The sequence below is a fragment of the Hydractinia symbiolongicarpus genome, chromosome 11, assembly GCF_029227915.1.
Source record: "Hydractinia symbiolongicarpus strain clone_291-10 chromosome 11, HSymV2.1, whole genome shotgun sequence".
Classification (NCBI taxonomy): domain Eukaryota; kingdom Metazoa; phylum Cnidaria; class Hydrozoa; order Anthoathecata; family Hydractiniidae; genus Hydractinia; species Hydractinia symbiolongicarpus.
In genome coordinates this window covers 17,629,024-17,773,202 of record NC_079885.1, presented here as the reverse complement: position 1 = coordinate 17,773,202, position 144,179 = coordinate 17,629,024, and the positions used below count along the sequence as shown (strand labels likewise).

The 144,179-nt window shown below is 34.1% G+C and overlaps 9 protein-coding genes across 10 annotated transcripts; 3 read left to right on the top strand and 6 right to left on the bottom strand.

Annotated features, from left to right (window-relative positions):
* Positions 1 to 2,671: 2,671 nt before the first annotated feature.
* On the top strand, positions 2,672 to 5,813 carry LOC130613390 (uncharacterized). Its single transcript, XM_057434742.1, has 2 exons — positions 2,672 to 3,315; positions 4,334 to 5,813. Exons 1-2 carry the CDS (start codon positions 3,034 to 3,036, stop codon positions 4,361 to 4,363), a joined length of 312 nt encoding a protein of 103 aa, XP_057290725.1. The 5' UTR covers positions 2,672 to 3,033; the 3' UTR covers positions 4,364 to 5,813.
* A 17,045-nt stretch (positions 5,814 to 22,858) lies between these two features.
* Positions 22,859 to 25,623, top strand: LOC130613486 (uncharacterized). Its single transcript, XM_057434823.1, has 10 exons — positions 22,859 to 22,899; positions 23,000 to 23,415; positions 23,469 to 23,612; positions 23,667 to 24,073; positions 24,120 to 24,327; positions 24,396 to 24,583; positions 24,682 to 24,831; positions 25,065 to 25,088; positions 25,322 to 25,344; positions 25,593 to 25,623. Exons 1-10 carry the CDS (start codon positions 22,859 to 22,861, stop codon positions 25,621 to 25,623), a joined length of 1,632 nt encoding a protein of 543 aa, XP_057290806.1.
* Positions 25,624 to 40,926: 15,303 nt separating this feature from the next.
* On the bottom strand, positions 40,927 to 72,434 carry LOC130613962 (uncharacterized). 2 transcript variants are annotated; one of them, XM_057435341.1, is made up of 4 exons: positions 71,792 to 72,434; positions 62,819 to 63,632; positions 57,724 to 58,820; positions 40,927 to 41,398 (listed from the first exon to the last, which is right to left on the bottom strand). In XM_057435341.1, the coding sequence occupies exons 2-4, from the start codon at positions 63,599 to 63,601 to the stop codon at positions 41,374 to 41,376; spliced, it is 1,905 nt and encodes a 634-aa protein (XP_057291324.1). In that variant the 5' UTR covers positions 63,602 to 63,632; positions 71,792 to 72,434; the 3' UTR covers positions 40,927 to 41,373. The 2 variants fall into 2 exon arrangements, with proteins under 2 accessions (XP_057291324.1, XP_057291323.1); XM_057435340.1 differs by lacking the exon at positions 40,927 to 41,398 and adding an exon at positions 53,447 to 55,990.
* A 16,801-nt stretch (positions 72,435 to 89,235) lies between these two features.
* Positions 89,236 to 90,513, bottom strand: LOC130613485 (uncharacterized). The gene has a single exon (XM_057434822.1). The coding sequence runs from the start codon at positions 90,511 to 90,513 to the stop codon at positions 89,236 to 89,238; it is 1,278 nt and encodes a 425-aa protein (XP_057290805.1).
* Positions 90,514 to 94,127: 3,614 nt separating this feature from the next.
* On the bottom strand, positions 94,128 to 96,913 carry LOC130614622 (uncharacterized). The gene is made up of 2 exons (XM_057436056.1): positions 96,366 to 96,913; positions 94,128 to 95,297 (listed from the first exon to the last, which is right to left on the bottom strand). The coding sequence occupies exon 2, from the start codon at positions 94,882 to 94,884 to the stop codon at positions 94,264 to 94,266; it is 621 nt and encodes a 206-aa protein (XP_057292039.1). The 5' UTR covers positions 94,885 to 95,297; positions 96,366 to 96,913; the 3' UTR covers positions 94,128 to 94,263.
* An 8,880-nt stretch (positions 96,914 to 105,793) lies between these two features.
* Positions 105,794 to 107,269, bottom strand: LOC130613484 (ATP-dependent DNA helicase RecQ-like). The gene is made up of 3 exons (XM_057434821.1): positions 106,749 to 107,269; positions 106,338 to 106,477; positions 105,794 to 106,254 (listed from the first exon to the last, which is right to left on the bottom strand). Exons 1-3 carry the CDS (start codon positions 107,267 to 107,269, stop codon positions 105,794 to 105,796), a joined length of 1,122 nt encoding a protein of 373 aa, XP_057290804.1.
* Positions 107,270 to 117,367: 10,098 nt separating this feature from the next.
* Positions 117,368 to 120,419, top strand: LOC130613483 (zinc metalloproteinase nas-6-like). The gene is made up of 8 exons (XM_057434820.1): positions 117,368 to 117,425; positions 117,472 to 117,551; positions 117,691 to 117,769; positions 117,831 to 118,028; positions 118,338 to 118,455; positions 118,759 to 118,865; positions 119,210 to 119,281; positions 120,160 to 120,419. The coding sequence occupies exons 1-8, from the start codon at positions 117,368 to 117,370 to the stop codon at positions 120,381 to 120,383; spliced, it is 936 nt and encodes a 311-aa protein (XP_057290803.1). The 3' UTR covers positions 120,384 to 120,419.
* A 14,165-nt stretch (positions 120,420 to 134,584) lies between these two features.
* LOC130614839 (glycine receptor subunit alpha-3-like) lies at positions 134,585 to 135,966 on the bottom strand. Its single transcript, XM_057436298.1, has one exon. The coding sequence runs from the start codon at positions 135,723 to 135,725 to the stop codon at positions 135,135 to 135,137; it is 591 nt and encodes a 196-aa protein (XP_057292281.1). The 5' UTR covers positions 135,726 to 135,966; the 3' UTR covers positions 134,585 to 135,134.
* LOC130613482 (gamma-aminobutyric acid receptor subunit beta-like) lies at positions 135,749 to 137,332 on the bottom strand. Its single transcript, XM_057434819.1, has 4 exons — positions 137,084 to 137,332; positions 136,772 to 136,980; positions 136,302 to 136,384; positions 135,749 to 135,897 (listed from the first exon to the last, which is right to left on the bottom strand). Exons 1-4 carry the CDS (start codon positions 137,330 to 137,332, stop codon positions 135,749 to 135,751), a joined length of 690 nt encoding a protein of 229 aa, XP_057290802.1.
* Positions 137,333 to 144,179: the final 6,847 nt, after the last annotated feature.

Below are 144,179 nucleotides of genomic sequence, written 5' to 3'. Positions count from 1 at the left end.
AGCAATATGGCCCCGGTATTCCAGGGTAACTATGTGGATATTGTGCTACATAGGATGTTTGCCCAGGTTAAAACACATGTCGAAAATCCTGCGTTACCCCAAAGTGGCTTTACAATCTCCCAAATCCTACACCTCGACGTAGACTTTCACAAATTGAGACTAACAAGAGGCTCATCATACCTCGAACTACCCAAATGGGTAGCATCCAAAAAGGCCGTCATTAACCCGGTGAATGGGGATGAGCAGTGTTTGAAATGGGCCATTATAGCATCACTGCATCATGAGGATATAGGGAAGAATCCAAATAGAATTTCTCAGATGACACCCTACGTAGGCCACTACAATTGGGATGGCATGGAGTTCCCAACCAGTATAAAATCCATATACAAATTCGAGGCGAATAACCCTGACATTGCTATAAATGTCCTCTATATAGATGGAAAGAGGATCAACACCTTACGTCGATCGGTGCACAACGGGCGTACCAAGGTGGTGACCCTATTGCTTATCACCAATGATAAAAAGACCCACTATACGGCAGTCAAAAGCCTATCGAGGCTCCTGGGAAAGGAGACTTTGAAGAATAGGAAGGCAATGCATTATTGCCTAAACTGCCTACAGGGTTTTCCAACAGTTGGATCGAGGGATAAGCATTATAGGTATTGCACCGATCATGAGGCTGTTAAAATTACGATGCCAACAGAGGCCGAAAAATGGCTATACTATAGGGATGGGCAGCAACAGTTCAAAGTACCTTTCGCTATATACGCGGATTTCGAAAGCCTACTGGTGCCGGTAGAGGATGCAAGAGGTAAAAATACCAAGAAGCTAAGTAAGCATGTACCATCCGGCTGGTGCACGTATAGTACCTTTGCCTATGGGAATGTACCGGATCCCCTAAGAGTATACAGGAGCGAGGACTGTGTAACCCGCTTTGTCAACCACCTAGAGGATGAGGTTAAAAGACTCTATAATACATACCCGCAGCAGGACATGAAGCCTCCAGCGGAGGTCCTAAGAAGGAAACATGACAAGGCATTTCGATGCCATATCAGCATGAAGCCCAGGGACCATTGTCATTATACCGGGCTATATAGAGGTGCGGCGCATAACAGCTGCAATTTGAAGTATAAGATACCAGGCCACGTCCCTATCATCTTCCATAACTTGTCGGGGTATGATGCCCATCTCTTCATACGGGAATTGGGCGAAAAATATGATACTCAGGACATCGGCTGCATCGCAGAGAATACGTAGAAGTACATCAGCTTCAATGTCAAAATCAAGGTAGCACTTGGAGGTATGGGATATGGGGATGGTGAGAAATACAAGACAATCGAAATCAGTTTTATCGATTCCTGTCGATTTATGGAATCCTTGTTGGACAAATTGGCAAGCAACCTCAGCGATGAAAGTTGTAAAAATCTCCGTTGGTTTTTCAACGAGTATGACACATTTAAGCTCATGCGCAGAAAGGGCGTGTACCCCTATGAATACATGGAAGGATGGAAGCGATTTGAAGAGACAGAGTTACCCCCCCCCCCCCAAGGAGGCGTTTTACAGCAAGCTAAACATGAATGGGATCAGTAATGAAGATTATCAATACGCTAAAAAGGTATGGAATTGTATTACCTCGGAGGGCGATGATGTTACCATGGGAGACCATCAGGATGTGTACCTGACAACAGACGTACTGCTATTAGCTGACATCTTCGAAACATTTTGGGGCATCTGCCTGGATAACTACAAGCTTGATCCTGCCCATTTCTACTCTGCACCCGGCTTGGCCTGGAAGGCAGCCCTGAAATTTACGGGTATAAGGCTAGAGCTCCTTACGGACCCCGACATGCTCCTGATGTTCGAGAAGGGTATAAGAGGGAGTATAACCCAGGCCGTACACCGATATGCCAAGGCTACCAATAAGTACATGGGAGATCAGTACGATCCAGAATCCTCATGGCAACAACCTATATGGCTGGGCGATGCGTCAAGACTTGCCAACAGACGGTTTCAAATGGGTGTCAAACGTCAAGGAATTCACTGAAAGGCGGTTTATCAGGAAGCTTGTTGAAGAGAACAGGCATGGGTACATTTTGGAGGTAGATATCGATTACCCCGAATGACTACATGAGAAACATAATGAGCTGCCGTTTCTACCCGAACGAAGGAAGGTCAATAAGGTTGAGAAATTGGTACCGAATTTGGAAAACAAGCTGAAATATGTAGTACATATTAGGGCCCCTTACGATGCTATAAGGCATGTGCTTGAATTGAAAAAAGGACACAGAGTGATCCGATTCAATCAAAAGTCATGGTTAAGGGGGTACATTGATCACAACACTGATTTGAGAACAAACGCCAAAAACGAGTTTGAGAAGGACTTTTATAAGCTGATGAACCTCTCGGTGTTCGGCAAAACCATGGAGAATATCAGAAACCACCGCAAATCTAACTGGTCACCAATGAGGACAAGTACATGAAGCTCGTAATGAAGCCTAATATCAAGGGTGGTAGCAGGTTCAGTAAAAACGTACTAGGTGTAGAGATGGGCAAGACCGAGGTGAAGATGAATAAGCCCATATACATCGGCCAGGCTATATTGGATATGTCGAAGCTGGTCATGTACGAGTTTCATTATGACTACATGCAGCCTAAGTACGGTAGCAGGGGCGGATCCAAACCCCGTCAATTGGGTCAAAGGACGGGGTTTAAAAATAACAAGTATAGTTTATCTAATTTTCAAATATTTAGTACTAACCAGTAATATTTGGGGCGTGTAATAATGTATTCATTTGAGCGCTCATCAATATAAAAATTAATAATATTGCCGCCGCTGTTGCTGCCGTGATGGCGGATAGAAAAATATGGACCCGGCCCTGCAGGTTTTTGCCGGAGCAATGAGGTTATTCTTAACTCTTATTGGTCTAGAGTGCCGGGTTTGCAGGAGAAGAACACCGGCAGGATTTGATTGGTCATTACAGAAGTTTTCTTAAATTGTGATTGGCTAAAAATCAATACCCTGCAAAAGCCAAAATGCTCACGCTAGTCTTCATTTTCATATCTTCCTCAACATCATTGCTCAACATGGCGTTTAGTTCAGTGAGAGAAGATGTTTTGAAATTATTTCAAGACGAAGATTTGCAGAAATTGATTGAAATATTTAATATTTATTCTGAGAAATGGATAAATTCAAATAAAAATGTGTTTTTAAACACAGAACAGCTTTATGCTGTACTTTCTTGTGGAGAAATTGGTGTGAATGAAGATGAATTATCTTCCTGCATCAGTTTCTTCCAAGAATTGTGTTGCATTGAGGTAAGATTTTATTTTCTGTAATTTCCATTTCTGATTTTTGCTGAACATTTGTTACCATAGTAATTAAGTGTACATCACTATGTCATCACCATGAACTACTTATGGCTAGCTAGCTAGCTACATGTATTCGTGGTTTTTGTTTTGATTATTACTCTTGGAGAGCTAGCAACGGTATCTATGGTAGATAGATAGATAGATAGATGTGCATATTTTACATGGCTAGCCTCACAAATATCGAGGGATATACCCTGTCTATTATTTCCAGGAGGGGCCATGGCGTAGATGGAGAGTCGAGTATTTAATGCTCATTTTGAGCTACGCAGACCCAATTAGAGCCCGCGCTCTACTAGACAACTCCCGGCAACATCCAACGGCCCACACAGTGTGCCATCTTCCCAATTTAACATTCACTGGCCCATGTTGAATCGCCGTCAAGAGGAATCGAACCCCTGTCTCCCGCACAGAGTTGTTTTGATTATTACTCTTGGAGAGCTAGCAACGGTATCTATGGTAGATAGATAGATAGATAGATGTGCATATTTTACATGGCTAGCCTCACAAATATCGAGGGATATACCCTGTCTATTATTTCCAGGAGGGGCCATGGCGTAGATGGAGAGTCGAGTATTTAATGCTCATTTTGAGCTACGCAGACCCAATTAGAGCCCGCGCTCTACTAGACAACTCCCGGCAACATCCAACGGCCCACACAGTGTGCCATCTTCCCAATTTAACATTCACTGGCCCATGTTGAATCGCCGTCAAGAGGAATCGAACCCCTGTCTCCCGCACAGAGTAGGAGAGCTATAACCACTAATCTACGGCGCCACATAACCACTAATCTACGGCGCCACATAACCACTAATCTACGGCGCCACAAGCTAGCTGGGATGTGTGTGTGTGGAATTAATAATGGTTTTGATTCTTCTCAAAATGTTAAAACTTAGTGTCTTTGCTCTGAGGAGTGAATTCTTTTTTAATTTCTCTAAGAAATATTTATTTATTTTTCACTGTTTAGGTCCGAATTATCTGGAAATTGCTTGTTTAGCTCCATATCCTTATGTCTGGTAGGTGATAATAGTTTGACGCAACAGTTAAGGCTACTTGCTTGCATTGAACTTTTTGTCAATTCTGAGTATTATAGTTCTCACCCCAATTTATTTGTTGACAAATATCCATCTTTAAGTCCATCAAATATTTAGCAATGTCAGTATCTCATGCTGCTGTTGCAGGGACTATGGGGTTACTCAGTTGTCACTTTATCCTGCATTCATTTTTATTCATATCAAACCATTTCATTGCAATATTCATTATCATTTAATTGAAAACTGTCAAGAAATAGTAGAACATAGTTGCAGTTGTCAAGTTATCCTGTATTTTTTAAATATAAATATGCCAATGACAGCTAAATTTTTCTCTATTTTTTCCTCATCATTGTATCTTGTTATCTTAATTCTTTACTTCTTTTTTATTTGGCTGTCCATGTCTGGATGACATTTTTTGTTATCCTAGGCATGCTGATGAGCTCTGATATTGAGCGAAACGGCCTATTAACATCTATAAATGATATGAGATAATCTTGTTTCTTTAGTTCATAGGCTTCATATATAACAATAGAAACTCAGCAAGAAAGAGAAGCAACCAAACAACATTGTTGACGATTTTCGTTTTATGCTGTATGAATGACAAATAGCCTTTTTATTTTCAAAATAATTTACAATTTAGATGCGGGAATGTTGTTTTCAGACAATCTAGGATCCTCCAATGTTTAAAAATTTTCTGGCCCCTCAGGCCCAACCATGGTGGGCCTTCGCGTGTCACTAATATAAGTACATTTTACGACGGGGTACATCAGAAATCCTAGATCCGCCCCTGCAGGCCTATTTCTATTCTACCCGTATTCTCAAAGATTCTTGAAAAAATTATGCACAACAGAGTTTTTCGCTTCTTCACCGAGAATTCTATCTTTCGTAAGAAGCAATTTGGATTTAGAAACAGACACTCCACAGAACATGCGATAATGCAACTTGTGGAGGACATTCATCAATCTTTTAGTGATGGAAAATTGACTTTGGGTATTGTTATTGACCTATCTAAGGCTTTTGATACCGTTGATCACAACATATTATTAGGTAAACTAAATGCGTATGGAATAAGTGGGGTAACATTAAAATGGTTTAAAAGTTATCTGAGTGAACGAACTCAATACATAGATATTGGCAGTGACAAAAAAACTAATAAGCTAACAATTAAATGTGGAGTTCCACAAGGTTCAATTCTTGGACCACTCTTATTATTAATATATGTTAATGATCTAAGCAATTGTTCTGAAATCCTAAATTCTATTATGTTTGCAGATGACACTAATTTGTTTTACTCCCATAAATGTATTAATACTCTTTATAAAACTGTAAATACCGAGTTAAACAAATTATCGACCTGGTTCTCTGCTAATAAATTATCACTAAATATAAAAAAAACAAAGTATACATTATTCCACACACCACAAAGAAGAAAGGACTTGCCTATTGCCCTACCTAAACTAGAAATAGAAGGAAATCAAATTTCACGCGAGATATCCACTAAGGTGTGATGCTTGACGAAAATTTAAAGTGGCACCAACACATATCTACGGTAAATTTAAAAGTTTCAAAATCTATTGGCATCCTTTACAAATCACGTAACTTTCTAAACAGACAATCTCTATTACAATTGTATTACTCTTTTACTAGTCGATAAGGCCCGTGGAGTAATCCACTTAGGCAAAAGGACATTGGAAAAATGGGTTGTTTTAGACTTTTTGCTGACGTCAGCAGTGCAAATACACAATAAATAAATTGAGAAACTTGTTTTTGTGTTTCCTCCATAGTGTAGAGCTTACACTGCTGATCAAGAAAATGTTTATAATCGTGTGGTTTTGATGAGCGATTAATGAAATATAAGGGATTAAAATTTTGCTGACGTCAGCAATGGCCCGTCAAAACATTTTTTAGAAATCTGTATACATTTTGCCTACATCGTAAAGATCTTGAAACGCTGATCAAGAAAATGTATAGGGTCATGTACTTTTGACAAACGGTTGCAGAGATACTAGGGTTTAAAGGTTTTTTGATGACGTTATCAACCCGTTCATTCGAAACGGTTTCGGGGACCCAGGCTTGGAAAACTTACCCAAATTGGTCCCAAATGGTCCCTAGTTACCCACGCGGTGAAAAATCATTGACGTCACCACCTTGTTTCCAACTTATTTGGCCTCAAAGTTTTTGGTGCACTATAATGGTTTCATTAATTTAGGATAAGATATTGACGTTAAAGTAGTGCTATTGACGTCGCGCCGTAACGTCAGAAAATTTAACATATTAGACTTAAGTTTTTCGGCGACATCAAAGGAAAATGACGATATCCACTTGGCCTGTTAAAAACAGACACAGTCTCTGCATTATTATAAGAGACTAGTCGATAAGGCCCGTGGAAAAATCCACTTAGGCAGGATAACAGAGAAAAACTACCGTCAATTAAATTTTGATGACGCCAGCAGAGACATGTCAGAACACAATTTTTTTTCAGAAATGTGTAAGCCTGTTGCCTTCATCGTATAGATCTTGAAACGCTGATCAAGAAAATGTATAGGATCGCGTATTATTGACAAACGGTTGCAGAGATATTAGGGTTTGAAGGTTTTTTGGTGACGTCATCAACCCGTCCATTCCGAAACGGATTCGGGGACCCAGGTTTGGGAAACTGACCCAAATTGGTCCCAGGTGGTCCCTAGTTACCCACGCGGTGAAAAAACATTGACGTCACCAACTCGTTTCCAAGTTATTTGGCCTCAAAATTTTAGGTGCACTGCAATGGCTTCACTAATCTTAATTAACTTTCCTTTGACGTCAATACTATTTTAACGTTAAAGTTTGGTAAATTACAGAACAATTTTATAGGCGATGTTTTAAAGAATTTGTTAAAGAAAATTGTGAAGAATATAATCCACTTTGCAAAAGTCACAGATCCATCTTCTATATAATAATACGCCAGTTCCGTGTCTCTGTGACAGGCAAAGAGGATATGATTATTTTCCTTTGATCTTACCGAAATTTTCTTTGAAGTAACCGAAAAATGCATGTCTAATATGTTATATTTTCTGTCGTTACGGCGCGACGTCAATAACACTACTTTAACGTCAATATCTTATATTAAACTATGAAGCCGTTACAGTGCACTTAAAACTTTGAGGCCAAATAACTTGGAAACGAGGTGGTGACGTCAATGATTTTTTACCGCGTGGGTAACTAGGGACCACCTGGGACCAATTTGGGTAAGTTTCCCAAACCTGGGTCCCCGAATCCGTTTCGGAATGGACAGGTTGATGACGTCATTAAAAAACCTTTAAACCCTTTTTTTTTTTTTTTTTTTTTTTAATTTATTTTGCCGTTGTAGAATTTACAGTTTTCCGTAAGAATAAAATACAAATCCTAAGCTATTATATCGTGTAATCTAAAGATAGGATTGCATATGCTAAAAATATTAGCTAGAGAGGTAAAAAATGGCAGGAGCGAGAAGAAGGCTATAATAGCCTTATCACCAAGCCCCCAACCTATATAAAAGGTTAGCATTGAAGATGATGAGGAGTTGTGTTATATGTGTCGTACGTTGTAACTGTCGTGTGTTCTAAAATAAACATAGATTGTCAGTAGTCAATAGTTTATGTTTTAGTTTATGTTTGAATTCGTTAAGTGATGTAATAGTTTTCATGTCGTTATCAAGAAATGTATTCCACAATTTAGGTCCTCTGCTAGTTATAGAGAACTTTGTGATTGTATAATTAATTCTAGGTTGAAAAAAACTGTTAATTGAAAATCTGGATGGATATTTATGTTGTATCTTCTGAAACATATCATTAAATACTCTTGGTAACATATTGTCTTCAAGCTTAAACATAAAAATAAGAGTTTGATAAATGTTTAGTTGGTATAAATTCAGTACACTGATCTCTTTGAATAACTCTCTGGAGTGAGTGTACCTGTCAACATTTAAAATAATTCTGATTGCATGTTTTTGTTTATTTTGTAATTTTGTCAATTTTGTAGCGTTGGTGCTGCACCACGCAATATTTGCATAATTTAGATAGCAGTGAATGAAAGAAGAATATATGTTTTTTAAACAATTCTGATCTAGAACAAATTTTGCTTTAAATAGGATGCCAATATTCTTTGCGAACTTTTCTCCTAAAATATTTATATGTTCTCTCCAAGTAACATTTTCATCAAGAATAACTCCTAAAAATTTCATGGATTGTGCTCTTTTTATACTTATATTATTAATAGATAAATCAGGAAACTTCAATGGCATATCATCTTTTTTATTGTGCCTGTGAAAAAGTGTGTACTTTGTTTTAGAAATATTTAGGGACAGTCTGTTTGCCTTAAACCATTCTGCCAGCTTAGAGAGTTCATAATTGACTGTGCGAAATAATGTTTTTACATCTTTATGTGCATAAAACAGGCAACCGTTTGTCAAAAGTACATGATCCTATACATTTTCTTGCTCAGCGTTTCAAGATCTATACGATGAAGGCAACAGGCATACACATTTCTAAAAAAAAACATTTTGTGTTCTGACATGTCTCTGCTGACGTCATCAAAATTTAAATGACGGTTGTTTTTCTCTGTTATCCTGCCTAAGTGGATTTTTCCACGGGCCTTATCGACTAGTAGTCATTAATTACGCTAACATAGTTTGGGGTAGCACTAATAAAACTAAAATACAGTCACTTTACCTTCATCAAAAACATGCTGCAAGAATAATCACTTTTAAAGATAGGCTGACTCATTCCAGACCATTACTTCAGTCAATGAAAGCCTTGAATGTATTTCAACTAAATATCTTTCAAACGCTTTGTTTCATGTACAAAGCAAAAAATAATGATACACCTGAAGTATTTACTAACACCTTTCACATTTCTCATAACAAATACACAACAAGATCTGCAGGTCAATACTATCCACCATTTAGGAAAACTAAAAACAGTCAATTTTCCATTTCGTGCCGCGGACCACACATTTAAGAAATCAATTTTTGTATCTACTTCGGAGAACATATTTTGATGTAAATTGAAAAATCTACTTTTACTTGAATTTGAGAGCAAAACGTCTTTCTTCTAATTTGAATTCTTTTTCTTTAACTTTAATTTCATTCTCATTTTTTTAATTTCATAATACTTTTGTTATTTATACATAGCTATATTGATTAGGATATATTTGTTGTTAATAAACTTGTTTGTAACGTTAAATAGCAAATAGCTATCTTCTCACAAACAGGCACCGCGGAACTACGCTTTGCGTAGAAATAACAGGTTCTCGATGATAAGACTACTTTTGTCTTCTGCGAGTCGCCTGGCTTGGTAAGGAAAGTTGCAATTAATCCGTAGTATTGTATGTATATGTTACATTATTATATATGTTTATATGTATTATAATGTTACGTATATTATATAAGTCTATGGAAACTTTTGTAACTATACTTTTTTATACGAAGTATACCTATATACAATCCGTGAAGGTTGATATCTGTGCGGCGACCCTCTTTATGTTTTCGCGAGTATTCTTGTTTACCGTGTGCAGAGTATCGGGTACGAATAAAAACAAAGATGGTAAGCAAAGGACCGTAGTAAAAATGCAAAAAGCAATGAAGGTGTTGGTTACAGAACACGATCAATATCAGAGTCTAATTTTCTCTTGCCTATATAATATATCGGACATTTTGAGCTATAGCTAGCTTACTTAGCTAGCTATAGTAAATCTATCTTTCTCATGAGATAGCTAGCTAGTTAGCTAGCTATTTTGATCTTGTTAGCTAGCTAGCTAGCTATCTAGCTAGCTCAAGATCAAAATACAAAGGATTTCTTCTTTTACTGTTGTTTAGACTAGCTAATACTATTTTCTATCGATCAGTTGTTTAAGCTAGCTAATACTATTTTCTACCTAGCTACAGAAATGTGTGTGCATGTCTATTTTGTTCTCAACACACAAAGAAAGACAGCCTCTAGGCCTAGAGTGTACGTTGTTGTTGCTGTCCCTTCCCAGGACAGGATAAATATATTTTTTTGATACTCCATTTTGGAATTAGAAATCAGATATTATTAGATATACGTATTAGAGATGTATTAGATAAATTAATACACTTAATTATAGTGCCATGTTTTTCCTGTGCGCGCAGAAATGGAGGTGACTTTTCCACTTACGGGCCTTCAAAAAAATTTTTTGGGCCCCGTTAGCGGGATATCGCCGCTAAGATTCAGACCCCCTCCCCCCTCTTTTAGCGGATTTCCATCTGTGAAATACACACATTCAGATAAATTTTTGGAAGGCTTGGGGGCGTGTTTTGTAGATAAAAGTTATTGGAATTGATGAAAAGAGGAATTATGCTCACGAATGACGAAGAATGTTCAGCCCACGAACAAATTTTTAAAATTTCTCAATCCTTAGGGGATTTCTTCTTCAAGCTTCAGACCCCCCTCCTCTTAGCGGCGATATCCCGCTAATGGGGCCCGAAAAGAATTTTCGAAGGCCCCTTAGTTTGTTTACATTTTTACCTCCATTTCTGCGCACGCATTGGGCATTACGTAATCACTTAGATGCGTGTGCAAGTAAATATCGGGACTGTGATTCCATGAATTAGATATACGTAGGTGCCCACAAACGAGATATAAAATCATTGGGGCATAGAAAAAAAGGCGTTTTTGGGCGAGTTCGATGTTTAAAAAAAATTCAAGTATTTGCTCGAGAAAACCCACATAGGCCCTAACAATGCCCCCCCCCCCAAAAAAAAAAAATAAAAAAATAGACACTAACATGATTTAAAAAAACTATAGAAATTAAAATAAACTTACTTACTTACTTAATACAGGCCATTTCTTGAATAAAACTATGCCATAGCTACAAGCACCCGTTAAAAAAATTACGAGTGCTATGATGTGTGAAAAATCGCACTCGTAAGCAAGATTTACAAGTGCGATGTGAATATGTGCAAGTGTGATTCACACTTAACTTTTTTTTGTTTACCACAACTTTTTTTTGCTATTCAAAAAATGTTGTGAAATTGCTTTAACTTTCTATTGCTTGCTAATGTTATGAGCTCTCTCTCAAACACAATGCTGGAGACTATTTTTCTTTTGTGTTGAATGTAATTCTAATCTATTTATATCTTTGCAATTACATTGAGCACCTTGAAATGATTTGCTTCTGGTAATAGAACAGTATAGCAGGTATAATTTTCAGGTTTAATTGACATGTATTTCATAACCTAGTGCCCAGGACTTAATTATTAATTCCTGTTGAAAATATTGATGAATGTTAAAATAAATAGATAAATAGTATAGATGATAATTTTCTTTTTTATGTTCGCTACCTTCAAGCAACAGGTGGCCACTGAGAATATCAAAAAATAAATATAAAATACAATTAATTAGACACACGCAACTATCTCCTCTTTATTGCCGCTATTCATTTTATCATGCACACTGTGATTGCTGAGATGTAAATGGATAACAAAATTCTATAAACATTAGAAAAGATTGCTCCGTACATCGCTGGTGCAGACAACCTGAGATAAATGTTATGTTGTTTATTTTTATGCTAAAAAAATACATAAAAAACAGAATTTTTACTTTAGGTTTAATAGCCCTTTTCATCATTCTATAATATTTTAGAAAGAGAAAAAATTCACAAGTGCGATAAAAAGCACCCGTAAATTTTTTTACCAGTGTAAAGGAATGGCCTGACTATATATAAAATTTAAAAAACTCCTTTCTCTTCAAGCGCCTTCTTCCCAACTATCGTCCGCATGGTTTGTTACAAGGAATGGCATTCTGTGAATGTTCCGACCGAGCTCAGAAAAGTATGGACGGTTTATTTGAAAAGTCGCCCGAACTCGCCCGTATATATGCGGTCGTTTGTGGCTTATATCGGCACCCTCTTACAAAAGTACCGCATTGTCAAGCTATGTTTGGAACTTGAAAGACCAAAACAAAGAGCTAAGTATCAGTTGGGAAATTGTCAAAACCACGAACACTAAATCCAGTTTAAATTATTGCAAATTATGTATAACAGAGAAAATTGTTATTTTGAACTCACTTGACGGCCCGAAATTACTTAACTGGACATGTTCAAAAATATGAGGCAGTTTTTTGGCCAATTGTGAACATTTAGAGTGTATGTTACATAATTATCATTTTAAGTATCTTAGTCGCTATTGTAACAATTTGGTCATGTCTATCTCTTCAAGGAAGAGGAAAACTGTAACAAGTAGAAATTCCTGTGAAAGTTGGGCAATCTGTCAAAGAGAAATTAAGTGAAACATAATAAACAAAAAAATGATAATAAAGTAACAAGCTTTTCTTTTGAAAAATGATACTAGTCTAATAAAGTCAAGAAAAATAATGGAAAAAGACCGGTTTTCGGACTAATGAAAGTTCCGGTTGTTACTGTCATAAATACAACATTATTTGCTTCAAAAACAAAAAAATGATATTTTGTAACACTTTGAAAGAAAAAAATGTTACTTTTTTATCAACATTTATCCAAGAAAGCATATTTGTTGAATTTAATTAACTGCTAAAATAACTTTATATGAATTGTTGTTTTCCAGAATCTTGAAGGGAAATCTTGTATATTAAAACAAAAATGTGATAATAAGGTAACAGAAATCACGCCTCATTAGAAATCTCTAAGAACTGTATATGTTACAAAATCATCATTAAAAGCAAAATAGATTGCTTTTATTAAGACGTATTTCTTCTAATGGATGCCTAACACCCTGCAGTAGGGCACAGAAACAAAAAAAAAATCATTTCTGAGTTCTTAAATGACACAGAAATGATAATTTTGTAATAAAAATTTGAATATTGTGTCTTATACAGTACAGTCCAGACGTACGCGTACGCTCAACTTGCAAAAAAAATTGCTTTCATTAAAAAAAACAATAGGATAGCGAGTTCCTTTCAAATTGCGCGAAAATAATTGCTTCGTGTTAAAAACAAAAGCATAGCAAGAAACATTGTTTAAAACTCTGCGCGAGAATAAATTAAACGCGAAGGCCATTGAATTTTTATTTTTTTAACAACGAAACTAATTATAATTACGCGATTTTAATCTGATATATTTAAAAAACACAAGCTCTTTTAAAAAACAACAAATCCAATGATCTAAATATTTTAAAAAAAAGTAATGCTACTTTTAAAAATTTTAGTAATATTTCTTTATCGTCGAAATATATTTTTTAACATGCGAAGCTTTTAAAAGTTCTTTTTATAAAAAGCAACGTTTAGCAACGCAAACGGAAAAACCCTACGTTCGGGACTTTTCCCTTCGCGATAAGATTTCGAAAACAAATTAAATTTTAATACCGAAGAAAGAAAAAATCTAAAAATATAACTTTTGACGTTTTATAGTATCACGCATGTGATATAACGAATCTTTTCTATCGCCGTTTTTCGTTTTTAAACTTTTAAAATGCAATCTAAAAAAACATTTCTATCCCCGTATTTCGTTTTTAAACTTTTAAAATGCAATCTAAAAAAACATTTCTATCGACGTTTGCCGTTTTAAAACTTTAAAATGCGATCTAAAAAAACATTTCTATCGCCGTTTTTCGTTTTTAAACTTTTAAAATGCGATCTAAAAATCTTTTCTATCGCCGTTTTTCATTTTTAAACTTTTAAAATGCAATCTAAAAAAACATTTCTATCGCCGTTTTTCGTTTTTAAACTTTTAAAATGCAATCTAAAAAAAACATTTCTATCGACGTTTGCCGTTTTAAAACTTTAAAATGCGATCTAAAAAAACATTTCTATCGCCGTTTTTCGTTTTTAAACTTTTAAAATGCGATCTAAAAAAAACATTTCTATCGCCGTTTTTCGTTTTTAAACTTTTAAAATGCGATCTAAAAAAAACATTTCTATCGCCGTTTTTCGTTTTTAAAGTTTTAAAATTCAATCTAAAAAAACATTTCTATTAAAGTTAAAGTTTCAATCTTTGTTAAAATATAGTAATTTCTATCGCTTAAATCCTTTATTTCACCCGCGTAACCAACAATGCCTTCTCGCTAGTTTATTTAGTTTCCACGCAAAACATTAATTTAATAAAACTATTAAACAATGGCTCTTCGTGTCACATTGATAGAGTTGATAACATTTGCAATTATGCTATTGGGAATAGTTATGTTAACACTATTTAACAATAGTTACGCGCAGTTATAATAAGCTATTTTTTCTTCAATAATCTTTTGTTTATTACGCGCAAGTTAATGACTTCAAGACTCGCAAGATAATTAATAAGAACAAAAGACAAACAACTACCGCCTCCGAGAAAAAGGTGTGAAACTTGAGCGTACGCCTACGCTTACATCTGGACTGTACTGTATTATCATTTTTTGCTTTGAATAAAAAGGTTTTTCCAAAAACTAAATCTATATTTAAACAAAGCAATTATCAATTGAGACTAAAGCAGAAACAGATAAATTCAAGAACGCAGAAATGATCAGAAAGTAACGAAAAAGATATTCCTGGCAAAGTCCAAAATATTTACTAAGAAATACAAAATATTTTATAGTTCCTTAGAATTCCTAAAGATCTGTATTTGTTACAAAATTGTCATTAGGAAGTAAAAGTAAATGTCTTTATTCTTTATTCTTATTCTTTATTGTGTCTTATATTATCATTTTTTGCTTTGAATAAAAATGTTTTTCCAAAAACTAAAATTAAACTTAAAATGATTAGTGAAAGTTCAGTCCACGAAAGTTCTACATCTAAAGTAAGGTAACTAAACGCTATCACACAGCCACAGGTAATTCTCTATCGATAAACTATCGTCACCATTCATTTTGACAATAGGATTTAGCACTTGAGCAGGAAGAACATAAACAACATCTGGAAGAACCTTGTAAATGACTTTTGATTTACGTTCTTGTTTTTTCTGAAAATATTGGCACTTGATGTATTTGCACCTGATTGGAACAATGTGATTGTACTTATCTATTAACTCTGATGTTGCAGTTCCATAATCAATCACTTTACAAAGGTAAAACAGTTCAAGGGAGTTCAGTGGGGAATACAGAGCAATGAAACCACCACGGGAAACATAATAAACAAAAAAATGATAATAAAGTAACAAGCTTTTCTTTTGAAAAATGATACTAGTCTAATAAAGTCAAGAAAAATAATGGAAAAAGACCGGTTTTCGGACTAATGAAAGTTCCGGTTGTTACTGTCATAAATACAACATTATTTGCTTCAAAAACAAAAAAATGATATTTTGTAACACTTTGAAAGAAAAAAATGTTACTTTTTTATCAACATTTATCCAAGAAAGCATATTTGTTGAATTTAATTAACTGCTAAAATAACTTTATATGAATTGTTGTTTTCCAGAATCTTGAAGGGAAATCTTGTATATTAAAACAAAAATGTGATAATAAGGTAACAGAAATCACGCCTCATTAGAAATCTCTAAGAACTGTATATGTTACAAAATCATCATTAAAAGCAAAATAGATTGCTTTTATTAAGACGTATTTCTTCTAATGGATGCCTAACACCCTGCAGTAGGGCACAGAAACAAAAAAAAAATCATTTCTGAGTTCTTAAATGACACAGAAATGATAATTTTGTAATAAAAATTTGAATATTGTGTCTTATACAGTACAGTCCAGACGTACGCGTACGCTCAACTTGCAAAAAAAATTGCTTTCATTAAAAAAAACAATAGGATAGCGAGTTCCTTTCAAATTGCGCGAAAATAATTGCTTCGTGTTAAAAACAAAAGCATAGCAAGAAACATTGTTTAAAACTCTGCGCGAGAATAAATTAAACGCGAAGGCCATTGAATTTTTATTTTTTTAACAACGAAACTAATTATAATTACGCGATTTTAATCTGATATATTTAAAAAACACAAGCTCTTTTAAAAAACAACAAATCCAATGATCTAAATATTTTAAAAAAAAGTAATGCTACTTTTAAAAATTTTAGTAATATTTCTTTATCGTCGAAATATATTTTTTAACATGCGAAGCTTTTAAAAGTTCTTTTTATAAAAAGCAACGTTTAGCAACGCAAACGGAAAAACCCTACGTTCGGGACTTTTCCCTTCGCGATAAGATTTCGAAAACAAATTAAATTTTAATACCGAAGAAAGAAAAAATCTAAAAATATAACTTTTGACGTTTTATAGTATCACGCATGTGATATAACGAATCTTTTCTATCGCCGTTTTTCGTTTTTAAACTTTTAAAATGCAATCTAAAAAAACATTTCTATCCCCGTATTTCGTTTTTAAACTTTTAAAATGCAATCTAAAAAAACATTTCTATCGACGTTTGCCGTTTTAAAACTTTAAAATGCGATCTAAAAAAACATTTCTATCGCCGTTTTTCGTTTTTAAACTTTTAAAATGCGATCTAAAAATCTTTTCTATCGCCGTTTTTCATTTTTAAACTTTTAAAATGCAATCTAAAAAAACATTTCTATCGCCGTTTTTCGTTTTTAAACTTTTAAAATGCAATCTAAAAAAAACATTTCTATCGACGTTTGCCGTTTTAAAACTTTAAAATGCGATCTAAAAAAACATTTCTATCGCCGTTTTTCGTTTTTAAACTTTTAAAATGCGATCTAAAAAAAACATTTCTATCGCCGTTTTTCGTTTTTAAACTTTTAAAATGCGATCTAAAAAAAACATTTCTATCGCCGTTTTTCGTTTTTAAAGTTTTAAAATTCAATCTAAAAAAACATTTCTATTAAAGTTAAAGTTTCAATCTTTGTTAAAATATAGTAATTTCTATCGCTTAAATCCTTTATTTCACCCGCGTAACCAACAATGCCTTCTCGCTAGTTTATTTAGTTTCCACGCAAAACATTAATTTAATAAAACTATTAAACAATGGCTCTTCGTGTCACATTGATAGAGTTAATAACATTTGCAATTATGCTATTGGGAATAGTTATGTTAACACTATTTAACAATAGTTACGCGCAGTTATAATAAGCTATTTTTTCTTCAATAATCTTTTGTTTATTACGCGCAAGTTAATGACTTCAAGACTCGCAAGATAATTAATAAGAACAAAAGACAAACAACTACCGCCTCCGAGAAAAAGGTGTGAAACTTGAGCGTACGCCTACGCTTACATCTGGACTGTACTGTATTATCATTTTTTGCTTTGAATAAAAAGGTTTTTCCAAAAACTAAATCTATATTTAAACAAAGCAATTATCAATTGAGACTAAAGCAGAAACAGATAAATTCAAGAACGCAGAAATGATCAGAAAGTAACGAAAAAGATATTCCTGGCAAAGTCCAAAATATTTACTAAGAAATACAAAATATTTTATAGTTCCTTAGAATTCCTAAAGATCTGTATTTGTTACAAAATTGTCATTAGGAAGTAAAAGTAAATGTCTTTATTCTTTATTCTTATTCTTTATTGTGTCTTATATTATCATTTTTTGCTTTGAATAAAAATGTTTTTCCAAAAACTAAAATTAAACTTAAAATGATTAGTGAAAGTTCAGTCCACGAAAGTTCTACATCTAAAGTAAGGTAACTAAACGCTATCACACAGCCACAGGTAATTCTCTATCGATAAACTATCGTCACCATTCATTTTGACAATAGGATTTAGCACTTGAGCAGGAAGAACATAAACAACATCTGGAAGAACCTTGTAAATGACTTTTGATTTACGTTCTTGTTTTTTCTGAAAATATTGGCACTTGATGTATTTGCACCTGATTGGAACAATGTGATTGTACTTATCTATTAACTCTGATGTTGCAGTTCCATAATCAATCACTTTACAAAGGTAAAACAGTTCAAGGGAGTTCAGTGGGGAATACAGAGCAATGAAACCACCACGGGAAATTATACCAAAAACACTATCTGCTCTCATTTCATATAATTCGTATTCCTCAGAATGAATGTCATCTGCTTTAAACTCTTCATTATCAATCTCATCATCATCATCTGTGTCACTTCCGCTATCATTAATGTCTGAATAAATTATAATTCCTTTCTCATTAACACATAATAAAAATTCACCTTCTATGCAATTATTTCATGAACAGATGTTCACTTTTCCTGTTACTTTACCATCTGAAAAACATAACATATAAGATACTTTAATGGGCAATAATAATTTTGTTGATCTGTGTTTCTCAATATCGCGGATTGGTATGACATGATGTATTTTGTTTTAATGATCGATAAATCTATGTGCTTATATGTTTTCTTACAAGTATTGCAATGATACAGATCATCTTTTAGAGTGTATTTTTCAACTTTTGATTTTGTTGGTTTTAAACATTTTCTGCATGTATTGGAACTTGTGTTCTAAATTTGAAACCCTCTCTGCAGCCAGTATTCTTACAACTATAATTACTCATTTTCTTGTCTAAATAAAAAATATGAAAACTATTATCAACTGTCAAAATACTTTCAAAGCTATTTGTCCAACTACATTTTAATCTGTTGAGGATATTTTTTGCAGTAATATCATATATAAAATACTTTCACAAAACTATTTTAACAATCCAGATGATAAGTCCTAACCAAAACTAGATGTCTCTCATTACCTAAATAATATAAAAATTTATACAGAATACTACTATCAATATTATATAAACACAGTAGTGACTTCAAGATCATCAGCACAATGTCTTTATTTTATGAAAAAAATTTACTAAATATTCTATCCACATTATGTGCAATGGCTTCTTTTGAAATACAATGCAATGGTTTTTCTTAAAAATCAAATCTCCATTATCAGATATACTATATTTCTGCTTACTGTTATAAACTTTTTCACATCTTCCTTTCAAGTGTTTATAAAAAACTAGTCTATAAAGCCCGTGGAGAAATCCACTTAGGTAAAAGGTCAATAAAAAGAGAGTTTGTTTAGATGTTTTGCTGACGTCAGCAGTGCAGTGCAGATAAAAAAATTCGCGAAATTTGTTTATTCTTTGTCTGTTATGTGTAGAGGTGGAAATGCTGGTTAAAATAATGTACAGGATAATATGTTCTCGACGAAGCCTAAGGAAATATCAGGGATTAAAAATTTTGCGTCAGCAAAGACCCGTCAAAACCTTAAAAATTTTTTTTAGAAATTTGTATACCTGTTGCCTTCATCGTATAGATCTTGAAACGCTGATCAAGAAATTGTATAGGATCATGCGTCTTTGACAAATGGTTGCAGAGATATTAGGGTTTAAAGTTTTTTTGATGAAAAGGTGGGGAAAATTACCCAAATTGGTCCTAGGTGGTCCCTAGTTACCCATGCGGTGAAAAATCATTGACGTCACCACCTCGTTTCCAAGTTATTTGGCCTCAAATTTTAAGTGCACTGTAATGGCTTCATTAATTTAATATAGGATATTGACGTTAAAGTAGTGTTATTGACGTCGCGCCGTAACATCATAAAATTTAACATTAAGACATAATTTTTTCGGCGACTTCAAAGAAAATTTCAGCGACATTAAAGGGAAATGATGATATCCACTATGACCGTCACATACACTTCGTATTATTATAAGAGATAAAAATTATTCTATTCTTTGTAATGACTTCTTCATTCATGCAATGCAATGGTTTCTCTGAGAAAACGGATTGATTTCTTCCATTTGTTATGTGTATGTATGTGTTTGTACTACTTATATTTATACTGCACCAAAATATGAAAAATAAGCTACTTTATGAACTTTCCCATTACAGTTTCACCTTCTATATACATTTCAATCAATGATGTAAATCTTCCATTCTAGGCAATTACTAATAAGAATCAATTGGTGGGGGGGGGGGGGGGGTTTACTTGTGTTGAACCAATCTTGCTGGTGAAATCATTGTGTTTATAATAGTGGTATATGTTGTGTTTTGTGTAAATCAATTGGGTTTAGTTGGTGTTACGTTATTAGGACAACTGTGAAGATAACCTACAGGTTAGTCATACACATATTGCGAGTTTAACAAATGGTAGCAGAGGAATAAAATTGCAAAGTATCATAGAGAAATGTCGAAAAGTTGGGTACCCCCACCATCATTGAATACAGAGTCCAGTTACAAAGACTGGAAAAAAGAAGTTCAAATATGCCAAGCAGTCACATAACTAAAGGCGGAAAAACAGGGGCCAGAAAAGCTAAAGAAGCAGTATTAGAATTGGAAATTGAACAAATCAGTGGCACAATTGGGGTAAACGCTATTACTGAGGATGAAAATCAAACTGCGTACCTGGCTTATGAAACCTTTGAACAATTTAAACGACCCTCTGAGATGAGCATGAATGATTACCTTATAGAGTTTGAACGATTATATCACAAAATCCAAGTTCACCATACGGAACTTCCTGATGTAGTTTTGGCATACCGAGTTTTACAAAGTGCTAATCTTAAACCAGAGCAGCAACAGTTGGCTAGAGCAACTATAAATGAATTACGCTATGATTCAATGGTATTACAGTTAAAGAAAATATTTGGTGATACTGTGGCCTCATCTGTGTCAAATGATGCTGTAAAGATAGAGCCTGTTTTACAGGTAAGTGCAGATTCTACGGAGCAGAATTACTTCACTAAAAGAGGTGGATATCAGCATTCAAGGTTTAAAAGAGGAAGGGCTGCAGCACCAAATCAAAAAAATGGATGGAGGAAAACCAGATCCAGTAACAGAGTAATGAATCCGCCTGATGAATTTGGAAATATTTCAAAGTGCAATATTTGTCAGTCCATTTATCACTGGGCTGTGAATTGTCCCCATTCTTATGAGAATCAGGAGTCTGAAGATGTGAAAAAGGAAGAGAGTCGTTCAAAAGTTACATTTTTTTCTAAAATTAAAGAAAGTGAAATGCAATCCCTTGTTGGTGAAACTTTGTCATACTGTGGTTGTAACAAAACAGTCTGTGGTAAGAATTGGTACCAATGCTTCATTGATAATATTGATAGTGATAAACTGCCAGAAGAGTATCCAGGTGGAACAAGATTTAAATTTGGAGATAGCGAAGCAGTTTGTTCCATAAAACGAGTAATCTTACCTGTAATCATTGGTTCAAAAGAGGTTAATCTAGAAACAGAAGTTGTACCCAATGAAATACCTTTGCTTTTGAGTCAAACATCTATGAGAAAAGCAGATGCAGTTTTAGATTTTAGCAACGATACTGCTAAAATGTTCGGAGAATGCCATCCTTTAAAATTTACCACCACAGGTCACTGTTGCATACCTTTAAACAACAACAGAATAGACTTAGATGAAAAGAATTATGACCATTTGCTTCCTCAAGTTGCCTTTGTATGCGCAAGTGAGAAATCCAAAAAAAACAAGATCGTCAAACTTCATCGTCAGTTCTGTCATCCAAGTGCTGAGAAATTAAAATCTCTTATTAAAGCATCAAATTCCTTTTTAGAAGACCGGAGTGAAATCATGAAATTAATTGATAATGTCTCACACTCTTGTAAAGTATGCCTTAAGTATAGAAAACCAAGACCACGTCCTATTGTTGGCTTACCAATGTTGTCAGAATTCAATCAGTGTGTGGCTTTAGATTTAGTGCAACTTTCACAATCATTGTGGTTTATTCATATCATAGATACTTTTACAAGATTTTCATCTTCAAAGTTAACAAAGACAAAAGATAAAGATGTGATAACAGACATTATCTTTGAAATTTGGTTAGCAAGATTTGGTCAACCAAGAAAGTTTCTGGCTGACAATGGAGGAGAATTTATCAATAAAGTGTATGAAGAAATGTGTGAGCAATTTAACATAGAGTTTTCCACAACAGCAGCCTATAGTCCTTGGTCAAATGGGCTATGTGAGCGACACAATGGTATCATTAAGGAAATGCTGAGTAAGATTATAGAGGATACGAAATGTACACCTAATCCTGGGCTATTAGTGCCAAGAATTCTTTATCAAACAACAATGGATTTTCACCAAACCAGCTTGTTTTTGGTAAAAACTATGACTATCCCTGCATCCTCACTGATCAGTTACCAGCCATGAATGATACAGTTTCAAGTAAGACTGTGGCCCATAACCTTGCTGTGATGCATGTATCACGAAGAGCATTCATAGCAGCAGAATCTTCTGAAAGAATACGTAGAGCATTGCGGCATAATATCCAGTGTTACAATGATGTGCAGTATGTAACTGGAGATAAAGTCTTTTATAAAAGAAAAGACAGCGAAAAATGGCATGGACCAGGCGCTGTAATTGGACAAGAAAATAAACAAGTACTTGTCAAGCATGGTGGAAGTTATGTGAGAGTCCACATTTTTCAGTTACAAAAGGTAAATCAAGTAGTACATTCACAGAAACCATCACAAGACTCTGAAAAGAGCCCAGAAGTAACAACAATGCAGTTGGACAACTGTGTTTCACCGAAAGACGAAATTTTTGACATAGTTGATCTTGAAAGTAATACTACGGAAGTACCAGTAACAGAAGCACCAGTAACTGAGGATGCGACATTGATAATTCACAAACCAATGGGACACCAATAGAGGAAAGATCTAATGAAACATCAAAAAGTGAAACCACAGTCAATGAAAAAAAGGCAATACCTCTATATTTCAAGGAATACCAAAGTTAAAAACCAGAATCATCTATAAGCTAACTCCAGACAGTGAGTAGATTAAAGGATTAGTTCACAGCAGAGCAGGTAAAGTGAGTAGAAAAGGAAAAGAAGGCAGGCAATATGGCAGTTGTTTAAATGTGCAAAATGAAGACACAGGTGAAATTAATTGGTTAGATTTCAAAAGATGTGTGAGTGAATGGCAACCGGTTGTTGAAGCCAATGACACTGAAAAAGTATTATTAGCAATAAAAGCAACTATTGAAGACGAGGTCTTGAATGCGAAATTTAAAGAATTAACCAACTGGCAAGACAACAATGTTTTCTCCACTGTTGAAGACAGAGGTCAATCTACAATATCCACAAGATGGGTAATCACAACAAAAAATATAGAGGGCAACAAAATTGTCAAAGCTCGTTTGGTCATAAGAGGTTTTGAAGAAGAGGAGGTTCAAAATCTGACGATCCCCAACGATTTCAAAAGAAAGTCTGCGAATTGTACTCACAATGGGAATGCCACACCTTAGATGTCAAAACAGCATTTCTTTAAGGTAACCCGATTGATAGAGAAGTAATTATAAAGCCCCCAAAGGAAGCAAACGTAAAAGGGGTTCTTTGGAAATTGAATAAAGTAGTGTATGACCTTGCTGATGCTTCAAGAGCTTGGTATTTACGAGTAAAGGAACAGTTAATTGGTTTGGGAATGAAAATGTTTTTATTTGATGAGGCTTTATTTTATTGGGTTTAAGATGACTGTTGTCAAGGATTGATCGTAATACATGTTGATGATTTTCTTTGGGAAGGATCAGGAGATTTTCAAGTAAAAGTCATTGCATCCATTAGAAAAATATTTCGGGTTGGGTCAGAGAATTGCAGTAATTTTAAATATGTTGGAGTCAACATACAACAATTCGATAGTTCTATTGAGTATGACCAAAGCAAATATGTGGCAAGCATGGAACAGGTTGAGATTCAAAGCACCAAAAACAAACATCAAGAACTCTCACATGAAAAGCAATCTAAGTTTCGATGTATTTGTGGTCAATTAAATTGGGTATCTTCTCAATCAAGGCCAGATATTTCTTTTGATGTTTGTCAGTTAAGCACAAAGTTAAACCGTGCAAATGTTGATGATGTTATGAGAGCTAATAAATTGGTAAGGAAGTTGAAATTGGATCCTGATATTTGCCTAAAATTTGAAGTTGAAACCTCCATTACAATTAATCTTGTACGCTGACGCCTCATTTGGAAATCTACATGACGGAAGCTCTCAAAGTGGAATTTTTGTTTTTCTTAAAGGTGTTGAGAACACCATGACACCTATCACATGGCAGTCAAAAAAGATTAAGAGAGTTGTGCGTAGCACACTTGCAGCAGAAACCTTAGCACTTGTTAATGGTATTGATGCATGTATCTGGGTGAAAATGTGATAAGGGAAATTGTGAAGACAGATCTAGAAGGTATCTTGTGCTACACAGATAACAAATCTTTGTATGAAGCTGCATATTCAACAAAAGCTTTAGAAGATAAGCGATTAAGAGTTGACATGGCTTCTCTCAGACAGAGTACCAATCAAAAGGAAGTTATATTGAAGTGGATTCCCACCAAACATCAGTTAGCAGATGTGTTAACAAAGCAAGGAGCAAATAGCACACTTCTACTGAATGTGCTACAAAATGGTCATGATGAGTATTAGTGACCAATCAAATGTTGTGTTTTCAAAATGTTTTATTATAAAGTTTTTTTTTGAGTTTTATTTTTCAGAATTCATTGCTGAAACACCACTTAACACTTGGCGTCACACAACTAAGGACCCAAGAAAGAATAGTCTTCGGTAACTATTTGATCAAGACAAGAATAGTAGAGGGCATTGGTGAAAAGCCAATTTCTCCCCAGGACCACTATACTAAGCGAGTAGGAGTCGCTATAAATTCCTCCCATAGCAGCATAAACTGAACAACGTGCAGAAAAGAAAATAGATGGAGATTGTTAATCTTCCATTCTAGGCGATTACTAATAAGAATCAATTGGTGGTGGGGTTTACTTGTGTTGAACCAATCTTGCTGGTGAAATCATTGTGTTTATAATAGTGGTATATATTGTGTAGTGTGTAAATCAATTGGGTTTATTTGGTGTTGCGTTATTAGGAGAACTGTGAAGATAACCTACAGGTTAGTCATACACATATTGCGAGTTTAACAAATGATTGTTACAAGGTTATCATTCCATGTCTTGAAACTAAAAGAGCTTTCTGTTACTCAAATATCAATCTAATTTAATTCAAATATTGTATAGTAACCTTCAGGTTTTGGATAATGTTGGTTACATAAAATGTTTTTAAAATATTTTAAAATTTTTGCCTGTTACTTCATTATCAGCATTTTGCTTTGCAATGTCATTACAGATTTGCGAGATGAAGAATAATTGGTATGTTCAAAGCCATTGTATTATGATTCTTTGTCTTTTAACCACTTTTTTCCACTATTAATGCAGATTATGATGCAAATGTAACATTGTTACTTTTTTATCATAAATGTGCTCTGAAAGCATTAATATGGCGAATAAAAGTATCTTGACCTATTCATAATGAATAGTTTTACCTATTTACAAAATTTCACCTTATTTTGTTACATAAGTATCATTTTATGGTAAAAGATGTTTTTTTCTGATTTTAGCTATGTTCACATTGCTGCCTCATATTTTTGAACATGTCCAACTCAAAAAACAAACTTATAAGTAAATGTTGTCATGACAACAGACACTTTAAAGAATGTTAAGAAAATTGGTGTGGGTTAAATATAAGAGTTTGGAATTTTTATATGGTTTTGATTTTGTGTTTATGCTTGTTTTGTTTCATCTTATAGATTTAACAAAATATTTGGTAACTTGTACAGTGCCGATCGCGAGTAACTATACACAAGTATTAAACTACGGGTAGGAGTAATTTCTTCTGTGGGTATTCCATGAGTACGCGACGAGTATACTGCGCGTACGAGTACGTCAAAAATACAAGCACATGTTTGATACTGTACTCACACCGTACTCGCTAGCGTGCACAAATATTTTCTTAAAATGTTTTTCGGTGTTTACGCTATTATTATTTTTTTTTTTAATTAATTAGGACGATGTTGCGTTTCACAAAATCTCGTTGTCATATTTTTAAAACAAAGAACAATGTTTTGCATAAGATTGGGGCAACTAAGTTTTGACAATTTTCAAATAAAATACATTATGGCAAGGTTTAAACAGTTTTTAAAAGAAATCCCGCAATGTTTAAACAGTTTTTTAATGAAATATAGTAATATTATAGGCCATTGTGTTTTCGTTTTTTAAAAGAACCCAATACTTATGACCTTACTGCACTTACGTGCTTTACCTTTTTCTCTCAATAATGACTTCCTCACTCTCTCTAAATTACGATTCTGGAGATTAATTTTTCTTTAGTGTTGAATGTTATTCTAATCCATTTACATCTTTGCAAACACATTGAGCATTTAGAAATGATTTGCTTCTGGTAATAAAGCAGTATGCCAGGTATCATTTTAAGGTGTTATTGACATGTATTTTTACCAAGCTAGTGTCCAGGACTAATTTGATAAGTGCTGTTAAAAACAGTAAAAAAATGCAACAATTTAGTTTAATGATATTTATTTATTTATTCTTTCTTTTCTTTTTTATATTCGCAACTTTCAAACACCAGGTGGCCACAAAAAATGTGAAAAAAATTTAAAATACAATTAATAAGACACATGAAACTTTGTCCTCCCATTACTTGCCACTCACTTTATTATGCACACTATGATTAATAAGATAAAAATGGATAATAAAATTATAAAAACATGAGAAAGAATCTTCCGTACATTGTTGTTACAGACGATCTGTAATAATTCAATATTTTGTTTCTTTTTACGCATTTTAAAGACACAGATCCTTGATTCATGTTATTTTTAAATATAATATTTTTATAAAAGAACGTACACATCATTCTCACTGGATTTAAGGCACGTGTTTTGGTTACTCACAAAGCAATTAAATTAACTGTGATTGGCTTAATTTAGTCTCCAGAGTTCACTGTTTAATTCGTGCATGCGAAGAGATAGGAATAATGTTTGAATGTAGCAACAACACATTTAGCTAGGAGCAAAAAGCATTTAGATAGCAGATGTAAATAGCAAAGGGTTTCCTCATTAATGTTAAATGAAGTATTTAAATGTAAAGTTATAAAAAGCCATTACAGAAAAGTTTACATTTTTATGTAAACTAAAGAGAATTTGCTGCAACATAAAAAAAATTTAATGGAAAATGAAATGTTCTTTGCTACGACGCGAAAACAAAGTAAAAGTTTTCACAATTTCTAAGGTAGCAGGTAGTGAGGTATCGATAAAAATTACGCTACGACGAATTCCCGTTTTTTATGTTATACTCGCACACGTACTCACAAATCATTCACTTATTGTACTCGCATGCGCAAGAGGCTATACTCGAGGGTACGGAGTAGTATACTTGCCGATTACTCGTACTCGTCTTGTACAGTACTTCTCATTTGATGTGCCCGTACTCGTATACTCGTGTATAGTTACTCGCGTACCTGACGATTGTCTAACATGAAACTTAAAGTTGTACAAAAGTACCTTGTATTTTATTAAATTCGACACATATAATATATATTTTATTTCCTGCAACTCAACTTAGTTTTTAAAGGACTTAGCTACTATCATTTGATCAGCCTAGTTCACAAGCGATAAGTTAGGGCAAACCCCTAAAATTTAAATCCACCTCACAGTAAGCCATGGATTAAATTAACCAATAAGCACAAAGCCGGTGTGGTCACATCTTATGCTTATTTCTCTGCCTTAACTATTCTCATTATCCAGTGGTAAGAAAATTTATGCTAGGTCTCCTGGCTACCATCTGAGTTGACATCTGAAATATCTAGATCCAGAATCAATAGAGTGGCTCCCAGTGGAAACAACTAAAAGTCGTCCAAGGATTAACTTCAAGTTTTTTGGGTGAGCTTCGTAAAACATGTTATTGATATTGTTATTATATATATTATTATTATTTTAGAATAAGATTTCCCAAATCTGCGGGTAAAACTTAGTGACGTAGCCAGTGTGTTATTTTTAACACTATGTAACACTTAAGGAGGGAATACCAATATTTTTTTAGCTGACACCCTCCCTATACTAAAAAAAATATAAAATCCACACACTCTCTATTATTATATGACTTCAACAATTAACTAGATTGAAATTAATCTTTGGTAGATTTGTTCATACTTAAAAAAAATTCCTGTGAATTATTCCATGGGCTTACAACTAAAAATTCATAAGTATATATTTGCAATTCATGTAAACTTGATGGGTGACTAAGAACAAGTGCAAATTAGAATTTAAGTGGGCTGTTTTAAAAATAAATGCAACAAGTCATAGTGCTTTTCATAGTAAATGCAAACTATGTTTATTTACTTTTTTTTCCCGATGTGTACACATATATAAAAATATATATAGTTTTCTAAACTGTAATTATATGAGTGACCGTTAAAAATATTTTTATATTTTAGTTCAAAATGCAGGTGGTGCAATCTATTGATCAGGTTTTACCACTTATTGGTGAGATTGGTTTGCATCAAATATTAGTGATGATTATACTATGTCTTCTTACTATTCCTGGAACAATTCAAGCCTTGATTATTTATTTCATTGCATACAACCCTCCATGGAAATGTGCTAATAATAGCACTGTATGCTTGTACAATAATATATTTGATGACAGCAATGGTGATAATTATACATTTCGATGCAAAATACCGCGGTCAGACTGGATGTACACTGAAGAGTCATCGTATTCTATTGTTACTGAGGTTAGCATGTTAAATTTTTAAACAAGCTTTGGAATGAATTTAAAAGTGATTAAAATTCTGATCCTACTACCATTACCCACCAGAGAATTGAATCTTTCATTTTGCATGAAACATGAAAGAAAAGTTATTTTCTTGGAAAGAACCCACTTTAATTGCCACAGAATTGCCAGGTTGTTTTTGGAAACCACTATTTTTTTAATGCCATTGTGCCCCATTTTTGTATACCATTACATGATTGCTGCTAACAAAGACGCTTATGGTTTTGCTGGGATAATACTATTGACGAAATGTGGAATAATCATTTGATATTGATTTGCATTACAACTAGAAAAAAGGCTATGCTCACGAGTCTGATTTTTTAAAAGAGAGCTAAAACAAAAAATGGGAATATATTAATGTGAAATAAGACAAACTAGTGTGTTCCGTAAGTACTAGTTATGATTTGCTGAGTTAGTGAGCTACCCCATTTTACGGTAACAGATTCCCGGAAAAATAAATTTGCTTGCCATAGAGAAGCGCCCGCAGCCTCAACCACTGGGGTTTCTTATTAACACATATGTAAATATTAAAATTTAGAGTCTGGACAGATAACCTCTTCACTTGGAAACAGAACAGAATTGGAAAAAATACAATTCTTGATTATCTCGATAAGAGTTTTTAAACTCTGAAAACATTTTTGTCCATTGCAATAATGCATGATTTGAAAGGGAACAAAGTTCAAAATTTAAATTCCATATAAATCATGCACAAGTTAGTTTGCGCCAGGACAAATCAAATTTTGGAAATCAATAAAAAGTCATACCATTGTGCATCGTATGATCCACTAATCCCCTGCACTTTCCTATGGTTAAAATCGAACCCTACAAACTCTTCAGAGTATGGTAGTATGAAAACAGATATTTAATTTTGAACTAGTTTTCAAGTAAAAGAATGCATAGAGAAAAGCATAGTAAATTATATGCTTTTCTCTATGCAAAATGTAGGATAACACAAAACAAACTTTTACCATTTCGAACTTTCAGAACGTACTTTGTATGATAAATTTTAGTAATGATTAATAATCGCTCTGTTATTTGTTTGTGTGTTTACAAAGATAGAAGAAAGTTAACTCACAGACAAAAATACTGAATTTGATTTGCCTTGTAGCGTTTATGGTTTCTGATCACTAAGCTTTCTACGCATATGCGCCGAGACCCTTCCACCAACCATCAGTAAACATGTGTTTGATTAAAATTGCTTGTAAAACTGCTGTTATATCATACAAAAAATGTAAGAAGTAATGATTTGTTAAAAAAGATGTTTTTACCCAAATTACATTATCATTGCATTAAATTATTTTTTGTATGTGTACTATAAAATTAATGAATTATATGGTGGAACCTTCCTGGCTTTTGTGAAAAATGCATATGCTTTTCTTTCTGTTGCATAAAAAAAAATTGTTTTAAAATTTTATTTTTTATAATAATAAAAGTAGAGAGAATTTGTGACAAATAAGCGTAAGCATGTGTGTGAAAAGAAAAATTGGATGTTAGTAACGATTTTGGTTATAATGGTTGTTTTTACATATTATTAGTACATTCTGCTATAAGAAATGTTGAAAATTTGGTATAAAATTTAGAAAGTTAAAGCAATCTGAAAGTGCAAAAAAAAGTACTGTGATTGTTTTATCTTAAAAAAGGGCTAGCACAATTTATTTATTGTATGAATATTTAGTTTGGTTTATATTGTGAAAAAGAAAACTTGAAATATGTTGCAACATCTATATTTTTTGCTGGAATGGCTGTCGGAGCAATTGTTATTGGCTGGTTGGCTGACAAGTGAGAAACCTTAATAGCCTATTTGTAACATTTTGTAAGATTTTTTTTGGAGATTCTGTTTATCATTATATTGAATATACTATATACTAGATGACATAGGTTTTTAGGTTTAAATGTTTACACCAAACCCTCATTTGCTCTCTTTATACATACATTAAGATGATGTCATTTGACAGATACCATACAGTAGTCCTTTATATTTAGGTATGGTAGAGTGAAATTGATTATTCCTTGCACCATCATAGCTATTCTACTTGCATTTGCTAGTGCATTCTCTCCATCATATTGGATATTTGCTATATCAAGATTCATAATTGGTTTCTTAGCTCCTGGCATCAATGTGATGTTTTTTGTTATGGCTTCGGAAATAGTTGGGCCAAGGTTTCGTCCAGCTACAGGAATTACACTTTGGGTGTTCTTTACTTTGGCTCTTGTTCTTCTTGGCATTGTAGCATCAAATGTTCGAACATGGAAAATGTTAATGATATATTCAACAGCGCCTTATTTTATTTTGCTACCATTGATATTGTAAGTTAGCATTCACGCTTTAGTGTTTCTATATGTGGGGGAACTAGAATATCAGAGTTGTAATATTTTTTATTGTATTGTTATTGTTTTGAAAAATGATTATTTCATGGCTAAAGAAGTATACAGTTGTTCTCACCCTTATGTGCCTAGATTAGCTATGCTAAATATAAAGTGAAAAAAAATTCTTTTTAAAATACTTGATATATCATGAAATGAAAGGACATCCCTTCCAATTCAATTTTTTTCATGTTGGAAAAAAATTGCAGACATAAACAGGATATCTGCAATTTTGACTTGACAGATACAGATAAGGATAGGCATAAAGTGGTTTTCCTCAAATGCTCTAATCCTTTGTGACAATAGCCGGCATAGAAATTTCAAAATAATGCCTACATATTATTTATTTTGTTCATAAGGGGCTACGGAACGGCTGTTGGTTTTCAACTTCAGTGACTTACACGAAAGTCAAGCTAATGGTGGCGAAAAACAAAAATGGATATTTTTCCGGCATCTTTGTAATTTACAGACTCTAACATATAGATATATCTAGAATTTTTATCTTCTCCAGCCTTGGTCATGTTTTCATCCAGAATGAGTCTCGCTGAATTATTTCTTTGTAAAATGCTTTTCGAAAAAAAATATTGAACCAGCGAGCAAAGTGCGCTTGTCTGTTTATTGCACAGTACGCGTTTGCCGGTTTTTTAATGTGCGCGGGATATGCAGAATGTGAGCCCCTTCGTTCGTAGCCCCTTTAAATCTGAGAATGTTCGAATTTTGGAAAAACAAGGTATACAACCAAATCGGAATAAGCTATCCACCAGCCGCTATTTTCACTGGCTAACCCTTGTGTGATTTGGTCGCCTGCTTTGTTAACACATTAGTATGTTGAATTAGAATTGCAGAAGAAAAGTTTTAATTCAAATAATACAACTTTCTGTTTTTTATTATAACATGTTGTGGTTGTTTTTTCAGCTTTTTACCAGAATCAATTCGCTGGCTTCATGTAACTGGTCAATTAAAGAAAGCACAAGAAATAGTGAAACGCATTGCAAAAATAAATGGCAAGGATGTAAACTCTATCTATCTTGCTCCAATTAAAGTTGAAAGTCATAAAACAAATCCACTATTATTATTCTCAAGCACATCTATGACATTAAAATCTTTAAATATTGGCTTTGCATGGTGAGTCTAACAACAGCTGTGTTGCTTGTATCTGCATGTGTCATCTGCTGCCTAGAAAGTTAGAAATATGTACACACTGCTATTTTTGTTTTCTGGAGAGCCTGCTTTGCTCAAGAAACTGGATTGTTGGTCCATTCTGTTTTACTTTACGATTTGATACATTTTTACAGGTGTTTATACCGAAATGGTCATATTTCTTAATAGCTCAAAATTACTAAAAAAAGTTTTTCATATCAACTTATTATGTGAAAAAAAGCCATAATAGTTTGTTAAAATTGGTTGAGCATCCTCGTGTAATTTATAATCCAATCTTTCAGGATGGTGAACGGTTTAGTGTATTATGGAATTTCATTAACTATCAACAAACTGAGTGACCACATGTACCGTGATTATATTTTGTCGAGTTTGGTTGAATTGCCTGCAGCAATTATCGCAATTTTTAGTGCCATACAGTAAGTTTTTTTTTTGCACAAGATTTGTTTCAAAGAGATACTGTAACAGTCGCAAAGGTCACTGTGTTCCTTCTTAAAGAGATAAAGAAATTATAACGTTTTTTTGTGTTTATAAAAACACATTGTGAAGCATCTAAAATTCAAATGAGCACACCTATTATTTAAATCTATCTGACTGTAATGAGGATTTACTTATTTAGATCTCTGCGCTAGCGTGAATGCAAGTCTTGAAAATTGACAAACATTTTTTTACCCTGAAGCTATTTGAGTGAAGTGAAGTATTACCAAGGGTAATAAACCCAAGATTTCCCACAAGTTTAGAATTTATAGTGCAGTATCAATTTGAAATTCTCTATGCTTTAAATTTTTTTCCCGCATATGATATTGTATTTATCAGCCAAGGAATTAGAAATTCTGTGTTAAACATCAAATCTTTGTTCCAGGGATACTCAAGCAAATACTGTGTATCGGTATATATACATTTTTTTATGTCAATGAACGCATTTTATTTCATGTTAATAAACGCAAATAAATATGAAAGCACAAATAAAACACTTGCCGTGTGGTTTTTGCTATACCTGTGCCAAAATCTTCCTGAAAGTACTTGTTTTTACGTTAGCTTGTTGGCGAAATTTGGTTAGTTTTATGTATATACTTTGTACAATTGTATGTATTAAGTTGTTGTAAATTTAGCTAATGTGACATATCAATTTTATATACCACAAAGATCAATAGGTCAATTGGTTATTTTTTTAGTTTTGGCCGCAAAAGGACCACACAGATTCCGTTTTTAATAGGCGGGATATTATGCGCCGCTGTTCCCTTTGTGTCAGAAGATAATAAAGGTATTTTTTAATTCTTAATCTTTCCTACAGGTGACAATATGATGTACCAGACTATGTATTTTTCTTAAATTAAACATATTTCGTCATAATGTTGGCGCTAAATGTTGACGGTGACAGTGACCTTATTAATCACACTCCTGAGGAATCAAATTAAAGTCTTTGAATTGTACGCTCTGAATTGCCCAGGCAATCAAATAAAATTGAAGAATAAGGACCACTAACTTAGTGGACCACTAACTTAGACTTTCTGCACGAAATTTTCCCGGAAAACTCCTTCCAAAAGTGCTCTTCGAACTGGATTAACTATTAGGAGTTACTTAGAGAGCAAAAAAAATGTTTGCATACTTGTTGGAATGTGTCTCCCTTTTAACCATAGAAACATACAGAAAAATCATAGAATAACCATAGAAACATACAGAAAAACCATAGAATAACCATAGAAACATACAGAAAAACCATAGAATAACCATAGAAACATACAGAAAAACCATAGAGTAACCATAGAAACATACAGAAAAAGATTTAGAGCCCCATCTTTCCTAGTTGACTAACTTTCTTTGAACGGAATAAAATTTCCATTCCCACCTTAACTATTCTGATTTCGTAGTGATAAGAAAAATTATGCCGGCTTTCTTGGCTAAATTTGCGTGGGTCTAATATCTGCTTTGTTTTTAGATTTGGCGTATGTGCGCGTCATACTCGGCTTATCAGCAAAGTTCTTCTTAACTCTGTCGTATGATACAATTTACACGTGGACAGTTGAACTTTATCCAACACAAATACGGTAAGTACAAACAACATCTGAATGTTGCTGTTTTGGGGGATCTGGTGCTTGTACACGAACATTCTACAAAATTGAGATAAAATATATTGTAATATATTCATTTCAAGTATATATTTTTCGCCTTTAGTGCAATAAATTGTCCGTTTAATCCGTAGTAAAATAAAATGGTATATTTGAACCAATGTACACACATCCATGTAGCAGCAACATCAGGGAGAAGCGGTAACATTAGTAACAATAAACAAGTAATATAGCTGTGTAACACATTCCATTGCATATAATTCAACATAGCTGGTCCTATGCAATGCTCTGGAAAAACAAAGATATTTATTTAAAAAGTTATTTGTCTTTGTGCTAAAAACAACGATAAACTACTATGCCAAAAACCGCGCAAATTAATACCGATAGAAATCCTCGGAATAACATTCGCGAATATAATACCGGTAAAATTACATAATTCTTCGCGATATGAAGAGTAGCCAATATTAAATGCTTTCTTTTTCATATTAGAACTGAAGCTATGGGTTACGTGCAAATCACGAGTCGTGTTGGTGCAATGATCTCTCCCTGGGTTTCTGATTGGCTAGGTATCGTACACGATCGCTTGCCTTATGCTGCAATGGGTGCACTAGCTGTTATGGCTGCTCTTTTTCTGTATTTTTTACCGGAAACAAAAGGTGAAGCTACTGCTGAGACGTACCAAGAGGAGGAGGGTGAAGTCGGTCAGGAGTTAAGTTTAGTTGCAGAAGAGGCATTGCCAGCTAGTGTCTAACGTTGGTTTACTGTTATCTGCAATCATTATCTGCAATCATTGTCAGCAATCATTGACAGCAATCATTGTCAGCAATCATTGTTAGCAATCATTGACAGCAATCATTGTCAGGAATCATTATATGCAATCATTGTCAGTAATCATTGTCAGTAATCATTGACAGTAATCATTGTCAGCAATCATTATCAGCAATCATTGTCAGGAATCATTATATGCAATCATTGTCAGCAATCATTATCAGCAATCATTGTCAGCAATCATTGTCAGGAATCATTATATGCAATCATTGTCAGCAATCATTGACAGCAATCATTGTCAGCAATCATTGACAGCAATCATTGTCAGCAATCATTGTCTGCAATCATTGTCAGCAATCATTATCAGCAATCATTGTCAGCAATCATTGTCAGCAATCATTGTCAGGAATCATTATCTGCAATCATTGTCAGCAATCATTGACAGCAATCATTGTCAGCAATCATTGTTAGCAATCATTGACAGCAATCATTGTCAGCAATCATTGACAGCAATCATTGTCAGCAATCATTGTCAGCAATCATTGTCAGCAATCATTGTCAGCAATCATTGTCAGCAATCATTGTCAGCAATCATTGTCAGGAATCATTATATGCAATCATTGTCAGCAATCATTGTCAGTAATCATTGTTAGTAATCATTGACAGTAATCATTGTCAGCAATCATTATCAGCAATCATTGTCAGCAATCATTGTCAGCAATCATTGTCAGCAATCATTGTCAGCAATCATTGTCAGGAATCATTATATGCAATCATTGTCAGCAATCATTGTCAGTAATCATTGTCAGTAATCATTGACAGTAATCATTGTCAACAATCATTGTCAGCAATCATTGTCAGCAATCATTACCAGTAATCATTGACAGCAATCATTGACATTTATTAGCAAATTTATTAATTGTGTATATATTGTGTGTATATATATTTACATATATTTTCTCATTTGTATGAATTCCTATTTTGTTGAAGGTAAAATATTTATTTTGTAGTATTTTTTCTTAATATTATAATTTTTTAAATGTTGCTTATAAGCGTTAAAAATATTATTTTTATATAATTTGTAATTTTTGTATTGTTTTATACCTTTTTAATATTGTTTGTTATAGTTTATTTATAGTTGAATCGAAGACTACCAAAAAATTTTACTTTTTTTTACAATACAAAAGTATGAATATTTTTGTTGTAAAAATTAAAGATTGATGGCAATGGTGACACGAATTGATAATGGCGCGCATTAGAATTGAAAGGTAAAACAATTTTTTTCCTCCATGCTGAATGTAACATTTTAAACCATGCCATGCATTTGATGATGAGGTTAAGAACAGTAATGTGTGGAATTTTGTTGAATGTTTTTTTATTGCAGTATAGTTATATCCTTGGACATATTTACTATTTACTATATATTAACTAAAGTCTGTTTTGTGTTTTCTCTGTTATTAAGATTATATCGTATGTATTTTTCGTTGACAATTATATTTTTCGAACTTAGCTTTTGAAGATGATAATTTCGTTTGTCTTTTGCGATTTCTATTTCAATGCTCATACAGTGTCAAAAAAAACCCGTTAAAGTTTATTTCTGCGACAATTAGACAGCTTATATATTTTTGAAATTGTTCTTCTATTTATTAGTTTATGTTTTTGCAAATGAAGTAAGAAAACGTTTCTTGGAAAAAAAAACTAAATCAGACGTTTTCTAATTTTAATTTTTTTTGGTGTGCGGTCTTTTATAGTGACCGATTATTTATTTTGTTATGCGCTGTTCTGTATTTTGATACGAAAACGAATCACTCATAACTGCTTGTGAAAGGAAATACATTATATTTGTTGACCTGTCGACCGCGAAAATTTAAAAGAATTCACTCTTCTCTTTTAAATGTTTGGAAGAAATATAATATTCATGGCGTGTCCTACGCCTCTAAAGGAATAACTTTTATATAAAACAATTGTACGGTGGTCATGTCTCTTTCATCTCTGTGCTTACAAAAACTTCAATAATTGTATTGTTGTCATAGAAATGTAACAAATAAATGCAATGGAGCAGAAAAAGTTAATCATATTCTACATTCAATGCGCATGTTTTATTTTGGCATTTCTCTTTAATTTAATTGTATTTGGTGGTGGTGTGTGGTGGACGCTGGAACAAGACGGTTATAAATTGACGTTCACCTTGTGGAAGATATGTTCCTCTTATCTTCATCACGAAAGATGTTTATCTACCACCGAAGGAAATTTAACTGAATCAGGTTTTTGGTTTGTTTGTTTGTTTGTTTGCCCATCCGTCCGTCCGTCCGTTCGTCATCATTTTGTGCTAAGGAGTTTATTTAAATCGTATCATCATAATTTTGCGTTTTTTTTGTTGTTTTTTCTAGCAAAATTAACTACTTAAATAATTTCATGAAATTAACGCGATCATTTGTCCAATTTCCCACAGATATGTGTGGGGAGTTTGGACAAATATGTGTGTAATATAATGTGGTTTAAAAGACGGTGTTTTTAAAGGTATGAAAATCACTGCACTGCATTAATTTCGTGATTGAATGTTGTTCAGTCTCCGAAATTACCATGACAGATGTCTCTAACTCGACTCTCCCTAATTCAAGTATCTCCATTGTCAAACATATTTTAAATTATCTCTGTAGTTTTACTATGAACCGTGTAAACTAGCTATTATATCGTCATCGATTTTGGTTTGTTTGACTATTAGGTTAACAATGTGACCCTAACAATAAGAAGGCGCGGGGGCAAGCTTAGCAAAGGTTCGCTTACCTGAGTTGGTGGCGAGTATTGTAAATAGTGACATTGTTTCTTTTGTTTCTATTCCTCAGTTTGTGCAAAATTATTTTACAAAGAAATTACGTGACAAAAAAAGTAACACGAACTCTTTTTTCTTAGTGGTTGTTGCTGTGCAAGTGTGTTTGGGGATCGTTCTTGTGTTAAGTTTGGCCGTCGCAGTGTTGCTTGGCCTGTACTTTCTCTCGTTAAGGAAAGATGAAACAGATGACCATTGGTTGGTTCCAAGATCGATCCTGATGCTTCTCTTGGGTGAGCAACTTTTTATTAGTTGTGTTGTGAACTGATTTGCATTTGGTGGGCATACTTTATTCGGAGAAACTTTTGCGAGAGAAACTCTTTTGGTCTTTTTCGCAAAAATTTGTCTCGCGAAACTTTCAAAATTGGCCATTCGCGAAAGTTTATCCACTAAAAATTCCAAAAAAAAAATCAAAAAAAAATTGCTGGTTTTAAAGGTTAATTCTTGACTCCCCCTCACTTGGCTCGTCCTCCCAATATAAAAGGAGACAACTGGCGCTGGGAATGAGGTTTGAATAAACTTAGAAATAAACAAAAACAATAATGCTTCAAACGTATGTATTTTAAAAATTAATCTGGACGCCGTTTGCAGAATTGATGAAGAGGAGCGGAATGCTTATAACAGAGTTACACTGGCGAAGAAGACGATGACGACGATGCGTGGGAGCCGGAAGAAGACGAGCCTAGAAATGTGTTTGATCTGTTTTGTGATTTTGACGATGGACCAATTTGTAAATAGAAGTTTTTACATACCATAAGAAAGAAAATAAAATCGTTAAAAAAACCCCTTCTTTTCTTTTTCGATCATGAGAAATATAGGCCACTTTTTTATAAAAACATAAAAAATAAGTTCAAAATCACAAATCGCAAAAGTTTATGTCGCCAAAACTTTCCAATTGAAAATTTTTTCAACTTGTAGATTCGCGAAAATTTAGCCAAAAAAATTCGCGAGTTTTTGGACTCGCGAAAGTTTCTCTCGCGATAGTTTCGCCGAATAAGGTACCTTTTGAAATAACTTCAACAAGAAACTGCCTTTGGTTTTATGAGTTCCTAACTTAACATGGTAACTTCCTGGTGTACGATGTGTTTGAAAATTAAGTCATTCGGAATGGCGACAGAAATAGCACCTGCACTGTATTATTTGTTATTTGATTATATATTTTGTTTTTTAGAAATGTTTCTGTTAGTCTGTATAGCGCATGCGCATCACTGCCCGCCCTGTTATTTTGTTGACGATCAAAAGATGCCGACCAAGTTGTCATGGGGATGGGATATGACATTGACGTCGTTTATTTTTCTTCTGTTTCCATGTGGCGTTCACGTGTTAGAGTGTTTTTTGACGTGGCGTGACCATCGCACTAAAGTGTGAATACTTTTAAACATTTGTTGTTCCAAACGCGAATGATTTGCACAGAACGTTTCATAAATCTATTCTTTACTAATCGCAGACCTGCTATCTGCTATCTTTAAGAATTAAATGCGATATAATTTTTGAAATTCTCTATAACTTTATATGCAGTTAAAAAGTGCTTTTCAAACAAAAGAAACATTTGGTGTTACAAACATGCAGAATTGTCGGATTCTTCGTCAAAAGTTATATTTTGGTTGCAGGGGTGAATCAATATATTAATTCCTGCGTAAGGCTCAAAAATCTATATTATCTATTTCGAGTAGTTAAGTAAAAGAACTTCCCAATTATCACAACACAATAATGTTTGCAAATTTTCAAATAATTTTATTGGTTAACATTTTTTTTGCATTTCGCTATGTGGAACAAGAATAGTGAACCAACATGATGACGAGTATTGATTGACGCAATATGACACAACTGAGATGAAATACTCTGAGGCTTTCTTAGCTTTATGTCATCTCGTAGTTTTTGATATATTAGTCTGCTTTGTATTAGTGAATGCGAGTTGTTGAATGAATGGGAGTTGTTTACAGCTGTAAACAACTCCCATTAAAAGCTTCGACATCTCTTTGATTGCTAATATTTTCAACACAGTTACTTTTTTAACTGCTGCTTAAATGTGCAGTAGGTTTAGGAGTAGGAAATCTAAACGCCCACCCATGTAGTACAACAACTTTTAGATAAAATATACTTAATTCAAATTTTTTTTAATGTATTAATGTATATAAGTAATTTTTGTAAGATTAAATGATAGAAAAATATTTGTGCGTGACTTTTTCTCTCATCAGCACATTCGCAGTTTGGTTAAAACTTGGCGACAGGCTTACGAATAATTTAGAAGATAACAAGAAAGGGGTTAGACAATTAAGAATTTCTTCATGTGCAACATGGTTAACCTGTACTAAGCTCTCCAGCCCACAGTGGCAATTAATTTTTAAACTTTCTCGGGAATCACGCTTGTACGGATGTGCAACACTGTTTATCTTGACTAACTAGCTCAGGCCTGTGTTAGCAATGGACTGTTTCTTATGTTGTGTTCTTTTGTTTTTATTTAAACAGTGTCTGCGAGAAAGTTTTTTTCGCCTGTGCAACACGGTTTAAAATAAAATGATAGTTAACCGATTGTTTTTGCTATGATGTTTCATCAAGAACAATTATTTTGCATATTTCGGACACGTGATTAATCTGATTTCCCGATTTTTTCAGATTTTACCCGATAATGGAAAAAAACGGAATTCCGGGCATTTTTTTATGCGATCTGTGTGAAAACCAGAAAATATGTTAACAACTTTTATTTAGCTTTCAGAAACTTCAAACAGAAAGTAAAAATTCGCTCTAAAACTAAAGTAAATGAATTTTAAGCAGATAGTGGCATTTTGGATAAATTTCCAGCTTTTGATGACGTCACAGAAAATGTGCTGACGCAAGCAAAAATTTATTGCTGCCAAAATGCCGGACAAATTTTGATTGATTTGATTTGATACCTTTATTTAGAGTCGATAAAATATACAATGTTGTATCAAAGGTATTATAATAAAATAAAATGAAATAAAATTTAAACTACCATTTCCTGCCCGAAATTATTCATCAATTAAATGAGATAATAATTTCTGGGAGGGAAGATGGTTAGCCTACTAAGACTAATTAAGATCGACTAATTAAAATATAATTAAAATATAAAAGAAAAAAATAACTCTAATTTATATAACCTAAACATGGTATATAGGTAGCACATAGACAGCATTTGCAGTGTAGACTATCGAACTGCCATATCTTATTGGAGAAAACGCTAAAAGATGTCTAACTTTTCACTGCCACTGGAACACTGTCCCATAACTGAGCACGAACATGAGAAGCAGACTGTAGACCAAATCTTGTAGATCTAATTCTGTTTCTCACAATAGCGCACCCCCTATAGGGTAAACCCGGCGTTTTATTATAATATCCGCTGTGTCTTCAAGTTGTTGCGACGGGTGAATTCCTATCATCAAAAGCAAAAAAAGAGTAAAGCATTTCACAAAAGATAATTTTACCTAAAAATCTTCTAGGTATATTATTTACTTCAAATAAATGAAAACAAAATTAATTTGAATCAATTATTTGATAACATCTATAACAAATACAATAATCGATGATCTAACAAACTTGTTACAAATATAATCTGCTGTATTTGCTTTTAAAAATAAACTTACATAACGTAAGTAATTTTACAGATTGTTTGCATTAAGATACTGGAGATAGCTGTCCTCTTCATCTACCTTATATCTAGCACCCATATACTTGTTGTTAGCTTTTGCGTGTCTATGAACGGCCTGACAGAGACCACCTCTAATACCACGTTCTACGAACAGAAGCATATCCATATCATGCATCAAATCTAGCTTAATCTCGGTCTTTTTCAAACACGCCTGCCAGGCTAATCCCGGAGCAGTGTAAAAATGTGAAGGATCTAGTTTATAGTTTGTTATGTATGTTTCCCTAAAAGTCTCAAAAACATCAGCAAGCAATAGAACATCTGTCTTGAGGTAGATATCATGATAAACACCCATATTTTCAACTTTCATGTCTTTCCATACCTTTTGAGCATGCTCATAGTCAACATCACTGATACCACTCATGTTCAACTTGCTATAAATATCATCTTTCGCCGGAAGTTTAGTTTCATCAAACCTATCGAATGAATCAACATATTCATATGGATAAACTCCTTTTCTTCTCATTATTTTAAATTGCTCATCATCATTGAAGAATTTTCGAAGATTTTTACACTGATAATCAGATAGATTGTTTACCAACTTATCCAGGCTACTAGCCATGAAACGAACCGAATCGATGAATCTCAGCTGTATCTTTTTGACTTTAGTATCTCCATTTTTGTCAATGTATTCACCCACCTTAACATCCAATGAGAAAGAGATATATTTCTCTTTATTTTCAGCGATGACGCTCATATTTTTTTTTCCATACTGCTTGGCTAATTCTTTGATAAATAGATGTGCATCATATCCGCTAAGATTATGGAAGACGATTGGGATGTATTTAGGTACTTTATAACAGATATTACATTCCCGATGGGCAGCTCCGCCAAACTTACCGTAAAATGACAGTGATCTCTAACTTTGATGTTATTTTTGTCATCAAATTCTTTCATGCAAATGTGGCATTTAGTGGCATTTTCATGGCTATCACGTTCTTCTTTTGTCAGAGGAGTCATTGCTTTCTTGGGAAACATGTTATACAACCTTTTCGCCTCAGAAACTGTATGATTCACAAAGCGTAAAACACAGACTTCACCGCGGTAAAGCGTCAGAGGGTCTGAAACTTTACCATGAGCATATTTGCTATAACAACAGAAACCCGTGGGAACTTGTTTCCTAACTTTCTCAGTGGATGATCCGCATTTTGTCTCTTCTTCAGACAACTCTTTTGTGAAAGCTTCGAAATCAGCATACATGATAAATGGGGCTTTGAGCTGATACTGACCCTTATTAAAATTAACAGTGCTACCCTCTTTAGGGAGTTGAATCTTAGTGGCATCGTTATTCTTGCAATATTCAAAGTGTTCATCTCGGCTTTCCTCACTATTAAAACCATAGAGACTATTTAAGCAATAATGCTCTTTATGTGCATGTTTCGAGTTGACCTTACCTAATACACCGCTCAAGTTCTTTACGGCTATATAATGCCTCTTTTCCTTCTCACACAGTAAAAACAAAACAACCGTTTCTTTGCGATCAAGATGCTTCGACTTACGGCACATATAGACACCTTCTACCCCGTCTTTTGTCAAAACATGCACAGCGATATCAGGGTTTTTTCTTTTAAACAAATCTATTTTATTTAGCGCCATTGGGAAAGATAGACCATCCCAGTTATACTTATCATGTCTCTTAAGGTTTGAGATTCGTTCAGGATTATATTTTATTTGCTTGTGGTTAAGTGCAGCGATAATCGCCCACCTGAAACACTCATCATCTTCTTCATTTTTAGGGTTGATTATCGATTTCTTACCGCTGAAATTCTTAGGTAGCGGCAAGTAAGAGCTGCCTCTCGCTAATTTTAGCTTGTGAAAGTCTACATCAATATTTAAAATTTTATCGATAACAAAGCCGGATTGGGGTAACGCAGGGTTTTCAATCTGCTCGATTATCTTTTTGAACATATTATTAGCAACATTAGATATATCGTTTTCATTGTGAATTGTTTCCATATAGCTATTGAACGCCTTATCAACATAGATTGTCGCTTCAGGATTGGATAAATCCTCCTTTCTCCATTTGATCCACACAGTTGCTTGAATTTTTATTGATTTTTTGTTTTTGAGTTCCCTCTCAATCAGATCAATTAGGATGGGTCGAACCTTTTTGAGAAACAAATCAACATCCTTTTTTCCATCTGAGTTTATCTTGAACCTTTTGTAAGAACCATTAAACGCCGTTTCAATAGGAGTAAATTCTTTTTCCTCTTTTTCTTTTTCCTCCTCTTTCTCTCCCCTATCCTTTTTATATAAACCGAGAACCTTATCCTTCATGGTTCTGAAAGCTTTTTCTCCTTATTGGCCTTGGGTACATGATTTACTAACCATTCTCTCCATTCATTCAACTTACTTTTTACCTGAGGTCTATTTTTTGTCATTTCTTGCTGCTCAAACAAATCCATGTCTTCTTGGCTAGGAATAATTGTGACAGGTTGGCCATTCCTCATCGGTCTAGGCGCTGGCACAGGTCTAGTAGGTCTAGGCGCTGGCACAGGTCTGGTGGGTGATAATAATTCGATCAACTCAGCCCTTCTGAGTTTTGAGTAGCCATGTAGGCCGCGTTCTCGGCTTTTTCGGTAACGGTATTTCGCGTTAATTCAACAACAGTTTTTTGAGAAGCCATAGTGGTGATATGTTTGTGATATATTATTACGATTATAACTCTTTAAGATCTTTTTCACTTTTTCCACCATCGGGTTTTGTTACTCGCATTAAGTAACAAACAAGCGAGGTCAATTTCATTTCATCTTTTTGGAAGCCCTCTTCTCATTGTAACGTTTTTGACGGCTGAGATATCTCTCTCTGTTGTTTTGAATCCAGGTTGAGATGTATTTAATCCAAGCTTGTTGAGTATCAGGATCAACAATATAAGATGGATCCTTATCAATCTTTTCAAGCACATCAATCAATTTAGCTTTAGTCATTAGGGAAATATATTATATTTTTCGTGACGCACATAATTTTCGTAGCGCCTTAACTTTCAGTGATTTAAAGTCTGATACGAGAGTATCGCGGTGTAATTCGGGTTTATTAGCCATCTTTATTCCTTATATATAATCAATAAAATACGTTTAAGGCATTTTTGTCGTGCTACATCATAACAAAAATGAGCTAAATAAAGGTGTGCATAAATAAAAAAATGTCAAACTCTAAACTTCAAGAGATTTACTATCAACCTCAAAATTTATGAAAAGGACAAAAGGCTGTTCAGAATTTAAGAGGATTCGGCTTCAAGGCAAAAGAGATTAAGTGGCTATCAAAACAAGCATTTTGGCAAGTACATTTACCTGCTCCAAAACATGCTGAAAGACCTCATTATAATGTGACTACTCCTAATGATTTACATCAATTCGATTTATTGTACATGCCTGGTGACATATTGTATGGTAATAAATATAAGTACATTTTGTCTGGAATCGATGCTGCTTCCAGATACAAAGTAGCCCGACCTTTGAAGACTAAGAAAGCCAAAGAGGTTGCTGCTATGATTGAGGATATCTACGAGGCTGGACCATTAACTTATCCGAAAACTTTCCAATGTGATAATGGTTCAGAATTCAAAGCAGATGTATCAAAATTGTTGGAGAAGCATAAGGTTGAAATTAAAAGAGCGACTACGAAATATAAGCATACCCACACAGCTTTTGTTAAGGCGTTGGACAAGATACTTGCTGAAAATTTATTCAAAATACAAGATGCTCAAGAACTAAATGATTCAGAAAAGGTATCATCTACATGGGTTAAGCATTTATATAAACTGATTGATAGGTTAAACGATACAAAGACGCAGATGATAGGTATGAAACCAAAAGATGCTATTAAAATGAAAGAGGTGCCTCTTGCTAAACGAGAGAATTATCCGCCTGAAATAAAATTACCTCAAGATGGCTTTTATAGTTATTTATTACAACCAGGTGAAGAACATGATGATGAGCGAAGACAAGCAACCGATAGAATATGGTCAAAAAACACATATAGATTGCATAAGGTAATAGCGCAACCTGGTAACCGTGTAGTGTACTATGTTCAAGATGGACCTAGACGAGCTTTTGTAAAAGAAGAATTGATGTTAATACCTGAAGATACAGAATTACCTCCTAATTATGTGCAAGGTTGGTGAAAAAGTGGCGATTCATAAAAAGTGTCTTTACTTGTTTCTAGTAAAGATGATTGTGATTTTGTCTTGCAGGGTTTAGCGCCACATAATGTCATAATTAAAAAACTGGCTTTCATGATTCTTTTGAGAATTCTCGATACCTTTTGATCAGACAAAGGCTTCCCTAGAGTCCCAACTATAATCTTTTAATTCAATGCAAAGTTTTGAGGGTAACCAAGTCTTATATATATTTCCTTTTATGTCTTGGAACTCTGCATATATAGCTGTTCCATAACCAGCTTTAGACGCAGGTGTGTCTATCACACTCACAGATTTAACAAGGTAAATCACGTTTTCAGGTAGCTCTCTCCATTTTATTCCATGTTTTGTCAAATGTTTCAGCTGTTGGAAATTCCATTGTTTGTTTCGGTTATATATATGCGATTATATCTCTTTATACCACTTTCAATTATAAATTTTTCAAATAGCACATAAAATATATGAATGGTACACAAGCACACATTACGAACTTTGTTCTGGATTTAACGTCTTTTTTAGATTTTGAATTTCCACCATTAAACTTTTCTTAAACTGACTGCGTGTTTCACTCTCCATCTTTCTATCTGTTGTGGTCATCTTTTCTAAAGTTTCGTAGTATATACCACCTAGAGCTTGAAATTCTTTGTGGGTAATCTTTCCATCATTCAATGCTTTTGCGATGGTGGTTTCAAACACAGCAATCGCAGACGTTACAACATCATATAATTTCATGGCTTTGTCGAGTTTCTTTTGGTATTTTTTAATCAACGCTATGATAATGCTAGCGGAAATAGAGCCGGCTAGGGCCACGCCACCTAATCCAACAGAAATGGGAATTCCAATAAGAGTAGCGCCTGTTGCTATTGAACCAATACCAGAGCTAATGGTTAAAGCGCTTGAGCTGACATTTAAAAGCATTAATCGGTGTAGTGCCTTGTTGTATTTCTCATATTTGGTATTGAATTTGTTTTTTAATTTTATCAACTCTTAAAGTTGAGAATTTACAATACTTGTGTTAAACTTGTCTTGCTCACTCGAATACTCGGGAGCAGTGGGTAACTTTGGATAAATTTTAAAACTCATTTTTATTTTAGAGTTAAATTATCTAAAAAAAACTACCCTCTAAATAAATAAATAAAATGGCAGACATTGACATTAACCCTTTTGGTGAACATGGAAAACCTGATGAAGGTACCGATGAAACGCTTCCTCTCATACCCACTGGAGACCGTACGGGTGTACAAATACATACATCAGGCGAAAAGGAAACATCATTCGGAGGTCTCAGTCAGAATACTAGAGTTTTGCAGGAAATAGTTGAAGGGCTGTATGATAAATTATCTGAAAGATTCCAGCCAAAACCCGAGGTGTTATATACTGACCTGTTTGAAATTAGAGATGGTGAACTATACTACAAAGACAGTAGCAAACCATTGACAAACAATGGAAGACTAAGGGCTACTGATACTATAGCAGAAATATTAGGCAAAATAAGGCTGCGTAATTTAGGGTTTGATATACCTAAAAATAAGTTGTCTGCACGACAGGCGGCTAGGCTAAACAAAATACAAGAAGAACTACCCTCATCATCTAAAATAACAACAGCAAGTGATGTAGAATTAGAAGCTATATCTGGGGATGTGGTAAACGGTACGGAAGATTTATTTTCATTGGTCAAACAAAAATCTGTAGATCATGAATCAACTCAGACTGATGATCTATTTGAATATCCTATGCGTGAATTGTTAGGATTGAGTAGATCATTGAGAAACATACGAGGAAGTCTTCGGGATGAAGTTGCAAAAAAGGTTCAGCTCGAACAGCATAATGACAGAGAAAAAAACAAGTTGGAAGAGATGGAAAACACACCAAATATGACCGAGGAACAATCAAAATGAAGCGAAAGAAAGGTTGAAATGTTTGTAAAATGAGTTGAAAGGTCGACAAGAGATTATCGATATTCTCAAAGGTAAACTTAACAGTCAAATAACAAGCATCAAGGAGACGATTACTAAACTCCTTGACAAGGATACTACATTGAGTGAAGAGATACGAACACTACTCCGTGAATAAGGTATCACTGTTGTTAGCATATTAACAGCGTTTGGTATGGCTATTGGTGTCCTTGTGGAAGCTTTATTACCTAGAGGTGGTGGGTCAACAAGTCAATCACAAAATCCTAACAAAGGTAATGATAAAAAGGACTGTGCAAAGGAATGGATAAAAAACAAGTTGGAGGCGTTGGGGTCTCTCCTGGGAAGGCTGGCAGGTAAGGCCGCTGCGGCTCTACCGGGCATATTAGGATCCATCGTGTCATGGATACTCAATCGAGCGAAAGAAGTGGTAGGTTGGTTGAGTCAAAACCTGTGGGCTTTGGTAGTTGGAATCGGAGGTCTGATATACACCTATCTCATGACAAAGCGTTAATGCTCCTACGGCTTATATGTTACATGAGACATGTTTTTGCTCCCCATGTTTATCTTTCAAAATACCACACAATTCCGCCAATTCCGATCATACTCAAAGTAATACATGCCAATTCCCTTTCATGTTGATCCTGACTCGGTGTATAAAAGTCGCCCAATACAGGTTCCCTTGGTAAAGGTTCAAGTTTATCTCCAAACACTCTGCTATATTCGCGCATTGCATCGTTTAATTCTGTGAATTTTGAACCGGCCTTCTTTTCGAGCCTGAGCTGCTTATTGATAAAGTCTATTCTCTCTTGTCTTTTTTGTTGCCATAAAACCTGGGCTTTTTGTAATTTGTTTGTTTGTAATTTTGTTCAACTGCTAAATCATGTCGCTTTCTTTCCCTATCGATTCTGTCTTTGGATAAACTTGAAAGGAGATAGCTTGATCCTGTGAAAGCTAAAGCGTTAGCTAAAGCACCTCCCAACATCATTGCAATTGAAGCCATATTTAGATATTGATATTTTCAGGTAAAATCTTTTGCTTAATTAAGTATTCTCTTGTTATTTCACTAGCGGCAACAATGGCAACTAGTTTTCCGGAATCCTTCAAGTCAAACTTCTGAATTGAGGGAGGTGACATTTTTTACACCTTTTTTCCAAGCATCGAATAGCCGATAGCAAAAACGCAGACGACCGATGCGTGATATAAATCGTTGACGATACTTTTCTTGTCCATGTTATTATATATTGTGAGATTATATATTGCAGGATTATCCTTTTATTCCATTTCAAGTTTATTTATTTTCACAGGTATTTTAGATTTTTGTGGAAGGGGAGGGGCACTATTTGGCTTGGTATTTTGGTCTTTCTTTTTATACACAAAATAAGCAAAGCCACCAACCAAACCGAGGGCTATTATTCCTCCACCCAAAACGTAGTTCATAGGCTTTTCATTTGGTTTGGTGGTGGAATCTCTACCTTCTTTTTGAGATGACTGTGTCTGTGTCTGTGTTATGCACACTTGTTTTAATTTTTCTCGCTTTTTACGGTTGTATTCCGCCAACCTCCTACCCGCTTCAACCTTTTTAGGGTTCTTCGTTGTCACTTGAATGGGGGTCTGTTCCTCTGACATTTTTATTATCTGCTATATTTATATTATTTGTGTTTAAATTTCTTCCATTTATATAATACCTCCCGGTAATAAGACCGACACTGAGTGGTGCTAACAATGAGCCGAATTTATAATACAAATCGCATGTGAATCTTTGAAGGGAAGAGTTTAGGAAGGGGTCATTTTCCAGGTCATTGCTCAATGCATCTTGATTGTTTATTCCCAAGACTGCACAGGCCCCATAGAATACATGTGAATGATTGATTGCCCTAAGGACTTCACCATCTGACCTGATAGTTTAGCTTCACAGATACTAAAAAGTTTTTTTTACCTCTTCATCTTTGAGCTTTTGAATTTGTTCTTCCGTGTCCATTTTCCCTAGGAAAAGCTTGCTATTTCCGGTTAAGACACACTTGAGCAATTTTTGCTTTTTATCATCCTCAGGTGGTGGTGGAAATTGACCTGGAATATCATGTCCAATTAAATTATCGATTGCTGTTTCCGCCATTTTTATTAGGGAGAGATATTTTTTAATACAAAAATAGCAAAAGCTCAGCAGGATGCTTAATAGCATGAAGTTGACATATTCTATCATTTTGTTATATCTGTTGTAATTTTCATATATCTTCTTGTATCTGTGCCGTAATTTGCTGTAATTTGCTGGACAAGAGCTTGCTATCTTCTTATGAGCTTGTTGAGATTTGCTGGACAAGAGCTTGCTATCTTCTTATGAGCTTGTTGAAATTTGCTGTATAGGAGCTTGCTATCTTCTTATGAGCTTGTTGAAATTTGCTATACAAGAGCTTGCTATCTTCTTATGAGCTTGTTGAAATTTGCTATATAGGAGTCTTACAGCAGTCTTGTAAGAGCCCGTAGTATTCTTATAGTGTTGTTACAAGAGTCTTGTAACAAAGAACGTCAACCCACTCAGCAAATCACATACGTTCTTGGGTGTTTCATTCTCATGACTAAATGTGTGTGCTTACCATCTTTTATTCATCTTTCCTTAACCGTTTGGATCTCTGAACGTGATTCAATGACAACATTCTCCTCATGAATAGTTGCGAGATCTTGTCTGTCTTTTGGATACCACACATATAACATTTTAGCTTGCCGTCGTATATTTTTAGGTATAGCTGTGTATGACTGTGTAAGTAACCATACCGAATGATTTCGATGTCTACCGCTAATTGCCAACTCGAGCAAAGGCTGTCTCTTTTTGTCCAATTTTTCATCAGCGATGATGTCATCAATCAGAAATAAGGTTTTATATCCGGTACAGAAAAAGTTCATTTTCTTAATCCATTCATACAAAGATCCTTCCGGCTCAATTAAAGTCACATAGCTGTCAGTCCAAAACCATTTTTGTTCTCTGTATGTTTTATTCCATCTTAATGTTGGACATATAATCACGATGAAATCAAAGTGATCAAAGTATTCATTTTCTAATAATTTTACAACACGTTTAGATTTTCCACAGCCTGTGGGACCAATGAATAATGCTGTGTGAGGCTCTTTCATGTAAAGTGTGTTACTTTGTTTCGCCATTTTATTATTACAAGACAGACATAAATTCACCGTTTTGAATGTTTAACTGGGCGTCCATGATTAGATATATATAAGCGTTTAAATTTCCTGCAGCCTCAGCAGTCTTTTCAATTTGTAAAGTGATGCCTTCACTTGCATTTTCAATCCGTCGACTGGTCCCATGCAAAGCATTTTCATCTATGGTTCTGAAATCTAACCACAGGGCATATTTGTCTGTCAGGTTATCAGAGACTTTTACATCGTGTAATTGCAAATGTTTTTGGATTTCGTTGGCATTGTCATCCTTTGGTTTTCCTTCAGCAAACCACTTGCAAATTTCATTGTAATGTTCAAACGGCTGAATCCCTTGAGCAAAAAGTTGGTTAGGCTTACCCTCAACGATGACAGATACCTTTTTAATTTTCGGATTGTAGAATTTACCGGTATCTCGTTTGTAGGCTTGTTCGTCTTCAAACAAAACCAATATACCCTTCAAAGATTTACAAGGGGTATTGAATGACCAATTCCAAGTAGTGTCCGACTTGTTTACTCTAATTTGTCTGTATCTCAAAATTCTATTGTATAGTAAAGCCATGTTTTGGTATTCAGATGCAATGAATCTGGCCAAAGTAGATTGTGTCACAATCTCATATTCGAGAGATATGTTAGTTATTTTGTATTTAGCGTCTGGGGCTACCTTTTGACCTGCGGCAGATGTTGGAGGGTTAGAATAAATAACTCGGTTATAGTCGTTAAATGTGATTTCGTAGCATAGCCTATCACCTAATCCAGCTTGATAATACGGGATCGTGCTATCTAACATTTCAAAATCGAGAGGAATTATAAACTTGTTTTTGTATGCATCAGCAATGGCTTTGTCTGAGACATCAGATGTGTCTTTATCTGAAGCGTTCATCCTCAATTTCATACAGTTTTCTGTACACCCCTCATCGAAGATGATACCTTGTCTTATTGCATTTCTTTTTTCAGACTTGGTTAGCCATAAATCTCTGTAGCACCCAAAAAGGTCAAAGTCATCAATGCTCAAAATCTCGCTACCCTCAAACTTAACAGCCAACTTTTTAACAATCGCTCTTCCAATGTTAGGGACCAATGTTCTTTTTGTGTTGGATTTTGACTCAAGTTCAATGTTAAAACTTTGTTTCGACGTCCCGGGAATAATAACGTCATCACTACCCAAATTAGGAAACCTAACCAACAATAACTGATTTTGATCAATCTCACTTGGATTGTGTGTTACAATTACTTTTTTACGTGAGCCTTTTACACCATGAGCAGTTCTAAGTGAACGTTCAGGATTTAACCTTTTTCAGTATTCCATGTTTTAATGTTTAGTTTGTTATTACCTTTTTATTTTATTTTTATCTCGGTTAGCGTATGTGAAAGACAATACCCATTGCTTGTTTTTCATCATCATTTTTTATCATATTGCCATGCTGATCTGTGATTTTCAACGTGAGAGAGGTAAATACACCCTTTTTAAGTTTTTTGTAGCAAGGATTTTTGGGCTCAACATGTGTGACGTCTTCATCATATTTAGCGAAGGGAAAGGTTAGTAAAATATCACTTAGCTTTCCATTCTCAAGATTTTGAGTGTTGTCGAGTTCAGAGAGATGCAAATTAATTTTGGTTATTTCAGCTAATGTATTGGTCTTGATTATTCGAGGGTCTTTGTCTAATAAGGTAATTTCTACAATGCCTGCTAAAAATGCCTTCAATTCTCTGCTGGTGTATTTTCTTTGTGGTAGCAACTTTTCAGCTTTTCCATCTCCGGCAGACATAGTCACTTTTAGGGGAGCTGTGATTTGATAGGTTACATTGTCTGCAAACATCTCAAGCAATGCAATTTCTTTTGAGCCATCCAAGTTTTGTATGGGGTAAGACAAATAGATTGTCTTTTCACCATTTACGTCATTTATTGTGATATACATTCTTATATTAGAGAGTAGCATTATTTAAGGTAAAAAGAATGGAGAACATTTTTAAATATAACCCCAATGCGGCTTATAAGCCAAATGGAGGAAAAGACCTTCAGATATTGAATGGGAAAGATTTATACAAACAAACGATCGTTGTCTTTGGGGATGGTTCCTTTCCCGCAAGCCTTCCCAATATTTTTACTAATTACGTAATGGTTCAAAACGAACAACGCATGAAAATATGGCAAAAACAACCATTTAAATTATGGCAAACCCAACTCAATTTTGTCACCTGGTGTGCTTCAAGTGCCTGTGGAGTCAGTTCTGAACACCTGAAAGAAGGTCGCCCTATGATTAGATCAGTATATCGTTTTCATGTCTATTATCACATTAGACGAATCATTAAGCGCTTGCAGACACCTCTGCCTTTTGAAGATAGTTTTAATCAATATGACAATCCTTATTCAAACGAAGAATTTCTAAAAATCTGTGGTGAATATGACGTCGATTCTAATCCTATGAAATACAGAGGTCAATATTTTTTCAGCTAGTATCAAAAAGACGTAAAAACTATCCAACACCAGGTCTAAGTTATTTCACAGACGATTCCATGACACAATGGATCATTGAAAAATCTAATGGCTTTACAAAAATAGGTCTTGTAAAAATTTCAGACACTGTCAGAGCATATGCTTATCTTGTTCTTAGTTCGCAGGCCTCAGCCCGTTCTTCTATCTTAGGTAATAATTCAAGCGCTTTGACAGCTCAAAGAGTTTTTATGAACAACTTTGAAGACATTGTTAACCGTAGGGTTGATATTCAAGATGACATTAAACGTTATTAGGATACATTAAATTACGCTTCAAGCAAAGTTGATTATTCAGTTGGACAAGGCATTTATATGTTACCTAGTGACATGAATCTCAAAATTAAAACAGGGGTGGTAGGTTACAACAACAAAATTTTAATATCGGGTGAAGATCTGACGATTGGAATTAATCGAAAAGTCAATGCGACTGAAAAAACAGCTGAATCACATAAAAAGATTCCTGATAAAAAGATTCCTGATAAGCATATTCCTGATAAACATATTACTGATAAACATATTACCGATAAGCATATAAGCATATTACCGAGCCTTACCACAAAGATACTACTGCACATGAAGATGAGAAGATCGCTCTTGTAATGGCTATGACAACAGCCTTTAGCATATGGTATGCGTTTCGATAGCTAGTTGACAATTATCCATTCCTGAAATTGGAATGGATTTTGTGTTACCCTGACAGTATGAGGCATGATATTTACACCATAAAAACAAACAAACTCGCTCTCAATGCAGATGATGACAAAAGAATTATCCATAATGATGGAATAAGCACCTATGCGCGAGGACGCTATAAGGCTACATAAGATAACAAAGAGGTAAGAGGTAAGGGGCAATTTTGAGCCGCCCTTCCTATATACCCTCCCTCTCTATCCCCCTTCCCCTCTATCCTACGATCGGAAAGTACTTTGAGCCTATAGCGTGAAATTTAAACGAGGGGTTGCCCTAAGATTATGAAGGATGCTCTGCACCAACATCGGCACTTTCCTATCTCTAATGTTGTTAAATGTTTAATCACGTGATGTAAATTTAAAAGTATAGCCAAAGCTGTATGACTGCTGCATGAATCTAGATCGGATTATTATTCGATTCCCTCGATCTGATCCGGTCCGATCCAGACAAGAGAAAAGCAGCCTTTACGCTCACAGATTAAACCAAATTTTTTTTGTTAAGTTGTCAGATATATAAAACGGGGTTAACGCGCCCTGGAATTGAAGTTGTCATCACAAGATAAGCCCTGACCATACTGTATTAAAAAAGGTAATTTAATGACTTTGAAAGCTATTTAAAATTTGTCTCTAGGAATGGAATGCAGATCTCAGTAAAGCTGTGCAATTTGAACAGATGCCGTGCGTCCTAAGTAACTTCAAAACTAAAATTACTTGTACTTGACTCCACTACCACTTATCATACATTACGAACGACAGATTTGTGAAACATTAGTTTCCGTTTTTCTTCACTAGTATTTTCACTCGTGAAAATAAGTTTCAATTTTTTTTATTTAGTCGCAAGAATAAGCCTTGCAAAATACACATTTTAATCTTTTGATACATTTTATTAACGCTTTATCTGAGTTTCTACGAACTGTCTGATATGTCGTTGTAACAAAGGATAAGTAAATATTTCTGTGAAATGTGTTCTTATCGGTTTTAAGAAATACATGGGATTTAAAATAGCTAGTCATTTAAATATTTTGTTGAACGATTTCTGATCCAGAAATCTCGTGATGACGTCACGTAGATATCGCTCTCGCTTGCCAATTTAGAATGGTCGGTAAAGCTCAAACCAAAAAGTACGATTTTTATAAAAAGTGTGTAGCAGTTAGAATTTTAAGAAAGATTTCAAATAAAAGATGAGGCTGGGAAAGATGCAACGTACGAATTCTCAAAAGAAAAAACAGACGAACCAACATCAAGGTTATTGATGATTGTGTTCATTTTGAAAAAAGCTCTGAAAGTTTCATTTTACGCGTCTCAATCAACATTTAAAATTGCATCTTTCAGGAAAAACTTTTGCTCCTAATATGGATAAACTTCTGATACATTATAATAAAAATTGTAAAATAAATTGTTAACTTCTGTTAACTCATAAAATATATATACTATGTGGTGCAAGAGAACTTGCTTCTTTAATTTTGTTACCAAACCGCAGCCTACCGAGAGGGTAAAGCACCTTTCTTAGCTATGATTTTATTATCACATCCCAAACTATGGCTTTGTATTTGCTCACAGTTAAAGCAAAACAGTTTGTAGATGTAGCGCCAAAGCCATTTCTCTGAAGTCATGCAAATGTTCAAGTCGTGTGTTTTTGTTTGGCAGACTGCTTGTCTCTTCTGACTCGATCAATCTTTCAATAAATGTCATAGTTGTAAGAGAACTTCGGTTAAACGTTATTTCTTCAAGCGATTTAGCCACGTATGAAGCTGAGCAAAGATCTTCGAAAGTTCCTTGTCTGTAGACTCTGAATTCTTCATGTACTTTTGCTAACAGTTTTTCCTTACCTTCTTTGTCATTCATTGCAATTTGATATCGCTCCATCATCTCTTCGATTGTTATTTCAACGTTAGTCTCCTCATAAACAAATTTTCTAAAACAATCGCCAATTAAGATTTATTTAAGTACCATAACTTGTCTAAATAAATCATCTTAATTCAAAACAAAAATCGAATTTAGGTAAAATTAAAAAGAGCATAAGAAGGGCAAATAACAATTGTAAATTGTTTTTTTAAAAAACATTTTCATTTTCAGATTTCCCAACCTTGTTACTTTCAACAGCTTGTACAATACTTATTTGGGCAACATTCATTTGGTGGCTGTTAAAAAAAAGATCGTTTCATGCATAAAAAAAATACAGAATGATTTCGTTTTATTCGTTTTTTTCCCCCAGATTGTAATCTTTACTTTAAACTGAATTGCACTCCGGTGATTTAAACTGTGATAAAATTGCACTCCTGTGATTTAAACTGTGATAAAAGTGCACTCCGGTGATTTAAACTGTGATAAAATTAAACTCCGGTGATTTAAACTGTGATAAAATTGCACTCCGGTGATTTAAACTGTGATAAAATTGCACTCCGGTGATTTAAACTGTGATAAAATTGAACTCCGGTGATTTAAACTGTGATAAAATTAAACTCCGGTGATTTAAACTGTGATAAAAGTGCACTCCGGTGATTTAAACTGTGATAAAATTAAACTCCGGTGATTTAAACTGTGATAAAATTGCACTCCGGTGATTTAAACTGTGATAAAATTGAACTCCGGTGATTTAAACTGTGATAAAATAGCCCTCCGGTCCGATAAATGGCCGAATAAGTGCCGAATCTTGTATAACATTTCAACATTATCGTGCAACCCCCGTTCGCAGGATCGGATGAAGAGAAGTAAAAATACTGTGGCACTGACTGCTTTCAAGATAATGAGGTGCTTGCTTGAATACTGAATTTTAAGTCAACGAGACAGGCTCATCAAGTTAGTTTGTTTGCCTTCAGCTATGACAAACCTAATTTGTTGTGTGAATGAACAAACCTTTTATAGATAAAAGTTGATACTTGTGTACGATTAGTTAGCTCTTGATAAGCACTTAAGCAAACATTTCTAATTGTTAGCTAGCTCTTGCTATATAAATTTACACTTTATGTTAGACACCTGATTTAAGCAATTTACACTAAATCGCAGAGCTGACCTTTTTATTTTATTGAACGAATATACTGCTGCTTTGATGTTTGAAGGAAAAACACACTTGTCGTTGTTGTTGGTGAATTATATTGTATATGCGATGGCACTAAATTGCAATCTGATTCAGCATTTACTTACTTTGATGACTCTAATGCATAAGATTACTGATCGTGTAGGAGCATCCTTGCAGAAGCGTAAAAAACATTTTGCAAGTTGTTGGACAGTTGTTGTGAAGGAATTTTCTGTACCTCGATTATACCCTGATTGTATTGTATTTCATATCCTTTGTTGATACTCCATAAAAATGCATCCGTAAACAAATAGCAACAAATGGACCATTTGACCACCTGCATTGAAGATAAGAGGGTAGTAGCGAGCCAAGTTTTTTTTTTGATTATTAGGTGGTTTAAAAATCAAAAAGTTGCTACTGTATAAATATGATGAAGCAAATAAAATATCTTGCATACATGTTCCAAGATTGGAGCACTGGTATGTTATTGCCCAAGATGTTAAAAACGTAATAGGACTAATGTTTCAGATAATGGTCTCGTCTGTAAGAGGCCTCTATTTTTATTGATATGTTTGAATAAATGCCAAACTTAAAAATACAAAACTAGCAAACAAATATGCACAAAATATTACCTATCTTTATTTGAATGACTTTGCCAAAGACAATTTTCGGAACGGTTTCCAGCAGTTGTTGGTGAGCAGCTCATTTCGTTACCTCGGGTGATGTAGCCTGAATCAAAGCAGGAGGTTGTTATACAGTGATCATAGTCTGTAGCATTGTGGTCAGCGAATATTCGAGGATATCTTTTCACTTTGATCATATAATTCTTATTTGCTCTTACTGTGCCTTTTAATGCCAGGATTTCAGTAATTATTTTTTTAATACTCTCAAGCATATTCATTCCTTCCTCAATTTGCAATTGCAAAGATTCGAATAAGCACTTTAAATCATCTCTTCGTTTCAGTAGGTCTCTCGTAACGGCTAAATTTGTCGGAGTAACTGTACCAAGGTAACGGAAAAAATTCTCTAAGCTTTTGTAACAAAACACCCAAGAGGATTCAGTGTATGCGTCATAATCAGGAGCATACAATGCAGAATTATTAAATTTGAAAGTCGCCTGCTCATTAAATGGAATTTTGTTTTTCTTCATTACTTCTAAAGCGGGAGGTGCTTGAGCGTCAGCGAAAGTAAACAACGGAAAAATATTATCTTTTATTTCTTTCCCAAAGATGTTTAAAATTTGATCGAAAGTATTTTTTTGCTCTTTTGTGATTCTTCCTTGGCCAGCTTGGATGACAAGTCCAATGCAACAAAGTTCTTTTACTGGACAAGGATTTTCACTTCCAAAAAATCGATGCAATTGATTGACAATTTTGTCATCGTATTCTATACCACATCTATCTCCAAAACCCGGCGTGTCAATGATAGTTAAACTGTGGTTAATTCGAAAGCCCTCCTGGTGATGCAAGACAAAGATGTTGATCCACATTGTCATGCTTTCTGCTTTGTTTGTCGAAGTGTCCATATCTTGTTCTTTTATCTCCTCTTCTCCAAGAATTAACTGGAAACGAAATGTATCGTTGTATATCACTCCATAAACATAATTGATGATGTTATTGATTAGTAAGGTCTTTCCAGCACCTGTCATACCCACCATCATGATAAGTTTGTTTTGCTTAGAAGGATTTTCTTTGCCGAGTTCATAAAGTTTGAACTTGTTAGTTGCATCCTAAAACATATATAAAGCAGAGCCAGAATTATACTCAGGATTATTTGTACTTGGCTGTTTGTTAGCATTCTGAAATTTCATGCTCTAAAGCTTGGTTCTCACTATGGGTTAACGATGAGTTAACCATAGTGCGCATAATGTGTTATCCGATTTCAACTTTTGAGCTACGGGTACCTGATGCATTCGTATTGCGTTCACGCTACGGTGCATCGTTAGCTCTTTTGTAGCCGAATCTAAAGCGAGAAAGAATGAAAAAGAAAGAAAGTCTTGCTATTATTACTACTTCGAAGAAGACGACGTAGCCTGGAAAGAAAGGAATTAACAAAATTACGAAAAAGGAAACGACTTTGGGTCAGAAAGGCAGGGAAAATCTTTCACCCTTAACGCCAACTCTTCTCCTTCTTTTTCAACCGTCATTTTTTAATTTTGTCAGCCATTTAGTTTTAAAACAACCTTTCACAACAAAACATACTACTATTTATAAAAGCATAAATCGCTTTGAGCACGATTTATGTCGGCTTCCTTTGAAGATTGCTGGAAGTGAGCTTATTACGGAGTTTCATGCCACGCAGGTCTGGGCACTAGCAGAGCGCTTGTATAGGGACAAATTTTTATATCCCCCGCCGAGCGTAAGGCATTTGCTAAGAAAAACATGCAGTAGGCAGAGAATTATTCACTTTTTCCTTTGTATTTTCACTTTTTAAACTGGTGCGATATATTGATTTTACAATTATTTAAAGGAAGGATACTCAATATTGACATTAGATTGCATATTATGAAAGTTCAAGACCTAAACTTGGTTATTAATTTAATGGCTTCGAATTGTGAGGTACACTCATCATGAAAAGTTGGCAGTCAAAAGAGAAAGAAACCTTATTTTGGTAGCTAGTTACATCACAAGTTTTAGTATTGTCTTAAAAATATCACAGTGCTGATCAAAGAGGGATTGCTAGCATGTCATTCAAGATTTATATAGCTACTAGTAAAGCCAAAATAATGTAGCTTATTAAAGACAACTAAAGAACACAATGTTTTTTTTTTCTAAACTAATAGTTTCATGTCCATTAAAAAGATACCTAGCTAGCTATAATATTAAAAAACAATTTCAAAATTTCTTATTTTGTGTTTGCTAGGAAACTTTATTTAACTAACCAGGGCGGAGCTACCTACATTTTTTATAAACCAAATTAAAAATTGTCAAAAAGCTGGCTGTATCTGTCTCATTGTAGTTTTTGTTAGGTAGGGGTCACACTGGGTCACTCATATATATCGTAGCCTTATTCATACAGTAATCAGATATATAGGTGAGTAAGTGCCCAGATGCTAAAAATAGGATCATAAAAACAAATTTCTAATATCACTCAACTTCAAAAAACATCAAACAAATTTAGTGAATTTAACTGTTTTCGTCAAATATTTTCGGTTGCCAATTTTTTCTTATGTCAATGTACCAAAATTACTATGCTATTACAAAATTGTAAAAGTGGACCTTGCCTAAATTTATTCCTGCATTTTACCAAAATTAAGAACACAGTAATACACTGTAACATGCTATTATATATATCCCTTCCTAGCTAGTTATGTAATATTTATATATACAATAATTTCAAACGAAAGTCAAAGCCAGTCATTATATCATTGAAGTGTGTATTTTATTTTCAATCCATTTCATCTGTGCTCTTTTTTTTATCACTAGTTAGCTATACTTTTCAAATAAATCCATTATTAAATGCTCTTCCACGTTAATCCATGTCAAACTTGCAGGTCCATATATAGCTAGCTAGCTATAGCTTACTGTAAAAAAACTTCCTTTAAGTCTTTCTATAGCTAGCTGTAATTTCTATTTCTTCTTGCCAAAGTGCACTGATAATGATAGAATAGTGTTTCTTTTTAACCATTACTTTATTCCTCACAACACAAAATGTATGGTATATGTAGCTAACAACAGGAAGCTAACCCCTAAAACCAACATCAACAATATGTCCTCTCTTGCCTCTCTATAAAGTCAGTAATTTAAGTTTTCTTCGATTCCAACATCTTACCCATGTCAATATACCACAAAGAGGGTTAGCAACACCATTTAAACGTACTATTAAAAAGAAAAACGTCAGTTAAAGTAAAATATTAGTTGAAGAAACATCAGGCATGATTTTGCATTTCTGCCTCTTTTTGCAGCACTAACCAGAATAGTTGTGAAAAACTGACCATGAATATTATTTGGGCCATCGAGACAAATGAAAACAAGCCATAAATTTGTCCCTACAAAGCGCTTCGCTAGCACCCAGAATTGCGCGGTATGAAATTCCGTAATCTCACTGTTAGCTGAAAAAAAGAATATCAAAAAATTTTGATTTCAAGAAATCGGCTAACGATTAGCTAACGATGAGTTCGGCTGTTAGCTAAGCAGGTACTCTTACGTTCACACTATGGGCTAAGATCTCAACGCGTCATGCGCACTATGGTTAGCTCATCGTTAACCCATAGTGAGAACCAAGCTTAAAGAACAGAAGTTTCTAAACAAGAGAAATGTCAGCTCCTTGCCACAAAGTTAAAACAGTTATTCTTTATAAAAATAAAGTGATGAACGACAGGAAATTCAAGGGTCTTAGTAAAACCAGACTGACAAAAATATTATAGCTCGCCATAAATGCGAAACAAAATATTTGAATTCCGTCCTACAGTTTTCAATAAATTTGGAGAGTATTTATATCGAATGCACCATGCAGATATAGTACACTATTCTTGTTGAATCATTAAAAGTCTGTATTTTCATGCTCCAAATATTAACTTCTTTTAGTATTGCAAAAACACAAAACTTTTTTTTCAATTTTCGTCAAACAACACACTTTTCATTTTCGTAAAAAAGAAATAAGCCATTTATTTACATAAAGTTTTTGACTGCCGGACGTACGATTATTTGACGTTGTAATGATGAACGTTATAATACGTTCTTTGTACTTATGGTTTGATTTGAATTTGTTATTTTGACAGATACGGCAATTCCCGGCTGTTTTTAGTCAACTTAAATGTTTTTTTCTTTAAAGAGCTTTGCACAAAAGAGACGTTTGAGAGCAAACCTGTCACCATAGTTTAGTTGCAATGAAAGTTTAATGCGCTTTGATGCAACTATCAATGATTAGTGATTGGTAATTTCTTCACCCTTGCAGTGATCGTTGTATATAGGACTAACTGTAAGTCAGATAGTTTTAACCACTTTATAAATGTTTCAAGCCTTTCATGTGTTATATTTTGTGCTCTTACACACTCCACATGTTTTACGCACCTCACTTGTTTTATAATTTCTTTTTAAAGCTAACATTGTTCGAGAAAAATCGAACTTGTAAAAACATTCGCTTAAAGTTTTATAACTATAAAACTGGCTTACGTATGTCTCAATCCGGTGTGGTAAATCACTTTTTCCTCTTATTCCAGTGAAATTATCAAATGGTTTTGTTTTACTCTCGTCACATTTAAAATACATTTTATCAAGGCGTGTCGGACGTACGGATTGCCATTAAGTCAATCCCTTAAAATTAAATATTTTAATATAAATCAGTCTATATCCATCAAACACTGATTTCATCTCCGGCTTATCAAAAAAAATGCAAACAAATTAAAATATTGATTAGTCGGTTCGCCACTAGATTTAATTTTATCCAAATTTATCGCGTGCGTCCAACGACAACAATATAAATCGGCCAATTGTTTCGAATGGAAAAATAATTTCAAGGTTAAATTAATTTAATTTTGCAGTTTATAACTGCATCAATGAAGTAAAAAAGTTTCGTTACCAGTTATCATAAGTTCTTATTTTATTCGCATTCAAAATATATAATGTACGTCTGGCAGTTTTTTTGTAGTTCAAAACAGGCCCTAAAACATATTAGTATTGTTATGGACTCATTATATTTCTAAAAGCTGACACGTTCTGAAAACGTTCCGCATGAACGTCTTCGTCGTCGAAGTATTTTGGAAGGAAATAACGAAAAATAATTCACCGAAAATATCAATTCCACTGGCAATTTGTACAACTGAAGACCATTTTTCTTTCTAATGAGTGTTGAAAGAGACTTAATTTTTCTTGCAAATCGGCCAAATGGCGTTGCTCCATAAGACTTCCTTATCTGTTCCAATCTGTTTTTAAATACTTCCAGTTCTCTTGCCTTTGATTTAGTTGCTTTTTGAAAGATGGCAATAACATTCAATTGATTAAACAGGTCAAAAGATTCCGCTATAACTTTTTTTCTCTCTCTGTACGTAGAGGACAAGTTTGTTAATGTAACTTGTATATCCTGCTTGAGTAAGTTAAATTTCGAGCGCATTTCAGAAACACCCAAGTCATCGTCAGTTTTCCGTATTTCTACCTCAACCTCTCTACAACATTGCACAAGTTTATCACGGACTTCTTCGAAACAAGTTTTTAGATCAATTTTGAGCCTCCGTGTTTGTTCCATTGTGTCTTGTTCTTCTTTTTTTAATCTTTCTTTTTCTTTCGATTTCATTTCTTCTTTTTCATGTATAATTTTTTCTTTTTCTTCTCTTTCCTGCTGGAGCTTTTTTTCCATCACTCTTTCTTTTTCTCGCTGTTGTCTTTTTTTCAACTTATTTCCCATATGAATTGCTATGTACTGGTTCAAGAAGCATACTATCCCACATACTACGACAAAGAAAGCCAAAAATTTTGGCGACATATGTGGTATCAAGAAAGGGGCTGAGCCAATCGCAAAACCAGCCCCAATGATCCCTGCTGCTAGCAACATCCCTCGAAGAGACCATCCCATGCTTTTTCTGTTTGTATGGTGTTAGCCAGTTCTAAAAAGAGTAACAAGTTAAATTAACTGTTAAACTTTAAGTTTTCACAACCAGTGTTGTCATCAAAATAAAGCCGCTTATTCTTATTCCCCTTATTTAATCGGCCGCAATAATCCATTTTGAGCAAATTCTTCGCTTACCATTCGTGTGGAGAAGATCGTATGAAATTAACTCTTTTAGTCTCCATTTTTACAGGCCTTCCCCCATTTTTCTTTTCATTCATCCATTTACCAAAACAAACAGGGCATTTTTCTCTATGCCTTTCACACACACGAAATAGAAACCATGTTCCCAGAGCATTTTGTTTCTTTTGACATCAGGACAGCAATAGCGCAGGCCCCACGGTTTTATTTGTGGATTACGGAATTTCACATTGCGCAGGTCTGGGCACAAGCGAAGCGCTTGTAGGGACAAATTTTTATATCTCCCGCAGAGCGTAAGGCATTTGCTAAGAAAAACATGCAGTACGAAGAGAATTATTCACTTTTTCCTTTGTATTTTTACTTTTTAAACTGGTGCGATAAATTGATTTTACAATTATTTAAAGGAAGGATACTCAGTATTGACATAAGATTGTATATTATGAAGGTTCAAGACCTAAACTTGGTTATTAATTTAATTGCTTCAAGTTGTGGGGGCACTCATCATGAAAAGTTGGCAGTCAAAAGAGAAAGAAACCTTATTTTGGTAGCTAGTTACATCACAAGTTTTAATATTGTCTTAAAAATATCACAGTGCTGATCAAAGAGGAATTGCTAGCATGTCATTTAAGATTTATATAGCTACTAGTACAAAATAATGTAGCTCATTAAACACAAGTAAAGAAAACAATGAGTTTTTTTTCTAAACTAATAGTTTCATGCCCATTAAAAAGATACCTAGCTAGCTATAATAAAAAACAATTCCAAAATTTATTATTTTGTGTTTGCTAGGAAACTTTATTTAACTAACCAGGGCGGAGTTACCTTTATTTTTTACAAACCAAATTAAAAATTGTCAAAAAGGCTGGCTGTATCTGTCTCATTGTAGTTTTTGTTAGCTAGGGGTCACACTGGATCACTCATATATATCGTAGCCTTATTCATACAGTAATCAGGTATATAGGTGGGTAAGTGCCCAGATGCTAAAAATAGGATCATAAAAACTCATTTCTAATATCACTCAACTTAACAGTGCAGTTTAAACACCAACTTAGCCGCGAAATATAGAATAAAATAACATACTGTGGTTAAAAGAAACAAATTTAATGGAAAATAACTTTTTAAACAAATTTAGTGACTTTAACTGTTTTCGTCAAATATTTTCGGTTGCCAAATTTTTCTTATGTCAATGTACTAAAATTACTATAGCTATCACAAAATTGTAAAAGTGGACCTTGCCTGAATTTATTCTTGCATTTTACCAAAATTAAGAACACAGTGTAACATGCTATTATATATATCCCTTCCTAGCTAGTTATGTAATATTAAAATACAATAATTTCAAACGAAAGTCAAAGCCAGTCATTATATCATTGAAGTGTGTATTTTATTTTCAATCCATTTCATCTGTGCTCTTTTTTTTATCACTAGTTAGCTATACTTTGCAAATAAATCCATTATTAAATGCTCTTCCACGTTAATCCATGTCAAACTTGCAGGTCCATATATAGCTAGCTAGCTATAGCTTACTGTAAAAAAACTTCCTTTAAGTCTTTCTATAGCTAGCTGTAATTTTTATTTCTTCTTGCCAAAGTGCACTGATAATGATAGAATAGTGTTTCTTTTTAATCATTACTTTATTCCTCACAACAAAAAATGTATGGTATATGTAGCTTGCAACAGGAAGCTAACCCCTAAAACCAACATCAACAATTTTGCAGGATGTTGCATTTCTGTCTCTTTTCGCAGCACTAACCATAATAGTTGTGAAAAACTGAACATGAAAATTATTTGGGTATCGAGACAAATGAAAACAAGCCAAAAATTTGTCCCTACAAAGCGCTTCGCTAGCACCCAGACCTGCGCGGTATGAAACTCTGTTATGACGTGACGCACTAATTGATGCGTTAACGCAAGAGTTGCTCTGATTGCTCTCCCCTTGATCCCGCACCAGCATGTAAAGGTTTCGGTCGAGATGTGTGGGCTTGTTTGTTTTGCATGCAAATACATATATGAAAAAAAAAAACTGTTTAAAAAGTCGAAATAAGCATGTCTAAAAGATTTTTTTATGTGCAAGAAAGGACTAAAGAAGATATACCATGTGGAGGATATACCCTGTGGAGGATTACCCTACGTGTTCTTATTTTGAAAAAAAGACGAAATTACACTAAAATGGTTCAAAAGTTTATATATCACACGCGGTATGTCGATGGTGAGAACGGCAAAAAAAAAACAATTTGCTGCAGAATAAATGTGGGGTGCCACATGATTTTATACTTAGTCCCTTCTTGTGGTTCTTGATTTACATTAACGATCGTAACTGCTTCACTCGAATTCTACACCTCGTTACGTTTGCAGATGCCACCAAACTTTTCTAGTCTTTTGAAAATCTAGACTCTCTACAGAACTCTAAATAACGAACTAATAAATTGACAGGTTTTGAACAAAGAAAATATATTTTAATGTTACAAAGACTAAATATGTATTATTCCACCTAGCAAATAAAGGAAACAGACTGTCTAAAATATTACTTAAACTAAAAATCGGAGATATCACAATCACATGTGAATGAAACAGAAACAAAATTCTTCGAAGTTGTACTTGATGAGAACCTCACCTGGCGAAAACACATTAAAATTGTATGCTTGAAGGTTTAAAATAATGCGGTGTTCTTTACAGAGCTCGAATTTCTTAAATAAACATTGTCTATATATCCATTCGTCCATAGTCAAATACGCAAATATAGTTTTGGGCAGTAGCTACTAATAAATCTAAGCTTGAATCAATACAACGGTTAATGTTGTTGTTTTCTTGCTATTGTGCTGCCGTTATAAAAATTGTCCCTACAAGCGCTTTACTAGTGCCCAGACTGCGCTGTATTAAAGCCAAAAATATTTCTTATCTGATACTACGCTCGTCGTACCTATATTCCGCATCGGTATTTCGTACGTTTTGTCCGCCTGTTATAAAATTACTGAGACGGGACAGCCACTCACAGACAAAATATGGCTGTTAATAAAGAGATTGAAAATTTAAGGGCAAATTCATTTGTGGTAACCAAATCAAGTTACATAGAATATTTTTCTTTTTTGTACTGTTTTCTTATTCCCTGACAGAGGTCAGCACAATGCGAGTACAACGTCTTACACATTTTTCTACTTTTTGGTAGATAGTTATGCAATATTTACCTTGATCTCAGCTTGTTTGCAGCATGCCAGCCATTTAGTTTATTTTCATTTGACAATAATGCTCTTATAAATTATTTCTTTTTTTTCAAAGATTTTTATGACATTGAAGTTACTGATTTACGTGCAAATAAAACTGTTTTCTTTTAGTAAAGCCTTATCGAGTATTTAGATTTTGTGTGTCTATAAGCAGGAGTATTCGACATCACGCACTACGCATATGGTTTTGTGTGCCGAAAGCCATCCTGTACATAGATACGCCACTTTTTTAAAAGCAAGCCTACATACAGCCAGAGATACGAAACAAGACGAACGTGAAATGATAAATGTCCTCATTAAAGTCAATCGTTTTAAACATGTAGAAGACAGAAGACATAAAACGATCACCGCTGCAGTACCTCAATTATTGTCAATTTTCGTGATCGACTTGATCAGTATTGATTAATAAAAAAAAAAATGGTGCATGTTTAAATTATAAAATAGACGTACCTAATTTAACTTTACTTTGTTGAATATATAGTTAATTGGAAACATGGGGTACCCCAATTGGGTTGTGTTTGGGGTGGTAATTTTATTCTACAGACCAGATAATTATGTGCTCTCCTTCCGCTAACAAGTTTTGCAACTGGAAACCGTCTCATTAAATTTGGACTGTATGGTTTCCATTAGCGATAATCTTAATTGTAAACAGGTCGAGAAACGGGTTCCCCCATGCAAGGTTCTTACAGCAAGTCTTCTGGTTATTATGTTCTCTTGTCAATGATGAAATAACATGGAAACGAGGCTATAGGTGTGTAAGAGTTTCACAATGCAACATACAATGTACATTCAAACCTTTATAGCCTTTATATAAATTTGTTGCATAATACATGTAGCAAATATTCTAGGGAACCGCACCGTACCACATTGCCATCTTTTCATAAAAGTGATCAACTTCACACAGCGGTTCGGGTTTTGCAAAGGCATCTGGTCTGCAAATTATTATGTAAAATTTAAATATGGCGGAGCTACATGTTGTAAAGCTAAGGTAAAAGTAAAACTTCTTTTTAACAATTGGCACTAAATTCGGTATGTTAAGCGAGCTAAGAACCGCCGTATTGGAGTAAAATTAAATATATAATGTATATTTACAAAATAAACGATTTGAATATTAAGCTACCCCAACCACTACCCAAAAATGCTACCCAATTGGAGTACCACATTTTTAATTAGCTTCCCGCATATATAGTTAAGCAGCAAGTACTATTTCAAATTTTAAACTTCTTAAAAAATGTTGCTCTATCGTTTATAAATTTTATTGCAATCATAATGTAATATTATGTTATTATGTAGTGGGTATGTTTATATGTAAATAACAACCAATGTTTTGCTGTAAAATATCATTTTATAGTAGTAATAGCATTTTATAACCTTCGTTTAAACTTCTTTGAACTAAAGAAACATCTGTCATGACCAACAACAATATACTTTTCATGTTTTGGATCCCTTTACCAAACCATGCTTTCAACTTCGAACGAAAAAGTTTGTTATGATGAGATAGCGCCAAATATGAATAACAAATTGAACGAACATGGTGGCATCATCTTTATTTCTTGAATTTTTACTTTCTTTATCTTTACCCGCAATTTTTTTTGCAAGTTTAGTAGTATACAGGGGCGGCGCCACTAGTGGGGCTGCCCCCCCCCACTTTTTTGCTAAGTAATAATTTTTTATTTTCTGTCAATAAGTGTCCCTATCACTGCATGAAAATTAATGTTATCCAACCAGAGAATCTGCAGGCTATCTCGTTAAATATAGCCGCTTTACGTCTTTTAGGACTCTAAATATGCGCCGCCCCTGGAATAAAATAATAAAAAAATGTTCTTCACATCTGTTCAACATTTTTGCTATTTTGATCTTCAACTTCTTCTAATTACTTTGTGTGCTTTGAGCCATGACCATCACAATAAAGAGTGTGTAAAAATACTCAATTATAAATAATTCAGCACTCACAAAGACGTAAACAAAATTAATTTATAGTAGGAATTTTTATTGTCGTAGACGTCCAAGCCAGTCAGTCTGGTCTTTAAAGTCAACACTCCACCATGAACTTTTATTCAGCATCCGTGCCGCAGTGCAGTTCGCCTCTCCTTTAATGATAATATTGTTTAGTTATACCATATAACAATATAGATATTTTTTATGATTCGAGGGAAATTTATAAACTTTACTGTTTTTTTTATAAACAAACTTCGCATTCACGTTTTTAACAAAATTGAAGAAAAGGCATGTTCTGTTGGAAAAAACTTTGTTTCGTTACAATTTTTTTTTTATATTTTTCTTTCTTTTTAAGTTCTTTTTTGTTATACGAAGACACTTTGATTATATTTTGTTTTTGTTCTGATTGAAGTTTTTAAACTTTAGACGCGCGAAAATCAAAGCACAATTTTTCCTGCTTTTATTTCCTTCTTTTTCCTCTTTCTGGCGTACGTACAATTATTATTTTCTTGCGAACAAAATTTCTTTTTTTTTTCTGAGGAAAGTAACTATGATAATCTCTTCAGGCTAACATTACACTTCTTTAATGATGTCTTTGTACCTTCTTATAAAAAAATGTTCCATTCGCGAAAAGAATTTTCGCGAATATTTGAAATTGAGTGATTTGCGAAAATTAATGTTTGCGGAATGCGTTTTTGTTTATTTCTTGCGATAATATGACTTTGCGAAAATTAATCAACATAACCGTATTCAGTCCGGGTAAGTATCATGCTGCATGGTTATGATACTTAGATTTCACTTAGATTTCATTACTTAGATTCATTACTTAGATTTCATATTGATCTATTAGGTACTTGTATGCCATACGTTTAGGTTCCATACTTCTCAGAGCTTAAGATATTGGCTATTACTCTAATCAACCCCTTAAGATCTCTATGAAATCCTTATAATCAAAAAAATAAAAAAAATTCGTTAGGATTATCCTTAGGACAACCTTTTTCGTCGAGGGGGGTCTTTCTGAGAATTTTAGTGATTAATGTGATTACCGTAACGTGATTAATCCGATACCCGATTTTTTCGGATTTTCGGGCATTTTTTGACCTTCATTCATGCGAACTATGTAAAAACTGCAAATTATGTTAAGTAACTTTTTTTTGGATGTAAGAAACGTTAAACAGAATGTAAAAATTCGCTCTAAAGCATAAGTAAATGAGTTTTAAGGAGATAGTGGTAAAGGATGCTTGCTTATGTCTGAAAACCAATGCCACCTGTCCACTTTTGTTTTTACTTCTAAAACCCCTTACCTCTTAAGGTGCGGATGTCCGCATTATGGATGATTCTACATAAAATCTGAATTTTTCCATCTTATCACGTTTGAAAACAAACGTGATTCTATCTAAAAATGTGTGTTTTTATTAGTGATCTCTTCTCTTTAGATAACAAATCCTCAAGATACTAAAAAATAGTCTACTTCCTCTGTGTATTTATCACCAAGGAATAATTTGCATGTGGAATATTGATCTTTAAGTTTTAAAGTTCCAGCTGCAATTCCACGTGTTTCCAATGCATCGATTTGATCTTGTATTGTAGAAGACAGAGGGCAAACCACAGTTACAATACTTTTAACACTTATGTCGGGATGAATGGTAGTAAATCTATGTCAGGAAATAAATAAGTATTTGAAACTCCAGGAATTCTTCAAAAACAAACTTTTTATTTCGTCTCCATCGATATTTGCTACTGCTTTTTATCCGCAAGAAACCATACTTTAATCTTCACGTCACACATGGCTTTTGCTTACTTATTGCGGCTTGCCTTTTAGTAAAAGCTTTTTATCAATTGTAAGCTTAATAATTATTACAACCCAGATTCGGGGTTGTAAAATTGTTACCTGAACAGGCCTGTACCAGAATCATGTTTGTATCGCCGTCCCAAAGATACAAGATGCTAAGGGAACACGATTGATAAATTGTATTATTCAATGTCGCATATTCTTTGTTGTAATGGTAATTTTGGGGTTATTAAGATTTTTTCTTTCGTCAATCATTTAGTGCCAGATTTCACTTAGAATAATGTGAAAAAATTCTACCACTCATTTCAATTTATTGACACCTCCTCCACCCCATTAAAAAGTAATCGTAAGCCCACCTAACCGTTTTTTAGATCCCCCTTATTTATCCAGAGTTTTCAAAGACATTGTAAAAAACAAAAATCTCTATAATAATACGGATTATTATACATATAAGTAACAACAACTGACCAATCCTGTAGAGGACACATAACAAAAAAATATAACCGTTAAAAATACTTTCTGAATAAGAAATCTAAACAAAGCATTCCATACATTAAGAGTTACCCTACCCCCGTCATTTAAAAACTTTGAATGAAAATTCACCTACCCTAGCCACTATTAAAAGCATAAAATGACTTTAAATTAAGATTTCAAAGCAAGGAAAAGTTCCATGGATAAACACAAAACTTAAAAAAATTATGGTTTTCTTTTTAAAATATGCATAGAAACCTTGTAGTCTTGGCCTTATACATGTTATGTCATGTTATGTCATGTTATGAAATTATTTTGAATAATAATCTACTGGTTTTGAATAATGCTCTTAAGATCTATATACCAATGTTTTGTAAAGAAACTTCTAAGAAATTGTTAAAAATATGTCAACAAAGGACTGTCAACGTCTTTTATATTAGCAGAATTTATATTAGCAAATTTTTTTGCATTTCTCTCTGTTTGTGACAATACTGCTTGTGATACACTTGCTGAAAACTTGACTTTTTAAAATGTAAATAAACAGTCTTAGCTAAAGTTTATATAATTTAAATTAAAAAATAGTGTGTTACTTACCCTGACTCCAGTATAATTAAACTTCAATAAATAGCTATTCGCTTATTTCTGTTTTTTATCAAATTTTAGCACTTTCCTGTAGGTAGTATTATACGAACATGTTTACGTCTTATGACTTAAAAAATAAAAATTGTAGATTTGTTTATTTTTTAAGAGAGTTTTTTAAGTGGAAGTTATTTCGAAAGTAGGAAGTGTTACTACAATGTTTATTAATCTATTTCTATAATAATAGCCGTCGTCCGTCTGTCTATTTGTAACGGTGTTAACCGCGCACGAAATACCAGCTAGCACAGAGAAAAGAAACCCGTCGGGGCCCCGTTAGCACAGGGACAAGTTTCCGCTAAGGTAAAGGACCCAGATGAGGAGCTGATTTTTGGATAAATGACCAGAAAGAAACTAAAGCTCTTTAAATTCTCCTTTTTAACACTTTTTACGCTCCCTAAAAGCAGTCAGAAATTTGGCAAGAAGATCGAAGCAACACATTTGTGGAGACAGGAAAGTTTCTTAATTGTGTTTTTTTAGGTTTACGATACTTCTAAGACAGTATTATTTGTGTTCTAACAAGATAGCAGTTTCTTTCAAAGGTGCTTTTCAGGCATTTTTTGTTTTGTTTACATTCTTGTTTACCTGTCTGTTATAACTAGCTACCTAGCCACCTAAAGCTTGTTTGTATTACAAACGTAGATTTTGAGGGAGCATCCTAAAGCTAGCTTGCTAGCCTTACTTATTCCTATTTTTTTAAGGGTTTTTCAGTTTGATATATGTGATTTTTGTGTTAGACGACATCATTTATTTTTGTGTTATCTTCACCAATCTATTTTTACTCAGCTGCACCTAGTGTTGTGGCTGCTATTAGCAACCTCTGCTTAAAAAGTGAAAGTAGCCAGATACAGTTGGCTGCAACAGAATTTTCAAATAATCTTTCTTATACTAAATGCAGTTAGATAGCTACACCTATTGTTGTAACAATTTCAACAAAAGTGAGCAGTTTATTAAGGAGACGATAGTCTCGATAGTTTGTAAAGGCAGGCTTTAGGTGTGTTTTTTTTAAACTGACAGTGAAGTAAATTTCACAAAAAAATTTATTCCACAAAATATATTGAGTGTTTGTTTTAGCTAGACGGGCTGTTTTCTGTGTTTTTATTTAAACCAAAGTTGCGATCAAGTTTTTTTGGAAAACGGTTTTACGCCTATACGCATGTGCGACACGGTTTTAGCTATGACGGGATAACAACGAAGATACTTGGGGAAAAGCAACTGTTGATTGTTCTGTGGTCAATAAAGACATTAGCCACCAATAAACTAACCGCTTACCGCTATCACATGCAATCTTGGGACTTTATTGTTAGTACAAACTTATCAAAATTTTACATAATAATTTCAAACCAATTATTCCCGATGACAATTTCGATGTTAAGAGTATAGAAAAAGTTAAACGTCCTATAGCTTCTCTAAGAGTTGAAATAATGATTTAAAACTTGATATGTTATGGTTTTAGACCGAATTTTTTTGACCTATAGTTTCTTAGTTTTTGAATTTAGCCATTTTCGGGGACTCTGATAAGTTATTTTTGACAGCATATCAATTTTGACAGATATATATGCAGAAAAAATTAAAAGCAATTCCCATGATTGAAACAAGTCAGATGGAGTCTAAATAATACATGTTCTACGTCTCATGCCAAATGTTTTATCCACCCCGGAGAAGTTAAGGCTTTATTGTTCACCACACCTGGATGTTTAGCACGTTTTACTACCACTCACGTGCTCCGTTACCTGTCACTTAACCTGCAGTTTCAACGTCGGGTCTCCAGACAAGTATATTAAGGTCTTATTTTGTATTCTGCTCAAAATGCCCTTTAGCTTTATTTCGAACCTCCGTCTGAGTTTTAATTACTTAGTTTTGAAGGGGCTACGAAAATCAATCCATGCACATTCCGAAGGAATGACTTTTATTAAACGTACCACTGAAGGTACAAGAAATTAACCACATTTTCGAACTGCATAGATGTCTAGACAACCTGTTTTTAAATAATTACTATTTTGTGATAAATTTCCTACTTTTTTATTTTTATTCTCGAAAAGAAGAAAATTTTTTCTTAAGTAAACTTTTTGTCGGTAAAATAGCTACAGTCTGTGAAATATATTAACCCTCTTTGGTCTGGGGGGGAAGGGGGGTGGCGCCCCCCTGACGGTTTTTTTTAATAACTCTTTAATGCTATTTTGCATGGCTACAATACTTACTGAGATTCAATATTTATTTACTTGACACCTGCATGCAAAATGTTTAGGTCCCATAGTTTTCAGAGGCTTTAATATTGGCTATTACTTGAAACTACCACTAAAAATATCTATGAAACCAGGGAAAATATAATAACTTGTTAGGATTATGTATGGAACTGACGCAAGTAAATATTTATTGCGTACTATAAGTGTGCTAAGTTTGATTCAATTTGGACAAGGCTATGAAAAGTTATTGAGGGGGGAGGGGGGGGGGGGGGGGATAGGGATAAACTAGTCGATAAAGCCCGTGGAAAAGGGCACTTAGGCATATTAACAATGAAAAATAATCGTCATTTTAATTTTTGCTAAGGTCACCAATGACCTGTCTGTATATTATGCAGAAATTAAGCGCTGGCCAAGAAAATATATATGATCATGTGCTATCCACGAGCGCTTTGCAAAAAATCCGATAATGTGCACCAAAACGTTATCCAGAAATCTTTTTATCTATTGCATATATTGTGTATAGCGCGAAACGCGGATCAATATAATGAACAGAATCATGGTGTTTAGACGAACGCCCATGGAAATAAAAGGGTTTTAAAATAATGCTGACTTCAGCAAGGACCTGCTAAAGTACAAATAATGTTTTTAGAAAATTGTATACCCGTTGCCCTCTTCATATGAATCTTAAAACACTGATCAAGAAAGTGTATAAGGAATGCATAAGCATTGTATACTTTTGACAAACGGTTGTAGAAATATTGATGTTTAAAGATTTTTGCTGACGTCATTAACCTGTTCATTCCGAAACGGATTCGGGGTCCCAGCTTTAGAAAACCTACCTATTTTGGTCCCATGTTGTTCCTAGGTACCCACGCGGTGCAAAATGACTCCATCACCGCCTTGTGTCCAAGTTATTTGGCCTTAAAGTTTTAATGGTATTGTAATGGCTTTATTAATTTAAATTAAGCTGACGTTAAATTAATGTTATTGACGTCGGGCCGTAACGTCACAAAATTTAAAATTTAAAACATAAGCTTTTCGGTGACATGAAAGGAGAATAAACACATGTCAAATTGCCCCTCAGAAACATACTGACATATCGCATTATTATATTCGATATCGGTAAATGGAAAGTTTATTTTGACGAGTGAACAACAACGCACTTCTTAAACTTCAGAAAGCGAATAAAGTTGACTCCCTCTAATTCAAATCTCCATATTTCGAATATGTCTATAATTCGAACGAGTGCTCAGTCACCGTCAATTTTCATTAAGAAACTTTTATAAAAAGCTCTCTACAATTCGAATTTCTCTGATTTGAAATTTTCTATAATTCGAACAGTTTTCAGTCCCTTCAGCACAATTATCTCCCTTATTCGAATTTTAGAGTGTCGTTTGGTGTCGACCTGAGAAAACCACTTAGTGATGCAACTTTCCAATGTAAGGCAATCAAATATTCAACAATTTTACAAATAGAGTTTCTTTTTTGTGTAAAGTATGAAAATAAAGATTGAATGAAACTTAAATTAAGTTTTCTTGATTTTAAAATTAACGTAATTTCTCTCTGTAATTCGAATTTTCACTCTCTGAAGCTGAAAGTTCGAATTACAGAGACTTTCTATAATTCCAATCTCTCTTTAATTCGAACAAAACATTTTCCCCGTGGCAATTTGAATTATGGAGAGTCAACTGTATTCAGAAAAAGGTCGAGAAAAACCATACATAAAGCCCGTCGTTAAAGCTTTTTGGCCAATCAGCACTGCGGATTTCCCACATAAAACGGTTGAAACCGCTGTTGACAGAAGACTACTTTACCAATAAAACGACTTTGGTAAATCCTTCTGATTTTGTATACATACTCACTATTTAGGGAACCCCTGTACATTTAATGAAGGTCTGGGGACAAAGTTGCTTCAAAGTTAGATTCATCTAATAAGTTGAAAATTGTACTGTTTCCTACTTTCGCATTCATGCAACGTTTTATAATCCATAAAACAATAAGTAGATAGCAATTTTCCTATAGACTGATAAAAAGGCGTGGATACTAAATAAAAATTCTTTTTTAAAAGCATTTTCTAGCGTCTCCATATTGGTAATACAACATTTGTGCTTATTTTAAGAAGACGTGTTGAAGTTTTGGAGAGAATAATATGTTTATATCATTTAAATAAATGTTAATGTTTATTGAAGTCGTCTACTAACAAATACATGAAGCCAAAAACACAGAGCAGGTATGGCGGCGCAAAATACATACAAGTAATGTATTATTTACAATTTTATCATACTTGTTCACACAATTTATTATTTCCTTTTTCCAAGACCATTCCTTTGTAGCGCTTTCAACAACGGGTTGTAAACAAAATGGCCCACCGTGTTTTAAGTTGTTATCTTGCCGTAATACTTTTCTTGACTCAAAGTGAATGAAACTTTAGTAAAATTTGTTATAACTGTTTTAAAAATGATAGTTGGAAGTCAAACAATCTACACATATTAACATATAAAAAATCTAAAATCATTTAAAAAGATTATTGAGAATAAATATACTTTAATTTTACTGTTTTTAAGAATATGAAGGCTTGAAAGTAGAAAAATCGTAGAAAGCCTAAACATTCCAATACGTTGACATTTTTATAACCTTTTGTATTAGTGTAAACTTTTCATTTTTACTCATAAAAATCAAAAAAGTATAAATTTTGTAGTGTCCGGTGGTAGAAATAGCATTATTGGCATAAATATGCTCTAAAATAATATGAAGATCTAAGAATATCGACGCTCAACTAAAAACACGAAACTCATTTGTGCCAATATGGATACAGCTTTAACAGTATTACGAACTTAGGGCCAGATTATACTTACGTAAAGATATTCTTTAATCTTAAGAAACCGGATCTCCATGGTCAAATATTGCACATAAGCCAATAAGAAAAAAATAGTTGCCATAAAACTTTATTGGTCTATTAGATCTATACAAGATTGGTTTCTTATAGGAAACGTAATTCCTAAGACCTAAGACTCTCCTCATTTTGAAGCTGTCAAACTTTTATTAATTGCTAAGGTAATATTACTACCAATGTTCTCAGATTTCTTTTTTAATGATCAAGGAAAGCGTATGGAACAAAATAATATTTTTTTATCCATATTAATTATTATACAACGCATTTTATTTACTCCAAATCCCACAAGATAATTTTTTTAAAAAAAGTTCGTGTTATTTAAAAATCTTAATTGCGCAACATGATTGGTTTATAATTCCTTTTTATTTTTTTCACAGACTTCAAGTGTGTCCGGTTTTAACATACATCTATTTATATAATGTACGAAGGATAGAATAACATTAACTCGTCTTTATGATAATTTTTATGTACGTATTTACTCCCTTTTGAACTTAAGTCCCTATTTAGGGTCCGGGCTTCTGAATCCTCCTTTTGGTTCCTGGGTCCTGGTTTTAATTTCGCAAAGTAAGGTAAAGCCACCTTCATACTCGTTTATTTTGGTAACGCTATGGTTACCAAAATTAGATGTAAATAAGGTAAACATTAGATTTAATGTATAATTTGTCTTGTTTTTAGAACTGCCGAGCACTAGACAAAGAAACAAAATATGGAATGTTCGTTCAGCGACTTCGTGTTGGCAGTTGGTGTTATCGTTGGAGGTTTTGCGATCAGCATATTACATCGACTGAAGTATTGGTTTTTAGTGTCGTGGTCTGTATAATAGTGTACATAGCGTACCGATACCTATTAGTTCATATGGAGAAGGAAACGCGACGGAAAGACAGAGTGGAAAAATTACAGCGAGAGAAAGAGGGAAAAGAAAGAATTTGGCAAGAAAAACTGCAGCAGGAAAAGGAAGAAAAAGAAAAGATTCTGCAACTGAAAAAAGAAATGGAATTAAAGGAAAAAGAAAGATTAGAAAAAGAGAACCAAGTCACAATGGAGAATAGACAAAAATTCAGAAAGATCTTAAAAGTTGCTTCATGATCAAATTATGCTGTGCTATAAAAACGTTGAAACAGCGATATGCAATTCCAAAGATTACTTGGACTGTTGTGAAATGCGGTCGAAGCTAACATTGATGAAGAAAGGGATAGATAATATATCAGCAGACTTTATATCTATCTACAACGAGAAAAAAATATTATAAAAGATTCCATTGATATGTATGAACAATTAAGTGTCTTCAGCAACTTTAATAAAGATATTGAAACAAAGAGAAAAAAGTTGGAAAAATTTAAAGAAGAATTGGAAAAAAAAAATTTATGGAATAACACCATGTGGTCGACTTGCAAGAAAGATAAAGTCTGAATCACTCCAGCTTGAAGACAAAAGTGGTCTCCAGTTGTACAAATTACCCGTCAAATTGATTTACTCGGTATATACTTTTATGTTAAATGTCAGCAGTGAAAAAATATCAATCATGTTGCTATGAGCATATAGTCGGGAATGGAGGTGTGAGTTTAACACAATAGAAGAGTGGTTGATTGCCAAGGTAAAAACAAATCCTGCCAAAGTTGGTATCGACAGTAATACCTCTAAATAGTAAAGCCGATTGTTTTACTTCGGAACGGATCGAAACAGAACGGAACAGCAATCTAATTTTTAACGAATTTGATTGGTAATTTTTAACGAATTTGATTGGTAATTTTTAACGAATTTGATTGGTAATTTTTTTAAGATTTTATGCTTCCTTTGAAAAGCATAGGAAAACATTGAATTCAATTCAACGTTTACTCGGAACGAAAAAAATTAGAAAAAATCCAAGTAACATGTTTGAAAAAGTTCCTCTGGCATGCGCAGAAAGATTTCCGTTCTGATAGGGTCCGTTTTAAGGTAAGAAATATGTCATTATAAAGTGATCGTAAGCCTTTTGACATGCACAATTATTTTTAGGGTGAAGTCAACAAACTCAGGCGTTTTGAGTGCGGTGTGGAAGGAGATCCTTTGAAATTACACAAATATATCGTGATGGCGGGTATGACAGGTGTTGGGAAGTCCTTACTAATCAACAACATCATAAATTATGTTTATGGAGTGATATACAACAATACATTTCGTTTCCAGATAATTGTTGAAGAAGAAGAGTTAAAGGAACGAGGTATGGATGCTTCGAAGAGCAAAGCAGAAAGCATGACAAATTGGGTCAGTAGTTATGTTTTGCATCATCAGGAGGGCTTTCGAATTAACCACACTTTATCTATCATTGACACGCCGGGCTTCGGAGGAATACACGTGGACTAAAATACGATGAAGAAATATCAATCAATTCCGTCAATTTTTTGATGATCAAAATGCTTTTCCAGTTAAAGAACTCTCTTGCATTGGACATGTCATACAAGCTGGCCAAGCAAGAATAACAGAAGAGCAAAAGTGTATATTTGATCAAATTTTGAACATCTTTGGGAAAGATATGAAAGATAATATTTTTCCGTTGTTTACTTTCGCTGACGCTCCAGCACCTCCCGCTCTAGAAGTAGTGAAGAAAAACAAAATTCCACTTAATGAGCAGGCGACTTTCAAAATTAATAATTCGGCATTGTATGCTCCTTGTGATGATGCACCTAGCGAATACTCCTGGCAGTTTGGTTATAACAGCTTAGAAAAGTTTTTTAAGCTTCTCGGTGAAGTCGTTCCGGTAAGTTTAACTAAAACAAACGAAATTCTTAAACAAAGAGATGATTTAAAGTGCTTATTGGAATCTTTACAATCGCAAATTAAGAAAGGAATGGATATGCTTCAGGGTATCGAGGAAATGATTAATGAAATCCTTGCATTAAAAGGCACTATGAAAGCAAATAAAGATTTTAAGACAAAATCAAAACGTTATACTCTAAAAACAGAAGTTGCTGATTGCTGCATAACAAATTGTACAGTCTGCTCGATGACCTGTCACAAGCCATGTCGCGCTTATGTAATGTTTAAATGGTTCTGTTCGATAATGGAAAACGGAAAATGCACTATATGTCCAAAAAATGCTCCTGGGAAAGTCATTCAAACGGAGATAGGTAATTATTTGTGCATGCATCGTTTATATTTTTCATGTTGTACCTTATTAAATAACGGTTACTAAAACTTAAAAGTGAGAAAGGTTTCCGCAGGTTTATAAACTATTTCTCTGTCGGTGTCAATAAAAAATTAAATAATGTATGCATAACTCCGTCAGTTCTAAGCAAAAAACATACTTGACAGAGCAAAAGAGAGTTAGGGGTATTTAAAGGAAATTGCAACAAACCTATAATTTAAGTCAAACAAAAATACAAATAAATACAATCTAGTTGCAGGCAATACACTTGTCTACATATTAAGATAAAATGTACAAGTTTTTTTAAAAATTCTTTTCACAATGAATACCAAAGAAAAAACTTATAAAACCGAAAGCAGTTGTACATCTTTCCTGATTACACGGTAAGTTTTTTTTATCTTACGTTTAAACGATCCGTTTAAACTTACCGTGTATTTTAGACTTAAAAATTAAACTTAATTAATGATTAATTTTGTTTTTTTTGTAATTAATTAAATTTACAATACGACGTAGTGGATTGACGTAACATTGTGACAGTTATGTCCTCAACATTTTTTATCTCGTCTGTACAACGTCATTAGGAAACTTGAAAAGAAACATGTATTCTTGCTACATTTACACGGACGTAATAACCGACATTTATCTTCACAATTTTGTGTTATCCTTGTGCCAAAATGGTTGTTTCGTGTAACTTTGTTTATACTTATGTGAAAATGTGATAGGTTGAGCTTAAAGGAAAGGCGAACAAAAAACTTTTTTTGTGGCAGCCACATAATAAATTTTACGCGAGGTAGCAAAAATTAAAGAACGTCTAAATCCCCAAATCTAATAAAATAACTACTATAACGATACACAAATAACTATGTTTCATAAATAAATATCCATTTTCCTTTTTTATGGCTGTGTGGGTAAAAAAGAAGAAGTTTGTACTTACCGATAAACATTAAAAATAAGGCCTTTAACTCAAGATAACCAAGAATATTTTACATACAATCGTAAAGCCAGCATTTTATAACCTTCGTTAATACTTCTTGGAACTTTATAAACATTTTTCACAGCCAATAATAATATTCTTGTCGTAATTTGGTTCGCTTTTTCACAACATACATCCAACTTCGAACGATGAAGTTTGTTGTGATAAGATGGCGCCAAATTTGATAAATACACAGACCAGAAACTTTCAACAACAAATCGAACGTGCAATATGGCGGTTTCAGCTTTGTTTACAAATCTTTATTTTCTTTATCTTTACTCATGAATTAACTTTAGTAATAAAAATAAAAATATTTTAAATATTACAAAAACTAAACAATTGTCAAGATTTTACGGGATATTCCAGACCAGCGGATCTGGTCTTTGAAATTATCTCAGGCATCATGAATTTTCAATCAGCAGCCGTGCCACAGCTGTTCGCCTCTCCTTTAATTACTATCTCGCCTGCGAGGATAGTATTGGTTTCCAACTCCTATCTAACTGACTATGTCCCAAATGGTCAATTGCAACGTCAGAGATTTAAACTTCGTACCTAAACTCCCTAAGTACTTGGTAGTCATCTAAATGACGTTTAGGCCAAAATTGGTATTTGTTTTCAACAAAATTTGCCACAGTTAACAAAAAAAGTATGCTGAACATAATGGTGACATCATAATTTTGTTTTTTGTCATCTAAATGTCATTTTAGGCCAAAATTGGTCCAAAAAATAAAACTACTTTATTTTCAACCAAATTTAGCACGGTTAACGAATAAAGTATGATGAACATGATGGTAACATCAATATTCTGATTTTTTGCCACCTAAATGTTATTTTAGGCCAAAATTGGTCCAAAAATTAAAACTACTTTATTTTCAACCAAATTTAGCATAGTTAACGAATAAAGTATGATGAACATGATGGTAACATCAATATTCTGATTTTTTGCCACCTAAATGTTATTTTAGGCCAAAATTGGTCCAAAAATTTAAAACTACTTTATTTTCGACAAAATTTGGCACAATTAACAAAAAACGTATGCTGAACGGTGACATCAATTTTTTTTTTTTTTTTTTGTCAACTAAATGCCATTTAAGACCATAAACGTTTCAATCGCAAGACTTCAACCATGAATGATAAGCTGTAGAATTTGGTTGCATTGTCGTTGTTTCATTTTTAATAGCGAGATAGGTTATGCAGCGCCTGCATCTTGTTATTGTTTAATATGAAAAAATGATGACTTTTTTTATCTGATTTTTTTCTCAAATTTACAATTATTTCAAATCTTATCACTCTTCTTTAAACCTATTCGGTCTGGGGTATTTCGCCCCTCCCTGCCGGTTTTTTCTAATTATCTTTTTTTACTAAAACTGCATGGTAATGATACATGAGTATTTTTATTTATGTATTAGACACATGTTTATAAAAGTTTTAGGTCCCATACCTTTCAGAGCTTTATATATTGACCAATAATCGTAACTATCCTTTAAATTTTCTCACAGTTTGTTTTCGTGGAATTTTTGAAGTTAAAGAAATCGCCCTTTTTTTACTTTACCTGGAATATTTGTTTTAATATAAGATCAGTTTATGGTACTGGGACTAACTTTACAAAATTTTGATTATAGATTACAAAACGCGGTATTTAATAAGATCAGAAATTAATTCCATTAGTGATAAGATTAACTGAAACTATTTTACTTCTTCTAAAACCGATGAACTCAGTGGAAAGAAAGACGCCATGTGAAATAGTATATAATTAAAAGGACTATATATATGCAAAGTTTTATTGCAAAAACAATTCTGCATCAGAATTTAATGTACCCGAAATGGTTATGAAATGAAATGATATATGTAAAAAAAAAAAAAAAAAAATTAAATAACTTTTATTTGTCTATCAGAAATCTTAAAACATGTTTAAATCTGTTAAAGTACGTGCGAATCAAAGAATTTCTACAACGGGCACATATTTTTTTGGAAAAAGCATTGACACAAAAACTGAACACGAGGCTGCTTTACACCGTTCTCTGGACTAGTTGTTGTATATTTCCCTCTTTTATAACACTGTGATGCACACTTCGTACAGTCAGGTTGCGTAATTTCCGAAAAGGCTCCATAAAACTATTCTTTTAATCTTGTTAAGTAAACCCAAGTCTTTTGCTTCTCCTTGCTTAGATAGATGTTGTGGACACAATAAAATCGATAAAATGTCAGGATTAGTGTGCAATACATGACACCCTCTATTTAATTGGCTGCAATTTCTTGAAAGTGCATCCCAAGTAAACACCCTTCAAGACATTCTTGATATCCGTTTGTTACATTTTTTAGAATTTTCGTGTATGAACAGATCGTAGTTGAATGCACAGTTGAAGACATGATGGAAAGGTATAATATTGCTGTAAATGGTAAATATGGTAAGAAGAATCTTTTGTCTAAAATGCTGGAAGAATACCGTGAATGCAGAGAATATGTTTTTAGCGACATTACCTCAGCTTCACGTGCAGCTAAATCGCTCGAAGAAATAGCACTTCGTAAAGGTTTTCTGACAAATGTGACATACATTGAAAGATTGATCAAGTCAGAAGAAACAAGCAGTCGTTCAAACAAAAGCAGGCGTCTTCAAGAGTTGAATCACTTTATACAAATGGCCTTGACGCTACGAGAGGCACGAGAAAATCCAGACAGGCTTACTACAACTGTGAGCAAGTATGAAGCAACCATTTTGGAACAAATTAATAAAATTTAAGATGAAATTGAGAATGCTGACTTCCCCTTTTGCCTGGATTGATTGATTTGAATTTTATGACGCCGTTCTATATATTGAAAAAACACAAATTATAAAAAACTACGATATACAATATTAGCAAGTTGTCGTACGACATATGTACGTATGCTTTAAATTTTAGCGAATGCTAATATGTTCCGAGAATAATTTTTGAGAATTATACAAATAACGAGTTTCCCCAAAATTTTCCGGAAAGTTTTACTAATACATTTTAAGATCGTTTTTTAGCAGCTTTGCTTGTCAAATTTTCTCGACTAAGATCCGCTCAATGGAGGAGTGAAGTCACAAGGTGACCTTATGGAATTTGTTTAACTTTATCTGTAATACAATAGTATTAAATATTGTGCTACATCGTTACTATATTGGATGGTCATCTCCGGGTGACACAATCACTGAATATATCTTTGCAACAGTTTCTTAAGAATAGCTTAACTGAAACAATCTATTAATGGATTATTCGATATGTTGAAAAATATAGTGTTTTCCTTTAGCGAATGTTTTGCATATATAGATTTTTTTTCTTAAAAGAACAAACTCAAAAAGCGCAGGACGCAGGAAGTTATTTACCTGTTCCATTTTGTGAGGTAGAAAAAAACAATTATTGAGAAAAGATTAAAAGGATTTGCATTAGGCATAACTTTTGTTCCGCATTTGAATAAGTGCTGAAATTACGTGGCTTTTCCTAACTTTTATTGAGGCTTGTAATGAAAGTACTTTGCAGAGGCATTGCATTTTTTTAGGGGGGAATTTTGGTTGAATTTTAAAAAGTGCTGACCTGCATGTGTAAATGTTTTAAGATGTTGTATTGGTTATATAACGATTTATTTAACGTGTTTAGAGATATATTGTAGACCAGATACAAAGGAAGTATCGATCCAACGAAATAACATCATTTCCGATCCAAAAGATGATATTATTTTCCAAAAGATTATATTATTTTCCTTAGCTATAACATCTTTAAATGCTATGTTCTAAACACGTACCTGTTTAATCACATGAACATCAACTCTATCGTACCAAGTTTTACAATTTTATAAACTTTTGACTTTTACAAAGAATTCTTTTCTATTGATTTTAGCAAGAGAAGTATTGCGGGAAGTCTATCGTACCAAGTTTTACAATTTTATAAACTCTTATTAATTATTTTAACAATAAAGTTTTTTCAATGTACTAAACGTTTGAGTTTCACAATGAACTCTTATATCCTGTTTCCTCCAAAACTCGAATCGTTGTGTAGAAGACTTTAGTACATCTGTGTTTATAATTGTATATAAATAGAGATTACCGTTGCTGCAGAAATGTAGGAGAAAACACAAATACGTTCTTTTTTATTGTTGCAATAGAATAATAGAATAATAACTTATGTAACATGCCTGCCTTGCAACATATCAGTTGAAGCAGACTTTTAACTGTTCTTAGACAACAAATTCACCTGAAATTGCAGTGGCACAAATTTTATTAGACGGTGCAATGTATTTCTTTCCTTAGACAGTCGCGGAAGCAGCAGAGCAACGTCCATAACAACCACTTTCGTCCATCTAGAATGTTTTCCCGTTTTTTTTGCCCATGTGTAAGGTGGCTCACCAGTAAAAAAATGAACTACATGAAATATTCACATTAAAGAACTACTTTTGACTTTTTTAGTTACTTAGGACATTAAATTTTCCAAAAAAAGAAAAAAGAAACGAAATAATTAATTATGCGCATAAATTAAGCGATAAAAAACTGGCTAAAATGTAGGTAATTTTCTGCAGTGAATTATTCCTTCAATGTTAGTACCCTAGAGCTGAAATTTACTCCAGTAAGTAAAACTACCCTGGTAAGGATCCCCTAACAATATTTTTTTATTTTGGAAAAATTTGTGAAATCTATGTCAACTTATTTACGAAAATTAAAAAATCATAAAAAATTCACACTTTGACTCAACATAAAATTGCTTTACCCACCCAGATTACATATTTATTGTTAGAGGGTCTGTGCAATAACCTTATGAACAAACCCTGAAAATGTTGGAGCATTTCGACAAACCGTTCTCTTTTTATCCTCTGCAGAACTTTCAGAATTATTAATTTTCATGAATAATAATTATGACAGCAGAATTAGCACTTTTGACAAGACGACTAGGAACAAATCACTCAAATATACATAAATGTCCAATAAAAATAGCTTCCAGTTTTGTATGTTGTCCCTTCTTTTTCCATGTTGGTGTCACTCCAATTTTTTTCTGATGGCTCGCATTTCCTTTCAACTACGCTTAACAGGTGTCAAGGATTTTCTAACGAGATGACGTTTACGTCTACTTTCAATATTCTTGTATGCGTCTTTTTTCAATTCGTTTCATCCAGCAAGCTACATGACATTTACAACGCCCTTTTTGCCTTCATTAAACTCAAGTACTGCAGATGATACACACATCTCAAGGGTTTTTTTGGTGACATATACTGTTTTGGGACACTTTTTCAATATCATGTTATTCAACGCCTCATTTACATTTTGTGTTTTGCCGTGCATACATTTGGATAATAGGGAGTCGTCTCTGGTTCATTCTTTATGTTTGGGGCAATATTTAATTCATTCTTTCCCTGTTTGCGAGCACTATGAATCTTCTGCCCGAGAGCACCATTTATGCCGTTCCTCCGGATTAGCTATGTTGGAGCAATGGCTCAGGATAGCACTAACACTAGCTAGACCATAACAATTCTGTATGTAATTTATTGCAACATCTGCCAATTTCCCCTTCCTAAACAAAAACTTCTTGCGATCAGCAGGTAAATTCTTGCGCAATTTTTGCAAGTTTGCACCAACCCGTTTTTGCACATGACCAATACCCTTTTTAATTTCTAAACCTGGATAAGGTTTGGCCTTTACTACATTGGGGAAAGATGAGGAATCACCATCTTCTATAAAGGTTTCACACCTCAGTTTTCTTTTCGTAACAGATTTTTCAAACATATCCAGTGTACCAACCAAATCCATAGATGATACAGACCCTGTAAAGTTTATTGAGCATTTATGAGAGGCCTTCCATACATCACATTCTTCACTCCCTTTTTTCTTTTTCCAAAATATACATGATTTACAGCCTTTTGTTTTAATTTCAATATCGATACATTTCTCATTTGATCGCTCTATGCATATCACCACACCATTCAAAGATGCGTAACCCCTTCTTTGCCAAGTTCCATCAAAAGATGCGACAATATCTGTAACTTCATTATCCATGCGAACTGATTTAGCCGCATTGCCCATGCTTTTCTCCGCAGCATTTATGTATGCAGGATGAATAACATTGACAATTTCTGCATAAGCAAGATTTTTCATTGGCGCTTGCATACTCATATGACTAAAGAAACTTTCAATGGCCGTCAAACCCTTTCCTATCTCTCGGGATGCTAGCACGGCACATAAATAAAAGTCGAAGCGGCTCTTTGTATTAGTTTTATCAATCCTCTTTGATGAAAAAAGAGACATTGTCCAACCACATGAGCATTTTAAACATATTTCCTGAGCTAGTCCTTTCTTATTCTTAGAATCTACCGAAACTGACCGGTAATAGTTGTATGCTTTCCGGCATTACAGCATTTGGGACAACTTCCAATCAACCCAACAATCTGATTCAATATATCAGTGTTTATAATAAAATTAATGTCTGAAAATACATTGCTTTGTTCATCAGAGCCTAAAGACGTAGAAGGTCCACTTTGAGTTGTCCCAGCTACAACATCATAGGTGGATCAGGTGCAACATGTTTTTTCTTATTTCTTGCCCTTCTTTTTGTAAATGAACGTGATTTCAGTTATTTATCTTGCTTTCTTATTATCAATATACATTTAATTTACTAAAACATAAACATGAAATGTCTCAAGTTATACAAAAATACACATAAAAAGAAAAAACACGAGAACAGACAGACATAGTGATCAAAGAGTGGAATGTGAAAGCTTCTTCTTTGCAACCATTTCTGTGCCTAAATGCCATCACTTGAATCAAATTTCCCGTAAGACATTTACATTGACTTATTTATTTAATTGATCAAGAAAGAAATGAATAGAATTGAAGAAAAGATGCCAAAAATCAAAGTACGACAGTGAATACGTCAATGAAAATAAATTTTAGTGAAAGTGACGAGGTGTCTTTTACTGACTCAAAGTAACGTTCTTAGCAAAATATTTTTTAAAGAAATAGAAAATATATTTAATCGCTTTTTTTTAACATTCTTTTCGTTAAAAAAACTTTATCATTTGCTTCAGTAAAAAAAACTTTCTTACTTTACAAGCCAATTTATTTTTATTTCACAATTCAGCAATATTTTTCCTCTGCACGCGCTTTTTTGCGCACAAATGCACACAAATTTTATGTAACGTTGAAATTTTTGCCATGATGGAGGACCATTTAAATGCGTGATCGAAAGATCGAATAATGTTCGGGTCGTAATAAGTTGGTAAAACAGGGGTATTAATATAGTATAAATAAAAATCATTCTTATGATTATGGTAGGTCATAAATGCGTTGCATAAGCTACTGATTTATAAATGGTTGTTTTGACAAAGCTTTTTTAGAAACTGCATTATCAGCATTACATGCAGCCTTAAACAGTTACAAAGATTGAAGAAAATGGGTACATTTATCCCCTGAAAGTGTTCGGCATGTCCTTCCATCAAAAAAGCTTTTTATTTAAAAAACAAAGAATAGAAACTTGAGCGCTACGAGAGATGTGTAACTAGAAAGCTGGTTTGTCTGTGTTTGTATTTTAAATTGGTGGTATAATGTTCTTTTATTTAATATAAAAATGTACAAAACGTTATTTGGTTGCGTTCTGTGGATATAAGTACAAATAATGAAATGAGAAGAAATGAGAAACTTTGATCGCGTTCACTAGCTGAAATGGCATTTTTACAAAGTGGCAATATTTTAATATGGAAGTTTATTTCTCTTTTAAAGATCTCTTTTTAGAGATCTCTTTTAAAAAACTATCTGTGAAGCGTGCTAACCAAATATAAAAACTTTGCTTGGTAGATCACCTGCACTACGTATTTTGTTTAGCCATTTTTGAGTTCTTTCTTTTTCACAACAGACGAGATTCTGTGAAAACTTACTTCTTTACACTTCTCTGGTCGATTGGTACATCGAAACGCAAAGCAACTAACCATTTTTTAAAGATTTAAATGTAAATTACATACAAAAAGTGATTTAAATGTAAGCTATAGGTCTTAACATGAACGTGTGAACATTTCAGCCATGACTTGGGGGTAATAAAATAAACAAATACGAAAATGGGTTTTCTTCTATATAAAATCAATAAACACGTGTTTCTTCTTTTACACTTTTAACTCTACCATCTTTAGTCCTAATGCCGTTCTAGTTAAACGGCACCGAAAGTCTAGCAAACAAAAACAAATATGGCGGCAATCTAACACCCCCACTTGACGTAAAGTTCTCATTAAAAATTACTCTCCAAATAAATATTGTTTGAACATTGTCAAGAAATGTTTCTTTGGCGGTTTTGTAAATATATCAGCTTTGTTTTCACTGGAAGGTATATATTCTACAGCTATCTGATTCTGTTGAAAACATTCTCTGATATAATGGTATCGGATATCGATATGTTTGGCCTTCATGTGCTTTACGGGGTTTTTCAATAACGCTAAGGCACCTTGGTTGTCATTTTTAATCACAGGCGGCTTGAGGTCAAAATTTGTTAAATCTTTGATAAGTCGTGTTAGGTAGGCGGTCTCCTGAGCTGTTAGTGAGAGGGCCATATATTCAGCTTCGCATGTTGAAAGTACCACAGACGCTTGTTTTTTCGACCTCCAACTGATAGGTGGCCCACTCGGATTGATGCTGATACAATAACCGGTAATACTTCTTCTGTTATCCAAAGAAGAAGCCCAATCAGCATCACAAAATGCATAGAGACGAAATTCTTCATGGTTTAGTTTACGAAAAGTGAATGTATAACTCACAGTATTCTTTATATATTGAAATACATGTTTTAACATAATCCAGTCTGAATTTTCAGGCTTTGACAAGTGTTGAGACAGCTTAGTTACAACATAACTCAAATCTGGTCGGGTGCAAGTCATGGCATATACAATGCTTCCCACAATTTGACGATAAAGTTTAGTGTCGTTATCGGTCTTCTCAGTATCACTGGTCTCATGTAATATATATGCGGCAGGGTTTTGTTCGCATGGGGTATTCCTCGGTTTACAATCATTGAGACTGAATCGGATAAGGACATCTTTAAGGTAACAGGACTGGGACATGGTGACGAAGTCAATCCCCCTCTCAAAATCAATTCCAAGAAACGATGGGAGTGTTCCAAGATCTTTCATATTAAATCGATTCTTCAACTGGATCTTGACAGTGTTGAGCAGTTCGTCCTTACTTGATGTATTAATAAGGTCATCCACCCAAACAAGTAACACAATGGTATCACCACATTGTCTATGAACAAACACACATGAATTGGCATAAGATTGGACAAAACCAATATCACATAAAAAATCATGCAGCAATTGGTGCCAATTGCGTCCACTTTGTTTGAGCCCATAAAGAGATTTATTTAACTTCCAAACATTATTGGCTGTTTCATATCCAGTAGCTGGTTGAACATAAACTTCACATTCTATTGGAGCGTGTAAATATGCTCCTTTAACATCCATTTGATGGATGTTCCAATCTTCTTGAACAGCTACCTGTAGTAAAGTACGGATAGACTCCATTCTATCAATTGGTGAAAAGGTTTCTAAGTAATCTATTCCTTCTTTTTGACTGAATCCTTTTGTTACATAACACGCTTTGTAAATTGGGTTGCTTGAACTTCCGTTGATGGTGTACACCCATTTCCCCCCACTGCTTGCTTATTTTTGGGTAGTGGTGTTTCGGTGAACATATCGTTGAGCTTTAAACAGTTGATTTCTTCTTCCATCGCACTTATCAATTGATCTGCGTCATCTTGTTGAATTGCGTCATTATATGTGTTTGGAACATTCAGAAAGCAACAATAATAATCGGTGTCTTCAAAATCACTACAGTGATAATTAGCATATCGTGGTGGAGCTTTGCGTTCCCTAGTTGGGTATCGAGTCTCTGGTTTTTTCTCTGGGTTCTCATTTTGTTCTGAACTACTTTTTGTAGCCGGTTTAGTATTGGCTTCAGCTGAAAATAAGTCGTTGCTGATGGATTTTTCCGTAAATTTCACAAGTCTATGTCTTGATACAGTCCTGCTGTCGGAATAGTAAACTAGATAGGCTGGACTCTTTTTGTCATACCCGACAAAAATTCCTTTACAGCTTCTTGGGTCCAATTTCTTTTGATTATGGACGTATGCATAACATATTGTACAAAAAACATGTAATCTTGAGATGTCAGGTTTTAGTCCTGTGATAAAACCATATGGTGTTTCTCTGATGCCGATGTTTTGTCTACAAAACAACGATTTCGAATATGTGTAGCAGCCATAACAGCATATGTTCATAAATGTTTAGGTAAGCTAGCTTCAAGTAACAATGCTCTTCCCATTTCAAAAAGGGTCTGCAGTGCCATTTTGATGAGGAGAAAGTGAAGCAGAGATTTCGTGTTTGATACAGTGTTTTGTCAGGATAGTTTTAAAGTCCTGTGATATGTATTCTCCACCCCCATCCGATCGCATTCGTTTTATATCACCAAATGGAAAAATTTCTTCGTCAAAATTAAAGGTTTTCACTTTGCCGTAGGGCGCTATGTCTGCTAAACATTTTTCTAATGCACGGGACGCACCAGATTTCTGTTTTTAAAAATAAGTAAACATACATCCTGTGAAATCATCATTGAAAACAAGAGCATATCTGAAGCCATTCAGTGACGCTGCTTCTATTGGTCTGGCTAGGTCGGTGTGTACAAGTTCGTGAGGTGTCGCGGCACGGATGTCTGGCTGATGATTACGAGTGTTGGTCTGCTTTGCTAGTGTACATACCTCACAGTCAAATTTTTCTCGTTCACTGATGTGCATTCCTTGAACTACAGATTCTAATTTTATCACATCATCAATATTACAGTGTCCTAATATTCTGTGCCATGTTCTAAAATCTTCTATGCGTTTTTGGCTCACATTATTCTTGTACAGATTGGAAAGATTGTTCCATCTGGGGCAATGAGATTAGCATGATCATTGGAGAAGTTGACAACAGCACCTTTACGGGTTGTGGCTTGAACAGAAAAAATATTTTGAGGGTAAGTTGGTACATACAGTGCGTTTTCAAGGTGAACTTTATTCTCCACTTTCTGTACGTAAGTATGTGACATACGTTCCTCTTTTCAATGCAACATTGTTTGATTTGCTCCCATCTGCCAATTCTATATAATGTTCAGCTGGTTGGAAGTTGTTATCAATTTCCAATCATATTTTCTTCAGAATTCACTATATGCGTTGTTGCTTCACAGTCCACGAGTAGTGTCTCACTACCATTAATTTTCATACTGAAGTCATCAATAATCTTGAATGCAAAAGAATGACTCTGATTATTATCACTCATCGACTTGGCCTGGTCACGGTTTTGTTTTCGGCAGTTACGGTTCGCGTGCGATGAGGATCTACAAACGGTATACCATTGTCGCCGACATTCACTCGTTTTATGTCCAGCAACTCCACAACTGTAACAAATGAGTTGTTTAGATAAAAATTCATTTCGTGCTTTCATAATAGCTTCATTTTTATTAGCTTCTGGTTTTGAAGATCGGGCAGTTTCAGTTTCATCAAAATTTCTCAAAGCTTGCTTGAATTTGTGAAATGTGTCTACAGTTTCGGATTGTGTTATAATAGCAACAAAAGCTTTGTACTGATCGGGGAGTCCATTGAGTACCATTGCAATTAACAAAGCATCACTGACATTCTCACCAGCTGTTTTCAATGTGGCTGCAGCTTTTTCTGTTCTCATCATATAATCAGTTACTGATTCATTGTCACTTTTCAACAATTCTGTAAGTTGGTTGTATAGGGTAATTATTCTCGGTTTGCTACTTCCTGAATAAAATTCTCTCAGTATTTTGAAAGCCTTTCTTCCATCATCTTTTGCTTCACGAATGACCATTGACAAAGAACGTTCATCTCAAAATTGTATAAGTTCAGCAAATGCAAGTTTATTTTTATCTGGATCAATTTCGATACTACTAGTTCCAACTAAAGTGTCTTTAAGTTCCTTGACTCTCATGTAACCTAAAATCTTTGTTTTCCATATCTCAAATTTTCGTTCATCCCCATCAAAAATCAAGTTCTGCCACTGGTTTCTTGGTCGATAACCTGTGAACATTTCAGCCATGACTTGGGGGTAATAAAATAAACAAATACGAAAATGGTTTTTCCTCTATATAAAATCAACAAAGACGTTTTTTTTCTTTTACACTTTTAACTCTACCATCTTTAGTCCTAATGCCGTTCTAGTTAAACGGCACCGAAAGTGTAGCAAACAAAAACAAATATGGCGGCAATCTAACAGAACGTTCTCTGCGCTCGCTTAAACTTTCTGCACGATGTAATGTCATTATTTATAATCGGATCCAGTCCTAAATGAAATCGCGCCTGTCTGTTTTTTTATGAGAAAAAAATTGAATATGCGAAGGCTTGTACAACAATTTTAAATAAGAAAAACAAGTAAAGTAAGTTTTTTTTGATTTCTTATGCTTTTCTGAGTACGTATACTAGGGCAGTGTCCACACTGGTGCGACCGCTGCGTGCATCAATTTTTCAGTTCAAATAAATAAGTTTTCTTGCGAATGGTCATATATATCATCACTTTTGTTGAAGGCCAATTTATATGTATATATATTACAGATATTTATTATTGACTGCCTTTCAACCTATTTGTATACCTGAATCAGTTGAATATGCTGCTGGTTCCATACTTTCTATGCAAGAACGTATCCTATTTTCTGCAAAGCTTGCATATGCGCAGCAGTTGGAAAAGTGGTACGCTACGATAGGTGACCAATTTGCAATACCGCGAAATTCATTTTTCCATCGTTCAGTACGGCTAGGGCAGGTTAACTTTTCATTGGAAAATTTTTGGCCATGAAAAAACAGAATATAATGCGCGGGAAGAGACCACATTGCATAGTTACTTTTCAGCATTGGAAATTGACGAAGCATGGTATAACAAAACCAAACGTACTTTTTGTTTTTAAAGTAAATATTTACAATGTGAAAATAAAGAAAAGTCACATACCTATCAAAATAATAACAAAAAATAGAGAGCAAAAAAGTGTTTGATCTTTATGTGTTAGACCAGCTATCAACATGATATAAAAAGAGTTTTCATATAAAAGCTGTAATAGAAAATTAACGAGATGTTGGATCATGATCTCTCAAATCAGCTCAATTTCTACAACTGACAAATTGGTACATATATAGCATGAAATAAGCAGTTTTCACAGTCCTACGGTAATAATAACACAAGTAGTACAAAAAAAAAGCCATAGTGGAATCATCTTCGAATAGTTCATTTTTTATGCATGGTCATTTTGCTAACTTTTTGACCTTTGGTGATAACAAAATCAACATCTGTGAGATTCAACAAATCGGATCGCAGTTTCACCTCATCCGCAATTTCTTCGCCGAAATATTCTTCAAGGACTTCTCTGTAAGCAGTTACGGTTAAAGCAACATATTCGTTACGCATATCCAAAACAACACATATTTGGCAGCAGTTCGGTTGCTGCTTTAAATGAGTGACTGAGAAATCTCGACCACAGTGAACATTGGTGCAGGTTGCCAAACCAGTTCCTAGACGAATATCTACTTTTCCCTTACATATTTTGCATTGTAAGAAGGTTTTCACGACAATAAACTCAATAACGGGACAACATACGATCATTACCTTAGGCGGTGTTGCTGTAGAATCTTTTTGCGCTACAGACTCATCAAATTGTACATCCAACGCTTCTGTTAAAAAGCAAATGATTGTCGAATAATTGGTTGTAAGAACCAGCTCTTTATAGAAGGTCTTGGTTGACGCATTTGCTATTTGAATTAATTGGAATTCCTTAACAATTTCCAATAAATCAGCCCAAATAGTGATCTTCAATGTTCTCGTACCATCACTAAAGATGCCCTCTCTCATTCTATCCTGGCGATTTTTACCCTGCTTCGTGTACACTTGACATGTTTCTTCTGAAGTGAATTTTATTTGACCAACCACTGATGTCACTAAACCATCATCATCTATATCAGCTAAACGCACTGCATCAGCATCGTTAAAATCAAAGCCAATGGCATCTGATGCTGGTGAGATGACCGAGTATGCATTGAAGAAGAAAAGATCTTTGCTAGGTACAAGTTTCGCAAGTAATATTGTAGTTTTGTCATGAAAAGCATCAAATATTTTCTGTCTAATGATTTTGATATTTTTGTGGTTGCTAACCAAAATTTTCTTGAAGTCCGTAGGACCACTTTTGATGAAAATGAAAAAGTAATCACGGGTTTTCTGTTGGTTTTGTTTGATGGGTGAAAACGATGCGACAAAGCCAGTTATGTCTAAAAAAGAGGAGCATTATACAGGATTAGTTTGCTTGTACAGAATCAGGGATTTTTTATTCACAGAATACAGAGAATCGTGAACTTCATCTGTGTGTAAAATTTTTCTCAATATGTACCTTGAGATTATTGCAGTATTGTTTCAAGATTTTTTCAGATACAATTTTGTTTTTTATAAGCAACTCGTTTATGGGCAACTGAACTTGATTTCAAAAAGTATTAAGCAACTTCAGTTCTTGACAATTCCAAACATAAGCAACTGTCTAAATTAGTATTGCACATAAATAATTCAAAGCCCAAGAGAAACGCACTATTTTCATCTTCGTGGGCCGAAATTGTGCCTTTTCCTTGTATTTCCCTTTAAAAAACTACCAGTAAATTAAGCCTGATTGCAATTTTTCTTTTCTTTATTATAACACCGAAAAGTTTATCAAGAAAAATAAGCAACCATTAAGCAACTTGAGATACAAAAATTGGTCAAAAAGTAAGCAACTTGAGTTCTTATCAAAATCCTAAGTTGCTTATAAAAAAAATCACGCATCATAGAATCAATTTTTAGCAGTTGGAAACATATCCGCTAAAATTTCTCTACAATAAAGTAAATCATTATGCTAAGCAAAATATGTATCAGACTTATTCACTGAGCATTGCAGTCCCTCCTACGAGATGAGGGACATCTTGATTGTATTAAAGTCCAAATGGGATCCCTAACATTATAGGCGATCAAGTCGTAAATTAGTGAAAGATCAGTGACATTAGAAGATAGATGTTGGTCATATTTGACACATGCGTCATATATTTTGTGACAGAAATGTGTCATATCTGGATGAATATTTTTCAGATATGGATAAAAAACATAGAAACACAACTCTAAAAATGTGTCTATTGCACAGCTGTATATACCTGGACTTTTAAGGACCGCATTCAAGAGATGGTAGCGCTGAGAAATGAACATTTTTTAGACGAGTTTCACTTTACTGAACAATCAAATATGAGTGAAGCTTTCATGCTCGTTCGAGCCTTCACGCTCATCCGTTGAAATAAAAATTCTATAATAATTCTACTTACTTGTGAAAATACCGCCACCACAAACACGTGCTTATAGTAAAGTTCGTTTCGAAAGAGAGAGATGTGAAAATACCGCCACCACAAACACGTGCTTATAGTAAAGTTCGTTTCGAAAGAGAGAGAATTGAACAGCAGCGTGCACACTTGTTCTTTCAAGGGCAGTCTGCTGCTCATCATATGATGGCGAAGCCAGCAAATCTTCAACTGTTTTCAGCTGTATCTCCATCATTCCGCGACCTTTACATTCAACATGGGACCACAGCTACGAACGCAGAATTTTTTTGCAAGAAAGACTACGCACCCAGGGCCTCCGGGAGTGACCGCCTTCAGGCGGTCGATAACAAAAAAGAAAAAAGTGATTTTTACTGGAGTTCCCCTTTAATTTTTATTTCTTTGCGTTTTTATTTTCTGAGATGTTTGCAACTTTAATTTACCAAAATAACCCTCATATTCGGCTGCTTTTACTTATTTTCTGTATAAATCACCAGAAATGTTTAAAAACTGATTTTAAACGATCAAACTACAAAACACTCAATGATTTATAATTTATGCAGAAATAACAATGATGAACGGTAACTTTTATAATTTACGGGCGAGATTTAAAAAATTTTTGTATACAAAATTGAATTTGAAAACAATGCAGCAATCTGCAAATTGGCAAAGTATGGTTTAATAGAAACTACTGAGATGTATCTTCTTCTCTTTTTAAACCACCTTGCTCTGAGAAAGCAGCAGTAGGTAAACAATTCGTTTAAAGCTTGTATATGTTATATGTATTTCCAAAATGCTTTAGACAACAAAGAGCTTCGAGGTCTTCTTTCATAAAACGAAAATTTAAGAAACTATCCAAGAGCTGAGGTCAATGAATTAATTGTTACTTAAAAATCTCTGCGTCTTTACTTTCTAGTACTAGCTAGCTAGGTAGCGAGGTAGCAACAAGCATATCTTTTTCACTTTTAGCTTGTTAAAATAATTCTCACCTGATGTGATCAAAGTTTATGTTCAACAACAACATGCAGAAAAGCTCTGGAGATGAAGTTGAACATTAATAAATATATTTTAAGAAGTCAAGCTTGTGTCTTTTTGTTTGAATTCTTTATGTTTAACAGCGACAACTTAGCTAGCTAGCTAGCTACAAGGTTTTTGTGTTTAGACCTATTAGCCACTTTCTCTTACTGCTGGCCAAGTAATAGTTTACCAGTTGTATGTTATAGCTCCTTGCTATTAGCTAGTGTTTGGCGGGAGTTATATGTCTTCTTATTGATTTGGTTTGAGCTGCTAGACTTCTGAGTAAGAATTATGGAAAGTGTAGCTAGCCACAAAATCTAAAGCTTATACAAAAGTTATGTTTCAAGGACACTTGCTATACTCGGTATATAGCGGGCTGGAGGAAGATATTTGTTGGAGAATTTGTGTAAACTTGTGAGTAATTTATGCCATTAGCCTCATAGTTTGAAGGGATATACCTTGTCGGTTGTTTTAAGGAAGAAACACAAAGGCATTTCTTGAGTGCTTAAACCTCCCATCTGACGCTCCACCGACTGAGCTACCGATTCCAAAAACCACACCATATGTAAATGACCAATTAAGACTCTTCTTTCAGATAAGCCCTATATCAAGATATATAACGTGACTTAAATAAGGTCCCACTCTAAAATAAGGCTCCATTTGTTTTTTAAGACAAAAAACTTTATAATTTTTTAAAAATAATTCCAAAGAATTTAACCCCGGCTGAAATTTTATTGTTGGCGGAAAAAAACATGCTTTTAAAGAGTCTTTCTTTTTACTATTCTGTATGGTATAAGAGCTTTTTATCCTAGCCAACATTTACTTTTATGTTGAGGCTGTGGCTATTTAGCTAGTTCCATAGATATATCTTTGGCTTAAGAGTGAAAGTATAAAAATGCAGTGTGGCTACAACAATATTCCTAAACAATAAATCTTATGCTAAATGCAGTAAGCTAGATAGCTACATCATTTCTTATTTTCCTGAAAACCTCTTCTGCAAATAAAATGGCTGAGTGATTGTTTTAGCTGGACGGGTAACGACAGGCTCTGGATTTTTATCTAAACTGAAGTTGCAATGAAGTTTTTTCGGAAAAGAGTAATACAACTATACGCCTGTTCAACTCTGTTTAGCTGTACTAAGCGCTTTGCCCAGTGTTAACAACGGACTGTTTTTTTGAAAAGCCGTAACGCCTATGCGCATGTGCGAGGTAGTTTATCTGTACTAAGGAGTCAGCCCATTAATTTTTGAACTTTTCTCGGGGAATCACGCCTGTACGGATGTGCAAACAGTTTACCTGGACTAACCGCTAAGTCCGGTGTTATCAATGGACCTTTCTTGTGTTTTTGTTTAAACAGAGTCTGCGAGAAAGTTTTTTTGAAAGTGTATTATCCCTATACGCCTGTGCAACACCGTTTAACTGAACTAAGCGCTCAGCTCGGTGTCACGATTCATTTTTTAACTTTCACAAAAACTTATTCCGCAAAATAAAATAATAGTGACTGATTGTTTTGCTATGATGAAGTAACTCTGTTTTTATTTCAGCTATCGTCGCGGGAAAGTTATTTTTTGAAACAAATGTTACAGTCGCAACACTATAATGGTGTATGCACTTTACTTTATTTACAACATACTGTATACATAAAGCGCTCCACCTGATTATGTGGTACAGTTTACGACCTCTATTAAGCGCTCCACAAAGTGTTTAACGCTGGGTCACACCTTTACTGAGGCCTTACCCGGTGTTTCGACGCCGGGTCTCCTGGCTAGTCTCTTTAATAATAGCCGTATTCCATCTGTCTGTTCGTGCGTCTGTTTGTCTGTCTGTTACAATAACACGATCGATTTATAAAGGACGGGCGACCCCATGGTTTTTTCCACGGGTTAACGGCTAGTCTCTGTAATAATAGCTGTCGTCTGTCTGTCTGTCTGTCCGGGAAAGCTGCGTCCCCTTACGCGAAACACGAAATTTTCTAAAAAAGTTAAAGTAGCCAAATGCAGTTTTTAGCTACCTACAACAAATTTCTTATTCAATAATTTTTATGATGCTAAATATAGTTAGGCAACTACACATTTTATTACTGTCATAAATTCTTTTAGCTGTAACGATGGGTTGTTTCCTGTGTTTTTATTTAAACCGTTGTGGCAAAGTTTTTTTTGGAAATAGTATTACGCTATAACTTATGTGTGACACGGTTTACCTGTAATAAATGTTCCACCTGGTGTTAACAACGGGTTGTTTTGTGTATTTTTATTTAAATTGAAGTTGTGATAAGTTATTTTGTGAAAAGGCTATTACGCCTATAGACATGTGTGACACAGTTTGCCTGTACTAAGTGCTCATTCCGGTGTCATGATTAATTTATTAGCGTTTACTGAACCTTTTCTGCAAAATAAAATAATATTGACTAATTTTTTTGCTATGACGGAGTTAACACCATGAATAAACTGTGTTCAAGGGGTATTAGGCATAAACGCATGTGCAACACGGTTTACCTGTACTAAGCGCTCAGTCCAGTGTTAACGATAAGCTGTTTCCTGTGTTTCTGCTTAACTAAAGTTGGGATAAAGTTTTTCTTATAAAAAGGTATTGTACCTACATATATGTGCGACATTGTTTAACTGTACTAAGCTAACATTTTCGTAAACTATAAGTTTGGCATGCCCTTTTTGCTATCACCGGGTGACAACGCGTTGTAGACTAACCTAATTGTGCAGGAAAGTTTCTTTTTGAAAAAAATATTTTAACTGAAACCAAAATGCTCTGAGCGCTTCACCAGATTTACGACATACTGCATACCTGTACCAGAGTGCTCCACCTGAATGTGTGGGACAGTTTACGGTTTTTATTAATTGCTCCACAGGCATTTTAATGCTGGGTTACACTTTTACTTGTGGCTTACCCCGGTGTACGACACCTGGTCCCCCGGCTAGTAAAATAATATTGCCCGATTGTTCTTGGTATGATGGAGTAACAATGGTTTGTAAACTTTGTTTCTATTTTAGCTTTTGTTGCGGGAGAGTTATTTTTTGAAAATGTATTTTAAAGTCGCAACACTGCAATGGGGTATGAGCTTCACTTGATTTACGACATACTGCATACATGTACTAAAGCGATCCACCTGACCGTGCTTATTAAGCACTCCTTAGAGGGTTCAACAACAGTTACTTGTGGCTTAACCTGGTAATTCAACGCCGGGTCTCCTGGTTAGTCTATATTATAATATCCGTATACGTTTGTCTGTCACGCAAAATGGTAACCGCAGTATGCACATTATGCGGTAAGTAAAAGAAGAGCGAGCCCGTGGATTTATTCGCGGCTACCGACTTCATAAATCAATGAAATTTCCAGTAAAGCTTTTTTCCATATGCTGTACTGGAGACAAAAAAGTAGAAACTATGATGGACATCTTTTGGGTTGATTACATGTTCTCGGTTAACCGATACGAATTTTTACATTGCTTTGCCGGTACGATTTTTATTATCTGGGACGATTTTTATTATCTGGAAAATAATAGCCAGAAAACCATTTCATTTTTCAGTTAAGGTGACAGTAACCCTTTTTTACCTGTCCAAACACGTACATTATTTGCACTGTATTTTTTGTATACAAATTGTTATTATTTCTCGAAAATATCGACCTTAATGCGTACAAAAACAATATTGATTTATTTTCTAAGTTGCTGAGTTAGCAGAAATTCCTAGTTGTGTATAATAAACAAGAAAAAAAAATCCGCCTTTACCAGCTCTAACTTTTTACAACCACATTTTTTACAAGGTCATGTTTTAAAATGAACTTTGGGTTAAACAGGTTGTGTGGACGTTTATGTTCATTTATACCTTCCACTAAGTTCATATCTTTCAAACAGTAGGCTTTTGCATATTTTGAAAGATTCTTTGGTAATTCTTGGTGATTCTTCGGTCCTCTGCTGCATAAAGCGCTGTTGAAAGAGAAATATCTATAGTAAAATTATTTCGCATACCATATCATAACTGCATGATTTACCAAACACGTATGAGAATCCGAAAGTACTATAAAGATCGTCGTAAAATTTTACTGTTTAAAGATCCTGGAAAACTATTCGGTAAAGTATTCCATAAAGTTACTGAAAATAGAATAATCCACGGTTTATCGTGTATTATAACAATAGCGTTCATTTTAAGGAGAAATATTTTTATTTACCGCCCACGGAGTGAAATTTTTAGCCCGACAGTATTATTTAAGCAGAGGGTATAAATAAGAGTGGAGGGCTGAAAATTTCACTCCAAGGGCGAAGTAAATAAAAATATTGACTGAAAAATTAATGTTAATACTATTATAACTTACTTCAATATCTTTAAAGCAAAGTTGTTATTTTTTTGTTTTTTTCGTATCTCAAAATTTCTGAAAGTAGCTGTAACAGTAATCATTTTTGAATACTTTTTTTAAGAAAACCAAATTTGAGAAAACTAAAAATCAAATAAACAGAAGGAATCATTTTAATTATTAAAAAGTGCAATTATTATTAAAAAAAACATTTTTGTACAATTTTAACTAATAAATAAATTAATTATATAAACCTTAGTATAAACCTTAAATATTGTAACAAGCAAAAAAATAATATGTCAAAATATAAATTTATTTAGCATGATTGTTTAGAAAATCCTTGAAAGTTGATGGCGCAGTTCCATTTGATATCACAGACTGTCAAAGATTTGTGGGTCTCGTTAGGTTTTATTTCCACATCCACAATTGACGGTGATGTTAAGGTTAAAGGGGACGACGAGGTCGAAATAGTTGGCAAGAGAAATCTTGTCAAAATTTGAGAGCTCTTTCTTTTCTGCTCGTCTGGCACCGAGGAGATGTAATGAAATAATGTAGACTTGCTCTTGTGCTTCGGAATAGAGCAAATCTGTTGGGTGTCAACTCTAGCATGATACAGATTTGTAACTGTAGAGGCTCGCACACAATGATTGGTGTAGATTTCTCTCAATCCTGCTTTTCTAGAAATCTGCTTCATGATATTTACAAGAGTGTTCTTACCGATAACTTCCTTAGTGTACCATTTTTCATTTGAAATGCTTTCTTAGCTTTAGCAAACAAACTGCATTTTGAGAATTGAGCTTTTCAACGTACAATTTAAAGGAACAGGAGGATTTGTATCTACCACGTACATTCTTATATCACTGTAGTCAGCCCCCAGGATTGTTTTTTGTATTCTCTGTAACTATCACTTCCAATTATCGATTCCTTTGGGCATCCACTTTAACAAGAAAATATTCCTTTTTGAGGTCTCTCCAGCCTTCTCTTCCACGTTCTCCAAAGTGGAAACACAAGTTGAACCAAATATACTCTTGTAATTTAACAGGATCGGTTAAACAATTACTGAAATAAATTTTCAATAACTCCATATCTTCTTCGGTAATCAAATGTTTGTGTTGCAGTTTCTTGTTGTGTGTCTTATAATTGCATCGAGCAGCAAACATTTCGTTTGCTGTTGTGAATTCGCGATCAGCAACGATGCTCATGGTCCTTGAGTATGGTGGAGAAATGAGAGTTCTGTTAATGGCTTCTTCGAAAATTCGAATGTTCGATCGAATAAAGCAAAAGACATTCTATTGTAGTTTGCGGGCCGATAACAACATTACAACCGTGGTAGCGGGCTGTAAATCCATTATCAGCCCTCATTTTTGAACGCAACAAAAACACAGGGCTGATAATTAAAATTAAAGCCCGAGGCTGTTATGTTTATGCGCTATAAAGTTGTGATATTATCCAGAGAATGCCCCCTAAATGAGTTATAATAGTAATTTAAAATTTATTAGTTAAAATCCGAAATAATAAAGCAGATATAAAGCCACGTTTTCTTAACATGCTTCCTCGTCAAAAGCCGCAATTCTGTGGTGAAGCTTTTTTAGATTAAACCGGTTTGACGACATCTCTCGGACGGCAAATAAATCTCCCCTGTCCCCTTGGTCATGTTAAGTAAAATTCGTAAAAGTCAGAGGAAAAGAAGAAGAAGAAAATATCAAAACAAAGTTTATTTTGTTAATAATCTCCTTAATAATAGCCGTTTTCTGTGTGTTCAAAATGGTTGCGCGCACCTTTTTTCGCAATCCAGATTTTTACGGAACTCTGTTTTTCAGTTAAACGCAGCTTAATTTCGAAATCACGACAGAACCCCAACAAAACGGAAACATCTACGAAGACTATGTTAGTTTGGTAGTGATCGTGTCAGGCTTGTATGTCTCCGTTTGACCTTTTTCTCCTCTAAATACTTTGTATCTATTATCTATAGAAATACTTATTTTTTATGTTTTCACATGTTAAGATGAATATATTGTCACGCTTTTTAGCCATGTATAAATCTTAAACTAACCAATTTTTAAGATATTAGCTAAGAACGTAGATTCAAGGTAGCATTCTATTGAATCTAGCTAGCTATACCTAGCCGCATTTATTCCCATTCTTTTAAAGCTTTTATTCAGTTTGGTATATCAATATTTATTTTTTATGGTGTGGTTGTGGCTACCTAGCTAGCTCTTCAGCTAGCTCTGGCTAAAAAGTGAAAGTAGCCAAATGTAGTTTTTACATACAACAAATTTCTTATTAAAAAATTCTTATGATAAAAAATGTAGTTAGGTAACGACACATTATATTACTGTCATGAAAACTTATTTCGCAAAGTAATTTTTTATAGCTGGATAGGGGTTACCCTGTGGCTGATTCCTGTGTTTTTATATAAACGTGTGACACGGTTTACCTGTAATAAATGTTCAATCTAGTATTAGTGACAGACTGTTTTGTGCGTTTTTCATTTAAACTGAAATTGTTTTTTGGGGGAAACGCTATTACGTATGTACTCTTGTGTGGGCCGCACAGTAACTTATGGCTTAACCCGGCGTTTTAAAGCCGGGTCCCCCGGCTAGTTTCAAAATAACGTTTTGTGCTATACCTTTCTGTAACAACAATGATAGAAGGAGCGCCGGAGAGCATTCCATTTTCGGTCTTCAAACAGACAGAAGCAACAAGCTGCGTAGTTCAAACTCATTAACAGAGCTGATACAAACTCGTCCCCAGTGCCTTTTGTCTCTTTTTTTTTTACTGAACGGCGAGACGAAAAGACACTGGAATCGTAGGCCGGAATTCTGCACTTGATTGGTTGGGTATAATTACCGTAATTATACGCATTTCTAAGAATTATGCCGTAACCATGCAAGCACATTTCGACGATGAAAGAAAATGGTGTATAAGAAGTGATAGAAATTTTTTTGTTGTTGTTTTTATTTTCAGTTGTTTTTGGTCACTAAATTTGTTAAAAACATTGTTGGCTTCTGTAATTTATTTGCAATTTACCCTGCAATTTACCCTAAGGAATGCATTTGGAAAATGAAAGTCTCACGTAATCTATGGTAAGTCAATTCATTTCTCTTATAATTTTGGTGGTAAAAATATCAGTAATGCCTTCGAGTGTATCAATACTATGTCATGCACAAAGGTATGTAAAAATACATAAACGTTTTTCTGTCTTCTGGTACCTTCTTTGTGTTTATCTATTTCGTGTTTACCTTATGTATTGTAATGAGCATATGTGCATTCCCTCTAATATCTTTTTTGTATTATTTTGGTAATAGATAGGCTACATGGATATAGTTTTAAAATGTGCACTTTTTTGTCACTTCCAGGAAAAGAAAATACTACTCCAAAGAAAGTATATTTTCATGGTAACACTGAGGATGGGCAGCAAAGATTCTGTAGACTCTGTGGAGAAAGTAACTGTGGGAGATACATACGTATTTTTGGTGGAAGCAATGTGGCAGATGGATTGCCAGCTAAAATTGAAACTGTCACAGGAATCATAGTATCTGACGCAACATACGATGTTATATGCCGAAAGTGTTCAAGATTTATTGAAAACGTTATCAGTTTTCGCAAAAAATGTCAGTCAGTACAATCATCATCAACTAAAAATTATGTTGTTAAACGAATGGCAATTTCTCCTAAAAGTGTGAACAACTCATTTGTAAAAACTAATAAAGGTAGGTAATTGTATACCTTCACAGAACTGTTTTTAAAAAATAATAATCAAAATGTTTCATATATTTTATATATATATATATATAATACTTGAAAAAAATATTGCATGCATTATATACAATCAAAATAAAAAATCAATTTTTGTAGGAGAAAATAATATTGCAAAGTTTTTTTTGTAGCCAATTCCAAAAAAAGACTAAAGTTCTCTACTACAGATAATGTCAGTCAACAATTGCCAACACAAAGTACAGTCATTACAAATTCTACATCTGTGTTCAACAAAAAAAGTTCTATTTATAAGGGAAGTTTATTGACAACAAACCAATGCGAATATGTGATAAGATCTGCACAAACAAGAATATCTGGGACATTGGCAAATTCCTTAGCATTAATACCTAGTGTCAATTATGCAACAAAGTCGATTATAACAGCCGACATGTCAGAGTTGTTGTAATGTAACACAGCTACAGCATCCTGTCCTCTGCAACCTGCTCTGCCTATTTCCTGCATGTATTCCTCCAATGTTGGAGGAGGGCCAATATGTACAATTTGTTTCATATTAGGTGCATTTACGCCCATACCAAGGGCAGAAGTTGCAAAAATGACTCTGATGTTACTGTCGATTTTTGAAATTTCTGAAATAATTTCATGCTTCATGTGCTTAGTTTGGGGTGCATGAAATTGCACAAACAAACTTTTGGATGGTTTACATTCGCCTCCTACATATTGCAAAGGGCCGATTATACTTTCAAAAAGTTTGTACCCATAGCCACAATACTTTAATTTACAGTATATGATAGTCTGTGGATGTGCTTTCGCTTGTTTTTTTAAATCTTCTCCAATCGGTAACAAAATCTTTTTGATACCTTCGATTCCATATGAATTGTGGTATCTTTTTTTTTAACCAGGAATACATTTGAGCGGTTTGGATTGATAGTCAAAAAAACACAATCCCTCATTCCAAGAACACTTTTTATTCTGCTTGTTGTTTTAACTGTAGAAGTTGCCGTTAGGGCAAGCACAGGAATGTCCAGAAAAAAGGATGTAATGGCTCCAAGATTAAGAAATTCTTTTCTGAAGCTATCACCCCTGAAATTTAACAATATATAAACTATATAACTGGCAGTTTCTATTTATTATATATCTATGTTGGTTATATTTGCTAGAATTTTTATAGACATAGTATATATATATGTATTTATAGTTACATTATTTTTTTTATGAAGATATAATAACCCTTCTTGGGAGTTGAACCCGAATTTTTAAATAGCTACATATGAAGTATCAGCTAAATAAAAAATGAAAGAGTTTTAGCATAGCTACAGATTTCAACAACAGTTTCATATTAGAAAAAACTTACCAAGTGTCTATACAATGTGCTTCATCTACAACTTTCTGGAGTGTGTTTGTCTTTAGTAAGTTTCTCCCCACATCACTTAGAATTGCTTCAGGGTGACAAAACAAGATTTTAAATTTTTTTATTGAAAAATCTGGTAGTGCAGTACTATCAACTTCGTTGTCAGGATAGGAATCAGAGAACAAATTTGTTCTTGCTTCTTCAATGTCAAATGGACTTTTTAAGTGAAAACATTCCATTCCAACTTTTTTTAAAAATTTCATTTGGTCATCTATAATCGAATTTAAGGAAGTAATAACAATTATCATACTTCCTTTCTCTTCATTTGAAAGAAAATCTGGCAACAACTGAAAAATGATCGATTTCCAATATCCAGTTGGGAGAACAGCTAAAACGTCTCTTCCTTTTAAAATTGCTTCTGAGCATTTTATTTGCTTTGGTTTAAAGTTCATATCAGGAAATGAATTCCTACCAAGTGCAACCTGGATTCTATTTAAAACTTCAAAAACGCGTGTACTACTCATTTTCGCTTAAATTTACTTGAACTTGAATCCGACTGAACACAAGAAGCCCGCTTGAATGCACCATCTTTATAATATGACGATGCAGAACGTCACGCATACATTATATTATCTTTTCGCATAATTTGGCCATATATTGGCCATTTTGGGCCTACGATTCCAGTGTCTTTTCGTCTCGCCGTTCAGTAAAAAAAAAAGAGACAAAAGGCACTGGGGACGAGTTTGAGAGCTGATACTCTCCCAAAGCGTGTTCTAATATGTAATGAACACTTTACATCTGACTGTTTTGATCAACTTTTCGAGCTAAGAAGAAAATTTTTAAAATCAGGTTTGACGCCTTTCACAAATGAGTTCATAGTTTGTAGCTTTAGGCAATTATAATGAATAGTTCGTGGTAGGAAAAAAAAGGAAAGATCCAACGTATATTGGTACCCGGGGCTATGCCTTCCATATTTCCATACAAACTGTCTAGCAATGTGAAAAGAGTTGTCAAGCGCAACCGTCGTATGGTAATTTTGGATCTTTTTGCTCCTTCTTTATTGCGATACCATATAACTCGAACTCAAGCGTAATATAGCTAGTCGTAAAAGAAACTTTTGTTTTTCCAAACAGGCTATTTCAGGGGTAGAAGAACAAATAGCCAATGAAAAACAACCTTGTCCCTCTGAAATACATTAAGAAAACCACTTACTCGCGCAGTAACAACGCAAACGGAACCAGTCCCTGCATCTATGGTTTGACTTATTCTAACTACTTTTTTATGATGTATTAAAAGTGGCTTTGCTATTCTTTTCTCATTTTTAGCGTAAGCATTCAATGATACAAGTTGATTGCGATATGCTATGAAAACTCTTAAAATGCTTCTGTGAGTGAAAAAAGCCGAACCAGCGGTTTGTATGATTCTGTTTTTAAAAAAATGTTTTAATAGAAACCATTAACTCTAGTATGGTTTAGATTCTGAAATTGATGACGATTTGGACTCATCAGGGATGGATGGCTAGTTAGAATCATCAGTGGAACATATCGAGTAAGTTAAGTACTTCCATTTACGTTTTAAGGGTATTCCTGAAATAAGATTTTTTTTGTAGTGGTAAAACGAAAGAAATTGTGCGGTCTAGACAAGCAGTTATCAATTCGCAGATATTGTTGAACACGGAAAGCAGGTATGTTACAATTGCTATCGCACTTTTGGATTTTCTCTACTTACTCTTGTCTAGTTTATTCTACATAACCAATCACTTTGTTACAACTACACCACACCTTGCGAAAAGTCGCCGCCAACGTGAGTATACAATTTTTACAATTTTTTATCTTTTCACTGGTTTCCTTAAACTTTACTCTTCAGAATGAAACTTAGATGGGACATAAAACTCCAGTTACAATGACGAATGGTTGGAGGCATCTCCAAAGCCTGTCAAACAACCGGATTCTGATTTTGTCCCAACTACAGAAACCGAACAGTTAAAAATGACGTTCGCAAATAAAAAATATACTACCGATGAAGGCATGTACCTCCAGGGGCGAATCTAGGTTTAGGCAGCCTAGGCAATTGCCTAAACCTAACTAATTTTGTGGCCTCTAGCAAAAAAGATCTATAGATAGAAATATCTATAAAAAAACAGATTTATTTTTGTAAATTGCTTTAGCATCTGTCGATTTCTATTTCATGACGATATGCGGGTGTTTTATCGATTTATTCATTGATATATTTTACTCAACAGCAAACCCGGGACGATTTTAGGCAAAATGTCGATTCGCCTAAAACGTCCGCAGGTTTTAAAGTTCTGAATGAATGAAAATTACAGATGGAAGAAAAAACGCCTAAAACGCCCGCGGATTTTTAAGTTCCAATGAATGAAATTCTGAAATGGGAAGAAATAACGCCTAAAACGTCCGTGGGTTTTCAAGTTAAAACGCCTAAAACGACCACGGGTATGGTTACATGGAGGACAAGTGGATGTTTCTTTTTCAACATGGTTTTAGCTTGGTCAGGTCCAAATGCAGGAGGCACCTTAAGTGGCTAGAGTATCACAGCAATTGCATGCTAGCTAAGTTAAATAAAGAAGTTTTAATTTGGAAACCCTTTCAGATACTAAAAGGATTGGAAATGCTAGAGGAAAGTATTTTTGTCACGTGTACCATGTTGTTGTTTCAAGCCAAACCTCCATCCTGCCTCTGCAAGAGACTATAAATTCATTGCCTTAAAGTAAGTAATACTTTATATATTTTTTACTGCTGTTGGATTTAAGGCACTTTTGTTTCAGGAACTATTCTTAAAAGTTGTAAACCACCAGATATTCTTACAAAACGTGTGATTTAAAAAATCTCTTTCTTATCAAAACAAAAGGTTTAAATTGACCTCGATCAAATGAATTGTTTGTTTATTAAAGCCCAATGGTAAACGAAATAAATGAGGCAATTTATATAAACACTATCTTGTCGATCAAAATATGTTCCGAGGTGTATGTTAAGAAGTTTGGTATAGAGTATTGCTAGCTACAGCTGCATGTGTATTAGTTGGAATTTTGTTAGACTTTTTGTTTATTGTCTTAAGGTCACAGGCTTCATGTAGCCGTTCACGTAAATGTGTATCTTTTTGTCTGTGTGGAAGAGGAATAATTTATGTAAGATAAGGGACAGCTCTTTCGTAAATGCAAAAGGGTAAGCTAAATGTAGGTCTATAGATCCTCTTTCCCTGAGGATCTACAGATAGGTAATATTTAAATGTTGTCAGTTCCTAAAATCATAATGACTTGGATATGTGTTCCTTAGCAGGTAGACGACAAAAAGTTCAAAATACTTTGTGTTCTCTAAAAAATCGATGTTTACAGAATAAGATATACTTAAATGCAAAATGATTCTACCTCGTCCCAACGTCAAATTTATGTTTAGCATATACTTTTCGATTGTGAGTGTCCCTAAGAACTAAGGACTGTTGGAACTTTTAAACAGTAGATTTTATATGCGACATCCCACTGCTCATTTTAAAAGTTTTAGGAACACGAGGAGATCCTTTCCCAGGCTGCTTTTAATTGTGATAAAATTGCTAAAAGCAAAATAATGAAATAATACCTAATCTAAGAATAGTGTCAGCCTGGTACCTGTTATCAATATTCTTCTGTCAATGAAAATTACCATCAATTAAAAGACACATGAGTTTTGTTATGAATCCTTATAGTATTGGAAAACTGTAAACAATGGATATTTATCTATATATCAAATGGATGGATATATATCAAAATGACTTGTACTGATAGAAATGATTTTTACGTAAACCGATACAGATCCCAACAAGGAATTACATGTTAAAGAGCCTTCTTTTACAGACTGCAAACCAATGAAAATATCGTGTTAACTTAGCATATAGTAGAATTTGTATAAATGTGACTTTTTATATGAGAATCTTTTGAATTGACCTAGTTACTAAAACGTTTTTAAAGATTTTAAAGTATTAAAATATTTTTTAAACAGTTGACAGGAACATGTGAGGGTAAGTAATATACAAACATGTTAAATGTTTTGATTTTATTTTTTTGATTTCTAACTCTTTTCTGGCTTAATAAACTGCTTTACTTTTGTGGGGATTTCTTAAAATTAAAATTACTGCTTAGTAGAAATTGGTGCAAAAATACACCAGTAACCTTAATATTAAACTGTATTAACATAAAGGGGTAATTACTATATACTTTTTGAAAACGTTTACTATGCGTTGCTGTCTTACACTTTAAGTCGACTGGGAAGCTTTCATACTTTTACATGCTGCTTTTTTTACATTTGCAGGTTGTTAACACAGGCTGTAATATTCCAAACAATAATTCTACGTTGCACTACTGTTGACTATCTATACATAAAATTGTCTTGTAATGTAATTTTTTGTTGTATTATTAGCTATTAGACATATTGCATATTTTGTAATAAAGTAACTCCCCAACTTACCGAATTTGTAACTCATTGCAGTCGTATTAAATGCGTAAAACGTAAAAAAAAACTTTGATGAATAGCAGTGTGGTAAGTCATTCAAAGGAACTATGGCAATGCTAACCATGTTTGGAGTCTAATTTACTAAACGGACGCGTTTTCCACCCGCATGTTTTACGAGGATACAAGTGTTAAACTACGGAGGTTACTTTTATTTATTGGGCTATAAATACACTTTCGTTTCTAACCTAGCAACGATTTTTAATAATTTAATACCTTACTTTTTTATTATAAAAACACCTCATACAACACCACAACCCCTGATATTACTTTGTCAACAAAATCTGTTAAATTTTGCCTAACCAGAAAAAAATCCTATATCTGCCCCTGACCTCGTGTTTGTAGAGAAAGCTTTTTAAATATTGTATGACATATTTCACAGATCGATAAAAAATATTTCCGGAAAACAAAGTCGTATATTCCTTGACTTGCTTGTCTGGTTGTGAGACAAGATGGAATTCGCAACCTAAAAATGGGACTAGACGTCTGGCTGTTGACTTGAATTCAGCTCCTTGTTATTTTTAAATTTTCATAAAACACATTGTTATCATAGGCGTTGGTAATTTGATGGTTGCGGCTGCCGGAGAGATAGAGGTATCCCCTTTTTAAAATTTAAAATGATTCGTGAATATTCTGTTTATTTAAAAGTCTACCATTATAGATTAAGAGGTCCATATTTTTGTGCATTGTGAATAAGCATTAATTATTTAATACGTATAATCGTAAAATTAATACTTAATGTGAACTTTGTGTTTAGGAAATTACTTTCTCCAGAAATTAAAAATGCTTGGTCTTCCCACCAAGTACGATTAATTCAAGAAACAGCGAATGCCACTTATTGTACCGCGTTCGCGTCTTAAATAGTGAAATATAAATAGTGGAAGTGAAAAATTCGCATTTCAAATCTGTAATAAACATTGAACAAACAAAGAGATTTTCTTGCAATTTTTTTAGGGAAGAGAAAAGAAGGATTTACCCGCACTGTTGATAACTGTCTTGATAACCATGAAGTGAAGATTGATTCAATATCTACTTATCGTCACAATATGATAAGAAAACTAATAGCAACAAACTCGAAATACAAGAGTATACAACATCAATTCAACCCTTGACATATCGCTAAGGGTATCTTGAAAAAATAATGCAGTGTTCAAAAAAAAATAATAGTATTTTTAAAAATAAATATATCCAATATCGCCAAAAGAAGATAGAAATTATCACTAAATGCATAAAAATTTATGCATATATTTCAGGTTACGAACAGTTCGGTCAGTGGGCACTATCTATAGTCAACCATCTATACTGGAGCGTATGTCACTGTAATGGGAGCGGGGAAGAATTGGTGGGGGGATTTCAGTTAGTTATACACCATGTATGCAACAAGCGTACTTTTCCCGTTACTCCAAGTGTTCACATGCTCCATATACTACAGAAACATTGAAGAGCATTAGTTGGATTAAGCCTGGCAGTTCGTGCACAACGCTTTAACTAAGAGCTGCGTTGGAAGTATTTCGTCCTCTGAAAATCAGATACTTACCAAAAAGCGTCTTCTTCGAAAAGGATAAAATGTTGGCTTCGACATGCAAACAGGTAGGAAATATTTATCTCAGAACAAAGAATTTCTTAATCGTTGCTTATCTTAACTCTTGCATGTTCATTATCGTAAGAAGAGCTCGGAGGGAAAGTATGTACCAAAGTTTCGTGTACACTATTCAAAGGCAACAAAACGTTTTACCGTTTCAAAGGTAAGTAGATTAATCGTATAGTTTTATGAAGAACATTCTTAAAGCAGCCTATTTTAGAGCGGTTGATAGCGAAAAGTAGAAAACGCGCTTTGTTTCTCCAGAAGATCTAGTTAATCGAGACATTATAATAGATAACTCTACGAAATATTCAAGGCTTAAATAAATATCTTAGTTTATATCCTCTCCATTCAACGCCCAAGACATGTCTACTTTGTTTACAGCTTCAGCCTTTTTATATCCTACATAAATCCTGTCAGGGGCAGGATATTCAGTCCGAATTTTATTGACAAGTAACTTGGAACTACTCAGCGTACACTTTTTCCAATGCGGTTGTGGACCCACCACGTAAATTGCCGATAGCTTGCATATCTGTATGATCTGAATATTAAATAATTTGTCACACTTTATCCTCTAGGTCATACTATTTTTAATTTTTCTCATTTATTTTTTGCTACATTTAGTTCTTTAATTAATTACTTATTTAGAACATTCTTAAATGCTTGTGATCTCTTATGCACCTACCATCTAAAAATTTTTTACTAGAAGTCATCTTGTTAAAACTTCTCTTAAAGGATAGAGCAAAATAAATTACTCACCTTCAATACCTCTTAAAAGTATTAAAAAAACAAAATAGGCGGTAAAACACGACCGATTCGTAGATATCGTGACCTGGACCACAGCAGCAAGTCAGAAAAGTTATCATTCGTGAGTTGATGTCACAAGACCTCCCGCGAAGAAATTCATTTACAATCGGGAAACAAGATGACCGGCACGAAGCTTCTTCTCTAGGTAATATTTTGCAACTTTAATAACGAATATCTTGAAAATACTTTGAGTTGATTTTCGATTCCTTTTTTTTAAGTGAGAGGTTAAGCTTTAAGTCGATGAGGAAATCGATGCGCTAATTGAGTTTTTGGGTATGAATTATATAAGTATGAATGCCTCACAACTCGATGATATGCATCGAGATTTATATCAATAAAATCGCGCGCTTAAGCAATCTATAAAAAAATTGAGGCACTGAAAAAATAACATAGAAGCTCAGCTAATTCTAAACAAGTTCGAGATAAATTACCAAAATTGAGCAGGTTTAAAAAATTTGCTGACGTCAGGAATGGCCTGTTAAACCCAAAAACCTTTTTTTAGAAATTTCTACACCTATTGCCTTCATCGTATAGATCTTGAAAACCTTTTATGTACTTTATGTACTTTTGACTAACGGTTGCAAAGATTTTATGGAAGAAACTCCTGTCTGGAATGACATAGTTTCAAATACAACAGTTGAAAAAACAGGATCGAAAGAGGTTCCCATGAAATCAACTGGACATGACAAGGTCCGTGTGTCTGTATGTCTGGCAGCTAAAGCAGATGGAAGCCGATGCAAACCTTTTATTGTATTTAAAGGAGCTAAAAGGGAAAGCAAAGCCCTCCATGAAGAATTTAAACGAAAATGTTCGGTCGCAAGTTCAGCCAACGGTTGGATGAATGAACAATTGACATTGCGCTGGTACCAGAAAATATTAGGTCAAATTTCGTTCCAAAAACGACTCCTAGCTTGGGATTCTTTTGAAGCTCACTTAACGGATGAGGTTAGGAAAGCATTGACAAATGGCAAAATCGAAACTGTCATTGTTCCAGGTGGATGTACCAAGTATATTTAAGCCCCCGATGTTTCCTGGAATAAGCCGTTCAAAGGGAAGATACAAGAATTTTATGACGGTTGGCTTGCAAATGGAAAGCATGCTTATACCAAAGCTGGAAGCATGAAACCTGTCCCTAGAAGATTGATTGTGGAATGGGTGATTAAATCATGGGAGAATATAACGAATGAAACATTGGCGAAATCAATGAAATTGTGTAGTTTAGCGTTGGCGATTGACGGTTCACAGGATGAACTGATCTCTTGTTTCAAACAAGGGAAAAAATGTGAAGCTGGTAGAGAATTACTGAAAAATCAAATGTTGATAAGGATTTAGATAAAAATCCATTCGAGATAGCAGAAGAAGATGTGGCTGATGCTTCGCCTGACTTCAATATTATTGACGAAGATGACGATGAACTAGATATATTGTAAAGTTGTTGTATCCTTAAAACTGCAAAAAAGAAAAAAGTGTAAAAAATTTAATAAACGCCCCCCTCTTTTAAACGCCCCCCTCTTTTAACCCCCTCCTAAAATTTCAAAAAGTTTAATAAACGCCCCGGGCGTTTATTCGAAGCATTACGGTATGTGCTTTTGATAAACGGTTAATGAGATATAGGGGGTTAAAAATTTTGCTGATGTCAGCAGAGACCTGTCAAAACACAAAATAATTTTTTAAGAAATTTGTATACCCTCTGCCTTAATCGTATAGATCTTGAAACGCTGATTAAGAAAATGTATAGGATCATGTACTGTGGATAAACGGTTGCAGAGATATTGGGGATTGAAGGTTTTTTTGATGACGTCATCAACCGTCTTCTCCGAAACGGATTTGGGGACCCAGGCTTGGGAAAGTTACCAAAATTGGTCCTAGGTGGTCCCTAGTTACCCACGCAGTGAAAAAGCATTGACGTCACCACCTTGTTTCTAAGTTATTAGCCCTCAAAGTTTTAGGTGCACTGTAATGGCTTCAATAATTTAATATAGGATAATGACGTTAAAGTAGTGTTATTGACGTCGCGCCGTAATGTCATAAAATTAAACATTTGAGACATACTTTTTTCGGCAACTTCAAAGAACATTGCGGCGACATCAAAGGAAAATGACAATATCCACTATGACCGTCACAGACACTTCGTATTATTATAATAGAAGAAGTAGCATCAATAATTTATCAAATAATGTATTGATTAATTTACCGTGTATTTGAATGTAAACTAAATTAATGTAATAATTTTTTTGTTTCTATTTTTGGGAATAGTTTAGCAACCAGTTTACCAAAGTGTGAAAAAGCACTTTTGGACGGTGAAAGATTAGATAATAACGGAATAGTTAATTGTGTATTGTACGAATAAAATTAAAACGTTTCCATTTTACTTAGCAATAGTTAAGCAAAGATCAAAGAATACCAACATCCCATAGTACATGTGGTTCTAAATTTACCAACTTGCGCAGAATTATCATACTGTAAAATTGTACTTTTGAAAAGATTCAGTGAGAATAAATGACGCTTTGACATAAAACTCAATAGATGAGGAACAATTTATTAAATAACTTCTAGTGTATTTCAACGTAAATTAATTTATTACAACATTTTTCTATTACCAAAATTAGTAACGCGAATAATTTATCGTGTAAAAGGGCCTTAGTAACTCATAATGAGAATTTTTTTCTAATTTTAAAAGGGTTAATGCCACCTTTAGTGAGTAGGTCGGGTACCTCCGTTTATGTGTGTAACGGACCTCCGTTTATGTGTGTAACGGACCTCCGTTTATGTGTGTAACGGACCTCCGTTTATGTGTGTAACGGACCTCCGTTTATGTGTGTAACGGACCTCCGTTTATGTATGTAACGGACCTCCGTTTATGTGTGTAACGGACCTCCGTTTATGTGTGTAACGGACCTCCGTTTATGTGTGTAACGGACCTCCGTTTATGTGTGTAACGGACCTCCGTTTATGTGTGTAACGGACCTCCGTTTATGTGTGTAACGGACCTCCGTTTATGTGTGTAACGGACCTCCGTTTATGTGTGTAACGGACCTCTGTTTATGTGTGTAACGGACCTCCGTTTATGTGTGTAACGGACCTCCGTTTATGTGTGTAACGGACCTCCGTTTATGTGTAGAGTCCACTTGGTTGTCCTAGTCCAGGTGGCATTGGTGTCTTATAATTTGTCTAGGTACGTATAGGCTGTTATTATGTTATGTTTTACGTTTTGTGTCGGGTCCACTTAGTTCGGTGTAATGTGAAGTTGTTGTCAGTCATTATCATTTTTCATCTAAAATGGTTGTTTAAAGCAGCAACTGTTGTTAAATTTGTTCTTTCAGCCTCTGTCATCATTAAGTGAACTGTTTACATTCATTTAATTAATGCGCATGCGTGAACGGCATATTTTGACTCGGCTAGCCGGTATGAGCGATTAAAAAAAATTTTTTTGCCCCGTTTAAGTGAGAACTCGGCTAGCCACTGACGGGATGAGATCTCGCCCCGGGATGAATTTTATCGCGGCTTTTAATTTTAAATTGATGAAGATTTATTAAAAAAGTCGGGATTCGAGTAAAACAGGACCGTGTAATCAGCTCTTTATTCTTGTTAGCCAATAACATTCGAACCAATCACTTTTTGTGGAAATAATTAACTGTAGAAAGCCCTACCAAATTTTTGTATTTTCTTTTTCGGGAATATTTTTACTAGAATTGCCGAATTCTTACACGAAGGTTTTTTTTTTCTAATTTGAAATGTGTCTAACACACGCAGCACAAAAACAGATGCATCAAATAAAAGCAGCAGAATCACGTAGGCGGTAATATTTGTTTTCTGCAGCAGCTGCGAAATCATTTAGGTAACACAACTGTATGTGACATATGTGTAATAGTTTGTGTCCGAAATGTTTATAACACGAGAGAGAATGAAGCGCATCGTGTATTTTTTCTTCTTTGTAGCTATGTGCAATTGCATCTGGGTTAAGGAAATGGAAAGTATAAAAAAGCAGTTTAAAGTTCTTTTTCATTTTTACATTTAGAATATGTTGATGTAAAAACAAATTACGAAATCTTTTTAGGCTAATGTTTACTGCACCGTTTTTAAAATCTTGTGTACTAACTACTGCTTAAAACAAAATCCGAACATATTTGTATATCGTAAGACTTTTTTTAGTAGATTTTCTTATATAAAGCTTAAGCAATGATCTTTTTCATTAAGAATCACGAAGCGCTAGTTGTGATGCGTCAGTATTAATCTTTTCCCTTCTATCTTTAGACCCAGGAGCATTTGAAGGAGATATTATCCTTGACCCGGATGAAAAGGTAGCCATCGCGAAAGGAGGAAATGCATACGGTAGTATTAAAGGATGGAGATGGAAGGGTGGGGTTGTTCCCTACGAAATAACATCTTCCATTGGTAAATCAATTTATCTATTCACATTCCCAAAGCTCTTTGAGATAAACCTGGTGATTCAAAACGAAAATATTACCAAGTGAAAAGTATCAGATACCCGAAAGTATGTTCTCCCCAGATATAAATCTTAAAATAAAGTGCATACGGTAAACATACTCCCTTGTTCCAACTCAGTATTATATAATGCTAAATATAACTTTGTCCATCTTATTGTTTGAAACAATCGATTCCAACCTTTCTTAGCTGGGATGCTAGTGTGCAAAGAGATTAGACGTTGTTTTGTGTTTCTATCTATCTTGCTTTGATTTATAGGTCCGTATGGGCGCCGTGCTATTGAAGCAGCTATCAAGCAATACCATCAACATACTTGTCTTAGATTCAAGAAAAAAACAAACGAATGGAGATACATAAGTTTCTACAAAGGGAATGGGTATGGCCGATTTGAATAATTTTTGGTGACGTACGCATTTTTAAGTAGAAATTTTGTGTTTCGAAAAATTGTTTTTTGTCATATACGGCATATTATATGTATTTCGCTTGAGAACATTTTAAGCCATTATAATTTTATACTTTATAAGATAATCTATCTATTCAGGCCTAGTCAACCAACTTATCAATTTTATAAATTGCCCACATAACATAAATTATCTGGCTTGGAAAGATGAAGTGAACCAACAAATCAATTCCGCTTTTATCACTTTTTTGTTATATTTTTACACTTTTCACTTTTTAGTTGTTCTTCCCCTGTTGGTCAACGACTTTTTCGTAAAAATAGTATATCGCTAGGTCCTGGATGTTGGAGCACTGGAATTGTCATGCATGAAATTGGACATAGCATTGGTATTGATTTTTTTTATCCAACCACTGTAACGTATTTGAAGAATTTTTTTAAAATTTTTGATGGTTTTGGTATTCTGCATTATTTTGTAGTTTTATTTCGTTGGGTTGACAGTACTTTAGCTCTCCTTAAATTAAAAGTTCGCCATTCTTTATCGTTTTTTCTACATTTTTTTCCACATGCTTCAAATTTTTGTAAAAAAATAAAAGTTAAGAAATACTATACTTAAGAGTTGCCATAAACAAGAAATTAAAATGTTATTGTACTTTTTTTAAATGGATTATTTCGAATTACAAATTTATGGTTTGATTTATGGTGAGCCTTCTTTGTATTTATTGTACATTAGGACTGTACCATGAGCAAAGTCGTCCTGATCGAGATAATTACGTCAAAATTTTGTGGAACAATATTGAAAAAGGTAGGTAAGTCAGTAAAAACGCCTTCAAAGTATAAACTTATCATTTTGTCAAAGAAACGCTTTAGAATAAGTTGTGTATCAGACAATTCGGTTCCTCAATTAAATTTCGCTTGTAATTGGTTAGTTTCAGGTAACTGGTCGGCATGCAAGTCATTAATTAACCTTTGATTTTACCGTTTTTACCAAGCCATACTTATTAGTTTAACACAAGTTAATTTTGTTGTGGTCATATCTTAAGAAAAAACAACTTACTGTCATGTGGCTAAGTTAATCCTTTTTAGAGCAGCAAATTTTGACTGTCTTTATATTATCCGCTTACATGAATCGCACATTAAATTCTGAAATCGTATTGACACCACCTAGGATTGTAAGTCTATAAAAATTACAAATGATGTGAACAAAATGGCGTGTTACACTAAAATAGTGTACACTTTAGGGCGACGCTACAATTTTTATTTGCTACGCTTTCCTACCGCTTTAAGTTTCGTTGCTGCAATAAAGCCGAGTCAAAATACTCCACTTTTTAATGAGAAAAAACTTCATAAGAAACCGATTATTTGTTGAAATTTAAGAATTTTAAGTAAGGAACTTTTTTGACACATCTTTCCCAGCAATTGGACGAATATTAAGTAGATTATCCCGACAAATCGAAAGGCTACATTAAAATTGACGATTTGAACAGTCAACATTATAGGTGCTGAATAAAATGCAAAAAGGCGTTCATCTTTTCTCGTATATATGTTAATGTCTCTTGTGTAAAAATCATTTTCTTCATTAAAGATCCTGCTTAATGGAAAGCCTATCCGGTATAATGTAAAGGAAAGCATATCCGGTATAATGTACACAGGATCTTAACTTTTTCATTTTTTGTTACTTAGGAATGTCACATAATTTTAACAAACAATCCACATTGACCGTTAGTTCATTGGGAACAAAATACGATTTCTTATCAATGATTCATTATGGATCAACAGCTTTCGGTAGAGGAAGAATGACAATTCAGACTAAGGATCCTTCAAAACAAAGATTAATTGGTCAGCGAAGAGGCTTTAGTGATATTGATATAAAACAAATTAATCTGATGTACGGATGCAATAAGTAAATAAGTTGTTTTGGGTGGAATTGTAAAATGTTGTTTCGACAATATTGTGAGAATTTAGTAAAATTGTGTAACAAAAGATTGCCACGTAACTTTATCACATCTGCTAATATCGTGCCTCTAAATTCCGCGCAAATGAATAGCTAACCAGAATTATCATTTTGTTGACATGAAATACAGATAAATTGAAGCAATCGCCACCATGTATATAAGAGAAATAAGTAATTAAGTAACGGAAAGTTTAACATTCTCAGACATTTTATCCTAGCGGCTGGCTTTTCCTTCCCTCCAACTGTAACTATGTTAAATTGCCGCCAAATATGCGTAAAGCATTGCTATAACTTTCTTGCCTGTCACACACGCCGGTTCGCGGTCAGTAGATGGCTTTATGCTTAACAGCACTGCATAGTGCGTCGTAATCAGGCACCGAATGCGCTACCATTAAACCATCTCCGCAAATAAGTTTTTGTAAAAATACTCAGTGTCTGTCAGTGAGCCAAATTTGGTAGCTGAGGGTAACGAGCGGCATCCATATAAATTTTTCGATAGTTATTTATATATACACAGTGCATGGATAAAGAATAGAACAATGGAAAAATATTTTATTCGTAACTAGTCAATAAAGCCCGTGGAAAAATCCGCTTAGAGGCAGAGGAAAAATGACAAAGAGCCGTGACTTAAATTTATATGACGCAAGCAGTGTCCCGCTCCTACATAAAAATTATTCTTAGAATCTTGTTACACTGTAGCATCTATTGTCAAGAACCTGAAACTGTGATCAAAATAATGTATATGCACATGTACATTAAAGGAAAAGTTAAGGAGATATGTGCGTTTAAAAATTTTGCTGACGTCAGCAAAGACCCGTCAATACATTCTTCGGAAATTTGTTTACACGTTTCCTCTATTGTGTAAAGCTCAAAACGCTGATGAAGAAAATGCATAAGATCATGCACTTTTGACGAACTGATAAGGAGATATAAAGGTATAAAAAGTTTGCTGACGCCATAGGTAGAAAAAACATCTTTTTAAAGATTTGTATACCTTTTGCATTCATTGTATAGATCTTGAAACACTCATCAATAAAATGTATAGGATCATTTACTTTTTACAAACGGATGCAGAGATATTGCAGTATAACTGTTGTCATCAACCCGTTCATTTCGAATTGGATTCGGGGACTCAACGTAGTGAAAAATCACGACGTCACCACTTCATTTCCAAGTTATTTGGCCTCAAAGTTTTAAATGCATTGGAATGGCTTCACTAATGTTAATATACTTTCCTTTGACCTAAATATATTTTTTAACACTAGTCGATAAAGTCCTTGGAAAAATCCACTGAGGCAGGATAAATATGAAAAGGAAGCGTCATTTGTATTTTGATGACGTCACCAAAGCATCTAAAAAAGAAAATTAGAACCTTGTTTTCACGTTGCCTCTATTGTGTAGAGCTTAAACTGCTGATTAAGAAAATGTATATGATCATGTGCTTTTGATGAGCGGTTAATGAGATATAAGGGTTTAAAAAATTTGCTGACGTCAGCAATGGCCTGTCAAAACACTAAAATTTTTTTTAAGAAATTTGTAGACCTGTTGCCTTATCGTATGGATCTTGAAACGCTGATCAAGAAAATGTATAGGATGATGTACTTTTGACAAACGCTTGCAGAGATAATACGGTTTGAAGGTTTTTTGTTAACGTCATCAACCCGTTCATTCCGAAACGGATTTGGGTACCCAGGTTCGGGAAAATTACCCAAATTGGTCCTAGGTGGTTCCTAGTTACCCACGTGGTGAATATTCATTGACTTCACCAGCTCGTGTCCAAGTTATTTAACCTCAAAGTTTTAAATGCATTGTAATGGCTTTTAATTTAATATAACATATTGACATTAAAGTAGTGATATTGACGTCGCGTCGTAGCATTTCAGACATAACTGTTGCGGCTACATCAAAGGAAAATGAACACATCTACTTTGCCTCTTACTAACACACACACACACACACACACAGTCTCCGTATTGTTATAGAGATTAAATCTTGGTAAATTACAGAACAAATTTATAGGTGGTGTTTTATAGACTTTTACAAAGAAATTGTGAAGAATATAATCCCCTTTGTAAAAGTCACAAACAGACAGACAGGCAGGCAGACGGAAGCTTCGTATTAAAATAAAGATATTCTAGTTTTAGGATTCCAAGAAAAGCTCTTTTTTAAAAAGTTTTTGTTTATGCTATAAACCGAATTTTTTACGCCACTGTGGGAAAATTTTCTACACAAAAGGCGTTATTCCTACCCCCATTTCAACCACCAGTATCGCACCCTCTAATCCATTAACTTCTATTAACAAGGAATCGAATAGCATTAACTGAACTTAAAAGGGTTACTTTACTGACCGAAAGGAAGCTCACTTTATAAAAACAATTGTTGCAAATCCTGTAACGGTTAGTTGCCGAATATTTTTGATAATAGCACTAATGGTTAATGGAATATCTCTAAGACTTACAGTAACTGATTTTTAAGATAGTATGGCAAAAAAAACGTTAAGAAAAATGCCAGGAAGGCATTAGCTCAAACTTTCGAATTAATCGACATATTAATGATTTTATTTGTTGTGAATTACGGGTTCGTATGTTATGAATAATACAAATAGTTTACGACCTTAGGCGTTATTAAGTTCTTGGCATTGCGCCTTATTTTTTTGTTTTTTCACCCACATTTGGTCCATTAAATTGTCCATTTTAACTTAAAGTAGGCACAACGACAATTTTTTGGCTTTTTTCATTGTTGGTAATAGGTATGAACTCTACGATCATGGTCAAAATACACAACTAACTTCCAACTTTGCTACCATTTACGCATTTAAACTTGTTAAAGTATGTTTTGACTGAACTTACTTGTCAATGTATGTTCAGAGTGAACTTAGGACTTTGGATCTCAGGTTATTTGGTTGAGTCCAAACTCTTGAAATGTGCTAACTATTGTTGACGACAGCATGTTCTTTTTTAGCGAATATGGGGGCCCTCGTGGACCCGTCCTAGATTATTTTGTAGTGCAAACGTGCTAGAGAATGCGACCAGCAAATTTTAAACACTATCTGCCTGTCCTACGTGTGTGCGAATGAAGCAAATTTACCGTTTCACGCTTTTGTCCATATTTCAAAATGACGAAAAATTGCCTTTGTCTTAATATTCTTGGTCAGGATTGTAGGCTTGATGCTTTATTTATTGAAAAGGAATTTAAGAGGCACTGCGGATTAATCCTATTCGGTCTCCCCCTGCCGGCTTTTTTAATAACTCTTCTTTGCTATGCTGCATGGTTATGATACTTGCTGAGTTTTTACATTTATCTAGGCACCTACCTCTGTGCCAAATATTTAAGTCCCAAACCTCTCAGAGCTTTAGATATTGGATATTACTCAAACCAACCCCTAAAAGGTGATAGCCCGAAAATTGGGAGCAAATTAACGACAATTTATCTTTAATTATTCCTTTTCCAGTTAAAATACAAAAAGCAACAACTTGTATACGATATGTTGTAATTTATCATTTGTAACTATGCGATTTCAAACCTAATGGCAACAATTATAAGAAAGTAACATAACTTTTTCCGGGATGTTAACGGGCTTCTGAAGACCTAGCGCCAAGGAAAACAACTTGCGGCGTCGTAGTCTATTGATACTGGAAGGACTAAACTGAGGGCTACATGCTTTGGAGCCTAAAGCCACGTGATTTACGTGTTGGGCCTTTATTAAGCTGTAAAAGGCTATATTACAGCGTTTGGACGCCTGTACACGCAGTTGGCGGGTTTCTAAAGACCTGGTGCCAAGTAAAACGACTTGGGACGTTGTAGTCTGTTAAGACTGGGTGGTCCGGACCAATAGCTAACTTTCTTGGCGCTTTAAACCACGTGATATACCTCCACAGCCGCTTTTAGGCTGTAAAAGGCTATATTACAGCCTCTGGAGGCCTGTGCACGCAGTTGACGAGCTTTTAGAGGCTTGGTGCCAAGTAAAATGACTTGGGTCGTTGGCGGCTTCTTATCATTTTTAGAATCTGAAGCTTTTCCGGATTTACATGCGAGGTGTGATGAATAGGCATTACGTGGAGAATGTGAAGTCAATCCAAAGTAGATGTTACACAACTACAAAAAAGCTTGTAAACAATGTTAATATTTTGAAAATAAATTTGGTTTTCTTACAAGCTGTTTACACAGATATTCATTTTTCACCAAACGGAATATTTGTTTCTAAAATTGCCTCTTCAAATTATTTCAGCGTTTCTTGAATATTAAATATTCAGTAAAAAATTTTAGTTCAAAGGTTGACTTTTAAACTTTTAATTCCTATCCAAAAATAGATATATTCTCAAATAATGATAGAATTTTTTAGAGTTTATTCATTTCCCCTTCGTTACTATTGCACAATAAATATTGGTTTAGTCTTACGACATCTGGCGTGACCGCAGTCAATTTCTGGAAACTTCAACACTACAAGGAACAAGGCAAGGCAAGACATACAATCGCCTTTTTTAAAATATGTTGATTACTACATTTATTTAATATGTGCATATCGTAAGACATCAACGAAAGAGATTCGCTTGTAAGTTTAAATTGTGAAAACTAAATTAGCATAGCCTTTCTTTATACTAGAACTTGTTGTTAAGAAATGGCTTCTTTCAAATTTTTTAAGGAGAGATATGAAAGTTATTTTGCACGATTCTGCAAATTCATTCGAAACTTCACAAAGTCTTTTCACCAGCTTTTCGACTATATGACGAAGCCTCGCTCTGGAAGTTCGATAGATTCCTAAGTATTGTTGTTGATGGATTTCTAAAAAGAAACGACAGAGAATCATGCTAAATGTATTGAATCATTAAAAAAAATTTAAAATGCTACTTTGCTTTTAGCAGATATTCTGTCCTTATTTACAAAGGATTCTAAACGCTGTAATGAAAAGCGCATTTCGTTGCCGTTGCTGCTAAAAAGGGATAAATTTCTTAATGTTTCTATGGCAGCATCAACTTCGATTTTCAATAGCTTTTCAATAGGTTTATCATACACTTCAATTTCGTTATCATCGTTCTCCTTTTCTTTGTCGTCTACGTCTATTACAGTTTGGATAACTTCTTCATCTGTGACCGGGTTATCTGTTGCGATAACCTGAAAGTCAATGTTAACAAATTCCTCTGCAGTTAACTCTTCAGGTAACAAGTTGGGATTCTTTTCTTGTAACTCACCTAAGTCTTCTTTCAAATCTTTAAAGGGGTCATCATTATCTTTAATATCATTAATCTGATCCTTGGTAGAAATGTTTGCCTTCCTAAAACAATTAATGCCCGTTTCTTTTGATACATCCTCCTATGAAGAAACAAGCAGCTGCATTCCACAAAGTATTGGATCTTTCAGCAAATACTTTCCTTAATCCAGACGTAGAATCATGAGCTTTACTAAACGACGGCAGTATAGAGCTTTCAGACACTTAATGACTCCTTAGTCCATAGGTTAGAAAACTGACGTTGTATTGGGTGGTAGAAAAATAAGGTTTACGTTTGTGAGATTATCAATGGTTGGATTGGCATTTGGGTCAGAGTGTTGTTGGACGTGGCAATGCTATTAACGCTGGGCTAGTTAGTGCAAGTTATATTTTTTCGTGTTATAATTGTTCTTGTGGATGTGAGGGTTATGTCTGGAGGTAATGAAAAGATCTTGAAGTCGTGATTTTATCCGTTTAGTGAGCTTATGGAACTTGTTGGGGTATTAATTTTGATAGGCAAAGTGATAAGGTTAGCATCGGTGATTAAGTTGTAAAGCCTTAATATTTAAAGGAAATGATTGTGATCTTGATACGTTTGATGGAGTTGAATAGTTGTGAAAATATACTCCATGGTGTATGGTGTAGGGATTGTTATACTTGACATGATGGCGGGAAAGGATGCGCTGAGAATGTGAAACCTAAGAATATTTTGTATAAGGCGTTGGGATGTCTGTGCATTCATTCTTTGAATGTCAGTATTGTAGGTCGTAATAGAAAAATAATTACCATCCTATCAAGGTTGTTTTGCAGTTTAGGAAAAACTCTGGGTGAATTGAAAATAAAGAGGAATAAGACAGAGCCGGCAAATCCCATTGCCCCCCCCCCCCCCCCCAAACTTTTTTGCTAACAAAAAAATTTTTTTTTTGAGGTTTGTATAGCTTTGCTGCAAACTTATTTGTACAATTCTGTTAACACTTTTCATCTGCATAAAATGTACTTTATGATTTTAAATGGTTGCATTTTTTAAAAAAAACAAGGTACCTAAAACAGAAATTAAGTATAAATTTTGCATGAATTAAGGGTTTTTTTGATTAATATCCGATAAAAAATTTCGAAAATTGGGGCACATTTTAGGCTATTTCAGAGGCCTAAATTCAAAAAATTTTTCGGCCCATCGGTCCAACCATGTTGGGGCCTCCTTAGATACTACATATATTTGGCCCCCCACTTTCAATTCTAATTCGCCGGCCCTGTAAAATACTACTCACAAGAAGTCTTAGAAGGCCGTGTGGAATTGAAGGCTTAAAACAGCATATATCAGTTACTAATAATCCGAGAATGAGTGATCAAAATCAACTTTTGACAGTTAGGCTTTTCAATGTATTTACTGATGATGTTGTTCCTGGCACCACGAGGGTATTCTTTCAATATTAAATCTAAAAGCAAGGATGGTGATGAAACTATTGTTAACCATTTTGGTAGGGCGATTGTTAAGAACGTTTTCCTTAAGACAGAGACACATGAACTTGTGTCTATTGATGATTTTGATAAGCTGATGTGTTTGGAGCGACTTGTGGATGAAAATTGGACAGAGGGATGATGGGGCTCGTCATGGTATTTGTGGTGAGAATTTATGGAAGTTGAGGATGGGTGCAAAGAATGTTAAGACGAATGAGTAGGAGAATTAGCTTGGTAAAGTTTTTGGAGGGACGTTTTGTATTCCACTAGATTTTGAGGTGCTTGAGAGTTCTATTCCCTTTCATTAATCTGGATTATTAGAGAGATTGACTTATGAGTTGACGTTTAATGATTATGGAAGTGTAATTGTGAGTACAGATATCAATGCTTCTTATACGATTGATGGGATAACTTTGGAATATGAAGTTGTTATAATGAGGCTTTAGCAAACGAGGTTAAGATGAATTATACTGATAATGTGATATTGTACGATAGAGTTTTGTGTCATATGACAGTGGTTGTTGAAAAGGCTGATACCGTTTGAAATTTTGGTTTTAATAATCCTCTAGATCGTTAATGGATATATTAATTTTGTTGGAAGATAAAGATGGGTAAGATTAATAATGTGATCTTTACCGAGTAGGGCTATCTAAGTCAATTGTTTAGTTCGCGTCCTGCACTAGACCCCTATCATTTTGCTAGTGGTCGATTGCAGGAGTATGAAAATGTGAAGAAGGAAATGTTGTTGGAAGGAATGGATATGGGTGGTTATTATGTGAGTAAATTTGCGTAGTGCATTAATTTTAGAATTACTGAAGATGTTAAGCCTCATAGAAGTGGTAGAATGCTATGGAAGGTCTTACTTTACAGATAAAGAAGACAGTTTAGGGTAAGGAGAAGGTAACCGCGCAATGTTTTTGTAAATGGATCCACAAGTTACTAGTAAGGGTGGGACATTCTCAAATCTGTTGTATTAAAATGTTTGTCGGAATCCTTGTTATTTGTGAAACCGATGAGCTATGGAAAGACTAAATTAATTTTGAATTTATTGTGCGATGAGTCTAGGGGTAATTTTGAATATATATTGTGGTTTTGTGTTCGAATTTGAGGTAGAATAAGACTTATTTGGAAAGGAAGTGGTTCTGGACCGACCTTTGTGTATTTTGTGGTGGCACCTGGCGATAAAATTTTTGAAGATATTTATTTTTTAGTAGGAAATTGACTGGTTGTGAGGTTCTGTTTATTGTTGATAATGTTATTGCTGATGACAGGTTAGATAAGAGAAGACAAATGTTGTTGGACTTGAATATTAGTGGTAAACATAGGTTGCATTCCTTGTTGTTGTTGACCCAGATTTACTCAGCGATACCAAAAAAAATTCGACGCCAAAAGAAAATGATTTTCTATTTTAATTCCCATCAACGAAATCAATAAAATCGTTGACGAGGAGATAAGTGCAGTTGAAGTTGGGGAGGTATCATTAAGAAGTTGAAAGAAAGTAAGCTTTCGTGTTTGTACATTAGATTGGAGTATCCGGTTGGTTTTTCGTTTATTCAGTACATTTTGTAATGAGTTTTTAATTCAGTAGGTAGTATTACGGTATTGATTTTTCTTCCTCGCTTAAAAATCTAACCTTTGACAGTATATACTTCCCAGTAAACCTAGAGGACATACTAAAATTCGAAAAAACAACGACATTAAGGTAAACGTATTCGGATACTCGGCGACGTTAAGGCGCATTCTGCAAAATACACACTTTTTTCATTTTAAAATTTAGTTAACTTTGATGCTTTGTTATGCTGTTTTAACAAACCGCTGTACCAAACTCCAATTATATTTGGTCAGTAGAACTCTTCGACGTTCAAAATATGTATGGTACATTACGGTAATGTTGAATTCTTGATGTAAAATACGAGAAAGTTTAAAGGATACAAAAATAGGTACATTTTTGCTTGGGGCTGGGTGAATTTTTATAGACAGGCATGAAAATTGTATTTTTATATCGTCTATGGATGTGCTTTCACCATTTCTTTCGTGATATATGTCCAGCATACAGAGAAAAGTGTTCAATTTTGAGTTTTTCTCTCTAAAATATGATTATTTTTGATGTTGTGGCTGATTTTATAAAGATAAAATGTTTTCTATCATAGTTGTGACTTATGTCATGTAAGAAATGTTAAAAGTAATGTTTTTGCTAAGTTTTTTGCAATATGTTTCATTTCTTTAATAAAATTCAGCTAGCCCCAAGCTTTTCTTTGTACTCTTTTTTCCAAAACCTTCTCCTTGCCGCCATTACCTGGTCTGCGTTATCTTGGAAAGGCGCGAAATTGTGGTAGCCATATTGAACCGTAACTGCTAACGCTACCAAACAATAAGAACAATTTGGGACAAATAAATTAGATCAGCAAGGTATTATAGCTAGCTAGCTAGCTAGTTATCGTTAATGCCAACGCTTATACCTGATTTCTTCAGAATTTTTATTTTGTGTATTAAAAAGATGTGGCTAGCTACATAGCTAGCTAGCTAGTTATCTAATGTTTTTCTTAGAGATGTTTGATTTTGAATCTCACCTACCAAACAGCAAGAAGTCAGGGGAAGCCAGTCTTTTATGTATCCATAGTAAATGCCACAAAAAAGATTACTATTAAGAGTGCTCCACACCAAAAATGTTTTTCCCATTTTCCAGACCTCAAGGTAAAACGTGTTAAGAATTTTTGCAGCATTTCGGGTGATGAGCTAGCATGGGGGATGTGTCAGCAGCTTCACGCATATTATTTTTCTATGACAATTGCTATATATAAATACATTGCAGAGTCACGTAATGTTTTGATTTTGCGCCACGCATATATGTATATACAACTTTAATAATTTGCCTTTTCACATATGTAGATTTTGAAATATATAGGAATGCACATACAGTATATAAGTGGGTACGTCTGTGTTGCAGTTTAATTAAAATTAAATTTTTTTTCGTACACATTCAAAAGTTTGGTGATTAGGAAAGTACATAAAATATATACTTGCAAAATTTTCAAGCACAATTGTAAAATAAGTTCTAAGGAAGGATCGTAGCCATTTTCAAGGTAAAAATAATAAGTTTAATTTTTTATGCAGAAATAAGTTAACTATAAGCAGTAATTTAAATTCTTAGCAATTTTTATGTTTTATTTGCCTGAGCCCAATTTTATAATATATATATAGCTAGCTTTTTTACAGACCTTTACAACAAATTATCTGCTTACCCGAACTCCCCATGTAGTAAGAAAAATAACACTGTGACTCCTGCGAAAATTTTTTGAAGAAATGTTACGGCCATTATTTCTGGCCACGAAAAAATTGTAGACCAGATGGCGCGTTATAAATTTACTCGCCAGACACATGCCTTACTTTAGCGAGTTAAAAAAAACCTTGAGCCGTGGAATGCACCTTAACGTCGCCGAGTACGATGAAGTTATAAAAATAGAAGGTTCACGGGAAACAAAGACGCAATTGATCTGCTATACACATCTGGCCACTATTGTTGGATTAAAAACCTTTCAAGGCTTGTCTCATCTCAAATAAACAGTCATGACAGCAGGAAATTTATATATAAACGTTGTTTAATATATTTTTAGTCAAACAATGTGTTCGAAAATCATACAAGTACATGCAAGGGAAAAAAGCAAGGAAGAAACATCAAAACCGAAATACAACCTATTAAATAATTAACTCATTACAAAATAAGTGGTAAGTACATGCAAATCCTACTCATCCCCCACACAGCCATGAAAATTCTGTAAAATGTGGCTAGGAAGATATATAGATACATGTTAAGTATAGTTATTTATTTGTTATTATAGTAGTTACCTTAATATATTTAAGGATTTACAACCCTATAGTTTTTTTCCTCTCGCCTAAAATATACTTTCTAGCTGCCACAAAATAATTTTGTGTTCATCTCTCCTTTAATTTTCGGAGCCGCTGATGACAATTTTTGACATTATAATAACATTGACTAACATACATGTTCCGAAAACATAAAAGGATTTATTCTAAATATAAATGTATGTAAATGTGTGAATCTAAATGGCTTATCCAGCTAAGAAAAACTAGAAGGGCGCTTTTAAACCGCAGCTCCAGAATATTTAACCTCAAATTATCCTTATATTTCCATATTAGATTCACGTAATTAAAAGTTGGCAGTGTTTATAGTGCACTTATTACTTAAGTTATTTAGTTAGACCCATCTATTTAGACGTGGATTATTTCGTTGTGCGAGCGTGCTGGAAAGTACGACTAGCAAATTTCATAAGCTGTCCACCTGGCTTTGCCCCAAATAATTTGTCGTATTAACGTTTCATTAACACTCGAAACCGATAATAAGAAGTTTGTTTGGATTTAACCAAGCAAGCTAGGATCTTGTGCTGAGTACGCTCTGAACAAGTTCAATATGCGCGAATCTAATATAGGAATAGCCTGTGCAATTACTTGTGGCAGCAAACTTTGAAATTAGCCGACATGTCTAAATATATCTTGACAAAGATTGTCGATACTGAATGTATAACACAAATAGTACTCTTCCATTATCAGCTTTACCCTTCTGCTTTCACTCAAAGTTCTCCAGGCACATTTAACTTTGAACCCCCACCTGTTTAAAACTTCTGGCCGTCACACAGGTGACGTCATTTAAATATATCACTGTAACTGACTCTCAAATAAAGTGGATTATATTACGATCACACAACCGGTATTTAAGGAAAAATTATTTGATAATAAAAGTTGAATTAGACATAACGTAAATAATTGATTAGGCGCCCGGGGGACTTTGAGGGTGGGGTTCATTGAAAGTGAGAGTGAGCTTAGAAATGCTGAAAGAAAGACTTTTATTCAAAAACATTTCAGCATCACAAGACACTAATGTATTCACTAATGTGATGTTACAACCTCGGACATAATATATTGGGAAGGATGGCGGATTTTAACCACAAGCAATAAAAACTCCGTTTCTAGCTAAGAAACACGCAGATCGAATTTGGTGATGTTTAATTGTGAATGTTCACAGCGGACTTAAGATATTAGATTCGATCTGAAAGACTAAAGTGTGCTAGTATCAGCATGCCTCATCCCCTCGATACTTTGGACGTTTCCGGGGCGTAATTTTTTTATAAAGATAACATTGACCTAGACCTCTGCCATTTCGATTTGTTTACATCACATGGGTATAAATCAATCTCATTGGATAAATTTCAATCGATCGACGAAAAGGTAGAAAACAATCCTACTTTTGAATTCGATTGAATCCGACCGCCAGGTCGACGTCGATCGACGAAGATTATGCAATGTTCTATTACAAGTAACATCGATGCGATCGATGTCGATCGATTCGACCACATTCGTTTAAGTGGAGATCCGCCTTAAGTCATAGCTTGCAATAATTCAAGGTTTTTATCTTAATTAACACACGCCTTAAGTTCTATGGTCCTAAAATGATTCTGTCCAAAATTGTTACGATACTCGAGTCTAAAACATCTCATTTAAGATTAAATGTTACTGTTTAAAATGAACAACTCAAATTTGCATCTTGCTATAAATATATTTCTTTAACATTGTTGGAGATATGTACAAAATGTTAAGTATCGTTCCGTTAGAACACGTCAAAAAGACTTCATTGTTGCTCTGAACAAATAAAAAAGCGTATGTTCAAATAAAATTTATCTAACGCTGACAATAAAAAGAGTTATGTGATCTGAGGCGAATGTTGGAAATAGCCGGATCCTGTAATCAAACAACGAAGCAGGAAGGAGAAGATTAAATCAATTACATAGCTTTATTTAATTAGCAATCACAATTAAAACATAACTTATATAATGTAATTTTGTAATATAACTTTGCATGTGGAGCGCATTTATGATAAACGAAGTTTGAGAAATAAATTTCAAGCCCCAAAGTAACGAAATGTTTTGTTTATGTAGATAACCAGTCATTTTTACATGTTTTAAAGGAATTACTGTTGTCGTTGGTAACGCGCATTGTTTAATAAAGAAGGTTGCAAACATTTCCCGGAAAAAACAGCAGCCATTTTTGTTTTGCTCTTGTGTTATTTTTCTGACTGTTTAAATATATAAGTTATCATACTTAAAAATATAAAAATTTAAAGAGTGAAATGTTACGATTTGATGGCATTATGATGATATTATTGTGTTTCTCCTGTTATCCATTGTGGTTTCTCTTTACATAAAATGCTTCACAACGTTGTGTAAAGAAATGACAATGTGATATGCTTTCTAATGCAGAATGCTTTATTTTATCAAAACAAAGTGATAAAAAAAACATTTTCAATAGTGGAAAATCTCACAATTAGAATTTATTGCATATTCAGCGCTTTTTGCTTTAACTCTCTGTCTATAAATTGATATATTTCACATTGAACTAAACCAACCAAACAAAAATTGGTTAAAAGAACTGGTGAAAAACGGACAGTATTTTACCAGCAAAAAAATATTAATTAATAGTAAGGATCCGTTAAATCATACATGCTGCAGATTGACGCTGTGTTGTTCCACATTTTCCAGCGTCATGGTTATTTTCAGCAGTTTGTTTCATTAGCTCCCTATTTTTAAATTACCACTGGGTTGATTTACAATTTATATCTCTTTTGAAGCAAAGCACTTTCTTTAATCTTTTTGTCTTTACCACATCATTTAAAGATGTGGATCGGTTTTATAGACGTACGAATAAATATAGAGCGTATTGTATATTCCATAAATAAAAGGAAATAGTATTCTTGCTGAAAATTCCACTTTGGTTATAAAATCACCTTTACGATAGGACTCACCTACAAGAACTTCTCGTGTTTCTTCCACGTGACAGCTATTGGTTGATGTTCTACGCCTCCGACGCTGATGGAGAGACGTATCTCCCAAATACTCTACATCACTGTGCACACCGTTTGATCCCGTTTTGTTTTTTTCCAACAATGCAATGTTTTTGTCGAACTCTTTCAAACGCTATAATTCAAAAACGTAAAAATTCAACAATAAATTAAGAAGTCTTCATGGACAATTCTGCTAACCGTCGTCATGAATGAGTGACCTTACACAAAGTATCTCAGCAGGGCCGGATACAGCATATTGTCTCTAATCAGTCAAGTTGTTATCGAACGCAAAACTGGATCTTTAAAGTTCTCGACCACTAATCTCGTGATAAGGAGATCTTACAAACGAATTTGTAATCGCAATACAATTTTTGACGGCCTCAAAAGTGAATAAAAGAAATACAACTTGGAAAGTGGAAAACATTTCTTAAAAAAGAGAAAGTGAAAAAAAAGAATTTCTTACATAATTTATTTAGAAGATGTATAAATCGTAGAAAAACATGACATGTATAAAAATGAATAAGAAACAAAATTTTTTATTCTTTAAAAGTTTATCATTTCTTTGATATGATATAGGAATTTCATTGGTGAAGCTAGCAGGAATAACGGTTATATATATTGTACATGTACATTATATACATGTATAAAAATTTATGTTTTCACTATAAATTCATCTTCACCTGACAAATTTTATCGGCATTTATAGTGATTTGTATGGCAACTTACAATAAAAATTAATTTCTTGAAGATGGAATAATTAACCGTTAACGGAGTTCAACAGGGGTGTTTTCGTAATCGTTTTCAAAAAGCTGCAGCGACAGAGACCAACCAAGTTTTTTCCACAGGTGTTGTACAATAAAAAAAAATCATTTTTTGTAACTTTCCAACAGCTAGTTTTTTTCTGTGATGTAAAACCTTTCTTCTTTGGTAGTTCATACCAGCATGTTCAAAAAATAGTAAAATAAAGCAGAATAAATGTTGATACATATGGGTCTGTGATAAATTTTGCCTTGCAAAAGAATAGCATGGTGAAGATGTTAAAAACGTTACAAAAACTCAGCAGCAGAATCACATTTGCTTTTGCCAAAAAAATTCTATTTTCTTGAAAAATAAAAAGCAAAACATGGATGAATTAAATTTCAGGCCTTGCATGTGAAACAAATAAGAACACAGGCTGAGGACAAATTTCATAGATTAAGTCCTCGGTAAAATAGAATTTTTAATAAAAAGTTAAAAATAAAATTTTCATTTCTTAAACTACTCTTTAGACGTTTTCGTACATCCATATTGCTCTTGTTCGCGCCAAATAGTGGCTGGAAAATCATTTCGAATATGGTTAGACATAAACTACCTACGGCTAATGCTTTCTTTTTCCTTCTTTGAATATACCAGTACAACAGAACAGTTTCCATAACACTGGAGACAATCATTATGAGTGCCATGATTAAATACCAATCGACAGCTTTGACGTAGGAGACCTTTGGAAGTGATGAATCGACATATCCAAGAAGAAATATCATAGATAGAATTAATGTGATACCAATTGCTAAGCGGTCACCAACTTCTGTAGGTGAAACAAAAAATGCTACCCATGATAAGCACACAAGCATAGCGCTTGGAACAAATAAACGTATAACGTAAAAACCGGTTTGTCTTTTAAACTTCAAAGTAACCTCAAGCACCGTGAAATTACCTAAAAATAATAGAGCATATTTATAATATTTTGTAAGTATTTGTATTACCGCAGCCTCGTAAAGCAGCGTGATCGAGAGCCACATACCACAATCGGCTTATTCAAGATTCAAAAAGGAAGAAAATTACCGGCCAAATAATTTCGAACAAATGAAGTTATTTCTGGTTTCTCATCCACTAAAAATTGATCGAGATTGTGATTTTTTACCAAGACTTCATTCAACCACCTATATTTGATGTAGCTGTTGTTGTAGCTATCTATGGAAATACACATAAGAAACTGTTACACGTCTTTACTTTTGACGTTCTATGAAGTTCACAAAAGACTAGCACAGTTATAACTTTTGCCGACGTCATCATGATTAATGAATTTATTGATTTCCGGACCTCGATGTGGATGTTTTGTAATGCGAGGATGTTAGAAACTGTAGTTAACCTTGCCTATGGAGCAGCAAAAGCGAAATTTCTGCAGCCTAATGGTTGCAGTGCATTGGCTAAGAGATCCTGTATGCTAAATTTAAAAATGACAATTTTCTTCTATCCTGCACAGTATTGTAAGAGTGTGACTAAATGTATTGTAGACAATAATAAAGTAAGCAACGTTTTATGTACTTATTGTTTCATCAATAATGTACTTTCTCTGAAATAAATTTTGCACTTACAACTTGACAGCTGAATTTTGCAGTTTTGTTCATCAAATGGAAAATTTTCAAATGTGAACTTGCATGCAGCATGAAATATTCCTCTAAATAAATAATGGGAAAAACATTTCCTATAAACATCACATGGCTAGCACTATGTCTTTTTTTAAACCTTTTAATCTGAAAATAATGAAATTTATCTGTAGAGATAATTATTTCTCCATTATATAACTTTTGAAAAACAGACTTCGTAAAAAGCTCAGTTCAACCCTAGTGTTTACGCACTTTCAGGTCAGACAACTGATTTCGGTGTAGTACGCATAGCAACAAGTCATAGGAAATTCAGCTTATTTGAGCACGATCAGGAATTAACTTACATTTGTGCAGAAAAAAAGAATTCATTTGTGATTGACAAAAACAAATGAAGCGAAAGGAGATGACAGCTTAGACCCAACAAGAAATTCTTCAGATAAACTTTCAGCATCACTTACGCTTGACTGTAGTAAATATTTCCTTGAAGATCCACTCTTAACAGAACTCTGTTTTCTTTAGAGTTCAATGTTGATTTTCTGCAGTTTAAACAGTAAACATCTGGCACCCATACTGCAGTTCTATCCTGCAAGACAACTGTGTGATGGTTTGTTCGTTTTAATCTGCTGTCTGTCCATTGTTGGTTAAGATAGCTGTATATTATCATTTCCTGTAAACAAAGTAAGGGAAAAGCCTTGTACTATTAAACATCATTAAAGGTTTTTAATCGCGGAATTATATATTGCAAAAGAAATGCAGAATATTTGTGATACGAAACTTAAAATAGAATTTCTGCTAAAAATAAACGAATCATCATGAGATGCAATGCCACTGCTACTAATGATTTTCTTAAACTCGGAATACATCCAAGATTTTATTAAAACCGACTGCAGTTTTTCTTGTCCTCTCCGTCTCCATCTTTTTCCGTCGATCAGTCGGATTTGGCTCAGTGACCCGTCGGTAATGGGTCGTGTGCATAACCCAGAAGGGTCGGTGAATGGACACCCCAGAAATATTGTCATGTAGTAATACATTAAATACTTCATTCAATGCTTTTATAAAACATTTTTCTTATATAGACGAGATAAGGCGGAATTTAGCTCTTAGAACCGGCTTTCCTGTTTTTATCGTAGCTGATTTGTGCAGCTAGGGTTAGCTGATAATAACAATTGTAACAGACAACGTCAAATGGACTTTTGATCTAAATCCTTTTTTGAAAAATGTGCCCCATTTTTCCCCTACAAGCAGTCACAGACAATCGATAATTAAACCTATTTTTTTTCAGCCTTCACTTTTAAAGCGCACAGCGTCGCTTTTGCAAATTAAACGCATTAAAACGCGAATTAAATATTATCTAGGACTTAAAACGAATTTTCATTAAAACGAAAATGGTTGAATCGATCGACATTGTTCGATTCGATCGATTTTACCATTTTCAAAATTTGACAAAATAACTGTTTAGCTCCCGTAGCCATAGGATTTTTCGTACATATCGATAAAGCCGGTGAAATTTTAAGTATTGACGTTAAACTTGTTTCTCCATCCGAAATTAAGTCGCTGAAAGTATATATAGAATATAACAAATGTAAAACCCCTATAGCTCGCTCCTTTTTTATAAATAGTGCGTTTAAGAGTAACCTAATGACGTCGAAATTAAATTAAATTCGAAATAATCGAATAAGGATGCCAATATGGCTGAGAAATGACCGAAGTGGAAGAAAATACAACCATAAACCTGCTTTGTCATCCATATTTGTGTGGCTACAATTTATACAACTAGTTGTTTTGTCAGCGTTTATGATATTTTGTTTTTAATGCTATTGTGATTCTTTCAGCTATATATATTATTATATTAGAACCTTTAAAATTCATTTGGATTTCGCAAATTGGAGCAACAAAATTTCTCTATAAACTTTTTCAAACCCAACTTTATTGCATAGACAGTTTTTATTTTCTTAGAGTAAAATAACAACTTTTTGCTACTGACTACTTCAGTATTATTTATTAAAAAAATATTTTTCTGTCCTTTAAAAAGCTGTTTTTTAACTTGCTTGTTAGTTTGAGGTCTAAGTTGTTTAACTTCGCAAATTTTCAACCTGGCAAGTTGATTAGCAGTCTATTTAATTTTTTCCTAATTATCTTAAACAAAACATGTGCTAAGTCGGCAGTAAAAGTTCATTGTTTATTTTTTTAATGTCTTCTTATATAATAACTAGTCGATAAGGCCCGTGGAGTAATCCACTTAGGCAGAGGGACAATGGAAAATGGGTTTTTTTAGATTTTTTGCTGACGTCAGCAGTGCAGGTACAAAAAAAATTGGCGAAGTTTAGTTTATTCGTTGCCTGTAATGTGTAGAGGTTAAAACGCTGATCAAAATAATGTATAGGATCATATGTTTTCGACAAACGCCTAAGGAGATATAAGGTATTAAAAATTTTGCTGACGTCAGCAATGAACCGTCAAAACCCAAATTTTTTTTTAAGAAATTCGTATACCTGTTGCCTTCATCGTATAGATCTTGAAGCACTGATTAAGAAAATGTATAGGATCATGTACTTTTGGTAAACGGTTGCAGAGATATTAGGGTTTGAAGATTTTTGATGACGTAATTAACCCGTTCATTCCGAAACGGATTCGGGGACCCAGGTTTGGGAAAATTACCCAAATTGGTCCTAGGTGGTCCCTAGTTACCCACGCGGTGAAAAATCATTGACGTCACCACCTCGTTTCCAAGTTATTTGCCCTCAAAGTTTTAGATGCATTGTAATGGCTTCATTATTTTAATATAGGATATTGACGTTAAAGTAGTATTATTGACGTCGCGCCGTAACGTCAGAAAATTTAACATGTTAGACATGCATTTTTCGGTTACTTCAAAGAAAATTTCGGTAAGATCAAAGGAAAATGAACACATCCACTTTGCCTGTCACAGAGACACGGAACTGGCGTATTATTATATAGATGCGAAGTGTATGTGACGGTCATAGTGGATATCGTCATTTTCCTTTAATGTCGCCAAAATTTTCTTTGAAGTTGCCGAAAAAAGTATGTCTTAAATGTTAAATTTTATGACGTTACGGCGCGACGTCAATAACACTACTTTAACGTCAATATCCTATATTAAATTAATGAAGCCGTTACAGTGCACTAAAAACTTTAAGGCCAAATAACTTGGAAACGAGGTGATGACGTCAATGATTTTTCACCACATGGGTAACTAGGGACCACCTAGGACCAATTTGGGTAATTTTCACAAGGCTGGGTCCTCGAATCCGTTTCGGAATGGAAGGGTTGGTGACGTCATTAAAAAACCTCCAAACCCCAATATCTCTGCAACCGTTTGTCAAAAGTTCACGTTCCTATACATTTTTTTGATCAGCATTTCAAGATCTATACGGGTGTACGAATTTGTAAAGAAATTTTTTTTGGAACTTTTCGTAGGGACTTTGCTGACGTCACCAAAATTTTTAAACCCTTATATCTCCTTAGGCTTTTATCGAAAACATACGATACTATACATTATTTTGATCAAGGTTTCAACCTCTACACATTACAGACAACGAATGACTAAATTTCACCAATTTTATTTTTGTCTATGCACTGCTGACGCACCAAAAAATCCTAAGCAACCCATTTTTCCATTGTTCTTCTTTGATTTTTCCACGGGCTTTATCGACTAGTCTCTTTAATAATAGCCCTACTCTGTGTGTTCAAAATGGTTGCGCGCAGCTTTTTTCGGAAAATTCGGAAAATCCCCGCAGAACTGATTTTTACGGTTATTTTGAAAGCTGTGCCATTAACGTTGGTGAGTCTGTTTTTTCTTTACGTTTTGTCTTTAAAAGCTCTTTCTTTTTGTTTTTATATGTTTACATGTTAAGATAAAAATATTGTCACGTTTTTTAGCCACATACAAATCTTGAACTTACAAATTTTAAGATTTTGGCTACACACGTATAGATTTTAAGAAAGCATCAAAAGCCACCTAGCTAGCTAGCCTTACTATTCAGTTTGGTACGACATTTTTTGACCTTAGATAGCATTATTTCTATTTGTGTAAATCAGAACACATCCTGTAGGAGGTGTTTTTATTTACACGGACAAATTTTTAAATTTATTTTTAAATTTTTTTTCGCAAAATAAAATTGCCGAGCAATTTTTTTAACTAGACGGGGTAACGACGGCCTGTTTCCTATGTTCTTATTTGAACGGAAGTTGCGATAAAGTTTTTCTTGTGAAGGGTATTAAGTCTATGCGTTTGTGCATCACGATTAATTTTTGAACTTTCGCAGAAACTTATTCTGCAAAGTAAAAAAAATGTTGTTTGATTGCTTCTGCTATGATGGAGTACCAACGGGTTTTAAACTGTTGCGGGGAAAGTTGTTTCTTGAAAAAAAAATTTCTCCTCATGTGTGGCACAAGGTACAATTCAGCGCCGTGTCACACAGTAACTTAACCCAAAGTTTAAACGTCGGGGGCCCGGCTAGTTATTATATATTCTCAATTTGTGACCTACCATGTTTGTGGTATCTATTCTGATTATTGATTCAATCCATAAAGATAAAGCAATTTCCTTCGGTCTTCCTATAACAGCAGAATATTTATTTTAGTGTCACCAGTTCACCATCATACAAATAGTTTACTTAGAGTAGACATATAAAGCATTTTATCAGTTTTCCTTTGCAGAAATGACCGAATTTGTCCGAAGTTTAAAAAGTACCCTCTTTGGATTAAAACTTAACAATACGTCGATCAGAAATAATTCTACCATTCACAGGAAAACTTTTTTCATAATTACCATGTTCGCCGTTCTCAGTTTTATCATAATCAGGAGGAGGAAATGGAGATTCGGTCCTAAAAGAAACACAAAACGAAGAATAAAAATTATTGTTAACAAAAGAAATAACAAAATCAACCTCTAGTTTAAGACACAAAACCTACAATCTGGGGCATAAATTATTGCAAAGAACGGCGACATTTCAAAACTCGTAACCAAAACCAAAAGCCGTTTCTTGTATGTTGGTTACTCGGCCTACGTCCCTGCCAAAGTAAAATTTTTACTGGTCAAGTGATGCCTTTTTGCCATTTCGAGAAATAGCCAAACAGTCTCTTGCAAAAACATTATGTCCGAAAATGGAGCAATGGGTAGCGACTAAGCTGAAAGAAATTCTAGAAGTAAATTGTATCAAAATAAACTGAACAGCACAGATGACTAGCGATAACACAGAGAGGGCTAGCAACTCCTGAAAACAGCGAAATCAAACCTGCAAAAACTACAAGAGGCTGATCGAAGAACAACGATAATGTCCCACGCGAAGGGGAACAAACTTATTTATTTCTTCATTTGAAACAGATAATTGAAACTTTTTAGGAAATTTATTTAGCTAAAAAACAACTTTGTGTGAAACTGTGTGAAACCGAATCGGTATGCATACACTGAAAACACGTCACCTTCGTCCCCAGCTTTTTTTCCTTTTTGAAATGAGAGATGACGGCAAAAAATACCCTGGTATCATTGCACATTCTGGAAGAATTATGACGATTTTCTTCCTTAGTCAGCACTTTTCCACATCAAGATTGCGCATGGAGCCGCAGTCGATTATATTTGTATTAACCTAGCCAAATTTATGGAAAACGTTTTGGTGTTACTTTGTAGACTGTCCCCAGTGTAAACTTAAAATATCATTGACTCGGTCTTGGTGCTGCGTGGTACATAAAGAATAAAGATAGATAAGAAGAACAAAAGTCCTGTCTATTAAAAAGTGTTTTAATGTGGTTAGCACGTAGTAAGTGATAAAAATCCTATATAGACGTGTTGATATAAGCTACCTGCATGTATTTCAGCTTCATACTTTGTTTAAATTTAGCTATCAGCTAACTAGCTAAACCAGCTATAAACCTTTTTAAAGTTAGATTTGAAAATTTAGATGACACTTTCAGCTAGCTAGAGGATTAATTGAAATGCTGGATTAAATTTTGCAAAAATAATTTATGCAGGACTTTTTATCAATTTTGTCAAATATTTTGCATAAATAACTCCTAATTTCTCTTTTTTGCCACACAATTTACAAAGATGGAGTTGGAAAAATAAGAACAAAAACACCGGTTCTTTATTCCTTAGTGAAATTTTCCCGAAGACATAAAATCACCAAATATTTGTGTGAAATCGCACAAGTATGTATATCTCTGGGGACCCTATTTGCAGAAATTAATCAAAAATTCATTTAAAATATTTGAGGGCATCTTTGAGAAATATATGAGCAGGTTAAAACTTGAGCAGGTTAAAACAACATGCCGCAACATAAAAAAAGCTATCTGTTGGTAATTAGCCCGTTCAAACTGACATTTGGTGACTTTTTGTTTAGGGGTATCCTGCAACAGAATTTTATTAAAAATTTATGGTAGAATTTTTTTATTGGCTGAGTAGCTTTCTTTGCGATAGTGACAGATATGTCATGTAACTCTAGAGTTTCATAAAATATTTGTACAGGTTAGAAAGATAATGAGTTTTTAGTCTTATAGTAACAATTCCTTAACATTTTTGGCTTTTTGAGACTCATTTTCGTTCATGTCATAGACAGTTTTTGCATGAAATATATTTAAAAAACCTGTTGGTACTAGATTGACATTTGTTTTTGTAGGAATTGTCGAAATTGACCAAAAAACAATTTGTGATTCTCTTGCTATGCACTTATATAATATTTGAAGTATTTATTAACCTCTACTATATAACGAAAAAAGATTTTTAAAAAATTCCAAAAAACTTGATAAACAACTTTTTATTTTCCACAACATATAAAAAAATAATTTTTGAGGTAGGGATCCCTTTAACCTTACCTTTGCTACCATCTGTGCAAAGCAGTTTCTTAATTTAGTCTATGTCCTTTACTCGCTTTTTTTTACTGGTTTATTAGATTTTTGTATATATTTTACCCTAGAGCACCTATAAAAAGTTGAGAAAAAGTGAAATGTTTCATACAGTTATAAAGAGAATTACTAGATTTTTGTGTATATTTTACCGATAGAGCATTTTTTTAACCGGTTTTTACTAGGCAGATCATTCATGCGGATCGTTTCGAAATCTGTGTGTTGGTTGATAACGATGCGACTGACGAAACTGTTCAAAATCTCTTAAACACGTCTCCATGTTTTAATCCGGTTAGTAGTATATTTATTTTTTAGAAGTTAACAGTTCTTCTTTGTTATTTATTTTTCAAAAAGTTACATTGTTATATATATTGTATATTTGCTAATACTTTTTAGTAACTTTTATCAATATTGTATATTTAAATTAATACATTATTTTCAAACTTTTTTTTATATCCCCATCACACGAGAATGTAAAAAGTAACTAGTGAACGTCAATATATCACCTTCGAGGTAATACGGAAAAAAATGTAATTTCGGAGATTGATAACCCAAAGGGAGTAAAAAATGAAACCCGTAGGGGAGTCAAAATGTCGCTTTTGAAAATCAATATCGTGTAAAAATGATACCTAATGAGAGTCAATATGACACCCTTAAGAGGGTCAATATATAAAAAAAAAGCTTAAAGGAGTCATTTTTTTGTTGCTTCCGTAAGAACTAAAAGAAAGTCATTTCTGAAATTGATAACTAAAAGGGAGTCAAAATGACACCTTTGGGGAGTCTCCACAAGTAGCTACTCTTAAATGACTCCCGTAATTTTCTCAAAATGACTCCTTTTAACCCGTCAGTGCTGGTTTCTCGTGTTCCCCAATATTAGTTACACCACTCAAACATGGCAAACATTTCTATTTAGACGCTATTTGAGTTATTTCAATCATGAGAATTGCTCTTATTGTTTTGTCGAATTTCATATTTTTTCAAAAATAGTTTGTTGGTGTCCCTGAG

What these genes read in the sequence shown, in the direction of transcription:
- LOC130613482 (XM_057434819.1), bottom strand. Translation starts at nt 137,332, where the DNA reads ATGACAATATTTCTGGGGTGTCCATTCACCGACCCTTCTGGGTTATGC. An exon ending in GAAATTCTATTTTAAGTTTC is followed by an intron (nt 136,981 to 137,083) that starts GTATCACAAATA and finishes CTTTGTTTACAG; the next exon opens with GAAATGATAATATACAGCTA. An exon ending in CAAAATTCAGCTGTCAAGTT is followed by an intron (nt 135,898 to 136,301) that starts GTAAGTGCAAAA and finishes GTATTTCCATAG; the next exon opens with ATAGCTACAACAACAGCTAC.
- LOC130614622 (XM_057436056.1), bottom strand. Translation starts at nt 94,884, where the DNA reads ATGAGAGAGGGCATCTTTAGTGATGGTACGAGAACATTGAAGATCACT.
- LOC130613484 (XM_057434821.1), bottom strand. Translation starts at nt 107,269, where the DNA reads ATGAGTAGTACACGCGTTTTTGAAGTTTTAAATAGAATCCAGGTTGCA. An exon ending in GCACATTGTATAGACACTTG is followed by an intron (nt 106,478 to 106,748) that starts GTAAGTTTTTTC and finishes GTTAAATTTCAG; the next exon opens with GGGTGATAGCTTCAGAAAAG. An exon ending in TGTTCTTGGAATGAGGGATT is followed by an intron (nt 106,255 to 106,337) that starts GTGTTTTTTTGA and finishes ATGGAATCGAAG; the next exon opens with GTATCAAAAAGATTTTGTTA.
- LOC130613962 (XM_057435340.1), bottom strand. Translation starts at nt 63,601, where the DNA reads ATGGGATGGTCTCTTCGAGGGATGTTGCTAGCAGCAGGGATCATTGGG. An exon ending in CAGTGGAATTGATATTTTCG is followed by an intron (nt 58,821 to 62,818) that starts GTGAATTATTTT and finishes TATATGTTTTAG; the next exon opens with GATGCAACTAACAAGTTCAA. An exon ending in AGTCATTCAAATAAAGATAG is followed by an intron (nt 55,991 to 57,723) that starts GTAATATTTTGT and finishes CGATTGTTTTAG; the next exon opens with AAAATTTGTTTATGAGGAGA.
- LOC130613485 (XM_057434822.1), bottom strand. Translation starts at nt 90,513, where the DNA reads ATGGAGTCTATCCGTACTTTACTACAGGTAGCTGTTCAAGAAGATTGG.
- LOC130613486 (XM_057434823.1), top strand. Translation starts at nt 22,859, where the DNA reads ATGAAACATCAAAAAGTGAAACCACAGTCAATGAAAAAAAG. An exon ending in CAAAAGAAAGTCTGCGAATT is followed by an intron (nt 23,416 to 23,468) that starts GTACTCACAATG and finishes CATTTCTTTAAG; the next exon opens with GTAACCCGATTGATAGAGAA. An exon ending in AGGACCACTATACTAAGCGA is followed by an intron (nt 24,832 to 25,064) that starts GTAGGAGTCGCT and finishes TTGCGTTATTAG; the next exon opens with GAGAACTGTGAAGATAACCT.
- LOC130613390 (XM_057434742.1), top strand. Translation starts at nt 3,034, where the DNA reads ATGCTCACGCTAGTCTTCATTTTCATATCTTCCTCAACATCATTGCTC. An exon ending in AAGAATTGTGTTGCATTGAG is followed by an intron (nt 3,316 to 4,333) that starts GTAAGATTTTAT and finishes TTCACTGTTTAG; the next exon opens with GTCCGAATTATCTGGAAATT.
- LOC130613483 (XM_057434820.1), top strand. Translation starts at nt 117,368, where the DNA reads ATGTGTCTAACACACGCAGCACAAAAACAGATGCATCAAATAAAAGCA. An exon ending in GAGAGAATGAAGCGCATCGT is followed by an intron (nt 117,552 to 117,690) that starts GTATTTTTTCTT and finishes AAATCTTTTTAG; the next exon opens with GCTAATGTTTACTGCACCGT. An exon ending in TGAAATTGGACATAGCATTG is followed by an intron (nt 118,866 to 119,209) that starts GTATTGATTTTT and finishes ATTGTACATTAG; the next exon opens with GACTGTACCATGAGCAAAGT.
- LOC130614839 (XM_057436298.1), bottom strand. Translation starts at nt 135,725, where the DNA reads ATGTGGCTCTCGATCACGCTGCTTTACGAGGCTGCGGTAATACAAATA.